The 121,896-nt window shown below is 34.7% G+C and overlaps 11 protein-coding genes and 1 non-coding gene across 18 annotated transcripts; 8 read left to right on the top strand and 4 right to left on the bottom strand.

The window, feature by feature from the left end:
* Nucleotides 1–3,601: 3,601 nt before the first annotated feature.
* On the bottom strand, nt 3,602–7,064 carry LOC147542863 (universal stress protein A-like protein). The gene is made up of 4 exons (XM_086673363.1): nt 6,631–7,064; nt 5,463–5,584; nt 4,317–4,435; nt 3,602–3,901 (listed from the first exon to the last, which is right to left on the bottom strand). Exons 1-4 carry the CDS (start codon nt 6,824–6,826, stop codon nt 3,793–3,795), a joined length of 546 nt encoding a protein of 181 aa, XP_086529489.1. The 5' UTR covers nt 6,827–7,064; the 3' UTR covers nt 3,602–3,792.
* Nucleotides 7,065–7,458: 394 nt separating this feature from the next.
* On the bottom strand, nt 7,459–9,704 carry LOC147542862 (large ribosomal subunit protein uL5z-like). Its single transcript, XM_086673362.1, has 4 exons — nt 9,324–9,704; nt 8,811–8,853; nt 8,520–8,715; nt 7,459–7,899 (listed from the first exon to the last, which is right to left on the bottom strand). Exons 1-4 carry the CDS (start codon nt 9,687–9,689, stop codon nt 7,701–7,703), a joined length of 804 nt encoding a protein of 267 aa, XP_086529488.1. The 5' UTR covers nt 9,690–9,704; the 3' UTR covers nt 7,459–7,700.
* A 4,369-nt stretch (nt 9,705–14,073) lies between these two features.
* LOC147542861 (uncharacterized) lies at nt 14,074–14,634 on the bottom strand. Its single transcript, XM_086635347.1, has one exon. It carries the CDS (start codon nt 14,632–14,634, stop codon nt 14,074–14,076), a length of 561 nt encoding a protein of 186 aa, XP_086491473.1.
* Nucleotides 14,635–16,558: 1,924 nt separating this feature from the next.
* Nucleotides 16,559–22,099, bottom strand: LOC147542860 (proline-rich receptor-like protein kinase PERK12). Of its 3 annotated transcripts, none has more exons than XR_015239744.1 (9): nt 20,513–22,099; nt 19,978–20,430; nt 19,798–19,884; nt 19,064–19,134; nt 18,889–18,965; nt 18,224–18,371; nt 17,900–18,109; nt 17,070–17,380; nt 16,559–16,967 (listed from the first exon to the last, which is right to left on the bottom strand). XR_015239744.1 is itself a non-coding variant. In XM_086673359.1 (9 exons), the coding sequence occupies exons 1-9, from the start codon at nt 21,612–21,614 to the stop codon at nt 16,925–16,927; spliced, it is 2,454 nt and encodes an 817-aa protein (XP_086529485.1). In that variant the 5' UTR covers nt 21,615–22,099; the 3' UTR covers nt 16,559–16,924. The 3 variants fall into 3 exon arrangements, 2 of the variants coding, with proteins under 2 accessions (XP_086529485.1, XP_086529487.1); XM_086673359.1 differs by having other exon boundaries at nt 17,900–18,061; XM_086673361.1 differs by having other exon boundaries at nt 17,900–18,061; nt 19,798–19,878; nt 20,513–22,087.
* Nucleotides 22,100–29,954: 7,855 nt separating this feature from the next.
* LOC147542859 (bidirectional sugar transporter SWEET6a-like) lies at nt 29,955–31,135 on the top strand. The gene is made up of 2 exons (XM_086636356.1): nt 29,955–30,644; nt 30,747–31,135. The coding sequence occupies exons 1-2, from the start codon at nt 30,066–30,068 to the stop codon at nt 30,885–30,887; spliced, it is 720 nt and encodes a 239-aa protein (XP_086492482.1). The 5' UTR covers nt 29,955–30,065; the 3' UTR covers nt 30,888–31,135.
* Nucleotides 31,136–32,569: 1,434 nt separating this feature from the next.
* Nucleotides 32,570–59,636, top strand: LOC147542856 (uncharacterized). 4 transcript variants are annotated; one of them, XM_086637272.1, is made up of 6 exons: nt 32,570–32,602; nt 57,534–57,689; nt 58,350–58,533; nt 58,626–58,727; nt 58,923–59,060; nt 59,128–59,636. In XM_086637272.1, exons 2-6 carry the CDS (start codon nt 57,574–57,576, stop codon nt 59,305–59,307), a joined length of 720 nt encoding a protein of 239 aa, XP_086493398.1. In that variant the 5' UTR covers nt 32,570–32,602; nt 57,534–57,573; the 3' UTR covers nt 59,308–59,636. The 4 variants fall into 4 exon arrangements, with proteins under 4 accessions (XP_086493398.1, XP_086493401.1, XP_086493397.1 ...); XM_086637271.1 differs by lacking the exon at nt 32,570–32,602 and adding an exon at nt 43,421–43,466 and having other exon boundaries at nt 57,500–57,689; XM_086637275.1 differs by lacking the exon at nt 58,923–59,060 and having other exon boundaries at nt 32,576–32,602.
* Nucleotides 36,678–39,297, top strand: LOC147542858 (uncharacterized). The gene is made up of 3 exons (XM_086636460.1): nt 36,678–36,872; nt 38,037–38,874; nt 38,982–39,297. The coding sequence occupies exons 1-2, from the start codon at nt 36,863–36,865 to the stop codon at nt 38,837–38,839; spliced, it is 813 nt and encodes a 270-aa protein (XP_086492586.1). The 5' UTR covers nt 36,678–36,862; the 3' UTR covers nt 38,840–38,874; nt 38,982–39,297.
* Nucleotides 42,924–44,702, top strand: LOC147542857 (bidirectional sugar transporter SWEET6a-like). Its single transcript, XM_086637276.1, has 3 exons — nt 42,924–43,150; nt 43,731–44,236; nt 44,339–44,702. Exons 1-3 carry the CDS (start codon nt 43,141–43,143, stop codon nt 44,477–44,479), a joined length of 657 nt encoding a protein of 218 aa, XP_086493402.1. The 5' UTR covers nt 42,924–43,140; the 3' UTR covers nt 44,480–44,702.
* An 8,716-nt stretch (nt 59,637–68,352) lies between the features above and the next one.
* LOC147542855 (scarecrow-like protein 8) lies at nt 68,353–73,778 on the top strand. 2 transcript variants are annotated; one of them, XM_086635151.1, is made up of 4 exons: nt 68,353–68,437; nt 68,547–68,650; nt 69,310–69,995; nt 70,925–73,778. In XM_086635151.1, the coding sequence occupies exon 4, from the start codon at nt 71,620–71,622 to the stop codon at nt 73,597–73,599; it is 1,980 nt and encodes a 659-aa protein (XP_086491277.1). In that variant the 5' UTR covers nt 68,353–68,437; nt 68,547–68,650; nt 69,310–69,995; nt 70,925–71,619; the 3' UTR covers nt 73,600–73,778. The 2 variants fall into 2 exon arrangements, with proteins under 2 accessions (XP_086491277.1, XP_086491276.1); XM_086635150.1 differs by having other exon boundaries at nt 69,310–73,778.
* Nucleotides 73,779–78,731: 4,953 nt separating this feature from the next.
* Nucleotides 78,732–78,813, top strand: TRNAS-AGA (transfer RNA serine (anticodon AGA)). The gene has a single exon. It is a non-coding gene; the product is annotated as a tRNA-Ser (tRNA).
* A 4,908-nt stretch (nt 78,814–83,721) lies between these two features.
* On the top strand, nt 83,722–84,799 carry LOC147542853 (bidirectional sugar transporter SWEET6a-like). The gene is made up of 2 exons (XM_086636955.1): nt 83,722–84,327; nt 84,429–84,799. Exons 1-2 carry the CDS (start codon nt 83,746–83,748, stop codon nt 84,567–84,569), a joined length of 723 nt encoding a protein of 240 aa, XP_086493081.1. The 5' UTR covers nt 83,722–83,745; the 3' UTR covers nt 84,570–84,799.
* Nucleotides 84,800–107,715: 22,916 nt separating this feature from the next.
* LOC147542852 (uncharacterized) lies at nt 107,716–118,875 on the top strand. The gene is made up of 9 exons (XM_086635346.1): nt 107,716–107,823; nt 107,933–108,036; nt 108,912–109,146; nt 109,231–109,883; nt 116,313–116,946; nt 117,025–117,266; nt 117,570–117,682; nt 118,626–118,721; nt 118,840–118,875. Exons 4-9 carry the CDS (start codon nt 109,259–109,261, stop codon nt 118,873–118,875), a joined length of 1,746 nt encoding a protein of 581 aa, XP_086491472.1. The 5' UTR covers nt 107,716–107,823; nt 107,933–108,036; nt 108,912–109,146; nt 109,231–109,258.
* The last annotated feature ends 3,021 nt before the right edge of the window (nt 118,876–121,896 follow it).

Genomic DNA, 121,896 nt, shown 5'->3' with positions numbered 1-121,896 from the left:
GAGAGAGGGGTGAGGTGGAAATAATTTTTTTTTAATGTTTTAAATTTATTATTAAGAAGGGCAGTAATGACATTTACCTGAAAATAGGGGGCCATATTTGAATTTACGAAAAAAAGGGGACCATAAAGGAAGCTGGTCACAAAGTAGGGGGCCATATAGGAATTAACTCTATAAGTTTTTAGTACCTACTAGTAGTCTATTAGGCTATTAGGCTATCATTTATCCAACTTTTACATAATGTGGCATGTTTTAAATGAGGTTATGAACTTCGTGATAAAAAAAAAAGTATTTTCTGCTTACTGGATCGAAATGACTAGAGAACAAGGAATATGTAAAAGCTTAACTAGAGTGAACTTCATGAAAAAAAATATTTATAAATATTAAATAATGAAAATAAAAATAAACAATGATAATAAATCACGATATGATAACTTGGTGGTTAATGATAATATTTGTTTCTTCGTGTTAGTTGTAGTTTTGCACTCTATAGTTTTATAGTTGGCTAATTCTTGTTACCCTACTTTCACAATTACAATGCTGAGAGCATCTCCAATGCAAAACTTAAAAAAAACTTTATTTGGCTTATGTGTTGAGTCTCAATTGAGATTCTCTTTCCTATGTGGCTAACTTGAGTGTCTCTAATTCAAGTCCTTCTCCAATGCAACACTCTAAAAAACTCTAATAGATACACATGTCATACATACATTTAATAGGAAAAAGTAGTTGAGAAAGAAAAACTTTCTATTGGTTCAAAAATTAAATTTGATGACTAGGACACTTAAGACTCTCAAAAGAGATCTCAAAAATAGAGTTTCTAGTTGAGACATCTTAAAACTTAATGCTTCCACATCAACTTAAGATCTCAATTGAGTTTTGCATTGGAGAGGTTTTTTCTCAAAAAAAACTCTAAAGTCCTAGGTGGCACTTAAGATTTTAAGATTGAGTCTTGCATTGGAGATGCTCTGATAAAAAGAAAAAACATATATAACACCCAAAATTGTATGTCGCTCAAATAACTCGGAATAAATTAAATACATTTGTTAAGATTCGAATGCTTCTCATTCCACAATAATGTAAACACATTTTCATTCTTTCACATAAGAACCGAAAATAGTAAAGAGTAGTCAGACATAGATATCCGCTCAACAAATAACCAGGAAACAAGGAAGAAAATAAAATTTAAACAATGGTGCTTGAGATTAAAAAATTCCGGCCAAACTTATGGTAAGATTATGATGTGGCTTCCAACGTATCCTGCACATCGAATTGCCCCTAAAATTCATATGAAACTTCTTGTTCTCTAGCATTTTTCAATTTTGAAACTAGGCAAATACGATTAACCAATAATGAATCTTTGTTTCTCAATGTAAAAGCTATTTTAAGTTTTGGTGGATTAGGTGAATAAATTGTACTTTTATAAACCCAACATGTACTATAGTGACTACAATTATGTAATACATATTCCTACCTACCCTAACACGCGCATGTAGTGTGATCGGCAACCATTTGGCGGCGCCACTTCTTCTCTCAATTTGTGTTCATGAATTTAAATTTGGACGGTGGACATGATCTAGATATGAGACTTTAATTTGTTCTCTTGTTTTGAAATATATTACTAATAGATTCTTGTGTTTGTTAATTTTGTTATGAAATAGAGAATTATATGAACCCTACTTGATCATATAATAGCCGACCAACATTGACCTCACTTTCACGCTTGCTTGTCTATATTTTCTTTGAGCTACTTCTTTTGTCATTTTCTTGTGATACGATGCAGCTCAAATCGACCAGTAACAATCAGACACGTGCAAATTTTCCTATGGAGATCATTACTGCTTGTCAAGATGGCTATTTTGAAAATAGTGATTGCTCGTTATATTTTTTTTTTTCATAAATTATGTTGTCGAGAAATCCAATTAAGATGGATTGTATTATGGAGCGCTTACGTTAAAAAATGTTTATCTCTATAATTAGAAGTTCGTGAAAGTTAAATAGAGAAGTGGGAGAGTGGAAGAGCTTTGTCTAACAGATACCTCACCGAAGTTACTTTGTCTAACGAATACCTGGGCAAGGGACGGCTCATGAGCCGTTGCCAGCTATTTTGAGCATGGTGGGTTTGTACCCACCTCGCCTATTCACATTCATCAACGACATTGTAAGACCTTCGTGGTGGCTTTTGTTTTTAGCCCGACGACTTGATTACTTTCTTCGTTTCTTTGTTAAGAAGTTGGTGTCTTTTCTCCACATAAAGAAGCGACCAAGTAAAACCCATTAAGATTTACTCGACATTATTGTGAAGTTAAACTCTTAAGTTTTATTAATTAATCTTTATTTAACATTACTCGTTTCTCGCTAGTCTTGTGTCTGTGGCGGGTCAGGAACGACATGTGTCGTAATGGACCGTGTTGTAGTTCTTAACGGGGCGGGGTTAATGGGTCTAGGAATCCAAACTATCGGGCCTTGACACCCCGACAAACTTGTGACAGGTCAACATAGTACGAGCCATGTGGTGCTGCATTGATCCACCTCCTAAAAGGTTGTGCCGATTCATTTTTGGGTCAACTAGGCCTATCGGCCAGCACTAGTCCAAGTTAATAAATCAGTTTAAGTCCAGACGGCTCAGGGCTGGAGTGGGTTGAAGGAAACCCCCTTGCTACATACCACTTGAAGGCTAACCATAAATTAGATGATAGCATAAATGCAGGAGAAAATACAACAAGTAAAAATCGATAATCCCACATGAGCAAGAATGAAAACACAATTAGTATGATATGGTGTGAAGGGGTTGAGGGAAAAAACACAAACACTCCTACCAATTTAAGTCACAGAGGGGTTGATCCTTTTTGTCACCTATAATCCAGAAGGCATCCCTTCCTTCCAATCTAAACTTTGTACCCATCTCTTGAATCTAGGGTTACTTTAGAAGTCTCCCCAAAACTTCTTGAATTTCAACTTTCCATCTATATTATATCAATCAATCATCACCTTCTACTTTTCATATTCTCGTTTCATCTCCCTATGGTTTAACTGCAAAGTTGCCTTTGTGCCTACTCAAAGAACAAGACTATATGCATATATATGAAGCAAACGAAAAAATCAGACCATTTACCAGTCTACTTCAACTATATACAAAGGGAACGAAAAACGTACCAAGAATGTCGATGCAGTCGCTCTCTCCGCCTGTAGTGATTTACCCAAAAGTTGTCAGAAGACAACCTTCTTCTCATTCTAAAGGTTCTTTTGGACCTGTTTTTGCAGTTTTGGGTGTTGTAATAGTTTTATCAGCTATTGCTTGTTTGATCAGTCAATTATGTGCTCGTCGTTGCTCTCGTTCGAGACAAGCCAACAGAGACACTCATATAAAACAACCCAAGAGAGAATTCCATCCCAAACCATCATTTAGAGAATCTCATCTAAAACAACCAAGGAGAGACCATAACTTGACCGATGAAATAGGAGGTGATATCGAATACGGGTTTCAGCCGAGGATGCCATCAGGGAAACCAGGTGGAAAAGGAGAAAATAGCAGAGTGCTAAAACCTGCAGAATATGGTGAAACTAAAGGAGAAACAAAAGCTGCTCAAGAAGCTACAAATGCTTATTGAAGAATATAATACGCGTATTCATAGATACATTAATAATACATTATCATCCAACAATATCTGCAGCTTTTTCATCAAAAGCATTCTGTTTTTCTTTTTCTCTCACTTTCATTTGGAATATAGAAAACTGTTATATACCAGCATTCAATAAACAAACTTAAACGAAGAATCTGAGCACAATCTGAAACAGTTAATCCTCAACAATGTCCTGTGGTGTCTCATCTGTCTTGCGCTTTATTACAATTACTGGGCACTCGGCGTGTTTCTGAATGAATTCGCTCACAGTTCCCACAAACACCCTGCAAAGAATATATGGAAGAAAGCAATGTTTGTGTCGGAAGATGGGATATATTAACTTTAGATGGAAATTCTAGAAAAACACGGTTGAAAATGTTAACAACGAATGCCCGAGGTATATTTACTTCACATGTAAATTAGTGCTTGAGTGTGGATGCATTTTGAAGTAGCCAAGAAAACAGATGATTCCAACTACGAAAAACAATTTTATTTTAAAGGCCGTTATAAGATAGTCTGTGATTTCCCCGCAGACATAGATATACCCATACTGCAATAAATTGATTAATGAATAGAAATGCGTATATTTTTTTTTGAAAAAAAAAAGCATTGAAAAGTTCTATTACAAAAAATGTCAGATACACGCTAACATGGTAGACACTATGAATGTAAATTAACAAATTCAAGTTCTTAGTGTACCTCTGGAACGGGCCAATACCACGACATCCAACGACCAGTAGATCTGGCTTGACTCTCTTAACCTCATGGCAGATCACTTCCTTGGCATCACCCCTCTTGATCCATGCTTCACAAGAGACCTACAAGCATCCCATACTAAAAATGAAAAATTGATGAAGTATTGCAGTCACGGATGAAAATTCCATCTGATTCTGGGAGGACCGATGTATCGAAAGTGGTTCATCTAAAACTCAAATTCCTACTCTACGGAGAATCTAAAGAAAAAAGAAGGATTCAACAGTTCGGGTGTTCATCTAGGTCAAGGAAATCTAAGAGCTTGCAACCTCAAGTGAAGATGCTTTAATAACGATTCCCAACTTACTAGACATTATTCGAGATCCTCCAATTCTCTCCTTAGGGTCAATTAAAAGGAAATAGAATCTTATTAAGGATGGTCATTTCAGAGTGAAATCGTTCTTCAATCACATCTCCAATTTTTCTCAGCAACAAGTTTCTTTCCCTTTTAAGAAGGTATGGATGTGTAAGATCTCAACTAAAATATCTCTCTTCATGTTGGCCAAATTCTAAACTCAATTCAATGAAAGAGATACTGAAGCAAACGATTCTCACATTCGTCTTTCTTATAGTTTTCTTTAAAGTTGCGGTCTTAGGTTAGCTCGTTACTAATCATCCCCAACCAACGCCACTGTCTCTACACACTTTCTTTAGTTTATGGAAGTATGAGAAGTTCGCTGCCATGAAACGATTTCTGGAACAAGTAGAGCATCCTTAGCCATTCGGGTGGGGAGATTGGCTTGAAAGGAATAATCGGTTGTTTAAAGATGTTATATGCAGTCCAGAAAGAGTCATCATCTCGGTCAAGGCTTTGATTTATAGTTGGGGTATTCCCACTAAATTCTTAATTATTATCCTTACCTACATTGATGAACAATTGGCGAACATTTTATCTCTTATGTACTTCTCTCTCTCTGTTTCAAGATTATGTATCGTCTCTTTTTGTGCTTTCTTAGCACTTGTTTAGTATATTATCTTTCATTCAAAGGAAAAAAATCAAAAGCTTGACAAAAAGCTTCCCTTATAACAAAGAATAGTGGGTTCTTAGCTAGCTTATGGCATATAATGAAATTTAGGGAAATTTGGCATTACCCCAAGGCTGTGGCTTCTCTCTACAAAGTACTCCAGCAAATGAAGCCCTTTTCTCTTGTCTCTGTTCTTCGCGGCATTGATATCTCCAGGGGATGCATAAATGCTGTCCATATCATCAAACCCTAGCAAAGACATGAACACAATTACTCATTACTCATCCACATTATGAAGTCAAAAACGTAAAAATAGCATATGGGCGTTTTAGAGTAAACTGATTATCCCCAAGTTTCCGAAGGCAACAAACAATAATGAATCCTTGAGCTGTATACATTAAGGATATTGAACAGTTCCTCCAACATTTCAATTATAGTAATTAATAAGACCTTGATATTTTACAAATCAATAAAGAGCTAGCGTTTGATAAGTTTAGTAAAATTAGTCAAATATTAGCTCGTTTGAAAGAAAACATGAAATTAGAAACGAAGCAAGAGTTCACTAAAATATCACCTCAATTAGCAGAAATGGATACATTGGTCAAACTTTCTGGGCCAATTTTTTGTTTGTTGTGACGAAATCAAGTAAACCAAGAAAAGTAATCGAACAGTAAACGATCACACTGAACACAAACAGATTTACATGGTTCGTCGTTACGTTATTTTATGGTCTAGAACATTTTGGACTATTTTTTACTAGACAATAAATACCCTCTTTAATGCATATAGAAAAGATACCACCCCTACTCTTAACCATTTTATCTCTATTAAGCTTAAATTTTCACTCGTTAAACAAGAAATATTTAACTTAACAACTCAAAAAGGCTTAGCTTATAGATAAAGAAATTAGGTTAATTAAGTTTGGAGATTCCGGTATGCCAAATTTGGGTTACAGGTTTGCAATTCCACCCAAAAAGAGTGAGGCGAAACGGAAACGAATGGATGGGTAGAGTATCTGGTAGCTTTGATCTTAACTATCTAACAATCAAACACAATTTGTACTAAAACACTATGGACTAATATCTAAAGATGAGTTGAATTTTCTTTCTATTGGGTTGATGTGTCTCATCTAATAAGAGAACTGATCCATAATTAGATGAATGATTGAAAATGATTTTGCCCAAAAACCCTAATGAGCTAAATTTTTGGAGTTGATCAAGTCAATGGAGAGTATCATTTTAAAGCAAACAAAACAAAAAAGAAAAGAAGATTTTAGAGAGAGAGAGAGAGAGTACCGTCTTCATCAGGGACTTGAACATGAAGAAAGAGGAGTTTGAATCCAGTGGTGTTTGTTTTGACGATTTTCTCAAGAGTCCATTCGAATGCTCCTTTGCTACTGATTGATGCATGTGGGTACCCTTTTATTGATGACTCGTTCACTGCTATCATTATCCGAGTTTCAACCGATTCTGATCCTCCTCCTACTTCCATCTTTATCTCTCTCTCTCTCTAAATCACAAGCTCTCTGGTTTTCTTCTCTCTCTCTCTCTCTCTCTCTAAAAAGGGAAATCAGGGGTTGGAAGTGTGTAGACAAAAACAGGTTCTGCTCACATACGGCGCAGATCAGGAGGTGCTACTGCCAACTTGCTAACATGGGCTGGACTGGTGGTAAAGACACAATTGACTTCGCCTATTTTGAAAATGACCAAACTCACCCCCAACAATCATCATCTAAGATTACAAAACTAATCCAATACTATATACTGAGGGTGTTTTGGGGATTCCACATCTTATAATGATAGGACACGTTTGTGCACGTTGGAACACATTTCTCATTTCACATTTCCTTCCTATCACGTTTACTTTAGGGGAGACAATTATAAAAATGGGGTGCCTATAGAAACTCGCATGCCGAAGACCATTCTTGTTGGAAAGTTGGGATGTGGTGACCAATGGTTAGGAGTCGCTTATACTTAGGGTAGAAGCCTGGGTGGACGTACAAAGTTTTACAGAGAACAAAACCTTGTACTCGTTGAGCTTTGACCTAAGTAGCAAAAGCTGGGACAATATCAGTATATTGTGAGGATCTATCAATCATACTTATCAAAAGACAACAAAAAATCAATCATTTAAAACTTAAAAATTGCAATTTCTAGTTTGATAATACCATTCATTAGCTTCAAGTTACAGAGGTGAAGACCCACAGGAAGAAAAATGGAAAAACATGAATCATGGAAGGTAACTTCCTTTCTTGTTTCATAGGTTTGAAAATACTAAAGGGAGAAGAAAATCTAAAGGGAGTTAACTGGTGAGCAAAAAACCATAATCAAAAGAACAGAGTACAGTTCTTTCAATTTCTAACTTATCAACCAGTGATGTTCTGAGACTTGTTGAGGATGACACCTTCATACTTAACTTGGAACCACTTCATGGAATCCTCTTTTGTGACTCGGTGCTGAATCCCAACACGAGACTTGCACCTTCTTCTTCGGCCCACACGATAACCAGGTCGCTCTAAGACAACATAGAAGTCCATTCCGTAAATACCAGTAGAAGGATCATACCTACAAAATTTGACAAAAGCTACTCATTTACTAGCCCTCAAGATGAATAATCACAAGACAGGTAGCTTAAGCCAATTACAAAACTATTACTCCGTCATACATATGAATTATATAATATTTTGAAACAAATCAACATGATGGTTTGCTACTTGTTCATTTCACATTGCGAATAAAAAGCTACTCGTACTTAGAAAGTAGTTAAGAACTCCAATTTTGAACTAGCATGTTTCAGGCTGTATTCCGTTCAAAGGTGCCAAGATTCATGGGTGAAGCAACATTCGCAGTTGGAAGATCATCCAAGGTTCCTAGAGTTCAAACTTTTCCGAGTAGATTTTATCTTCATATGCTCTAACTTTGATATTTGCTATCACTATTATTAAAAACTTATCGAGTGCAACTTTAACTTAATGGTCAAGCAGTAAGCATAAAAAAAAACAAGGAATAAGCATTACCCACAGAGCTAACATTTTTTCACTGTCTCTCAATTCTAGACGTTTGTCAATACTTCGTATTCGATTGTAAAGGTAATTAATCACGCATTAAACTTCACCAATATAGAAAACTAGAAACTAAAGTGACAAATATTTATTCAAATCTAGAAAAACGGATAAAGAACTTACTTGATTCCAAGATCAATGTGTTCTTGGATACCAAATCCAAAACATCCAGTGTCACTAAAGTTTCTTCTCAACAACTCATACTCCTTCACCTTCAACCCGCTTTCTAGGAGTTGCATGGCCTTCTCACCTCTAACGGTAACATAGCAAGCAATCTTCTCGTTACGTCTGATACCAAAGGACCTCACAGTGTACCTAGCTGCAATAGTTTAATACCAATCAATGCCTATAACTCAAGACTATAACTAGAAAAGTTCAACCATGAATACGAAATGGATTATGAACGAAACCTACCCTTCGAGAAAACTGGGGTTTGTCCACTTAACTGCTCCAGGACCTGATAAAACCAAACATAAATAACTTAACGACTACGATTAGAAGCAAGAGCACAAACCCAAGAAAGCAAGCAAGAAAAACAAAATATTTTATTAGTCGAAATGATCGAGGACGAGGTTTTATTTAACATCTGGTTCATAAAATGATGAATTACAAAGCTCGGAAAACAGGAAAAACTAAACAACCCAGAGATCAATTGTTAAATAATTCGAAAGCGATTACCAACTTTACTCCTTTCCCCATTAAAATGCACAATAAGATAGTAATGATGAAGTGAAATATATGAAGAAATTGATGAATTATTACACAACAAATTCAAAATGTAATCAAAACCAACAAATGATGATTCAGGACCATATACTATTTCTCCAGATTGAATGTTTTATCAAGTTTACTAATTACCCTTTATTCAGTTTAGCACAAGATCTACTAGTTAGGGTTTAACAAATCAAACGAGAGAGAGAGGGAGACCTTAGCAGCTCTGGTAAGTCGATCACCGCTTTCTCCAACAGAAATGTTGAGGACGAGCTTTTGAACTTTGATGTCCCTCATAGGGTTTGAGAGTTTCTTGTCCGACGCCATCTCTAACTTTCTCTCTCTCTCTCTCTCTCTCTCTCTCTCTCTCTCTATCTTCCGTTCCCTTTCTATCTCTCTAACTTCTCTTCTCCAACTCCCTCGATCTGTAAAATCGCGAGCGACACATAATATACTGTGACCAAAATAAACCCTAAAAACCTGACTTGGACCACAGCTACGGTGTATAACAAGCAGGGGAGAGACTATAGTCCCAAAGACCCAAACTCCCAATAGAGAGGTAGGCCAGAGGTCCGATCCCATGGAAGCGCAAATTTTGTATCTTTGAATTTGGGTATGAATAAAGTAGTTAGATGGATTTTAGAAAAGTAGGTTCATTGGACTTTAGTTCAGTAGTTTTGTTGGACTTTCGTCCAGTAATTTCTGTAAGGTTTAAATATTTTAGGGAAACCATGTCTTTGTGTACATTTTCGGGGACATATAACTTTTTAGTTCAAAAATTAACGCGATCAGCAATTCCTTTCTTTTCAAATGGTCTAAATTGTCGCGATCTCATGTCTCATTCCCCTCTCGGCGATATACCCCTCCATTGGGTTAGACGAGAAAGTTCCTCAATGTGAACCAACTTACACCATACGGTCGTGTGTAGTGGTCCAAGATCGCCTTTGGTACAGGGCAGTGTCTGAAGATGTGGTTGACTGATTCAACCTACGCTCTACACTGAGCGCACTTGCTCACACTAATGCATATCCCTTTTCTAAATCCATTTAATTTTGACCGTTTTTTCAGATTTACGGTCTTAAACGCGAAACTCACTGAGTAGGTGTCAATTTCCTCCAAATATATTTGAATATCGACGAACTTTGAATTTTGTGGGGTTAATTTATGGCCTTGTAGACGAAAAAGTTATTATCCTCCATATGCTTCAAAATCCTCTTGATTTACGAACTTGTTGACGAAAAAGTTATTTGCAACGATAGAAACGGCCATAAAGAAGATCAACATCTGTTATTTTAGTATTTTTGGTTCATGAGGAATAAGGTATCGTGAGGCTGGCATGTTCTTAGCACGGTGAGGGAATGTTTCAAAACTTGCCAATACCCATTGTGCCGCTCTTTCGCATCAACTATTTGGTAGTGATTTCATCAAAAAAAAAACTACGTGGTAGTGAAGAAGAAAATATTCTTAAAGGTCATTCTGTTTTGACCCCCCCCCCCCCGATTTGTGTCTATACGGTCTCTTTAAGTGTCTGACAGTTCGATTTGGTCCCCATAGACCAACTTCTTTTTAGATTTTTCAGAATAATTTTTGAGTTTATAGCTCACAAAACGGGTCTTAATAGGAGATATAGTCCTCTATAATCCTATAAAGGGTTTCAAAACCAAAATAATAATATAAATGGATATCTAGTCCATTTGGTCTCATCTAGAGAGAAAACACAAATCCCTAGAATACCAAATAAATCATAATTCCTAATCTAACCTTCCTCATATATTATAACTGATTTATCTTCAAAATCCATAAAGATCTTCTTCCATTTTTATCTTCCACATTCTCTCTCCAATCACGTTTCTAAACAAAGAAATATATATTATAACTGATTTATCTTCAAAATTCATAAAGATCTTCTTTCATTTTTATCTCCCACATTCTCACTCCAATCACGTTTCTAAACAAAGAAACGTGATTCATTATTTTCAGTAACCGAAACCTCTTTATTCTCTCTCTCTCTAAATTCGATTCACATAACAAAACCTCCATTAAACTCAGAAATCTTGTTTCATCTTCATTAGATTGTTTTTCAAACATTCGTCTTCTAATCCAATACACAAGCTCAGAACTACATTTCCATTTATATCTCTTCATATCAAGTTTATTTTCAAGATCTACAGTTTCATCTTATTATAAGGTAAGAAACCATCTTTCAAATTTATGTTTTCGCTTAACATCTTCTAACATTTATATGATTTTGTTTATAAATGGTTGTAATCACTTTATCATTGAATCATCATATCATATTTCATTAGATTTAGTTTTCCTATTGATAATAAATCGTTTTAATTATTTTTTTTACAAACCAGATTTTGATCTCTTTCTAAGACCGAAACATCTTTCATATTCTCTTTTTCATACAGAAGATTTCAGATTTGTAATTTAGATTTTTGATTTTCTGATATTAGGTTTTTGATTTTCTGACATTTCTTCACATCAGAACTTTGCATCCGTACAATTTTTGATCAAGATATTATTCCGTACGGTTTCTCTTAACAGAATGCACATTATAAGTAATTCGTATTAAATTTTTCATACTTTAAAGTACATTACGTCAATTTCGGCCGTACTGCAACTGTATAACAGAATGTAAAATATATGTAATCTGTTAACAGTTATACATACTTTAGCAGCCTTATTTAAAAAGAATGTTTAATTATTCATAAAGTACGTATAATTGTGTAATATCTGAAACAGTACATGTAATTTATAACAAATTACACATATTTGTGTTATATTACAATGTCAATGTGATTCAAACTAAAATACTATTTATCTCCAACACATGTTGAAGTTTATTAAACGTTATGGATAATTCATTCATTGTTTAATGTCGTTTATGATAAATTATAAGTTTTGTTAACTAATGTACATGTTTTTTTTCTTGTAATAAACCAGCACTGATGGAATGAATCATCACATAAACTATAGAAGTATAAAATGAAGAAGATTGTTTCTATTATCCTGTTTGGATAACGGAGTCTTATGTGAAGACTTACAAGGAACATATAAGTCCTGCCCCTAACTTTGATGAACCACGTACATTTAATGAAGAGTCAAAAACACTACCATGTTTGATTCGCGGTAGACCTGGAAGACCAAAGACAGTAAGGATCGAGAGCTCGGGCAACATTCCAACGGAGTTTGTTTTTAAGTTACCTAGTCTACTATGTTATTTTCATTTACAATAAAACACAGATTATTGTTCAATAAAATTTCATTTCAGTTGTACAAAGGTTGTGTTATTTACTATACAGTATACATAATTTATGATAAATCACATACTTTATAACAAAAAACATGATTTCAGATTTACATTTCCTAACATGTTACCATAATTTATGGTACATAATGGATATGTACGCGTAAAAAACAAGTAATTTATGTCCGAAAATAATCTAAGTATTCAATGGTACATAATGGACATGACACACATACGTATGATAAATTACGTTGTATACATGACAAATGATGGTTTCCTCGTCATAAATAACACATTATTTACGAACTTGTTTCATAATTTGTATTCGATGTGTGTTTATGCATGAGTAAAAACGAAAGTTAAGTGAGAGAAAGTTGATATATATGTTTTGAATATTAACTCCCAAATCACGCTAATTGATCTCGGAAAATATACTCTTTCCAAATCTGAAAGTTAAGTGAGAGAAAGTGATATATAGATTTGGTTTCCAAATCTGAAAGGATGAGAGAGAAAATCTGTTTTGGAAAATATCCGTTTTCTAAATCTGTTTTGGAAAATATCCTTAATATGTTACTTCCTATAAAAACCCCCAAATCACGTTCAAATCTTGCCTTTCCAGATTCTTTCTGCCCCAAATTAAAAACCCGTGAAATATGAATGTGGGACATTGACGGGACTATGTTTTAGAAAGTGAGGGTTTTTATGTCTATATGGTAAAAGGACTAAAAATCCATTTTTTGGGAAGATTGGATCCTAAACCCTTTTTGAACATTATTTTGGACTATATACCCATAGACTCTTTTCAGAAATACCTCGAAGGACCAAAATATATATTACTCATAATAAAAAAAAATGTTAAAACAGTAATTCCACATCATCTCTCCTTCTCTCTTCCTCTTCATCCCATCTCTCCTCCACCTCGTCTTTTCCTATCTCCACCTCAACCTTCTTCTCTGGTAGAAAATCGCCGGGTCGACAATTTTTGATTGACGACTTCAACAACAAAAATTTTGTTTTATTTCTTCTTCTTCTCCTCCTCATCAGACATCACTCTCACTTCACACATCAATCTAACTTCACGCCGTTAGTCTATTGAACATAAAAATATACTTACCAAAATGATGGGGTGAGATTAATTAGAAGAAACCGTTATTCATTTTCCATTGTCAACTTCAATCAACATAAAAGAATGACAAACAAGCCAATATTGCCCTTAGTTTGGTTGTAAAATGCTCTTATCTCAATTACACTTGAGAAAAAGAATAACAAACCATTACAAACATTAAGATATAAAAGTTGAAGGATAAGATAAAATCCTCAAGTAACTTTCCTTGGTTGACAACAGGTATATCTTTCCACGGAATCGAACAAGATTCAAGTAATATTGTTCATGAAAATAATAAGTTGAAATTAAACCTCTATCACCATCATAAGCAGGTAGTTTCGTCTTTATACCCCTTAAAAACGACAAATTCTTAATTGATCAAAAAATTATGAAAAAGAATGACAGAAAAATAGAAAGTCAAACCAAACATATATACAGATGATCAATAAGAAACTGGAGAGCGTCAACTTCTTTTCTCCAAGATGGATTTTCTCCTTCTAAGATGGGCGACAATCCTGACAATCCGTGACCATTTTCATCACATTCATAGCGATTTTCGGTCTCTCTATCATTTTCTCCAACTAAGATGGACGACAAATTATATTTCCTCAATTGCCCTCAGTAATTCCTGTGAAAGAAACTCTACCAAATCCCAAATGACCAGCTTGATAAAATTCCAACCATACCCTTTCAGCTTCAAGTCTAGCACAAAAATCCTCACCACCATCACTTATAATCCCATTTTGGATTTCTATATTCCCCTCTAATGGAGTAATTACCCTTCCTCTATTACACTTTTGAACCCTCTTAATTACCCCTTGATCACTTTCTTTTCTTTTAATCTTTTTCTTTTCCAATACTAGACATTTCTTCTTCACCATTCTCAAACCTCTCCTACCCATTATGAATGGTACTCTTACTAAAGTTAGAGAGAGGAAATTAACAAGAGCACAAGGACAACAACACATTGCAACAACATCTCCAACTACTGTGGCTGTACATGATCTACAATCTTGTCTTGAACAATCAATTTGATAATCTAGTTCTGATTCTGATTCATCACTTTGTGGGTAAATATTATTCTTCTTTTTCCTCAACCCATTTCTTGGTGATGTTTCATTTGTATTTCTTTCCACTCTTGAACCTTGGGGAGATTGATTTTCCACCATTTTCTTTCTCTCTCTCTCTAGAACTTGGATTTATCTCTCATCTATATTACTCATATATAACCTGCAGAAACAAAGTCTTTGGTGTAGTGATGGTTTACGGATTCAAATATTTTTAAAAATATAGAAAATAAATAAATTAATATAGATTAAATAAAAAAAACTTTAAATATAAGAATTGCTATTTTCTATGACAGATATCTGAAACTGTTTCTCTTTTTCTTTTCACTCACATATTGTACTTTATCTTGTGCTTAAAACAATGGTGGTGTAAAAGTTATTTTTAAGAAAAAATGGATTTAAAATCCAAACTATTTTAGGAGGCTATTAGTTATTTTAGCTCGGCTAAAATAGGCCGTTAGTCTAAATACTTTGAAATAATTGAAGTTGTAGACAAAAAAAATCATAATTGATCGAAAGTCCGAAACTAGTTCCAGACGATAATACCCCTCGGCTTGTGGAGTCACGTAAAATCTCTTGAATCCCCACATGCCGTAAGGCATAATGGTAATTCTTAATGTATTAAACTGTCGTGAAAATAGACTTTTGGCCTAAATTCTGAACTTTTTAGTGTTGCTCTTCGAATATATATTTTTTCTGTATACACAGATTTTACTTACCGGATAGAACTATAGATAAGGAATTCTATAACATATTTTAACAATTTTATAAAAGTATGTATCAAATACTAGTAGGATCAAATACCATTTCGATTTCCTAAAAGGTTCCACCACCATAGATCCTTAACCTACTTTATTAACTCTCCGCAAGAAGAAAACAACTTACTTCAAACAAAACTTCATTGATGTAACATCGTACGCATTACATTCTTTTTGTTAGCTTTTCTGCATCTAAATTATTTAAGCATAACAATACCAATTGTCCCATTACGACATTACAAATCAAAATATTATTTCTAATATTTCAACTCAATTTATTTAGATTTCACAAAAAAAAAATCAATTCTTTTAGGTAAAATAAAATGTTGTTTCCGCGTGAAATTTGCAAAGAAGGAAAAATCGTAGTTCATAGGGACCCAGTCAATAAAATCTGATTGAGATTATGCTTATATGAGAAAGAAAATGACAGAGAAGTCCATTTTATTGCGCCAAATATACCATTTTCTCATTTGGATCGAATAAGAATCTTTTCAAGGACTTTAGGTCCAAAATATGACATGTTCAAATTATTATATTATAATTAAAAATGGTCGGGGACGCTCTTATTATTACATTTATTTTAAGAAAAAGAGCTAAACCAGCTAATCGTGAGATCACTAATAAATATCAAATTAATCTATTAATTTAGACCAAGTATGTTTTATAATTTTTTGTAAAATTAAATTTCTAAAAAGCATTGCTTTATTCCAAAATATCAGATTTTGTTTTACACAAAGACGTGAGATCAAGTTGTTAAGAAGAAAGACAAACATAACCAAGAAATATTCAAGACCAAAAAGTTGTAAAGTTTGTAGATGTTGATACAAGAGAACATCAAAGCATGATTCAAGTCCTATTTTTTTGCTTGAATAAACCTAAAAATATTGAAAGATCTGAGCACACTCTTGGAGGACTTTATGTTTTTTCCTGGGTCAATTCCGTGTTGATCCTATAATTGTCTAATCGCTCGGTTTAGTCCTCAAGTACCAAAACAAGCTGTCGAACACTTGTAGCAAAACGGTCAGTTAGTCACAAATCGAAATATAGGCAGTCAACATAATGTGATGATTTATGTCTTTGAGCATCCAACTTTGGTGATCGAGTAGTGAAACAAAAATACTTCTTGGTCCGACAAACACGGCTCGACCTAGCTCGACAAAGCAAATTTTGCACATGATGCAGCATTGACATTAGCATTTGGCCTTGTTTGAGCCATCTTTTGCCGGGCTAAATAGCATGTTCCATAGTGAAATGCGAGAAATGCTATCTCCAACAAATATAAGTATAGATATATTCATTCAAGTATAATATGTATAAGTTCTACTATACATCTGAAAAAAAACAAAAAACCTAATACATAACGTTGCTAAAATTAGCCTCACGTGTTAATCACTCAAAATATAAATCGTACGACAAACATAAAAACGTACAAAAGTTTGTGCAGAATGCTCTCTAGTATATATGATTATGTCGAGTTGATTGAGTTAGTCTTTTTTTTTTTTGTCTTCCTTTTCCTACTTTTTAAGACAACAACTATCATGTGTTTTTCGAACTCCTGCTGCAGAAAGTTTCCCTTTCATAAAGGAAACTGAATGAAAATTTCATCCTTGAAATAAAATGGGCAGCCGGCAGCCTTAATGTTGATACTTTTTGGGGTCATCGCCCTTCTCCAAGTCTCTGGATAAGAAGTCATTAAGTGTGATATCAGAGATGGTTTCTTTTCTGTTTCTTCCTTTATGACGACGAATAATGAAATTTTCGGGAAGTCAGAGAAGTCACCGTGGTTTATATCGGTTGGATTGATACTCATTTCGTAATGGATTAATGAGTTGAGATTCTGAGTCGCTGCTACTTGGGAACTCGGCCTCAGTTGAGTCTCTGTGTTGAAGTGATCGTCCAGAGGAACTGTTTTCTCCAAATTCTCCACTGAACATGTCATAATTGGAGCTCTCCCAACTGCCAAAAGCCATCTTTCTGAATCGCTTAATTTCTACACTGTACTGGGCTGAATCGTATGTGGTGCTCTGCCCAACCCTTAACCCATTTGTAAGATCATATATATCTCCTTCACTGTCTAATGCTCTTACAATCTGTTAGAAATAAGTAGTGGATGTTAGTCCGTTTTCATGATCCGAAGTTATAAAATTTTCACTAGAACGAGAGCGAATTTCGAAGTTCTTTTAGAGCACGGTGGTATTCCCTTTGTGAAGTGAATGTTGCCGGGTCTTCCGGGTCGGACACTTGGGTCGTATACCCATAATACCCTTTCATTATTGTTAGAATCTGCGTTATTTTGAGTCTGGTTTGTTTTAGTCAGGGGCTAAATAGTCCTTTTAGGTTATTTTAGACAATGAGAGCGCTTAATCATACTTATTTTATGTCTGACTCAAATGGACCCAGAATCAACCCGAGTCACTCAGTTACCTGTGTCAGATACATGAATCATAGGAAAAAAAACGTTTTTAAGATCTGAGTGAAGTCGTTTAAAATCTGTCAGACTTTAGGTTTGAATTTGAAAAAAGAACACCTAAGATGTATGAAATAATCAAAATGAAGAATATGTCATATATAATATAACTTCTGAAGTAAACTATATTTGTATTTATCACCTTCACCATGCGAGGCCTTTTAGAAGCTGAATGGCGAACGCAAGCAGCAGCTGCCTCAATCATCCGTACCATCTCACTCTCTACGTATCTACTTTCAAGTCTTGGATCAATTAGTGCTTTGAAATCTCCGGTGTCCAGAGCACGAATTAGTAGTGGTCGAGCCTACAGTCGAAACAATAATTTTTCGACAAAATATATAGCAGAGATTTTCTGAGATGGGAAAAGATTTTTTAAGCCTTACATCTTGAAGTTTGCCTCGAGGTAAATTATGGAAAAAGCAATGCAAAAGACTTGGATGGATTGGAAAAAGTTTTAATTCCTTACCCATTCAACTAAACTCTCATCACCAAGAGGCTGAGTGGAATCAATTGATTTACGCCCGGTCACAAGCTCGAGAAGGACAACCCCAAATGAATATACATCTGATCTATCAGTAAGTTTTCCACTTGATGCATATTCTGGTGCCATGTACCTGAAACCAAACTCAATATCAAGAAAAATGCTTGCCGCTCCACAGATTTGTATATTTTGCTACCTTCGCAAATTCACAAGCTAAAAATAAGAAGGTAGTGTTTGTTTCAAGTACAACTGATGCTATTCGTATTACCATGAAATGAAAGACTTTTAAAGAGCAGTCTTGCCAAATGAAGGACCTATTAATTTATATGCCCAACCTGCTTATATGATTGTAAATTGAGTTTGTTGAATTCTCTAGTTCATTTTTATTGGAATGCTTAAGGTCCATCAGAATCTGGCAAATATAGTTTCTACAACTTCAGATCAGGTTAATTTGGTAATGAGTGTGACTTACACTTACTGGAACAGATTGGATGGTGGATCTTGCCTTCAATTTTGTGCTATAAATGTTCTTATACCCTTTCTCCGACTGTTAGATAAGCCATTATTGTACTAGTGTTATCCAAAATAAAACCACAACACTCCAATCTGAATTGAAAAACCTAAACTTTCATCTTACAGTAGTAACTTACCCAATTGTTCCCACAACACGAGTTGATACGTGACTAAGGTTGTCGTTTGTTAGTTTGGCAAGTCCAAAATCTGCAACCTGTGATATGAAAGGTTTTCACGTTTATAACATGTTATGGATCACAATAACCACATGAAAACAGAAAAGAGTCGAGTAGTTTCAGAATATATCCAGACCTGTGCTTCAAAAGAATCATCCAATAGAATGTTTGCTGACTTAATGTCCCTATGGATAATCTTCGGGTTACCTGTGAAAAAATATGCAAACAAGTTAAATTTTTTTTTTCCGGAGGGTACCAGATTCCTAATGGGTAGAGCCACAGAAGTACATGAATGAGCTGCAGAAGAGAACACAGTTCACTAACCAATACTACTTCAATAAAATCTGAGTTACATGCACATATCACCAGTTCAATTACTAATAGCTACATTCTTACCCATCACATTATTGACACCTTACTATCCCGACACCACAGAGTCACAGACTGTCGGATTGCCAATTATCAGTCTGAGAGATGAACTGGATCAGTCCTACAAATTGCAATTCCTATGAACCAATTCTAAGTAACTCATTTGAAGATATCTCCTTACACTCAATATACTTGTAGTATAGGGATAAAGGTCCTAATCTCTGTTTGATTGCCGGACTACATAGAGTTGATGATCAAACTATTAATACTGGATCAGATGCGAAATTTGTACAGTATGTCTGTTATATTCAATTGTCAAATATATCCGAAGAGGTTGATTGCTAGTTTATTACATCAACTAAGATTTTGGCCCACAGTGACATGATCCATTTGGCCGATAGCTGACATGTTATAAGGACATGGCAGTTTTATAAAACAAAAAGGGTTCACTCGTTAAACAAAGACGACTGCTGAATAAAGGAGAACTACGGAGTTACATACAGTCGTCATGTAGATATGCCAATCCGCGAGCAGCCCCAAGAGCAATTTTAAGTCTTTTTGACCATTCCAGAACAGGCATTCCTTTTCCTGGACAATAAATATCAATCTCAAAGAAACAAACACAACACATATTAACAATAAATAAAAGTTGCAAACATGTTTGTTTATCCATAAACTAACCGTGCAGATGATGATCAAGGTTATTGTTTGGTAGAAACTCATAGACGAGTAACCTATGACGTTCAGCAATGCAGTACCCTACAAGAGAGACTAGATGCCGATGGTGAACACGACTAATGATTTCAACTTCAGCTCTAAACTCCCTCTCCCCTTGTCCACTACCAGCTTTAAGCTGTTTTACTGCGACTGCTCTACCATCTGCCAGCCAACCCTTGTATACACATCCAAATCCACCCTCTCCAATGACATTTTGCTTAGAGAACCCATTTGTGACCTCCATCAAGTCCTCGTAATTGAAGCATGAAATAGAACCCCCTATTACACCTGAATCTGGGCCACCATTTCCATTATTTTTTTCAGTTGAAGGAGAAGGTAATGGTCTCCCATTATATAATCCGTCCAATCGACCCACTAATGCATTTTGCTGTAAATGCTGAACATAATAATACCCATCTACAATGTGCACATTCAAATCAATGAATAGAATTAACACATTTGAACTTCAACTGAAAACACAGAGGTGAGTGTTTATTACCTGACTGCACAATGATGTTACTAGGGGCAGGATGATAGTTGGCAGCAAAATTTTGTCCTCCTTTCTTCCTTTTTCTCTTGATGAAAATGACGAACACCAGCATCGAAATTATCACTAAACCAGTCACTGTAGCACCAATTACAACATGACGGCTACTTGAGTTTGATGAATGGTTAGAAGATGTAACGCTAGGAGTATCAGCATTTGAATGTGTTAAGGTAGGAGATTGAATTTGAGGACCTGCTGGCGTAGAAATTGATGGTACAGAGGGAGGTTTAAACCCATTTGGGATACTAAGATTAGGAATTGCGGAATTAAAGATAGATGGGTGGCCAGTGGAAGGAGTTGGCGGAGCAAGTTGTCCAGTAGATGACGATCCTAAGGTCTCTGGAGCTGATGGAGGGTTCGAAGAAATTGCGCTTGTTGATAAGGGATTAACACGATCAGAAGTTATAGGTTGGGGAGAAGTGTTTTGTGGTGGAAGGGGGGTACCAGTTAGTGGAGTTGCTAATTGTTCATATAAAGCTGGAGGAGGAGGAGAAGGAAATGGACTAGGAGGAGGTAAAACAGAAGAAGCTGGTGGAGACGGAGATGGTAATTGTGGGGGAGAAGACGGTAAATTAGACGTGGAACTGACTGGATTCGGTGGTGGAGAATATGGTGGGGAAGGTGGTGGAGAATGTGGTGGGGGTGAATGTGGTGGGGAGGGTGAAGGCGGAGGCGGAGGGGACGGGGTTAAAGGTGGTGGTGGAGGAGACAAGGTCTGAGTTGGAGAAGGCGGAGGAGTGTTTTTCGATGGCGGAGGAGACGAAGATTTTAACTCTGGCCCCCAATCCAACTCCGACTGCAACTCCGACGGTGGTGGTGGTGGTGGTGATGGTGGTGGTGGTGGTGGCGGTGGAGCATTTGAACCTGGGGGAGATGTTGTATTTGATGGTTCAGATGGGGGAGAAGTTGCTGGGGGAGATTCTGAGGTCGGAGGGGTAGCAGGTGACGGTTCAGAAAGTAAAGATCTTGATCTTTCATGAACATAACTAGATGAAGATGATTCATCAATGGATTCATCTGAGGAACTTGACGGTTCCTCAGCCAAGTTCAACATTCTCCCTATGTTCGTTCTCTAACATTTATATCTTCCAATACAGGAAAACCAAACCCTAGTTCTTATCAATCTCATTAACAAATCAAGAAAAACCCTAAAAAATTCGTTGCCTTCTTGTTATGACAAGATCAAACAAAAGAAACAAGCAAAACAGAAGATAAAAATTGATAAGAAAAACTTTTAATTCTTACGAAATTGATAACCTGTTCTTCCTTTGAAAATTGGGGAAGAATGGGAACGAGCTCACTCCAACCGGAAGATCTTTAGCCATTAATGAAAGAGAATGAAATTCTGAAATCATCCCAAAATGCGGAAATCTGGTTTTAAGTTTCTGCAAAATTTGCGGAGCTCCTCAATCAAAAGTTTACTAAATCTAGGGTTTATGATTTGGCGCGTCCAACTGTCCTTTAACATTGAACAACTTCCCATTTTACCGCGCAAAATATATGTGAGAGCTTTCAAGTTCAAACAACTTTAATCAGCTCAAAAGTATATTATTATTATTATTATTATTATTATTATTATTATTATTATTATTATTATTATTATTATTATTATTATTGTAAAAGTTAATTCCAATTTGACCCCCAATATTTGTCAAGTGTTTCAATTTGAACCCCAAAACCATGAGTCCTTCACAAAGAAAATTTTAACATTCTTCTTCTTCTTCTCACCACCATCATCACTAACTATAACCCCCACGAGAAGAGGAAGAAGAAAATATTTGTTGAAAATCTCCTAAAGTAGCAGGTCAACCGTTTTTAGCGACATATTCTGATGAGTATGGAGAGGGAAAGCATTTTACAAGAAAGGGTAAATATAGAAAAAAAAAAATTATTGTTAAATTTGACTTAGCAAAATCACTATTGCGAGGTCAAATCCGAACATCGAACAAATATGGGGCAAACTTTCTAATCATGAATTGAGGGCCAAGTGCATGCAAAATAAACTTTATTATCACTCGTTATTATTATTATTATTATTATTATTAGGAATTATCATAAAAAATCCCCGCCTTTATTTATATACAATTAGATCAGGAAAGAAAATAAATAAAACATTTAGATCACAACTTTGTGGATTAGTTAGGTGTGGTAAAATGTCCACAAGGCCCGATACCAGCTTGGGTCCACCAAAATCTATGGTGGACCGCAAGTACCTAATACCCGTCATGAGAAATCCGGTCAGTTGTGTATTTAGTAGGTGGGAAATGGTAAGAGGGCATTAACCGGATAACCAACTCGTTTAACCCGAGTGGTCAAGACTGTATGGATTGTATAGAAACAGCCGTTCGAACAATACCTGATGTGATTGGCCGGCTTGACCGACCAACCGATCTTGTTACCAGTGAGGTGCGACCCGTAATTTTAGGGATGATCCAACGTTCTATACAAGGAGGTTTTTGAAAATCAATTATTGATATTTTTTAGAAACCCTTCGTCGTTATAATAGATTATTTTCTTTTTCAAACAATCCGGATTGATCTATTATAAATCCTGGACATTCCTACTGTTTCTCTAGAATTTGACCTTTAGATCCATATATATGTTACTCTCTCGCATAGATTAATATCATTTAGGGTTATTTTCCTAATGGCCCCCTACTTTGTGACCAGCTTCCTGCCTGGCGCCCCACTTTACGAGAAATACCCATATGACCCCCTTCCATTATAACACCGTTACTCTCTCTCCTCCATCATGTTTTCTCTCTCTAGCAAGTCACGCCACCTCATCACCTTCTCCGGCAGGGGTCGCCGGCCGGCGACCTTCAAACTAATTTTTTTTTCTTTTCCTCTCTCTGTCTCTCTAACACTACTCTGGCGAAGGGAGACCTTCGCCGGAGTGGTCTGTTCTTCACTGAACAGACCAAGGTATGTTCATGACTTGAAGAATAGACCAAGGTCTGTTCGTGACTTGAAGAACAGACCAAGGTATGTTCGTGACGTGAAGAACATACCGTTCTTCAATGAACATACCTCGGGTCCGTTCTTCACGACTAGACCTGGGTCTGTTCTTGAAGAACAGACCACTCCGGCGAAGGTCTCTCTTCGCCGGAGTAGTGTTAGAGAGAGAGAGGAAGAGAGACATTTTTTTTTAGTTTGAAGGTTGCCGACCGGCGACCCCTGCCGGAGAAGGTGATGAGGTGGCGTAACAGATGATGCGTCGTGACTTGGTAGAGAGAGAAAATATGATGGAGGAGAGAGAGTAACGGTGTTATAACGGAAGGGGGTCATATGGGTATTTCTAATAAAGTGGGGGCCAGGCAGGAAGCTGGTTACAAAGTAGGGGGCATTAGGGAAATAATGGTATCATTTATGGTTAATACTTGATATCTATACATTATTATTACTTGTGAAAATTTCTCTCCAAGTCCCTCTCATGTAAGTATTTCCTGTGTAAACCAATCTCACATATCACTTTAGTACATCCACAACCGGACCTATTCCCATATATTTTTCTCTCATGTAACTATTTCCCCTGTATAATTTACTCTCTTAATTATCTTATCTTTCTCCTCCTAAAACTCGCATTGAGTTCCCTGTAGTTTGTTATTTTCTTTAATTATTTTTAGTGTCTGAATTATTATATGTCATGAGATTTTATTTGTGGTGTTCAATTCAATATTGCAATTATGTTTAGGGTTATTTTCTTAATAGCCCCCAATTTTGTGACCAGTTTCCTGCCTAGCCTCATACTTTATCAAAAATACCCAGATGGCTCTCTTTTTTAGATTCCGTTATAACACTGTTACCTAGTCATCATTTCTCTCTCTTCCATCTCATTACCTCTCTCTGATACAAGTCAATGAAAATGGTCTGGGTTGGTGTTTTTTCTGGGTTTGATTCTTTCTATTACAACATTATCTTGTTGTTCAGCAGCTGCAAATCAAGAACTAGGGAGGAGGAAAAAACCACTTGATCTAAAGAAAATGGGATTTTCTCTTCTTTTGCCTGTATGTGGGAGTGTTTATCCACATGGGTATGTTTCAATTTCATCTTTTACTAATCAGATTCTTGAATTTCATATTCATATCTTCATTTTTAGTTAATTGGGCACAATGGGTAGAGGATTTTCTCTTGATTTGACCTAAAATTTGTTGACATTCTCACTGATTCTTCTCCATTGACTCATTGGTTTGGTTCTTTAGATAATATCTCAAATTCTGAGGAAAAAAACTTTTTTTTCCTCTCTCTCTCTAAAAAAAAAAAATTATTTTAATGAAGGTCGCCGACCGGAAAATTGGCCGGCCTGTAGGGATTTACACCCTTCTACTAGTGTTTATAGCGGAAATATGACATCTAATGTCTACACTAGTATTCCCAGGATCACATGCAAAACTAGTAATTAATCTAATGGAGATAGTAGATTACCTTAATCGCTTTTCCCTCGAACTAGTTGAATTGATTGAAGAAGACCAAGAGCTTCAAGTGTAGCTCCTCTACTTGGGACACGAGCAATCAATTTGATCTCCCACCTTGTTGTATAGCTAGCACACCAATGGTGGTTGGAAAAGAAGAACACCTTCTTCTTTGACTAGATTGATAGTAATGGGAATTAGCTCACTTTCTCCTCTCTACTTGATGTGGTGGAGTAAGAAAGCTTAGAGAGAAATTCCACACCTTATTCTCTGCCCTAAGAGTGTTTATATAGAACCCTAATAAGAATCCACCTCCTTTTAGGTTTCCCAAAACACCCTTTAGATTAAGATTTAGGGAAATAGTCGAAAATAGCAACTATTGGTATTTTCTCAATTCCCTAAGGAGATGACGTCCAAACCCAGCCAAAATTGGCAGATTTAATGTTCATAACATAAGGAAACGTCCCTCCAAAAATCAGCCCAATCCGAGTCCTAGAAGTACCCGAACCGGTCTAGGCCCAAAAACCCTGTTTTTGGCCTTTTTGTACTATCTTTGCCTAATTCCTTTTTAGGCCTATGAGATATGTTTATGGGACACTCCCATGATTATATCTCACTCCCACTAATCATATCCTAGATCAATTTGACACTCTTATGTGTAACCCGTTGTAGGATCCGATCGAAGTTAGCCGCGAATTACTTCGTAATTCGACGATCGTAGTTGGTCTCTAGCTACAACTCTACGATCCCTAAATCAATTGGACTTGATGATCTTCCACATCAATTTTCCTATCCGACAAATTGCTCGCATTGCCATCTTGGTCGAAGGACATCTCCTTCAACTCCTTCACGGCCGACGACCATCGCGGGTGAAGATGATGAGGTGGCGATAAGGTGAGGTGGCAGAGAGAGGTAATGAGATGGAAGAGAGAGAAATGATGACTAGGTAACGGTGTGATAACGGAATCTAAAAAAAGAGGTCATCTGGATAGTTTTGATAAAGTAAGGGGCTAGGCAGGAAACCGGTCACAAAGTTGGGGCTATTAGGGAAATAATTTAGGTGTGATCCATGTTTTAGAATTGGATTTTTGTGTAGCAGATCTACATTAAACTTTTGTATATTTGGAATTTTTAGTTTATCTAATCTTAATATAAAAGAAATGTAACATTTTGATGTATCTATATATATATATATATGTTTGAAATGCTATAATATATTTGATCCTATCCGGGTTTGGAACATGGGAGTTTGGTAGGTTTGTGGATTTGTATCATGAAATAATTTAAGGCCGCGGCTTTGGAGAATAAAGAAAATTTTCCGGAGAATAAAGATTTTTTTTAAAACTAGTCAAATAAGATTGATTTTTTATGTTTTTTTTTATTGCTAAGGGGCTTCTAATTTTGAAAGATGCTATAAAAAAGGTTCCTCCGTCTCATCACCTCTCTCTACCACTTCATCTTCTCCACACCTCATCATCTTCTCCGGCGAAAGTCGCCGGCCGGCTAATTTTTCGGCCGGCGACCTTCAAACATAATTTTTTTTTTAATGTTCTCTCTCTATTTTTTTTTCTTTTCTCTCTCTCTCTAGAACAGATCTAGAGAGAGAAGGTTTGTTCTCACGAACATAATTTGACTCTAGTTTGATCACTTTTTCCGTCATTCCACGACGACAAATTCTGCGATTTTAGTTTAATCTGATTGTTGTCTTCTTAAATTCGGATCCAAATCAACTGTATTTTCTTTCTATATTCTATTCTGAAAGATCCTGTTATTTATGAGAGTTTTTTATTCATCTTTTTCAATTAAATTAACTCTAGTTTGGATATAGTTGGATTATTTTATTGATTATTTTTATTGATTATTTTATTGAGGTGGTTGGTTTAATTAGTTGGGATTTGGAGATTCTCTTCTTCAATTCCTTCCACGGTTCAATTCTATTTGAGCTACTAGATTTCAATGTTGGAAATCAAGAGGCTAGTTTTGGAAGAATTTGGTATTGATAATTGATGGGAAATAATTGTGTAGGACCTTCAAGTATAGGAAAAAATGGATTTTTGCAGACTGTTACAGCTGCAGTTTGGAGAAGTAGGGTAAATGAAGATATGCTTCCTCCTGCTGATGGAGATAAAAATGCCTCTGTTGGTGATTCTAAAGATAAAGAATCATCAAACCCTAAATCATCTGAACCATCGAAACCTGTTCAAAATACAACATCCGAACCGGTAATGATGGCTGGGGTGGAGTCTAAACCAGATTCGACAAAGCCTAAGCAGGATGCATGTAGGAGAGGAAAGTAAATCTGGGGATCCATTATGTTCATGAGAACAGACCTTCTCTCTAGATCTGTTCTAGAGAGAGAGAGAAAAGAAAAAAAAATTTAGGGAGAGAGAGGAGAGAGAAAATAAAAAATAAAAAAAAAATTATGTTTGAAGGTCGCCGGCCGGAAAATTGGCCGGCGACTTTCGCCGGAGAAGATGATGAGCTGTCGAGAAGATGAAGTGGCAGAGAGAACAGATGAGATTGAGGAAAACTTTCAAAAAAATGTATTCTGTATTCCCCATAAAAATTTATTTCCCGGAGAATTTTCAAGAAAATCTGGATTCCCTCGAGAATTTATTCCCCGGAGAATTTTCTTTATTCCCCAAAGTCGCGACCATAATTTAAATCTTGTAAGTTTGTTATTATTTTGATTCTTCTTTCCCCAACTCCTTCCAGTGTAACTCTTATTTCCCCTTTATAAACCTATCTTTTTTTCTTCATCCACAACTAAGGATGGATGGGGTAGTCCAGGGGCAACTACCCATGCGGTCCGGGCGGAACAAACACAACTCAAATTTGTCCGTTCGGACAAAACGAACGGAAATTTCAGTTTTTTCTTAGTAAAAATATCCCTTCGTGTCCGTTCTTTTAACCGGACATGCCGGACACTGGTCGGGCAGGCACCGGATGTACATCGTAATTTGTCAAAAAATAAAAGTCACCAAGTTCATTAACTTAATGAACAATAACAACAAAATTAAGAACACCGAGATAAAAGATCGACAATTAGATGAAGTGTCTCAGAGAAAAATTAAAAAAGAGGGAAGAATCGACTATGATTAACATCTAGAGTTTTGTCATTGAGAACCAAAAGAGAAATGAGTGGAAGAGAGTCGAGGAGAAGAGTAAAGAAAAGGGTTGAATCACTTCCTCTGATTTCGAAGGTTATATGTCATAACTTAATCTAATCTAACACTAGTATACTACCATCTTACTCTAAAGATTTAATGGTTCATATTTATTATGGGCGGGGATTACGACAAGTACGGAAAACCTAAACGGCATGATTCGGATTGCATGTACATCGGTTAGGCCCCCTTGTCCGCGTCCGTCCACTAAACATCTATCGGCCGGGCAGGTTTTGAACGACTCGGTCACTGCGCGCCCACGGACCCTTCGGATACAGACGAACGTGGGCGAGTACCGGGCCAAAATCCCACCCTTATCCTCAACCCAACTTGGAGCATCTCCAATGCAAAACTCAAAGAAATCTCTAGTTGGCTCATGTGTTGAGTCTCAATTGAGATTCTCTTTCTCATGTGGCTAACTTGAGTGTCTTTAATTCAAGTCCTTCTCCAATGCGACACTCTAAAAAATTCTAATAGAGACACATGTCACACATACATTTAATAGGAAAAGGTGAGAAAGAAAGACTTTTTATTGGTCCAAAAATTAAATTTGATGACTAGGACACTTAAGACTCTCAAAAGAAATCTCAAAAATAGAGTTTCTAGCTGAGACATCTTAAAACTTAATGCTTCCCCATCATCTTAAGATCTTAATTGAGTTTTGCAGTGGAGAGGTGTTTTTTAAAAAAAAACTCTAAAGTCCTAGGTGGCACTTAAGATTTTGAGATTGAGTCTTGCATTGGAGATGCTTTTATTCTCATTACTTTTCTCTTTAGTTCTCTTCTCTCTCTCTAAAATTTATATTGGGTTTTCTTTAGTTTGTAACTTTTTAATAGTTTTTGTGTCTGAATTTGAATGATGTTAAGATCATTTTTTCCTTAGTTTGATGTTTGTTTTTATTTTAGGCGTTCAATTTAATATTGTAATTGTGATTTTTTTAGAATTTGATTTTATACAACTCTACAATTTCTTAAGTTTTAGATAGGTTTATATCTTTTTTGTTAAGTTATCATACCTAATAAGATGTCAACCATAATGAGATATAAAATTATAACATTTTTATGAATATTTATCATAACCAAACTATACGGTGTGTGTATATATATATATATATATATATATATATATATATATATATATATTTATCTTTGTAGTCTTATTTCGTGAAGAACCTCACCCTAATCCGTGTACGGATTCTTCCGAAAGAAAGATAGGTAGAGCGAGAGAAATAATGGGAGAAAACAAAAACGAAGTGAAAGAGAGAAAGAACGAAAATGAAAATAAAAAGTCTAAAAGATAAAATTGATCTAATAAAGGTGATGAAACAAAAAGTATACTCAACCCGTCTCCTGGGACTCCCACTTGAACCGCATGCGAGACAACAAAGATTTCTCTCTCCTCTTACATGTTCAATCACGTGGAGAGAGAAATCCTTGTTTCTCTCGCAGACAGTTCAGCTAAGAGTCGAAAGAGGCGGGTCATGTAGTAGATTTGTCAGTGATGAAAAAGATAAAAGAAACAATATAATACGAAAAGAAAACAGAACGTAAACAACAAATCTAAAGGGGTAATTTTGGACATTCATAGTATGACTTAACAAACCCGTTTAGACTGTAACTTTTGAAAAGGAACCATATGAGATTTCAAGAAATATATAAAGTTAACTTTTTAAAAGATTTGAAATTCCTTATTTTGGAGTGTGCACGTTGTGATGGATAAGTTTAATTTAATTAGGGCTAGCTTTTGTGTATAGGATTCCCCCACAAACTAGGTTTCTGTTTGTATATCTATCTATCAATTACTACTCCTAGTACAAATCCTCTCTCTCTCCCTATAAATACCACATTACCACCCATCCCTCTGTAACCCTCACTCCATCTTACAAACTCTTCACTTCTTCACATCCCTATCTATCCTGAAGATCAAGATGATTAGCACAAATTCGATTAGGAACATCGTTGGTATAATTGGTAATGTCATCTCCTTCTTTCTGTTTGCAGCTCCAGCCCCTACATTCTACAAGATTATCAAGCGAAAATCTGTCGAGGAGTTCTCTCCAAACCCATATCTCGCTACCATTCTAAACTGTGTCTTATGGATATACTACGGTCTCCCGATCGTACACCCACACAGCATCCTTGTCACCACCATTAACAGTGTCGGTTTCGTGATTGAGCTCATCTATATCATCATCTATTACCTTTACTCTAATAAGAAACAAAGATGTTATGTGCTTAAAGTCTTAGCAGTGGAAGCTGCTTTCTATGCTGTCGTAGTTGGTTTAACTCTTGGCTTACTTCACACTACCGATAAGAGAACTTTGGTTGTTGGTATTTTCTGTATAATCTTCAACATATTAATGTACGCCATGCCTCTTGACATTATCCGCTTAGTTGTTCGAACTAAGAGCGTCGAATATATGCCCTTTTTCCTCTTACTTGCTAACTTTGTTAACGGTGGTATCTGGTTGACCTATGCTTTGCTCCGCTTCGATCTTTTTGTCACGGTAAGTCACCAATTAAACATGAACTAATTAATATATCCCTCAACTTTATTGTAATGTTATATCATTGATGATTAATTTGACGGAAACTTCTTCTGTTTGTAGATAAGTAATGGCTCAGGAGCAATTCTTGGTGCAATCCAACTAATAGTATATGCAATTTATTACAAATCAACTCCAAAGCGCGAAGAAAACAAGCCAACCGACGACGTAGAACTATCCTCAGTTGTACGTCCTAAAGTATAGAAGATGCATGGACTTGCTAGCTATCTACTTTTTGGTCTTTAGTAGATATATTAATCTTTTAATGAGTTAGAAATTAGTCCACTCGATTAGCTTCTTTTTTTTTTTTTTTTTTTTTTTGCAGACTATTAGTTTAGTTCATTCTTGTTTAATTTTTTGTTGTTGAAACATTCTTGCTTAATTTAGTCTACTGTTTGACGTTGACAAGAATATAAACAAATATTCTTTCCCTTATGGTTTGTTTTAATCAATTTATGTCAATCTCTTTTTTTGTTGATTTATTTGAGTTGCTTTCAAAAATATATTTAAGATGAGGGTTCTAATTTGTAAAAAATATGTAGTTGGATTGGTAACCCCGTGTGGAAAACAACAGCAAGAATAAATTAGAACTCCAATACATAGGAGGCAAAAATACATATCAATTTTAGTTAACAAAAACTCTGAAGGTAAAGACAAGAGACAATGGAGTCTTACCAAATCGGGTAAATACACAGTGAAATCTATGCACAACTATCTAACCACTAGCATGAACACTCCTAACTCTAATAACTATAATTGGAATTTCATCTGGCATCTTAACATAGCTCCACGTATTCAAATCTTTATATGGAAAATTTGCACCTCATCTCTCCCGGTTCGTTCCAAAATAGGTAAATATCTTAACATAGATATGCACTGTCCAAATTGCGAGTCTTTGGAAACAATTGAACATGCTCTCCTACATTGTAACTTAGCTCGAAATATATGGTTTTACTTTAATATCATAGTGGATAATATTGTTTCTCTTAAAGATTGGATCTTCAGCTGGCAAAATACTCCGCACCAGATTTATACAACAGGTAACATTCACATTGCTACCATACTCTGGATACTTTGGAAAATCAGATGCGACCACTGCTTCCAATACGAAATCACAAATGTGAACACTATCATCAAAATGATCCACACCTTCCCTAACCCCAATAGAAAAATTACAACCACAGAACACAAAGATAGAAATTTCTGGACACCTCCTCCATCATCCTTCTTGAAAATAAATGTTGATGCCTCCTTTATTGATAACATTTCAGTAGTCGGTTTAAGCCTAATTATTCACAATGATAAATCTATCTTTATTGCAGCTCAAACTAACACTTGCAGGTGCAGGAATAGTGAGGAAAGCGAAGCTCTAGCAATTCTGTCAGGTCTTACCTGGGCTTTTAATAACGGTTACAATAAAATTATCATAGAAAGTGATAATTTGAACATTATTAACCACCTTCGGAATGATCAAATTGAAATTAGTTGGCAAACAAAGATGCATATTAGCAAAATCCATCAAATGAAATACAGGTTTGAAGCAATCTCCTTCCAGTATGCAAGCAGAAATTCAAATAGTTTAGCAGATAAACTCGCAAAATGGGCTAGAAAGAAGAATCAGAGCAAAACATGGAAGAATGTCCCCGCCTGTTTAGTTAATTTGTGCTGTAAAAATAAGCTACGACAGTGTAATAACGCTTAAGGTTCTATAAATATTCCGTTTCAACAAAAAAAAAAAATTAACAAAAACTCTATTCTGACAGCCTATTTGAACACCCAATTGAACCGCCCAAAAGAGAAACCGTTGTTTCTCTCTTCTCTCACGTGTTTGCTCACGTGGAGAGAGAAACAATGATTTCTCTCTTGGGTGGTTCTACAGTGGGTTCAAATATGTGTGTGAGTGTGGGGAAGTGATTTATGTAGTTTAGAGATAACGGATTTCCTTCCCACTAATTTCTCCTCTTTCCACGATCTCCTCCCATAATTGTTGGGTATCTAGTAAATGCCGACAATAGACTTGCAGTTGATTTGGGTATCTAGTAAATGCCCCACCATCATCCCCTCTCCTCTCATTTTTTGAATAATTTCTTTAAGTGATTTTAAAGGCGCCCTTTCAAGTAGTATTCGCGTACATCTAAAAGGCAATTATTTGAGGGCCGATTATGGAGAAATGAGAGCACTAATAACACTTTGGACAACCCTTTTAAAATTACTCATTTATTTTTTCTCCTATTTTTTTTGTGTTTAGCATGAGGCACTTTAAATTTTCTTTTTAAATCTAATTTTCTTATCGTATTTTATTTTTTTAATATTCTTTTACAAGTTCAAGTTTGATTTCTACTTTTACTAGTATTCATCCAATTTCTAGTAAAGTTATTTGCATCCTCATATAATCCATATGCCTTCTTCCTCTTCTAGTTATATATATATTTTCCTACAATATACTTTTTAAATTCACTCTTATCTCTCTTCCACTCCTTCCTTAATTTCAATACATCATGTAGATTTGTGAAGAAAATTTAAGATAAAAAGTAGTAATTATTTGTTTTTATATAATTTAACAACACTAATTATTTATTTAGCCTAATTAGTAATCTTATGACATATATGGTCATTAATGTGAAAGTTTCTTATGATAATTTACTTATAACTAATTTCTGTAAAAATTCTTAATGATGCTCGTCAGTTTTTGTGATTGATGATGGTATTTGTTTATTTACTATCTAAAGTAATCAAATGTGCCCAGGGCCGGTCCTGACTTTTTGGTGGCCCGAAGCGAGATTTGAAAAATGTGGCCCCTATACTATATTCATCTAACAGAAAATTGAAACTAATCATTCCCGTCGGATCTTTTTAACCAAAAAGTCTCTTAAATTTTGATCAATGACGTCCCAATGTCCCGGATCAAAGATATTATTAGGTCCGTGTTCCTCACTAATAAGACCTTCATTTGTATTGTCATTTAAGAGTTGGCTTGTATTATCTCTCTCAATATTATCTACACCATCCCCATTCATATTATCATTTGTGGTACCGTCTTCCGCACTTTCATCGTTTGTGTCGCTATTGTGTCTAATAAATCTATCGAGAGAACCGGCTTGGGATCGAACTAGTTTTTCTTCTCTTCTCTTCTTTTTTCTCTTTTCAGACCCGCATACGTGCTTTCGAACTTTGTTAGGAGGCATAACTAAATCTCCAACTATCTCTAAAAATCAATTAAAAAACTTAATCACATGATAATTGCAAGAATAATAAGAAATAGTCAATATGTGAATCGATTAGAAAAGTTAGCTAGGTTTTGGTACAAATCTTGTAACACTAATGATTTAAAAATCTAAGAGACTAAAACTAAGAGATACCACAAAACCTAGATATTATAGAAATTTAATAATGCTAATGATGAAGAAATCTATGATAATAATAAAATCAATAATAGGCTTAATAGTTTTATAGATTAGTTAGATGATTAGAGAAAGAGAAATAGTCAAACAACCTTATTATATACATAATAGGGTCCATGGGTATATAGACCAAAATAATGTTCAAAAAAGGTTTATGATCCAATCTTCTCAAAATATGGATATTTAGTCCTTTTACATTATGGACATAAAAACCCTCACTTTCTAAATACAGTACCGTCAATGTCCCATGCTCAAATTTTGCACGTTTTGGAAAGATAGATTTGGGTGTGATTTGGGGGATTTATTAGCAAAAAAAGATTGAAACAAATCATAGTTTCTCTCTCCTCTAAACAGATTTGGAAATCAAATTTTCTCTTTCCTATTATCCGAATCAATCAGAAACCAAAATCCTAACCAAAACAAAACGTCATCACCACGGATATTTCCGAATTAATTTTCTCTCTCTTCTTTACAGATTTAGAAACCAAAGCAATTTTCTCTTTCTTACTATGTAACTTTTTTTTTCGATTCAAATCAATTTTCTCTCACTTAAATTTCAGATTTGGAAAAATATATTTTTTAGGACCAATTTAGCGTGATTTGGGGGTTAATATACAAAACATATATATATATATCACTTTCTCTCACTTAACTTTCAGATTCGGAAATAGTATATTTTTCTTGGAACATTAAAGCAACATTTGTTTTCGTTTTTACTCATACATAAATACACATCGAATACAAATTATGAAATAAATACGTAAATTATGTGTTATTTATGACGAGGAAACCATCATTTGTCATGTATACAACGTAAGTTATCAAAAGTATGTGGGTTTTGTTCAATAAATTACACATAATTTCTTTTACATTACACATCGTTTACATTCTGTTACCAAAAAATGTACAAAATCTTCTCTGGTTCAAAAATGGCCTTCATCCATGTACTCTCCATTTGTAGTCTTGAGCAGGACAAACAACAGTTACACTATATTGTCGAAGAGCATATTCAAATACTTTTGCACCGCCAGGAAACAACTGACCAACTTCAGTAAATATTTTATCCGAGCCATCGGGTTTTAGATTCGTTGACTTAATTTGATTTGATGATTCTTTTTGAAATTACATCTGTTATATCAAATCTACACACATAAATACACATACATTAAAAAAAAAAAATCATATCTTGTATTATAAACTACATCTACAGTTCCGTAAATTATGTATAATGTTTGTCAAACTTTGACAATATTTGAAGGTTTTAGGTAGTTTGGTAAGCTTAACAAGGCTACTTACTGTTTTGTGTGAAAAGCACGCATAATGGTAAATAAATAATACATAATTTATGTGCACTTATACGATGTTTTAGAATTTATTATATATATTATGTATAACAAATTACGCATATTTTACATTCTCTTATAAAAACATGATTTGGAAGATGTTTGCGTAATGTACTAGAAAGTAAGAAAATTTACTGTAAATTACCTATATTGTATATTCTGTTATGATAAACGTACGGAATAACACCTGGTTCATAAAATTTTACGAAACCAAAGATTTTATACAACTCTACAATTTCTTAAGTTTTAGATAGGTTTATATCTTTTTTGTTAAATTATCATACCTAATAAGATGTCAACCATAATGAGATATAAAATTATAACATTTTTATGAATTTTTATCATAACCAAACTATACGGTGTGTATATATATATATATATATATATCTTTGTAGTCTTATTTCGTGAAGAACCTCACCCTAATCCGTGTAAGGATTCTCCCGAAAGAAAGATAGGTAGACGAGAGAAATAATGGAAGAAAACAAAAACGAAGTGAAAGAGAGAAAGAACGAAATGAAAATAAAAAGTCTAAAAGATAAAATTGATCTAATAAAAGTGATGAAACAAAAAAATATACTCAACCCGTCTCCTGGGACTCCCACTTGAACCGCATGCGAGACAACAAAATTTCTCTCTCCTCTTACATGTTCAATCACGTGGAGAGAGAAATCCTTGTTTCTCTCGCAGACAATTCAGCTAAGAGTCGAAAGAGCCGGGTCATGAAGTAGATTTGTTAGTGATGAAAAATATAAAAGAAACAATATAATACGAAAAGAAAACAGAATGTAAACAACAAATCTAAAAGGGTAATTTTTGTAAGATGGGCTTGTACATTTTAAGTGTGCTCTATGCAAAATAGAGCAAGTACAAGGCCCATACCTATATGTCCCATACAATCAAGGCCCATAAAGGAGTGGGCTTAAGAAAACTCAATCCAAGATAATCTATAAGCTTGAGAGGACACTTGTCTTGTGTCTACACCTAATGGCTTGTTGTTTGACACATAAGAGGACACTTGTCTTGTATCTACACCTAATGGCTTGTTGTTTGACACATAAGAGGACACTTGTCTTGTGTCTACACCTAATGGCTTGTTGTTTGACACATAAGAGGACACTTGTCTTGTGTCTACACCAAATGGCTTTTTGTTTGACACATAAGAGGACACTTGCCACCCATGTAGCTTCTTATACAAACTCTATGATGGATTAGAGACTTGTATAAATAGAGATGGAGTTTAGAGAAAGAATGCTAGGGGCTCTTGCTCTAGAAAGCCTAGTTCTTGTCCATCACTTAGAGAGCTAGAAAAGAGAAAGAGAAAAGAGTCTTCTTCATCTCTACTTACTTTACTCCATCTCATATAGAAGCAAGAAGGTTAAAGATTGAAAGAAGAGAAGAAAGTTGAAGATAAAGATTAAATAAACTATCTACTACAATGAAGAAAGGTACATATACTTTATCTTGATTTTCTTTATTCCTACTCATGTATCTTGTAACAAGCATGAGATTCAAAGATCAAGAGATTAGTGTTTCTATTGGTGGGTTGATGAAACCTACATAAAAGAATCTAAAATGTGGTATCAGAGCCCGTGGTTGATGAATCTCATGTTTGTTCTTCAAAGGAGAGTAGTTATTTATATAGATTGATAGTCTCATGCATGATTTAGATATGATATTATTTAGAGAGATGTTAGTATACAAGCATGAGTTACTATTATGTATAAGAAGTTCATGCATGTGTATATTATGGTTATTTATGGAAAATACATCTCTATAGTTTTGCGGTGACCGGAGTGGTTTTCCGGTGATCGGAGAAAGGTTTTGCGGTAGACCCTTAATTGCTTGTAGAGATTTTCAAATAAGTGTTAATATGTGTATTCATGTATTATTTTCTTCATTGGAGAAAGGTGGAGACAAGTTATGTCATAGTAGTTCATTATTTTATTACCTTGAAATTAAGTAATATGATAAAAATTTGTGAAGATATAAATAAGGTTAAACCAATGTTTGGTAATTATTGGTTGCATGGTGAGAACTAATTAATGGTCATAGTTCTTACATACTTGCTACTACTCCTATGCACATGAATACATAATTAAAGAAACATGAGTATGTGTTATTAATTAAATACCTTAATGTTTGTATTTAGTGTGACTCATGATTTATTTAAATAAAATGAGATCTTAGTGAACAATAAATTATGTGTTTAACCATTATGAAATATTGCCAAAACAATTTATGGAGTAGAGAACACGTATGTTATAGTTCATTATAGTCTTATGCATGAAATGTTGTGACATCATTAATTAATTGGTCGATTATTATTGTCTTATGATTTGTCCAAAGATGAATTACAATAATTAATCGATGTATTGTATGACTTAACCAACTTGGTTTGTGTTGCCCAAAGGTGACAAACCTTTTTGTGGTTAGATGATACAATAAATGAATGATTAATGATGATCACTTGTGTTGTTTGCACGTATGTCTTAATTTAGTCCCAAAGGATAAATTATGATGGTGCCATTTTTGTTTATAGGATAATTTGCTATCGATCCTAATATTTTTATTACTTGCTTATAATATAATGTGATGGTTGATGTTTGCAGTTTCAGCTCCTATATCACTTCATTCGCAAGCTGCATCTATTCCCATGCTCACAGGCTCAAACTTTTCTGAATGGAGTGAACATGTCAGATTCACCTTAGGTGTTCTTGACTTGGATCGCTCATTATTGTATGATAGACCCACTGCTCTTACTGTCTCTAGTAGTGTGGATGAAAAGAGCTTGTTTGAGGCCTGGGAGAGATCGAACAGATTAAGCCTAATGTTTATGCGAATGACAATTGCGAACAACATAAAGTCTTCTCTTCCTCAAATTGATGATGCTAAGGAATTCATCAAGGCAATTGAGGAAAGATTTCGTGCTGCTGATAAGTCTTTAGCGGACACATTAATGGCTCAACTAACTACCATAAAGTTTAATGGTACTAAGGGAATGCAAGAGCATATTATTGAAATGACAAGCATTGCAGCAAAGTTGAAAGGACTTGGTATGAACGTGGATGAACCTTTCATTGTTCGCTTTATTTTGAACTCCTTGCCTCCTCAGTATGGTACATTCCAAATGAATTATAATTCACTGAAAGAACAATGGAATGTAAATGAACTCTCAAGTATGTTAGTTCAAGAGGAGACAAGGCTTAAGCAACAAGAAAGTTTTTCAGTTCATGTGGTCTCTCAAGAAGTAAAGAAAAATAAATGGAAGCCAAAGAAAGGAAAGAAAATTAATTCACCAAAGTATGATGAACCTGCTCAAGTATCTCAGGGCCATATTCAGAAGAAGGTTAAATGGAAATGTCATTTCTGTAGAAAGAAAGAACATTTTAAAGAAAGGACATTTTCTAGCTGACTGTCCAAAACGTAAGGCTTGGTTTGAAAAGAAAGGTGAGCTTTTAGCTCTAACAAATTTCGAATCAAATCTTATTGAAGTTCCTTCTAATACTTGGTGGATTGATACTGGCGCTAATATTCATATTTCCAAAATAATGCAGGGATTCCTTACAAGCAGAACCCCAAGTCCGACTGAGCGTTTTATTTTAATGGGAAACGAGTCCCCTTCTGAAGTTTTAGCTATAGGCACTTATCGTTTGGTTTTAAATACTGGTTACATTTTGGACTTGGCTGATACTCTTTTTGTTCCTTCGATGTCTCGAAATTTGATATCTATGTTTCAATTAGATCTTTTGGGGTACTTTTTGAATTTAGGTAACCAGCGTTTTGATCTTGTTAAAAACTCTTCGGTTGTGGGTTCTGGTATTGTAAGTGGTAAACTTTATAAAATCGGTCTTGATTATCAGTTTGCAAAAACTCTTGTAACCCTGCATTATAATGTTAATTTTGGAATTAAACGTAACAGGATTAAAGAAAATTCTGCTAACTTGTGGCATAAAAGATTGGGGCATGTCTCGAAAAAAAGAATGGAGAGATTAGTGAAGGATGGGATTCTTACGAACCTAGACTTCACTGATTTTGGGACATGTGTTGATTGTATAAAAGGAAAAACAACAACACACACCAAGAAAGGAGTCACATGAAGTAGAAATCTTCTTGAGATCATTCATACCGATATTTGTGGACCTTTCTCCACTTCTTCTATTGGTGGAGAAAAATATTTTATCACCTTTATAGATGATTTTTCACGTTATGGATACATATATTTGTTGCATGATAAATCTCAAGCGGTAAGTGTAGCTGAGGTATTTATCACTGAAGTTGAACGACAACTAGAAAGAAAAGTGAAAATCATCAGATCGGATAGGGGTGGTGAATATTATGGCTGATACGATGAATCGGGTCAACATCCCGGTCCATTTGCCAAACTCCTTGAAAAGCTTGGCATTTGTGCACAATATTCAATGCCTGAAACGCCGCAGTAGAATGGTGTTGCTGAAAGGCGTAATCGAACATTAATGGATATGGTTAGGAGCATGATATCTAGTTCCACTCTACTCGTTATGTTGTGGGGAGATGCTCTTAAGACAGCTGTGTATGTCTTAAACCGAGTTCCTAGTAAGTCAATTCCGAAAACTCCATTTGAGTTGTGGACTGGAAGGAAACCCAGTTTGAGACATTTGCATGTTTGGGGTTGCGCAGCGGAAGCTAGGATTTATAACCCAAATGAAAAGAAATTGGATTCAAGAACAGTCAGTGGATTCTTTATTGGATACCCTGATAAATCCAAAGGGTATAGATTTTATTGTCCTAACCATACAACTCGAATTGTTGAAACTGGTAATGCTAGATTCCTGGAGGATTTTGAGACTAGTTGGAGTCCTGAACCACGAAATGTGGTTATTGAAGAAGTAAGGGTAGCAGTTCCTATTCCCTTACACTCTGAAAAGATTGTTGTTCCTATTGGGAGTCATCACACTGATGATGTTGAACAACAAATGACTGACCCACAACCTCATAATCCATTAGAGCTACGCAGGTCTCAGAGAATAAGAAAGCCTGCTATCTCGCCTGATTATTTGGTGTACCTTCAAAAATCTGAATACGACATTGGAACGAGTAAAGAAGACCCAGTTTCATTTTCACAAGCAATTGAAAGTGATGATTCTTCTAAGTGGATTGATGCAATAAATGAAGAGTTGAAATCGATGAAACAGAATAAAGTTTGGGATCTAGTTCAATTGCCTGAAGGGTGTAAGAAAATCAGGTGTAAATGGGTCTTTAAGACTAAACTCGACTCTAAGGGCAAAATTGAACGATATAAGGCCAGACTTGTTGCAAAGGGTTTCACTCAGAAAGAGGGCATCGATTATCATGATACATTTTCGCCTGTATCTAGAAAGGACTCTTTTAGAATCATTATGGCTTTGGTGGCTCATTATGATCTAGAGCTTCATCAAATGGATGTGAAAACAGCTTTTCTGAATGAGAGTTTAGATGAAGAGGTCTACATGGAGCAGCCAGAAGGCTACTCAGAAGCAGGGATGGAACATATGGTGTGTAAGCTTAATAAATCAATATATGGACTTAAGCAAGACTCTCGACAATGGTTCCTTAAGTTTAATGATACCATTACAGCTTTCGGATTTAAAGAAAACATTGTTGACCAATGTATATACCAGAAGGCTAGTGGGAGTAAGTTCATATATTTGGTTTTGTACGTGGATGATATTCTTCTTGCCACTAATGATCTTGGTTTATTATATGACACCAAGAAATTTCTCTCTATGAATTTTGAAATGAAAGACATGGATGAGGCAAACTTTGTTATCGGAATTGAAATTTTCCGAGATCGTAAACAAGATTTATTAGGATTGTCTCAGAAGAAGTATATCGAAAGAGTTCTAGAGAGATTTGGCATGAAAGAGTGTTCACCGATCGAAACACCAATAATGAAAGGGGATAAGTTCAATCTCATGCAATGCCCACAAAATGATTTTGAAAAGAAAGGAATGGGAAATATTCCTTATGCCTCTGCCGTAGGGAGCCTTATGTATGCTCAGATTTGTACCCGTCCTGATATTAGCTTTATAGTGGGTATGCTTGGACGTTACCAAAGTAACCCAGGAATGGCTCACTGGAAAGCTGCAAAGAAGGTGATGCGGTACTTGCAAGGAACCAAAGATTATAAGCTTATTTTCAGAAGAACTGATAATATGGAAGTAAAGGGTTACTCAGACTCTGATTTTGCTGGATGTGTTGATAGCAGAAAGTCTACTTCAGGATATGTGTTTCTTTTAGCAAGTGGAGCCATATCTGGGAGAAGCATTAAGCAAAGCATATATGCGTCGTGCACTATGAAGGCTGAGTTTGTGGCATGTTATGAAGCCACGATTCATGCTTTATGACTGCAGAATTTCATCTCAGGGCTTGGAACCGTCGACTCTATAGACAAGCCGCTGAAAATTTATTGTGATAACAACGCCGCAGTATACTTCTCTAAGAATGATAAGTATTCGAGCTCAAGGGGTAGCAAACACCTCGAACTCAAATATCTTATCGTTAAAGAGGAGGTTCGGAAACATACAGTGATTATAGAACATGTTAGTACTATGCTTATGGTAGCCGATCCATTAACTAAGGGTTTGAACACTAAGACATTTAAGGAACATGTTGCAACAATGGGTCTTAGTAATCCTTATAATGATATGGATTGAATAAGCATGAAGTTTCTATAAACACTTTTGGGATCTCGTGATACTACGTTTCTATATTCTTGTTTACTCATATATGCACATAATTGAAAATGAGTTGAAAAACAACAAGAATAGTCTTAGCAAGATAGAAATTGTCTTGATAAGATTTCTAGTTGAATTGAAGCAAATCAAGTTATGTATATAGATTTGTAACTATACTCCTAATGATGATCATGATAGGTGGGTTGTTGTGTTGTGGTACATGGAAGGAAACGTGTCGTTTTAAGACGTGTAACCGCCATGACTCGCATTAACAACTTTCTTATTGATGATATTATGATGCACTAGATATGGATTGAGATGTTTTGTTAAAAAATGCGCGCTTGTCTGTTTTCTTAGTCTTAAGCCCTTAATCGAGTCTTTCGAAAAACCAATTTTATTAAAAATAAATCTATTTTGTTTTTGCCTTAGATTGTATGGGCCAAGTGGGAGAATGTAAGATGGGCTTGTACATTTTAAGTGTGCTCTATGCAAAATAGAGCAAGTACAAGGCCCATACCAATATGTCCCATACAATCAAGGCCCATAAAGGAGTGAGCTTAAGAAAACTCAATCCAAGATAATCTATAAGCTTGAAAGGACACTTGTCTTGTGTCTACACCTAATGGCTTGTTGTTTGACACATAAGAGGACACTTGTCTTGTGTCTACACCTAATGGCTTGTTGTTTGACACATAAGAGGACACTTGTCTTGTGTCTACACCAAATGGCTTCTTGTTTGACACATAAGAGGACACTTGCACCCATGTAGCTTCTTATACAAACTCTATGATGGATTAGAGACTTGTATAAATAGAGATGGAATTTAGAGAAAGAATGCTAGGGGCTCTTGCTCTAGAAAGTCTAGTTCTTGTCCATCACTTAGAGAGCTAGAGAAGAGAAAGAGAAAAGAGTCTTCTTCATCTCTACTTACTTTACTCCATCTCATATAGAAGCAAGAATGTTAAATATTGAAAGAAGAGAAGAAAGTTGAAGATAAAGATTAAATAAACCATCTATTACAATGGAGAAAGGTACATATACTTTATCTAGATTTTCTTTATTCCTACTCATGTATCTTGTAACAAGCATTAGATTCAAAGATCAAAGGATTAGTGTTTCTATTAGTGGGTTGATGAAACCTACATAAAAGAATCTAACAATTTTGGACATTGAATCTAACAATTTTGGACATTCATAATATGACTTAACAAACCCGTTTAGACTGTAACTTTTGAAAAGAAACCATATGAGATTTCAAGAAATATATAAAGTTAACTTTTTAAAAGATTTGAAATTCCTTATTTTGGAGTGTGCACGTTGTGATGGATAAGTTTAATTTAATTAGGGCTTTTGTGTATAGGATTCCCCACAAACTAGGATTCTGTTTGTATCTATCTATCAATTACTACTCCTATTACAAATCCTCTCTCTCTCTCTCCCTATAAATACCACATTACCACCCATCCCTCTGTAACCCTCACTCCATCTTACAAATTCTTCACTTCTTCACATCCCTAGCTATCCTTAAGATCAAGATGACGATTAGCACAAATTCTATTAGAAATATCGTTGGTATAATTGGTAATGTCATCTCCTTCTTTCTGTTTGCAGCTCCAGCCCCTACTTTCTACAAGATTATCAAGAGAAAATCTGTCGAGGAGTTCTCTCCAAACCCATATCTCGCTACCATTCTAAACTGTGTCTTATGGATATACTACGGTCTCCCGATCGTACACCCACACAGCATCCTTGTCACCACCATTAACAGTGTCGGTTTCGTGATTGAGCTCATCTATATCATCATCTATTACCTTTACTCTAATAAGAAACAAAGATGTTATGTGCTTAAAGTCTTAGCAGTGGAAGCTGCTTTCTATGCTGTCGTAGTTGGTTTAACTCTTGGCTTACTTCACACTACCGATAAGAGAACTTTGGTTGTTGGTATTTTCTGTTTAATCTTCAACATATTAATGTACGCCATGCCTCTTGACATTATCCGCTTAGTTGTTCGAACTAAGAGCGTCGAATATATGCCCTTTTTCCTCTTACTTGCTAACTTTGTTAACGGTGGTATCTGGTTGACCTATGCTTTGCTCCGCTTCGATCTTTTTGTCACGGTAAGTCACCAATTAAACATGAACTAATTAATATATCCCTCAACTTTATTGTAATGTTATATCATTGATGATTAATTTGACGGAAACTTCTTCTATTTGTAGATAAGTAATGGCTCAGGAGCAATTCTTGGTGCAATCCAACTAATAGTATATGCAATTTATTACAAATCAACTCCAAAGCGCGAAGAAAACAAGCCAGCCGACGACGTAGAACTATCCTCAGTTGTACGTCCTAAAGTATAGAAGATGCATGGACTTGCTAGCTATCTACTTTTTGGTCTTTAGTAGATATATTAATCTTTTAATGAGTTAGAAATTAGTCCACTCTATTAGCTTTTTTCGTTTTCTTTTTTTCTGCAGACTATTAGTTTAGTTCATTCTTGTTTAACTTTTTTTTATTGAAACATTCTTGCTTAATTTAGTCTACTGTTTGACGTTGACAAGAATATAAACAAATATTCTTTCCCGTTTGTTTTAATCAATTTATGTCAATCTCTTTTTTTGTTGATTTATTTGAGTTGCTTTCAAAAATATATTTAAGATGAGGGTTCTAATTTGTAAAAAAATATGTAGTTGGATTGGTAACCCGTGTGGAAAACCAGTGGCGGACCCAGAAATTTTTACTTGTGGGGACACATTTTAGTAGTAGTAGATAAAAATTTAAATGAGCTGGAATAAGTCATATCATATATATAGTTGACCACACCAAATTTTTATTTTTGACACAAAATTTTTAGAAAATTCTGAATTTTTAAAAATTTAGTATGTTTATTTAATTTATTCTAATATGAATGCGAAAAACAATAATTCGCTGAAAGAATGTGAGATAAATGTAAAAAACATAAATTAAAAACTAAACACTGGAAATTATATCAAAGATCGATAGTTCATTAAAGAGATGTGAGTGTGATAGGAAAAAAGTGTAGGTCAAGAGTGTGAAATAAACGCATAAATAAAAGCTCAAAAAACCCAAATAATAATTCGCCGAAAGAATGTGAAATAAAAGCATGAAACTAACCATTTAATATTTGTTGATTATTAGATAAATAATAGATGTCATTGACAATTTTCGCACAAAACTATAACATTAACAAAGCCTAGATGAACAAAACTAAATTAATAAAAAAAATGGCCAAGAAAAGATCATGGAGCCGAAAGTTAAGTAAATAAATATATCTCATGTTGGATCGAACCCAAGACCTGTAGATTGTAGGAAGAACTAAGGAGCCACCTGACTACCTCTCATTAGTGTTATTTATATTACCTATTAAGCTTAATATATGTTTCTTCTGGCCTGACCAAGGGAGTCACTCGTCGTAGCGCAGCATAATGGAACCCAGTTTTGCGTCGTGGGGGCACGTGACCCTACAGGCCCCTTGCTAGGTCCGCCCCTGTGGAAAACTATCTCCATTCTCTTCCGCAAAACAACAACAAGAATAAATTAGAATTCCAATACATAGGGGGCAAAAATACATATCAATTTTGATTAACAAAAACTCTATTCTGACCGCCTATTCGAACACCCAATTGAACCGCTTGAAAGAGAAACCATTGTTTCTCTCTCCTCTCACGTGTTTGCTCACGTGGAGAGAGAAACAATGGTTCTCTCTTGGACGGTTCAACAGGGGGTTCAAATAGGCGGTTTAGTTGTGTTGTTTAATTAAGAAGGGAAGGTCATAAGACGCCCATTTACAACCAAATTTCGAAGAGGTCTTCTGTATAAATCGAGCGCTTACAGTTAATACTGGGTTTCCGGAGGCTTCGCCGGTAAATCACATTTTATGTGAAGGAAGAATCCCTCTTGCTAACGTCGTAATTATCTGAAATTCTTTCCTACAAATTAACAACTTCAACAATTTCAGTAATATTCATATATTATATTCCAAAATTAATAGAGCAGAGAGGAGAGGGAGATGGAGAGAGAGGGAGAGAAATATAATCATAAGAATTTTTGGGTTTATAGTCCAAAAAACGGGTCCTAATACTAGATATAATCCTCTCTAATCCTATAAAGGGTTTTAAAACCAAAAAAATAATATAAATGGATATCTAGTCCATTTGGTCTCATCTAGAGAGAAAACACAAATCTCTAGAATAAATATTATTTCATAATCCCTAATCTAACCTTTCCATATTTTATAACTGATTTATCTTCGAAATATATGCATATCTTTTTCGATATTTATCTACCATATTTCTCTCCAATCATGTTTCTATTCCAAGTAAGGATATCTTCATTATTATCTCCCATATTTCTCTCCAATCATGTTTCTATTCAAAGTAAGGATATCTTCATTATTTTCAGTAACGGAAACTCTTTATTTGATCTCTCTAAAACCGATTTAGTTGACAAACCTCCATTAAACTCATAAAATCTTCTTCTTCTACATTATATTGCTGTCCAAATTCATCATTTATCAGGTTTAATACTTTCGAAATCTTTATAAACACCATTGTTAATATCTAATATTTCTTCATATAACTAAAACCCTAATTATTTCGCTTTATTATAAAACGTATCAGATTTATGATACATATCTATAAGATCTGTTTACTAATTCATTAACTTCGAATGTATGATGTTTATTTTCTCTCTCTAAAATTTTCATAACTGCTTAAGATCTTTATGTTTATTCCTTATTCAATGATTCCTTCAAAGTTAGTATGTTATGTTTGAATCCAGTGATAATATCATATTTCTTTAGATCTATGTTTAATCTTCTGTTGTTTCTGATATTTCGTGAGATCAGATTATCAATCATCAATCGAATGTTTGATGTTTATTTTCTTTCTCTCTCTTAAAATTTTATTTATGTTTTTTATCTTGATGTTTAATCCTTCAACTCGAGTTTGACATTATTGCAATCAATCATCATAGCAGATATCTTTAGATTTGTAGTTTAAGCTTAATGATATTCTCATTTTTTTTTCTTCAGATCTGGTTTTCAATCCGTACGGATTTATGAAACATTTGTTCTTTCGTACGGTTACTCATAACAGAATTTACAGTACATGTATTGTATCGTAAATTACCACAATTCATAGTAAATTATGGGTAATTTATAGAACATTACCCGTACTTTAACACCAAAACAGTACTCATTTCATTAGTAGAAATACTTCGCTTTATTATCAAATCTCGTGTACTTTGCAATAATGTATATATAATTTACGTATATCTTCATGTTCTTACCATTATGTATATAATTTATGTATAAGTGCACATAAATTATGTATTATTTATTTACCATTACGTGTACTTTTCACCCACAACAGTAGCCTTGATAAGTTTACCAAACTACTCAAAACCTTCAAATGTTGTCAAAATTTGACAAACATTGTATATAATTTACGAAACTGTACATGTAGTTTATAATACAATATATAATTTTTTTTCTTTAATGTATGTGTATTTATGTGTGTAGATTTGATATACCAGATGAAATTTCAAAGAGAATCATCAAATCAAAGTGAGTCAACGAAACTAATGGAGAGTACATGGATGGGCACCATTTTTGAACCAAAGAAGATTTTGTACTTTTTTTTTGTAACAGAATGTAAAGGATGAATGTAAAAGAAATTATGTGTAATTTATTGAACAAGACCCACATACATTTGATAAATTATGTTGTATACTTGACAAATGACGGTTTCTCGTCATAAATAATACATAATTTACGTATTTGTTTCATAATTTGTATTCTATGTGTATTTATGTATGAGTAAAAACGAAAACATATGTTGCTTTAATGTTCCCAGAAAAATATACTATTTTCAAAACTGAAAGTTAAGTGAGAGAAAGTGATATATATGTTTTGTATATTAACCCCCAAATCACGCTAATTTGATCCTAGAAAATATACTATTTCCAAATCTGAAAGTTAAGTGAGAGAAAATTGATTTGAATCGAAAAAAATTTACATAGTAAGAGAGAAAAAATTGATTTGGTTTCCAAATCTGTAAAGAGAGAGAAAATTGATTTGGTTACGATTTGTTGTGAATTGATTTGGAAATAGATTTGCTTTCCAAAACGGTTAGAAGATAGAGATAAATAAATTTCGGATTTATACGTTAATTGCTTTAAATCCCCTAAATCACGCCCACATTAGAAACATTCCAAATTCACCCTGGAAAATTAAAAATCCCGTGATTTTTGTAGGAGGGACATGGACGGTAGTTCTCTCATAAAGAATGGGTTATTATGTCCATAATGTAAAAGGACTAAATATCCATGTTTTGGGAAGATTGGATCATAAACCTTTTTTTAATATTATTTTGGTCTATATACCCACGGACCCTAATCATAATAGTTGGGTATCTAGTAAATGCCGACAATAGCCTTGCAGTTAATTTGTTAGAAGTTTACAATATTATATAATACAAATGAGGGTATAAAGTTCAGTGGTGCTTCTAAAGGCACCGGGCCAAAAGTTTGTTAGCATCCAACTCTATTAGCACCAAGTCCAATTGCCCCTTTCTCTGTTAGCACCGTCCAACTATATAGGCACTGGTCAAAGTGGAGTTAACCCTAACCCCTCCATCCATCTCTCACAAAATCTGAAAATTAATTGAGAATTTCAAACTTTCTCTCTCTAAGCTTTCAACTTCTACTTCACGGAATCTCTCATAATCTCACGAATCTAAAACAAGAGTATCCATTAATTTCAATCCTTTCTATCAAACTTTCTTATAGTTGAATCCCCATTTCAACAAAGTGATTTTTTTTAGTTTAATCTGAAGTTATTTGTTTATTGTTGAATGGCCAGATCCTTTTATTTTAGATATCACTTGTTTGAAACTAATAACTGTTATGTTTAGGATAAATCTGTTAAATTAGCAGTACTAAGTACCTAAATCTAGTAGGATATAAATTTTTTGAGCTTTCATCAAAACCTTGTTTTTTCATCTATAAAGATTGTTAAAGTTTGAACAAAATTGTGGGTAGAATCAGTAATTAGCATCCTTGAAAGTTAAAGACCTAAATGTGGTAAGTTCATGGTTTTGATAAATTGTGGGTCAGAGGTTTCAATCTTGAACTGTCATTGTAGCTTGTTTGGGTTTTGATTATTTGACACTCTCTTTTGATTAGTTTATATTGATTCGAACTTCGAAGTTATCTTGGTGCAAGTGCTCTTTTCTTGATTTATCCTTGAAGTTTGATTCTTGAAACTTTCAGCGATGATTTTATTTATTTATCTCTTGTTGGTATATTGCAAATTTTGATTATGGTGACGGTTAAAGGCATCATCCTATTGTTAATGGTACTTTGTCTTAGAAGCATTGGAGATGCTGATAGGCCACATATGGATCACAAGTGTTGATGTAACACAACAGATTGTGAGGAATAACTACGATTAACAACTAAGAAAACTAGAATGACTAAAATAAAAGATGCAAACAAGACGATTTTCTTATTAATAATAACCGAATGAATGAAAAACAAACATAATAGACTCCCTTTTATAGGGTTTTAGACAAACCTAAACTATACTCGAACTTGAAAAGAAATAAAACCTAAATATTAATTTCTTATTTGCTAAGAAACCTAATCTGATAAACATGGAAATAAAGAGATAACTTCTAAAATATATAAAATACCTAATCTAAAGGGCTAGCCGAGTGGGCTTCCCTCTCGTGGCCGTTAGGCCCACTTAACCACTATTCCGGGCTGCATCAGCCTCCCCCTCTTTCAGGAAGTTCGACCCGAACCTTTGTTCTAAAGAATTCAACTATTTTGTACGATCTTCAATTGGTAGTAAGGTAACAAGTTTATGTTCTACAGAAACTCATATGTGTTAGCGCGACCATGATAAATAGCATCCATTTCTGATTGCCATGGTCTTCCAAATATAATATGACACATATCTATGTTCAATTCGCAACATCACAAGAAACCTTGTCTGAATAAGTAGTTACAATAAAAATAGGAATGTTGCAAAAACGGTCTACACGAGTAGCATACACGGATTGAATCCAAACCGTTTTGTATTGATGATTTTTGGGAAGAGTGGGAATATCCTAATGCTTGACAAGTTTAGAAGAGATGAGATTTTCAACAGATCCATTGTCAATGACAATAGTGCATACTTTAGCTTTTATAGTTCCTCTTGTAACGAATAAGTTGCATCGTTGGAATTTTTCGATAGAGTAAGGAGTAAAAAATAACTTTCGGAGAACAAAGATAACTCGTTCCCCATTGTCGGTTGTGGTTTCCACTTTCTCAAAGTCCTTATTATCTAAATGATCATCATCTTGTCTGTCAACTAGGTTAGCTTGTCTTCTTGAAGGGAAAACATTAGAGTAATGCCCAAATTATTGACATCTATAGCATTTACCATGAGGGGTTTTTATATGGGTTTTCAATAGGTGACTTTACCTCAGAATTTTTGAGTAAATCAGATTCTTCGGTTGAGTATCTCATAGAGTTTCCCTTAGGAGAAGAACCATGAAAGATAACTCTCGAATCGTTCTCAAATGCTCTTGCCACACTTATACATTAAAAAACAGAGGAATAAGGACAAAGATTGACAACGCCCCTTAGATCGTCACGAAGACCATCTTTGAACTTCTCAATTTTCATGGAATCTGAATCCAGTAAATTAAGTCAAGTGCTTAGGCGATGGAAGTCCGAAGCATATTCTTCAATTGATCGATTACCTTGTCGACACTAAGATAAACACAATATAATTAGTTCTCATAATCGGATGGTAAGAAACGAGTCATCATCAAACTGGCATAACATAAAAAAATATCTTTAGTCTAGAAACATAGTCCAAAAAGTCTTTTATATTGATTGACCTATCAAATCTAGGAACATCCATATGAATACAATACGGAGATGATGAAGAAGAAGAAGACCCACAAGAATAAAAATTGCTCATGTGAGTGGTAATGTTAACCTTGATTGAGGAAAAGGAGGTGATTCACGGAAGGAGAAGGATGGGGCTCGGGTGAGGTTTCAAATAGGTGTTAGGTGGTGGTCATGGTTTAAATTGCATTGGTTAAGGTCGGTTTCGAAAGGTGGTCGATTAGGTGTCATGGGGTTTGGATTAAGGTTTCCTTTTGGGTCTTGGTGTCGGCTAAGGGACGTGGGGGGATGGTGTGTATTGTTGCATGGTAGGGTTTAGAAAAGGATGACAGATAGGGTTTATGGTTGGTTGGGACGTAGGATTTTGGAAAAAAATCCATATTACCTAATAATGGTGGGAACCTATGGTCGTTTATAGGTTGATTGATACGACTAGATGAAAGTGGGTGGTCTAGGTTTTCGATCCTAAAAGGTGAACTGAAGTTTTTGGTGGTGGTGGTTGTAAGGGTGAAGAAGATATGGGTGGTTCGCATGTGGTGGTTCGAGGAATTTGTTCCCGAGAAGAACTGGAAGAAGAAGAAGAGATACCTTTAAGTTTGGTGTTCATATCTTGGAGTAGTTGTTGAATATGTTCAAACTTTTTGTTAGTTTCTTGGTTTGAGCAAAAGCTTTCTCCAAGTTTGTGATTGTTATAAGTCCATTACAGATGTTCTCCCATTCGGATTCAAAGGTAGGAACTTTTTCTTTTAACGGAGTACTTCGAGGATTAACCACGGATCTCTAAAAAAATTAGGCTCTAGATACCACTTGATGTAACACAACGAACTATAAAGAATAACTATGATTAACAACTGAGAAAACTAGAAAAACTAAGATAAAAGATACAAACAAGACGATTTCCTTATTGATAATAACCGAATGAAAACAAACATAATAGGCTCCCTTTTATAGGGTTTTAGACAAACCTAAAATATACTCGAACTTGGAAAGAAGTAAAATCTAAATACTAATTTCTTATTGCTAAGATACCTAATCTGATAAACATGAAAATAAAGAGATAATTTCTAAAATATATAAAATACCTAATCTAAAGGGCTAACCGAGTGGGCTTCCCTCTCGTAGTCGTTAGGCCCACTTAACCACTATTCCGGGCTGCATCAAGTAGATTGCATCCAAGTCCGATGGTCATCATATAATTAGGTTCAGGGTTTATATATGTAACTATATATAGTTATATTACTCATTAAGAAAATACCCGTGTTTAGATTATCAAATTGTGTGCCTCTTTTTTGTTTGATCTCTTCATTCGGATTTCAATTGAAGAGGGTATAAGTTTGAGAGGTATTATCTCAATCGTTGGAGATAAGCTTGAGAGGTGCAATCTTATTCATTGAATAATAGGGTATATTCTAAAAAACATACCCTCTTTCCTTTTTTTTTATATGAACTTCAAGAGTCCATACATTCAATATGACATAGAAACATCATGAATAAATACATGAATTGAATAAGCTCGGGCTATCCGAAATTTCTAAATAATTAACTTTCATTTAGGACTCATAAATCGTGTACTTCCGAGATTGGTACTAGTTCTTCCCGTTGAATCATAATTTTTTATTTATTTTTAATTCTAATAAAAAATAATTCTAAAAGATGGTACAAGTCAAAGCTTATTCTAGAATCTAGATCCATACGAAATCAACGGTCTCTATTTAAGAGTCAACTCATTTTTTTTCACTCTCGATGGACGATATATATTGATTCTTATTTCATCTAGAGTTCGTCTACCTTTGTAGCCCCTTTATTATTTTCCTAACTAAAACCACGGGCGGACCCACGTTGGGGCCTATGGGGTCACGTGCCCCCACACCCCCGAATAAAAAACCCTATACCCCAAATTATTAGAGTTTTATTGTTAATATACCTATGATTGCACCAAACAATTAATAATGAACGGTTGGCGCATTGTAGTCGTGGTAAGTTTACCTCGGGATAGGTCATAGGTTCCAGCCCCACCATCATCCCCCCTCCTCTCATTTTTTGAATAATTTCTTTGAGTGATTTTGAAGGCGCCCTTTCAAGTAGTATTCGCGTACATCTAAAAGGCAATTATTTGAGGGTCGATTATGGAGAAATGAGAGCACTAATAACACTTTGGACAACCCTTTTAAAATTACTCATTTATTTTTGCTCCTACTTTTTTTTTGTGTTTAGCATGAGGCACTTTAAATTTTCTTTTTAAATCTAATTTTCAAATCATATTTTCTTTTTTTAATATTCTTTTACAAGTTCAAGTTTGATTTCTACTTTTGCTAGTATTCATCCAACTTCTAGTAAAGTTATTTGCATCCCCATATAATCCATATGCCTTCTTCATCTTTTAATTATATATATATATATATATATATATATATATATATATATATATATATATATTTTCCTACAATATACTTTTTAAATTCACTCTTATCTCTCTTCCACTCCTTCCTTAATTTCTTTACATCATGTAGATTTGTGAAGAAAATTTAAGATAAAAAGTGGTAATTATTTGTTTTTATATAATTTAACAACACTAATTATTTATTTAGCCTAATTAGTACAGAGCAATCTTATAACATATATGGTCATTAATTTGAAAGTTTCTTTTGATAATTTACTTATAACTAATTTCTGTAAAGATTCTTAATGATGCTCGCCAGTTTTTGTGATTGATGATGGTATTTGTATATTTACTATCTAACATAATCAAATGTGCCCAGGGTCGGTCCTGACTTTTTGGTGCCCGAAGCGAGATTTGAAAAATGTGGCCCCTATACTATATTCATCTAACGAAAAATTGAAACTAATCATTCCCGTCGGATCTTTTTGTACCAAAAAGTCTCTTAAATTTTGATCAATGACGTCCCAATGTCCTGGATCAAAGATATTATTAGGTCCGTGTTCCTCACTAATAAGACCTTCATTTGTATTTTTATTTAAGAGTTGGCTTGTATTATCTCTCTCAATATTATCTACACCACCCCATTCATATTATCATTTGTGGTACCGTCTTCCGCACTTTCATCGTTTGTGTCGCTATTGTGTCTAATAAATCTATCGAGAGAACCGGTTTGGGATTGAACTAGTTTTTCTTCTCTTCTCTTCTTTTTTCTCTTTTCAGACCCGCATACGTGCTTTCGAACTTTGTTAGGAGGCATAACTAAATCTCCAACTATCTCTAAAAATCAATTAAAAAATTTAATCACATGATAATTGCAAGAATAATAAGAAATAGTCAATATGTGAATCGATTAGAAAAGTTAGCTAGGTTTTGGTACAAATCTTGTAATACTAATGATTTAAAAATCTAAGAGACTAAAACTAAGAGATACCACAAAACCTAGATATTATAGAAATTTAATAATACTAATGATGAAGAAATCTATGATAATAATAAAATCAATAATAGGCTTAATAGTTTTATAGATTAGTTAGATGATTAGAGAAAGAGAAATAGTCAAACAACCTTATTATATACATAATAGGGTCCATGGATATATAGACCAAAATAATGTTAAAAAAAGGTTTATGATCCAATCTTCCCAAAATATGGATATTTAGTCCTTTTACATTATGGACATAAAAACCCTCACTTTCTAAACACAGTACCGTTAATGTCCCACGCTCAAATTTCACACGTTTTGGAAAGATAGATTTGGGTGTGATTTGGGGGATTTATTAGCAAAAAAAGATTGAAACAAATAATAGTTTCTCTCTCCTCAAAACAGATTTGGAAATCAAATTTTCTCTTTTCTATTATCCGAATCAATCAGAAACCAAAATCCTAACCAAAACAAAACGTCATCACCACGGATATTTCCAAATCAATTTTCTCTCTTTTCTTTATAGATTTAGAAACCAAAGCAATTTTCTCTATCTTACTATGTAACTTTTTTTTCGATTCAAATCAATTTTCTCTCACTTAAATTTCAGATTTGGAAAATTATATTTTTCTAGGATCAGTTTAGCATGATTTTGGGGTCAATATACAAAACATATATATATCACTTTCTCTCACTTAACTTTCAGATTTGGAAATAGTATATTTTTCTTGGCACATTAAAGCAACATTTGTTTTCGTTTTTACTCATACATAAATACACATCGAATACAAATTATGAAACAAATACGTACATTATGTGTTATTTATGACGAGGAAACCATCATTTGTCAGGTATATAACATAATTTATCAAAAGTATGTGGGTTTTGTTCAATAAATTACACATAATTTCATTTACATTACACATCGTTTACATTCTGTTACAAAAAAATTTCTTTTACACGTAATTTTTCTTGGAACATTAAAGCAACATTTGTTTTCGTTTTTACTCATACATAAATACACATCGAATACAAATTATGAAACAAATACGTACATTATGTGTTATTTATGACGAGGAAACCATCATTTGTCATGTATATAACGTAATTTATCAAAAGTATGTGGGTTTTGTTCAATAAATTACACATAATTTCTTTTACATTACACATCGTTTACATTCTGTTACAAAAAAAATGTACAAAATCTTCTCTGGTTCAAAAATGGCGTTCATCCATGTACTCTCCATTTGTAGTCTTGAGCAGGACAAACAACAGTTACACTATATTGTCGAAGAGCATATCCAAATGCTTTTGCACCGTCAAGAAATAACTGACCAACTTCAGTAAATATTTTATCCGAGCCATCAGATTTTAGTTTCGTTGACTTAATTTGATTTGATGATTCTGTTTGAAATTACATCTGTTATATCAAATCTACACACATAAATACACATACATAAAAAAAAAAAAATCATATCTTGTTTTATAAACTACATGTACAGTTCCGTTAATTATGTATAATGTTTGTCAAACTTTGACAATATTTGAAGGTTTTGAGTAGTTTGGTAAGCTTAACAAGGCTACTTACTGTTTTGTGTGAAAAGTACGCGTAATGGTAAATAAATAATACATAATTTATGTGCACTTATACGATGTTTTAGAATTTATTATATATATTATGTATAACAAATTACGCGTATTTTACATTCTCTTATAAAAACATTGATGTAGAAACGCAGCGGAATTAAAAGAGATGAATAACTAAATAAGAACAATGAAAATAAAGATCAAATAACTCTAAATACTCAACTTTATTAAAACTTCAATGGGAGTTTTCTCTCAATCTGAGAATAATAGACAAACTAGATATCCTTTTATAGGATTCTGGACTTTCCTAGATAGACTTGAATTAGACTTCCTAAATAATTAAATACTGCAACTGCCTAAATAACTAGACTCAAATCTGGACCTTTCCAATTATTGGAAATATTAAAATAGCATAATTTCCTAAACCTAAATTATCTAATAATCATACTAAAATAAGGACTTCCTAAATCTACTCTCTCTGGCCGGTTGGTCCATGACCGGGTCCGGTCATGGAAATAGTCTCCACGTCGGGTGCCCCTGCATCAAACATGGTTTGGAAGATGTTTGCGTAATGTACTAGAAAGTATGAAAATTTACTGGAAATTACCTACATTGTATATTCTGTTATGATAAACGTACGGAAGAACACCTGGTTCATAAAATTGTACGAAACCAAAGATTTTATACAACTCTACAATTTCTTAAGTTTTAGATAGGTTTATATCTTTTTTGTTAAATTATCATACCTAATAAGATGTCAACCATAATGAGATATAAAATTATAACATTTTTATGAATATTTATCATAACCAAACTATACGGTGTATATATATAATATATATATATATATATATTTATCTTTGTAGTCTTATTTCGTGAAGAACCTCACCCTAATCCGTGTAAGGGTTCTCCCGAAAGAAAGATAGGTAGAGCGAGAGAAATAATGAGAAAAAACAAAAACGAAGTGAAAGAGAGAAATAACGAAAATGAAAATAAAAAGTCTAAAAGATAAAATTGATCTAATAAATGTGATGAAACAAAAAGTATACTCAACCCGTCTCCTGGGACTCCCACTTGAACCGCATGCGAGACAACAAAGATTTCTCTCTCCTCTTACATGTTCAATCACGTGGAGAGAGAAATCCTTGTTTCTCTCGCAGACAGTTCAGCTGAGAGTCGAAAGAGGCGGGTCATGAAGTAGATTTTTTTTTTTTTTTTTTTTTGTTGAACTATGAAGTAGATTTCTCGGCGATGAAAAAGATAAAAGAAACATACATAATACGAAAAGAAAAGAGAACGTAAACAACAAATCTAAAGGGGTAATTTTGGACATTCATAATATGACTTGACAAACCCGTTTAGACTGTAACTTTTGAAAAGAAACCATATGAGATTTCAAGAAATATATAAAGTTAACTTTTTAAAAGATTTGAAATTCCTTATTTTGGAGTGTGCACGTTGTGATGGATAAGTTAATTTAATTAGGGCTTTTGTCAGTAATTAGGCCTTTTGTCAGTAATTAGATGTTGGATATCTTTAGGAAGCGTCCATAGTAATCATCTCAACACATACGTGCGACCATGGAGGTGGAAAACGCTGTCAACCAACCCCCCGACCCTAAAAGGCAAGAACGAGAAGAAGATATTGATTATGGTAAAGAGTCGAAAGATTTAATGACGAAACTGAAGGTTACTAGGTATATATGGATCATCTCTTCTTCTTCTTTATCTCTTTTTTCCCCATTTTTATCTCTTGATGATTGTGATTTAGGGCTTCAATTTGATTACTATTGATATGATTTCTTTGTTTAGATTTAATTCTATACCTGCGACATCAATCTCATGAAGAAATTTGTAACGAGGTTAAGATTCATAATTTAATAATTTTTTTAGTTCTGAAGATGTCATGATTATAGAGTTGCAGATTAATAATTTCATGAGTAAACCCTAGCTTTTGGATGAGATTGTTGCTGTAATTTATGTTTTTAGTCCCTTCTATCGTTTGGATATATGTATATTGATGAGTAAACCCTAGCTTTTGGATGAGATTGTTAATTGGCAACGGCTTTAATTTATGTTTTTAGCCCCTTCTATCATTTGGGGTATATGTTATATTGATGAGTAAACCCTAGCGTTTGTCCGTGAGATTGGTGTCGAGTACCATCGACAATGGCTCTATTTTACGTTTTTATTCCGTTAGGTCATTCGGGGTATAGTATGTTATATTGATGAAAATTAAGAATACATTCGTTCGAGGTACTATAAAGTTACACAATCTTTTGATTATAGACTTATTTTAGCAATTGATTAATTAATTTTTCTCCATGGTTGTGGTGTTGTTGTTGTTTTTGTTTTAGGGAAGAGGTTCTTGAACATCTCAAGAAGTGGGAGGGCTTGCAATTTCAAGATCAGGTGAAGGAAGGTGTGAAATTTGGTTTCACTATTAATCCTCTCAAGTATGTGGAGGAAGAAAGACCTAGGCTGGAGCTAATGGAGGGAGTTAAGAAAGAAGATATAGTAAAAGAACTTGAGCTCTATAAGGTATAACAAGAATAATAATATATGGAATTTTATTGTTATTTTATCAGTTTTTGGATATTTTTAATCTACCTAATCTACCTTTCTTTTCTCAGGAATTGATTCATTTTTGTCATGCCCAATATTTTGCCTCCTGGGACAGGTTTTGTGAAAAATATGATCCTCAATGGTTAGGGTGTATGAGAAAATTAAGCAAGGTATTATTTGTAAACTCTCTCTGTAATGAATTGAATGCTATTATGGAGTATCTATAAACTCTCTCTCTCTCTGTAATGAATGCGATTATTGGAGTATTTCTAAACTCTCTCTCTCTGTCTCCATCTCTCTCTGTAATGAAAACTATTATGGAGTATTTGATTTGGGTCTGATATTTTAGATCTAATATGAAACAGATTGAAAATATTCGCAAGAAGTTAAAAAATGACACCGCTGATCGAATAGTATCCTCATATTATATCATTGAGACATTAGATAGGCTTGCCGATTGGGACGGAGAAAAAGAAACAGACACCGGAGAGACAACCTATGAGGTATATAGATAAATTATTTTTGACTTATTGTTTTTACAAGATCTGATATAACTTATGCAATTTGTAGGATCTGAGGAACCTTCTTGATGAACTGTCTGAGCTGGATAGTCGTTATCATCTTATTATCGATCCTTTAGAGGACGTGTCCTACCAAGGGTACCGTATATTAATGTTTTTGGAAAGAGTGGTGTTACTAAAGGAATTGATAGAAGAGGGGGAGTTGGATCCGAGTGAATATGTGAAATAGATGGGAGATCCGTGGATGCTACATTTTGTGCTTTTGTTTATAATGGTGCCAGCCAGACTAGTACTTGACCTAATGGTGCTCTATAATCTGTGTTATTCAAGTGGTGGAAGATGAAGTGTTATTTTTAGTATTTAATCTTGATATGTCTTGTCTAAAGCTTGAATGTTCTATTTCTTTCTTTTTTCATCCAGGGTAGAAAAGAAACAAATACCCAACTTGAAGTTTGGTTCATGTTAGTGTTAAATTATCATTTGGGTTCTTTCTCCATGATCTCTATTTTGTATTTGGTTGGTTAAGCGTGCTGGAAATTAAAGTGTTCTTTTCTATTATTTTATCTTCTTGATGTCTTGATTAAGTTTAAATGTTCTACTTGCTTCCTTTTCCATCATACTTTCATATTCATTGATCTATCTAGGGTTTTAATGGATTTATGGTTGTTTACCATGTGGTTGCTTTGTGTTGTTAATGTGGATTTGCAACTTCCACCAAATCCCAGTGTTCATTTCTGGTTTGTGTTTATTTCCATTGTTAGTGACCATCTCTCTAAAGTTTCGGCAGCCAATACATAGACAAACAAAATTTTTATATGAAAATTGGATGTAAAAATAATTCTCCTCTTTATAATCTATACTTTTGTGTTCACCCCTTTATCTTTTATCTATATCTTTCCCTTAATTTCTGAGCAGCTTTTCTCTCGATAAAGAATGAGCTTTGATATCCCTCGAAGGCGGATTCAGAATAGTATTCCCATTTCTGCCTATACCAATTGGGGTATCCTCAGCTTCCAATCTTAATCTTGCACCTTCAATCTCTTCCCATGTAAAGAAGAATGGTGATTCATCAACACCCGAAGTAGGAGAAGGTGTCTTAACATAGTTATACCGGTTATCGGATTGCTCAACAGATTCAACATAAAATGGATTAGGGGTTCTTCTCAGATCCTGGCATAGGGACAGGGTTCCTCCAGTAACAGAAGAAAACTGCAATTGTGTTTTCCTCTTTTGGCATAGAATCATTAGTTTTCCATGAAATCAAGTATTTGTTCGACAAATTCCTTTCATTAAACCCTTAATCCTCTCATTTGTTTCAGTTTCCGTCATTATTAGAACAACTGTAATCAATAGATTTCTTTTACAGTATATTTCCATCCATCTAATGTAGTGGGAGGTTGATCAGAAGTTTCATACCCATCAGTAATTGGAAAAATTCAATAGATACTGTAAAACATGAGGCTTGTATACCAATCCCTTGTATTACATTTTAACTAGTAGGGTTTACAACTAAACAAAAACTTTACATACTAAGGGGTACACATAAAGGAAAGACTTGATATACAAGAAAAACAAGAATATCTCAGAGGATATTTTCAAGATTCTGACTTGGGTGAGACTCCTACCGAGTCCCACCGGTTCACTGTTATTACCCTCCCGCAAATTGAACGTCGGACTAGACCGGAAATTCACTTTGGGACAAAGATCCAAGAAACGCCAAGGAGAAAGACTTTTGGTGAGAATGTTGGCCAATTGATCTAGTGACGGAACAAACTTGATAAGAAGATAACCATCTGCCACCTTTTCTCTAACAAAGTGGTAATCCAACGCAATGTGCTTAGATTTGTCATGAAACACCGGGTTTGCAGTCATTTGAATCGCACTTTTGTTGTCACAAAAAATTCTTGCAGTTGAAGTTACTGTGATACCAAGTTCAATGAGAACAAAACTTATTTATGTCAAGTTAGCAACCATAGCAACAACAACTAGATATTTAACTTCAAAACTCGAGCGAGAGACTGTTGGTTGCTTCTTTGCACTCCAAGCAATTAAATTTGAGCCCAGAAAAATTGAAAAACCTGTAGTAGAGCGACGAGTGTCAGGGCACCCAATCCAATCAGCATTATTGGGGTATGCCAAAAGAGAAGTACTAGAAGAATACCTATAAATTTGTAAACCAAGATGAATAATGCCATTGAGATAACGAAGAATTCGTTTCGTTGCTTGATAGTGATCCTGAGCCGGGGCATGCAGAAATTGACATGTCATGTTAACGGAGAATACAAGATCTGGTCTGGTCAACGTGATATACTAAAGAGACCCAACAATATTACGGTATAAGGTGGGATCACTGAAGGGAGCCCCACTTGTAGTAAGATGGCAGCCGAAAGACAGAGGAGTCGGTGATAGTTTGACCCCATCCATATTGAGAAACTTAAGAATATCTAGCGCATACTTAAAAAGTGTAATTAAAAGACCCTTCTCATTCGGAGTTGCCTCAATACCCAAAATATAATGCAAACAACCCAAATTCTTCATATCAAATTCTGAGTTTAAAGAGTATATAACATCGGAGATGACAGAAGAATTTCCACCTGTAAGTATAATGTCATTGACGAACAAAAGTAAGTAAACCAATCCAACATCGATAGATAGAATAAACAGGGATGTATCAGACTTGTTTTTCTTAAAACCAAGACGAACGAGATAGGTGCTGAAATGATCGTACCAAGCCTGGGGCGCCTGCTTGAGGCCATATACAACCTTCCGAAGGCGACAAACATATTCCGGGTAGGACGGGTCAGTAAAACCAAGGGGCTGAGCCATATATACCTCCTCATGTAATTCCCCGTCAAGAACTGCATTCGTCAAAGAATGATACGAATGGTACGAATGGTAGTGGGCTTGACAACAAGGCTAAAATTTTCATCAAAGTCAAGTCCCGATTTTGAAGGAGATATTCCCTCGGTCAGAAGGAATGTCCTTCGACCAAGGTTGTAATGCGTACGATTTGGCGAATAGGATCATGATGACCTCACTCGGAAGATCATTAGTCCGGTCCAATTAGGGATCGTAATGCTTAGCTAGAAGCCTCTTTCGATCGTCGGATAACTTCGGTAATCCGCGGCTAACATAGACCGGATCCTACAAGGGTTACACATAAGAGTAATGATTTGAACGGAGAGAATTGACTAGAAAGAGAATGGAAAATAAGTGGATTGGATCCATTATTGGTAAGTCCAATTAGTTCGGAGAAGTCCGAAGAAAGATAAACTCATCCGGGCCCGAAAGGGAGGCCCTGAAGGGCTTTAGGTGGGTTGGCCATGTGATGGCCGACCATAGCAAGGGGCAGGCTAGTGGGCCGGCCAAGGAAGCCCATAAAGGACTATGTTGGCCGACCACACTAAGGAACCCCAAAAGGGTGTTTTGGGAAACATCTTATAATTAGGCTTTAGGAATCCTAGTTTGGGTCAAATACCTTTTCTAGGGATTTCTATATAAGGACCTAATTAGATAAACCTAAAGTAAGGACTTGACTGAAAAGAAAAGACAAGCCAACTGAAAGAGTTCAGAATATACATCTCAGAGAGAGAGAGAGAGAGAGAGCGAGAGAGAAAAGAAGTTTTTCTTAACTATCTAGTCAAGAAGAAGGAGTTCTTCATCTCAACCTTCAAGAAGGTCCTAGCTGACTCGAAGGCGGAGTTCAAGTTATATACTCGGTGTCTCAAGTGAAAGAGCGACAATTGGATCTCTTATCTTCCGAATACTGGTCGAGATTTAGTTCGTGGGAAAGCGATTAAAGGTAATCTTCTTTCTATTCTAGTTCATTGATATGTTCATGTATAGATCCTGGTAAACTAATGTTAAACAGATAGATGTTTGAGATTCCGCTTAGAAAACTAGACAATTAGATGTATTAGATACACTCATAATCCAACAGTGGCATCACGAGCCGTTTTGCATGAACTATCTTTGACTAGACGAATTAGATTCAAACTTGAACAACTAGATAATAGTGTTAATGGTGTTTGAATAAAGATTTAAACATCTTTTGATTAGATGAACTAGGGTTTTGGATATGATTCAATGACCTAAAAACAAAATTTTTTGAAAAGGGTTTTCATAAACTAGCTTTAGGTTTTAAGTTTTTTGACAAAAATCATTAAAACCATGAAGTTTGGTTGATGAATTCATCAAAACTAGTACCTAACAGCAGCTTGGATGATGAAAAACAGAAAAAAAACACGTTGGAATACTAGGGTTTCCAGATATGGGTCGATTCTGTGGAGACCCCCCTTATTCCTTTAGAGATCCCAGGGTTGATCTGTCCATGCCGAAGGCGTTTTGTGCAGAGCTGAGTTCTTTTGGCCGACCTCTAGTTAGGGGAGTGTATAGTGAGTGGACTATCAGGGTTTTTAGCTGTCCTGCTGCCTTAAGCCGAGTTGTTCCAAGAGACTTCTGGTCTGATCTTTGACTCTTCAGACGTTAGTCAACGTCTGGACATTTTATGCATCATCAGATTCGAGATGCGGCCTCTGTTCGAGTTCATACCAAGTGCCTGCTTTCAGGAAGGCTTCTTCATAATGACCGTGATAAAAATTGGGTTTCTTCATATTGGCCGTGATAACTGCTGATGTCGAAAATTGGTTCTCGGTTAAATCAGCATGAAAAAGGGATTTGATGCATGACAGCCTCCGTTAGATAAAATATTATGTTTAGAGAGGTGAGATTCCTCTGTTCAGCTCTGCTTCTCGACTCTGTTCTGCTCCTCTGCTCTGCTTCTCTGCTCCTTGCTCCCTGCTCCAGCTCCAGCTCCTGATTCCTTGCTCCTATTCGTCTGTTCCTGATGGGGGAAAACCTGCAAAGGGTTCGAAAACCGCTCCGACGCTCAAGACAGTCAGGGCGCTTTTGTAGTAAAAGAATGAATATTGATTGATCCTTTTGGGGGGCGAGTTATGAGAACTCTGTTGTTTGGGGTGATCCTTCTTGTATGAAGACATCTTATATTTTTGAGAGATAGTGTGTTTCTTCTCCAGAGATCGTGTCCTTTGAAGGACGATGTGGGGGGCCTTATATAGGCGAAGGTAGGCCGACTGTCCTTAGTGGCGGTGGTGAGGCGGTGGCCGTCAAACCGTAATAGAAGTTACCTCTTTTGCGTATCTAGGGTTTCTCTTCGAGTCTATCCTGGATCTTTGATCAGTGAAAGTTCCTAAGTTCAAGGATACTTCGTTGATATCTTGCCGGAGTGATAGACTCTAAAGGGGAAGTTTCCTCCTTTAGATACGTGGAGTCCAACCGCGCTTAAACACTTCAAGATGTTTAACCGACTGAAATCTTTCTGGAAAGTTCGGGATTAAATCATTAGGTTGCGCAGCGCTGATATCTTCCCAGTTCTGGGCGTAAGATGTGGGCCGAACCTGTGGAGACCCCCCTTATTCCTTTAGAGATCCTAGGGCTGATCTATCCATGCCAAGGGGTTTAGTGCAAAGCTGGTTTCTTCTGGCTGACCTCCCGGTTGTGAGAATGTGTGGTGGACCATCAGGGGTTTTAGCTGTCCTGTTGCCTTAAGCCGAGCTGTTCCGAGAGACTTCTGGTCTGATCTTTGACTCTTCAGACGTTAGTTAATGTCTGGACATTTTATGCATCATCATGAGTCCCGCCACTCCTTAGTTGAAAGTAGAGAGACTAAGGAGTAGAAGTAACTCGTGTGTTTTACTTTGAAGGCCAGAAGTCGAAAGTATTACCTGTCTCGCAGCTGTTTCGAGAAGCTCTTTGGGCCTTACCTGGACCGTGGCCGTTTGGTGGAGCTCTGTCTTACTGCCAGTGCTCCAGAGCTGATTGATGTTCATGACTCGAAGATTTTCTTTGACTAAGTATTAGCTCTGCTAGAGCTGATCCTGCTGTATTCTGACGCGTGCCTTATTATTCCAGGGCACGTTTCGTCTTCTGCGCAAGTAATTAATTTCTTATCCATGCGTGATTTTATCACATCATAGATTTGATTTTCTGATCCTGTGCTTACGACGCTGATCTTTTGGATTTTTCACACGGCAACATGCTCTGCCATTTGTGAACGCGTGGAACGTCGTGACTGGTGAATGAGGCACGTCTCCTTGAAATCCTTGAAATCCGCGGAAGCTTCTTTGGTAACCGCGGTTCTTGAGCTGTTTACACTTCTCAATTATTATTCCGTTGAGTGTTTTCGAGACGCGTCTGGTCTATCGCCTTTAACGCTTCTTATCTATTTCCGAGAGGTCTCTTGGTTACCCTCTCACTATAAATATCCTGCTTTTGCCTCCCAATTCTTCACTACCAAAAAGTTTGAAAAACATCTAGGTTGTTCTTTCCTTTTGTTGTTGCTTCGTCATTTCTTCTTGTTAGCTTCCCAAAAGTTCGGGATGAGGCCCCTGTTTGAGTTCATGTCAAGCGTTTGCTTTGATGAATGTTTCTTCATAATGACCGTGATAAAGGATGAGTTTCTTCATGATGGCCGTGATACTTTCACGCGTTGTTATGTTTGAGCTCGAAGGAGGGTAAGGATCATCAGTAATTCTCCCCGCTTAGGTGTTCAGGACATGGTGACGATGTCAAGAGGGTTCTTTTGTCCTTGGTTGTCTACTGGTCTTGACTACACTTCTGGGAAGGGATACCTGTAGACTTCTATTTCCTCTCCGGTCGGGGCGCGTGTGTTATAGCAATCGGGGTTAATGTGAACAATACGAATAATCCAAGACAAACAATAGGAATAGTAAAGAATAATCAAGAACAGAACAGAGAGATTTACGTGGTTCGGTTGGTGAGACCTACTCCACGGCGACAACGACTCGATGATTTCCACTATGATAAGCAAACAAGTTTACACAAGAGATTCGTGAGATTGTGTCTTATTGATATCTCCTTAGGGTTTAGTTTACATAGCCACTAAACCCTAATCCCACTGCCTCACCGACTCTCTCTCTACAACCGACATTATAAACGAATACACACTAATCACTGATATAAGCCTAGCTTCGCATTCCAGCTCTGTCTCGGAGTCCAGCTTTGCCTCAGAGCACTGCTTCGCATACCAGCTCTGTCTCAGTAATCAGCTCCGCTAATGGGTACAAACTTCGGTAGGTTTAACCGGGTTCAATACCAGTCCATATTCGAGTCACTTCTAACAGCGTGACTGCTTTTGTAGCTCACGTTTCTTGGTTTCTTCTTTGCCTTTCAACTATTAGGTTTTTGCAATTTCTTCTGTAATAGACCCAAGCGCCAGTGGTGGTTTTGGGTGTCCTTTTTTGTAATTTCTTCTGTAATAGCTCCTTCTTACGAATTAATAAAGAATTACATGTTCTTTATTACTTTTGTGCTTTCTTTTATTTCCCACGTTTGGGTCTGTTAGTTTCCCACGACTGCTCGCCGCGACTCTTCGTTGATCACGCCCCATTGTCATGGCCTTTTTGTCCTATAAATAGATGTTTAAGACAGGAATAACTTTTCTAAATCTCACCATGTCTCTTTTAATGGTTAGCGAAACTTTCCCTGGTAGTGATGTTTAGGGGTGTTCGTTGGTTCGGTATCCGGTATTTTGGTGACATCCGTTACCAAACCACTCATGGTTTGGTTAGTGATTTTTTAAACCGTTACCAAACCGATCAGAGTTTGGTTCGGTTACTAACCAAACCATCATAAGCGGTTTGGATACTACTGGATACCAAACCATCCATAAAACGCAATTTGTTCTCCATGAAAATCGGCGAATCGAGTTACTTTCTTCATACATTGACGTATAAAATCAAGACAACACTCCTGAAAAACCTGAAGAAACAATCAAACTAACATAATGCATCGAAAAAACATTTGAAACATGAAAGATATGTGCAGGTCCATGGCCGAAATATTATATAGTAGCTAGTAACATTGATGATACATGAATTGTTTTAATCTAGTACTAGCTAGTAACATTATATTGTAGTAGTGTTGTTGTTTTGTATAGGTAGTAGTTATTCTTATTTATAGCAACTTGATGAAAGATATGTATTTGTATGAAATTATAGAGATATGATAGATGTATTTTAGAAAAAATTATATAAATATATAATTATATATATATTAATTGAACTTGACTGGTTCCGTTTGGTTTTAATGGTTCCTAAAAAATGCATCCACTTACCGAACCAAACCTGTTGGTTTTTGAAAATATACAACCGTACCAAACCACTCGTCGTTTGGTTTGGTTTGAAAACCGACTGGACCGGTTTGGATTGGTTTGGTTTGATTGGTTCGGTCTATTTTTGCACACCCCTAGTGATGTTAGGGTTGCCTTCTACATGGTTCTGAATCGTGATGATTTTCCCATTGAGCACTTCTTCATGGAAGTGGCTGGTGAGGGTTTGGTTGGCGTCCTTCGTCCGCGCGATCTTATGAATGACAATCACCTTTCTACCCTCAGGTCCTCCAGACCACTTTATCCTCTGGTTTATTCTCTGACGAGTACTATCAGTACTTCTGAACCTGCTCTTTTTTCTGCTGTGGATTTTCTGGTTCGTCGCCGTGGGGGTGGTCGCTTCTGGCCGTCATGATCAGGGCTTCGGTGGATATTGGCGGTCCTTCGTCCTCTTCTTCTTCTTCTGGCGAATAAAAGCTTGCCGGCAAACTGTATTTTCCTGTTTTCTCAAATATGTAATTAATCTGAAAATGAGGCTCAAAGCAGCTGCTTTGGTTGCTTTGGGTCTGGGCCGCTCCTGACTGTTGGTTGAAGTTAAGATTAATATTTATGAGCTTATTTCTAATTAATCAAAGATCATGTCTCTTTCACAAAATGAGGAAATTATTCACGCCCTTTGTAGAAAAAAAAAGAAAATCTTGTTTTATCATCGCATCTTGTTACCTTCTTCTTCGAGGTATGAGAAAATTACAATGACATGAAAAGTTTACATTTTAACAAAAAACTGAATCGAAAAGCTTTTTATTACGTAAGATCCTTGAACAACAAGGGATTGAAGAATTATCTTAAATATTAACTGCCGGGAGTCACGTGAGATGAAAGTTGTATATTTGTAAAAATTGAGACTCTTACGACGTGTTATGCAAAGCAGTATATTAGAAAAATAGAAGCACATTAAGTAAGAGAGGTATTTCTAGATACTGGAACCTTAAGATCCACGTTAGCCGAGAGAAGCATTTCTTGAAAACCATGGTTTTGCAAAACTAGGGGCTCATCGCCGCGGGTTGGAGAGATAACTGTGGACTTTATTTCTATATAAAAAGATATACCACAGACACTTTCTCTGTCATCCTAAGAAAATATCTAACTGAGATGATGGATATGGAGTTTGAGATACACAAAAAGCAGATCCAGGGCCTCGAAAATGATGGTAAGTTTCTTTGACTTTGTCCAATTTATCTTAATTTGAACGAATTTTATCCTCTAATATATGTTTGGATCTAAGTTCCTTCTAAATTTTCTTTTACATTTTTGTATAGAATTGAAATATTATATCAACAGTGATGTTGGTGAATTGAAACAATCTAGGAATGTGTGGCATGGGAAAGCAACTGTCAAACCCTCGGAATATCCCTTGAGTAAGGTAATTAAATCTCTCATTATATTCCAGAGTATTTGATTATGTATTTTTTTTTGGGTAATTTTTTTACTTTACCCAATTTTTTTTTTTGATTGTTAAGATGTAAGCATTGTTTTTTTTCAAATTGACTTAGAAATCTAATTTGATATTTCAAATTGATTCGAGTGGATTTAAAGTTGTTTGATACCAAAGAGGGTCCTTGTGGCGGGTGCGGGCGCACTACTCGCAACCCCACCACACGATCCTGCCAAATAGTCAAGTAAATACTCCATTGTTTAGTCTAAATCAATGATTGTTTTCAATATAACGGAAAATTTTACAACTGCAATAACAAGTGAGGTATTCATTTTCTAAACATTGTGATTGACTTGTAGGATTTAAAACTTTGTATGAGGGTAAATATTTAATTCTAGCTATTAAAATGACTTAACTAATGAGCTAATAATTACGTCAAGATCGAAAAAAATACGTGCACGTTGAAGTAATACATTCCCTATGTAGGACTTAAAGTCATCACCTAAAGAATTCTTTTCATTGTTAGATCCAGAATACTATAGATTTTGAATAATTCTTTTACCTATTTTTTGTTAAAATCTTACCTATTTTTGGAAAAATGTATTGTTTTCATCCTGTTATTAAATCTATTTTGGTTTCGGTTGTAGGTTTCAATTTTCTCATTAACCAGATTATGACCCATTACTACTTTATTTACTTAGATGGAGAGGAAACTCAATTTTTCTGCCGGTGGGGATGAAAACGATAAACGTACACCTCCGCTGCCATTCGCAGAGAGATTGATGAGAGATAAGGGAAAAGCCGTCATTGTAATTGAAGATGATGAAGGAGAATCTAACAAGGCTAAAATGGTTTTATCAAACACGGAAGGTTTCTCCGTGTCATGAATTGTCGAAGAAAGTTAGGATGTTTGGTATTGAAATGGTTAGGCTCGATGAGGGAGATGAGAGTTATGACTTTGTTAAGGATAAATTCCTAGGTGGTTTAAGAGAGTTAGAAGGACATATTAATGTGAATTAATTGTCAAATATACATTTTCTAGTTTTTCAGGCAAAGCTAAGCTTGAGACCTTTCATATCTATTTCAATGTCATCGGAAGAGTTTGCGGCAATGCTCACGTCAAGCTTGCTTGGTATGGAACAAGTAAAGACGGTGTATCACGTATACTGTCCTACGGATTCACTAAATATGATACTTGTGATGAAAATGGAGATAAGCATGGGGTAGGAATACATCGTTCTCATGTCTTTTGGGTGGTCAAATTCGAATATTTGAAGAAAAGAGGAAACGAGGAAGAAGGCGATAATGATCCAACTTGTTTCAACTTGTTTTGGTAAGCCTTTATCTTGGAACCAGACCATAATCCTCACTGAGAATAAATGAGAACTTTTTTTCCGTTTTGAGACGCCAAAATATGAGATTATTACTAATTTTATATGTGTTAAAGAGTTTATGCACTTTGCACTTTAATATCACCTTGATCTAAACATGTAGTCATGTACTTCGGCCGTATATTATGAAATCATGCTGGTAAATTTCGTCGGCTAGATTGGTGCAGTATATAAGCAAGTGAGCAAAAATACTACATCCATGGAAAAATGGCAACCACCGGTTACCCATACCTCAAAATTAATGTAGACACTTCATTTACATCTGTTGAATTTAACATTGGCACGAGTTTGATAGTACACAATGCGGAATCTAAATTCATAGAAGCAAATGCGGTATCTACCAGAGCAAGAAACAACGAAGAGAGTGAAGCAATGACCATATTAAAAGGTCTCATTTGGGCAGAAGAACACAACTATAGATCTATTATCATAGAAAGTGATGGCGGCCATCCCACCAATGGGCCTCACGGCCAAACCAATAACAGGCCCAATGGCCAAGATACTATATTAATTTAAGTTACCAGTCTAGTATTTAGGGTTTCCATGTTTAGAGTCCTAGCAATCAAGGAAAGTATCCTTACTAGTTTTCTTCTTTCTTTATTTGAGTCTATCTAGGAAAGTACAATCTCTATATAAGAGAAGTCTGGTCTGTCTTGTTAATCATTGAATTGAATTATAAACAAACCCCTTGATTGCATCTTCTTTCTTTACAGTTATTTTAGTTTATCATTAGTTATTTCTTGTCTCTTTCTTGTCTCTTCTTTAGTTTTAGTAATGGATTCCAATGTTATTTCGCTTCCGCAACAATCTACATCAGCTGGTATCATGAGCCTTCAAAATCCTGAATTTTTTTTTCCAACAAATCATCCAGAAAGGAATAAGGTGTTCAAATCAAGACTTACAATAAACAAGAAAGTCTGCGATTTCATCATCGATAATGGTAGTGAAGAGAACATGATTTCTCAACGACTTGTTAATGCTCTTCAACTACCTACAACTGAACACCCAAATCCTTACAAAGTTGGTTGGATTTCTAATCAAAAGGAATTATCGGTAACAACCCAATGCACATTCACGTTCTCCATTGGATCTTATTATCGTGATTCAATTTGTTGTGACGTCGTCGATATGGATAATTGTCATCTTATTTTCGGAAGACCATGAATTTTTGACGTCGACGCCACATATTATTGTCGGGCAAATATATTCGAGTTTTCTTGGTCTAACCGTACCCTTAAACAATTACCGTTAACGGAGAAAACCGATATCTCGATTCACACTTCCACCACAGAACCATCACGGCAAGCCAACAAACCTATCACCGATCACCACCAACAACAACAACCGAAACCCACCACCACTGTAACACCACAACTCCCATCAACTACACCACACCGAGACTACACCATCACCCCGAACCAGCTTCACCACGGACCAACTATCACCGATCAACACCACCAACAACAACCGAAACCCACCACCACCGTAACACCACAACAACCAAAACAACAACAATCTGTTGGTTCTCTTCTTGACGAATCAAAGAGTTCTGATTCAGAAGAAAAGATGAGGGATCAGCTTCAAGAACTAGAGAAACAGCTTTTAGCAGAAAATGATGATGATGGAGATCAAGATGAAGGAGATGCTGCTTCTGTTATTACTGGTAATGAATGGACTGAAACTATTCAAAATTTGTTAACTCCAAGTCCTAATAATCAACAAAAACCTCTTCTTTCACCATCTCAAACTTCTTCAACTTCTTCTTCTTCATCATCTTCAACATCTCACATATGTTTATCTTCATCAAAACAAACCCTAATAGACGCAGCTACAACAATCTCAGATGGAAATTTTGAATCTGCTTTGTTTAATCTTGATCGTTTAAAACCGATTTCAAACATCAGAGGTGATCCAGAACAGAGATTGACTGGTTATATGGTTACTGCTCTTCTTTCTTGTATAGATCCAGAGAAAAAGCCTAATTCATTGACTGAATTATCTCCAACAGAAGAGATTATTTCAAGTCAGCTTCTTTATGAAGTTTCCCCTTGTTTCAAGCTTGGATTCATGGTTGCTTATCTTTCAATCCTTGAATCATTCAAATATCAATCTCCATACAATCTCAATCTTCATGTTCTCGATTTTGACATTGGGCAAGGAATTCAATACGCAACCCTCATTCAAGCCCTAGCTGAGAGAAAAATTCCCTCCATTAAAATCACAACTGTGACCGATCCATCAAAAGCGAACGAAGACGGGTTACGAATCGTTGGTGATCGGTTACGTATGATAGCTGCACGAGTTGGACTCGGTCTGAAATTCAACGCTGTAAGTAAAAAAATCTCTGATTTAATTCTTAGTAGAGATGAACTCGGTAGTGACTCGGACGATTCATTAGTTGTGAATTTTGCTTTTCTTTTACACAATTTCCTGGACGAATCGGTTTCGACAGAAAATCCACGTGATGAGTCGTTAAGATTCGTGAAAAGTTTGAAATCTATGGTGGTGACGTTAGTTGAACAGGAAATGAATTGTAACATGGCACCATTTGTTACTCGACTTATTGAGTCCTATTTATTTTACCGATCTATTTTTGACTCGTTCGATATAAAATTGAGTAGAGATTTGATTGAACGATTTCGAGTTGAGAAAGGGTTAGCTAAGAAAGCTACTAACTCAATTTCTTGTGAAGGAAAAGAAAGAATTGAATCTCGAAAATTATTATCCGAAATTCCTCCGACCACCATGGCCGATATTATTGAAGGGGAGGTTCTTGATAACAAAAATACTAGTTTTTCAATGACGGGGGAAGACAAATTCGATGAGATTCGGTTGAATAAGACTAGCCGGCACAATTTATTTGATCCCTATACAATCCCCGGAGAAAAATTAGTGGTTTCGAATCATAAAATACTCCCTAGTCCATCTTTATCTCCACCTCTAAAAGAGGTCAATGATACGATGAGTTGTGCTACGTTATCTTTTGACGACCGAATTAGTGCATCCACCAAGTTCAGTTATTTTGAAATATTGGCTTGGGAAGTAACTAGATTACCAGTTATTGGTAGATCTTTGGTTAATAAACTCCACGATGAACGAGGGAAGATATTTATAGCTATTTTTGTAAAAGTGACGAACTGGATGCAGAAATTCAAGGTTGATTTTTCCGTAGAGAATTATGCGGTATTTGTGGTCTTCTTCGTCACATTAAAAGATGATGGAAGATGTTGCAATTTATTTGACTTTTATGCACTCCTACTGCTTTTGCAAGTTTCTTGTCAGTATATGAGTCAGATTATAATTGGTCTTATGATCAATATTTGTCTTCCTCAACTTTTCGGCAAATCACGAGCAAAATGGGAACTAAGGATTGCCTTCACTGTCGCCGATTTCTACCCGTTTTGTCTGGCAGAGCCAATTTACGAAGACACCAACTTGGGGACAAGTTGTTCCACAGCGGGGGAGTATGATGGCGGCCATCCCACCAATGGGCCTCACGGCCAAACCAATAACAGGCCCAATGGCCAAGATACTATATTAATTTAAGTTACCAGTCTAGTATTTAGGGTTTCCATGTTTAGAGTCCTAGCAATCAAGGAAAGTATCCTTACTAGTTTTCTTCTTTCTTTATTTGAGTCTATCTAGGAAAGTACAATCTCTATATAAGAGAAGTCTGGTCTGTCTTGTTAATCATTGAATTGAATTATAAACAAACCCCTTGATTGCATCTTCTTTCTTTACAGTTATTTTAGTTTATCATTAGTTATTTCTTGTCTCTTCTTTAGTTTTAGTAATGGATTCCAATGTTATTTCGCTTCCGCAACAATCTACATCAGAAAGCGACAACATTAATTCATCAAGAACATACAGGATCAAAGGCATATAGTTCAATGGCGATCCTTAAATCACATTCGCAGAATTCGAGAAATACGGAGAAGACTTGATAGCGTTCAATTCAAATACATCAAGAGACAGCTGAACTATCAAGCAGACAAATTAGCCAAATCGGCTCGGAAGAAGAACATAACAAAGACTTGGAAGACTGTACCTTCTATTTTGGTTAATAAGTATTGTAATAACATTTTAGTTAATTAATAATATGAACAGTTTCAGCAAACAAAAAAGATTGGTGCAGTATTAGTAGTCCTGTACCGGAATTGTGTGTATATATACCTATATACACAGGCCCGTGGATGGGAGTGCGCGGGGCATGCGCCCGCACAGACCCCCATCACAAGGGGCCCTTTCTTTTGGAAGTCTGTTTTTAGTCTAAATGTACGATTCTTAGTAAGTGCGTGAGAGTGAAACACTAAAGCTGTAATAGCTCGTTGGTAAGCTGCTTGGAGTTAGTCTACCCTCCATGCTATCTTTCTTTTCTTGTTTTAATTAACTATTCATTTAACTTAGTGTATATTTGCATAGCTTGTAATACATTAACGGCTCCCATACCGCGTCTCTTCACACTCTACAAACCAATCTCTTTCACACAAATGTCTATCACTGACTCTTTGAAAAATATTTTTTTCTCTCTTTCTCTCTCTCATTAAACAAATCTGTTTCTCTAAACTTTGATTTTGGATCATGTAAAAGACAATGTCCAAACTATGATTTCGAATAAAAATATGTACCAATCAAGAAAGTTTTATTTGAATATTAGGCACATGATAGGACAACACAAATTATTGATTTAGATTCGTCAAAGATTTTATAAAATTATATGGGAAAATAAAAAAAAAATTGTGTTTATTATTTCGTATACAAAAATTTATTTTACTTTGCTTATATAAAGGGGTCCTGATTAAAATTTGGCACCAGGCTCCACATTTAGTAGCCACGGTCGTGCTGCTATATGTGAGGGTGTTGATATATGTGAGGGGTGTGTATATATAAGCAGTGGTATATATGGTTCCAAAAAATGAGGGTCGGCCACAGACAAAAGAAAATGTGGGTGTCCCTCATCATCAAAAAATAAGCGTACAAAGCAATTGTAATTGAATCAGAAACGTCGTTATCTTTTGGAAGCACTAATGCATTTGAATACAAATTCAATATGCAAATTTTAAGCTAGCCCTAGCTAGAACCAAATCCTGGCTCCGCCCCAGTTAGTAGTCCTATACCGGAATTGTGTGTATATATACCTATATACACAGGCCTGTGGATGGGAGTGCGCGGGGCATGCGCCCGCACAGACCCCCATCACAAGGGGCCCTTTCTTTTGGAAGTCTGTTTTTAGTCTAAATGTACGATTAATAGTAAGTGCGTGAGAGTGAAACACTAAAGCTGTAATAGCTCGTTGGTAAGCTGCTTGGAGTTAGTCTACCCTCCATGTTATCTTTCTTTTCTTGTTTTAATTAACTATTCATTTAACTTAGTGCATATTTGCATAGCTTGTAATACATTAACGGCTCCCATACCGCGTCTCTTCACACTCTACAAACCAATCTCTTTCACACAAATGTCTATCACTGGCTCTTTGAAAAATATTTTGTTTCTCTCTTTCTCTCTCTCATTAAACAAATCTGTCTCTCTAAACTTTGATGTTGGATCATGTAAAAGACAATGTCCAAACTATGATTTCGAATAAAAATATGTACCAATCAAGAAAGTTCTATTTGAATATTAGGTGCATGATAGGACAACACAAAATATTGATTTAGATTCGTCAAAGATTTTATAAAATTTATACGGGAAAATAAAAAAATAAAAAAATTGTGTTTATTATTTCGTATGCGAAAATTTATTTTACTTTGCTTATATAAAGGGGTCCTGATTAAAATTTGGCACCAGGCTCCACATTTAGTAGCCACGGTCGTGCTGCTATATGTGAGGGTGCTGATATATGTGAGGGGTGTGTATATATAGGCAGTGGTATATATGGTTCCAAAAAATGAGGGTCGGCCACAGACAAAAGTAAATGTGGGTGTCCCTCATCATCAATTGACCCACTTCTTTTTCTTAATGGCCCAGGCAATGCGGGCCCGTCGCATCAGGTTAAGCATGTGGTGATGACCACAATGCAACACCTTCTTAGGAGGAACAATGTTTTACAAATGAACAAAATAAAATTGATTTAATGTAGAAACTTCGCTCAAGAGTAGTTTCTACAGAGAACCCCATATCAATTATCTAGAGAAAAAATCCATCTTAAAATATTCAATGAAAAATAAACAACAAAATTAACTGTCTATGATAAGCGCAACTAAAATAAAACAAAAAATTGAATACCTCATGATTTATGATTCCATATTTTAAGGGAAATCAAGCAAGAATGAAATACAAAGTAATTGCGTTCCGCAACCTAAAATAATTTTGAATTTTCCAGCTGCACTTTCACTTAATAAAGTGCAAAGTAATTTAAGGCAAATCAAGCGAGAATCGAATACAAATTGAAACATAGAACTTCAACTTTCACATAATAAGATAATAGATATCATAGCCTCTAAAAATGACAAACTTTTCCTACTTCTTAGAGAATCATATAGCTAATCATGTACCCTGAAAAAATTAAATAGAAACATTATAGGTCACTTTGTACCATAACTCTACGTAGATGTACATTGATGAAGTAATGAACAAAAGAAAAATAAGATTATAGCAAACAATCTAAAATAGTCAATAGCAAAAGTTGATTATAGTAAACACCAAAAAGAGACAAATAATATCTATCGTAAGCATATATTAAACAAAAGCAAAGACGCATAAGAGGAAATGAGGAGATTCTTACGAAAGAAATACATTCAACATTGACCTGATGTCCTCACAGAAGTAAAAGTGATGCGCTACTTTTTCCGTTTCTTTATACCTTATGATAGTAAAACATCTCAAAAGAAATAAGACTTTTTAGCTTCATACTGCCTAACTCTAACCCACAACTAACTTTAGAAAAGAAGCAAAGGAAAGGAAACAAAATATGGTGGTGCAAACTAACGTCGGACTAACATATTAGACTCACATGAGATGTCGTTACTTTCATAAGTAGTTGGAAATGGTAGAGATGGAAAACAAGTTGGAATATACTTGCAATAACTCGTGACCATCATGTCAAATACAGTAAATACTCAGCAAAGTTTTTATTTGAAACCACCGTAGCCCAGATCAGATGAAAGAAATACATAGAGAAAGAAACTAAGACTAGCATTTGAAAGTGCTATCTATTACTATGAAACAAATTGAATAACATGGGCATATACTACAGAAGTAACATACTAACATGTAAACCGAGCCTCAAAAAAAATTAAGAAACTAAGATATTCGTGGTATTATCCAAATCAGTTCAATAGGTAAAGACTACAAACAAAGGGTTTACTTTTTAGTATAAGTATTAATCAGCAAAAGATATAAAAAAAACAATAACAAATTTTGTCATCTGACTTCATAAATATACTACATGCTCCTAACATGATGTATGTGTACAACTGCGTAATTTCTTTCGCTTAACAAACTGATATTACGAAACTAATAACCCATTAAAATGTGTACGATTTACAAGCATACAAAGCACCATCAATCACTAAATTGAAATCTATACTAGGAAGAAATTTTTCTTAATATTAAGTAAAGAAGCTTAGTGAGAGAAAACGTACCCGGAAGCTTTCAGATGAGAGGAAAAGAGGTTTCAGATGAGAGTAAAAGTGTTGTGAGTTCCCAACAAAGAAGTTGAAGCAAGATAATGAGTGATTTAAAAGCAGTGATTGCCTAAAAAGTTCTATTAGCTAGAAAATTACTTGCCAATTAGTTAGTATAAACAGAAATTACCATCAATTGTATGGTAAGGATTTTGGAAAAGATATCTTAAATATTTCTTTAAGCGAAAAGATCTCGTTCCCCTTTTGTAGTTTTCAACTAGACCAAAATTTCGGCCAAAGGTGAGAGATCTAAAGGTTAATTGATATGATCCAACGGTGACAGTTAAATCTGGTCGAAATGAAATTTTTTAATGATTTGGATCGTCGAAATAGAAAGTACTCCATTATAAATAATGAAGGGTCTCTAGACAATATCTTTTATTAAAAAAGGATGTTTGTCTCAGTCAGCATTTTTCCCTTATGTTTTATTATATAGATTTTGGACCTAAAACCCATCCCTTTGTATAAAATAAAGGTACAACTGCAAAAGTAAACAATGAAAAGTATACCATACATTGTTAGTTGATCGTTTGATTAAGCACTCCGAATCTAAAAAAGTTTAAATACATAAATTAACATATCATCAAACTTTAATAATCTACAAATTTGTAGATAGATAGAAAAAAAAACTTCAAATTTAGAATTATAAAATTGAAAAATATTGTGATCTTCTGATAAATTAAGATGGAAACAGAGAATAAATAGAAAAAGTTAACAAAACTTGAACTTGTTCTTTCTCCTCTGCGGGTGAAAATGTTTAAAGAGGAAAAACTATAAACTTCGGACACGAGAAGATTTTGAATTAAATTTTGATTTATCAATTTTTCTTATGTGATACATTTAGAGATTTTGGCAATAATGATGAAAATAGAATTAAAGCAAGACCGAAATAAGATTGGAGTTTGGAGAATGGGTATTTGACAGTACTGTTTGTGAGTTTTCTCTGTGAAGTATTTGGGCTTCATTCATTAATAATCAGAAAGAATACAGTCATTAACATTTGTAGGTGTCCAAACTATATATTACTAGACGTGACTCAAATGGACATGAGAAGTGGACGTGCCGGAGTGGTTATCGGGCATGACTAGAAATCATGTGGGCTCTGCCCGCGCAGGTTTGAATCCTGCCGTCCACGATTTCCTTCATATTTTATAACAAGAAAGCAATGGATGAAGACATGAAGTGAGTCAAAAAACCAACTCTTCATCTCAATGTGGTTCTGCAATAACATTGAGAGATGGTCTCAATGATATAAGATCTGATGAATCATCGAAGAATTGTTATAGTTACTTTTGATAGTGGTTACTGCCTTTCGGTAAACAATTTATTGGTGTTTTCCACGTCGATGAAAAACTTTTGCAAGTAAAATGTCACCAGTGGTGTAGCCAAAGATCCATTGCTTTGCTCAATTAAGTCATTGGAGGTTGGAATTCTAGCACGATGCTTGTTTGTTCCTCTTATGTTAATTCAAGTCGGAAAGTCATCAAGCACGGATAAGTTCATTGTCCAACTGATCAAAGACTAGGACGACAAGATGGGTTCAGTGATCCGACTGAAAAATGTTTTTTGGTTTCCATATCTAGGTCAGCCCGTCAGGATCCGGCCGTGACTGATGCCAGACATAGTGTCATCTTCCTTACCGGATGGTACCAGCTACAAGTGTAATCTGCCAGCTACATTACATGTGTATCTGACTAAAAATCTACCGGACTAACTCATTTGTCCTCAAGTAAAGGAATTAAATTACTATTAATATTATGGGAAATGATAGAGTGACTTAGAAATTGGTACTTAGAGAGTGACATATTTCTTCACAAACAGACCACTCCGGCGAAGGTCTCCCTTCGCCGGAGTAGTGTTAGAGAGAGAGAGAGAGGAAGAGAGAAATTTTTTTTTTTTTTTTTAGTTTGACTCCGGCCGGCGACCCCTACCGAAGAAGGTGATTAGGTGGCGTAACAGATGATGTGGCGTGACTTGGCAGAGAGATAAAATATGACGGAGGAGAAAGAGTAACGGTGTTATAACGGAAGGGGGCCATATGAGTATTTCTCGTAAAGTGGGGGCCAGGTAGGAAGCTGGTCACAAAGTAGGGGGCCGTTAGGGAAATAATGGTATCATTTATGGTTAATACTCGATATCTATACATTATTATTACCTGTGAAAATTTCTCTCCAAGTTCCTCTCATGTAAGTATTTCCTGTGTAAACCAATCTCACCTATCACTTTAGTACATCCACAACCGGACCTATTCCCATATATTTTTCTCTCATGTAACTATTTCCCCTATATAATTTACTCTCTTAATTATCTTATCTTTCTCCTCCTAAAACTCGCATTGAATTCCCTGTAGTTTGTTATTTTCTTTAATTATTTTTTGTGTCTGAATTATTATATGTCATGAGATTTTATTTGTGGTGTTCAATTCAATGTTGCAATTATGTTTAGGGTTATTTCCCTAATAGCCCCAATTTTGTGACCGGTTTCCTGCCTAGCCCTATACTTTATCAAAAATACCCAGATGGCTCCCTTTTTTAGATTCCGTTATAACACCGTTACCTAGTCATCATTTCTCTCTCTTTCATTCATTACCTGTCTCTGATACAAGTCAATGAAAATGGTGTCTGGGTTGGTGTTTTTTCTGGTTTGATTCTTTCTATTACAACATTATCTTGTTGTTCAGCAGCTGCAAATCAAGAACTAGGGAGGAGGAAAAAACCACTTGATCTAAAGAAAATTGGATCTTCTCTTCTTTTGCATGTACGTGGGAGTGTTTATCCACATGGGTATGTTTCAATTTCATCTTTTACTAATCAGATTCTTGAATTTCATATTCATATCTTCATTTTTAGTTAATTGGGCACAATGGGTAGAGGATATTCTCTTGATTTGACCTAAAATTTGTTGACATTCTCACAGATTCTTCTCCATTGACTCATTGGTTTGGTTCTTTAGATAATATCTCAAATTCTGAGGAAAAAATACTTTTTTTCCTCTCTCCTCTCTCCTCTCTCTCTCTAAAAAAAATAATTTATTTTAATGAAGTTCGCCGGCCGAAAAATTGGTCGGCCGACGACCTTCACCGGTGAAGATGATGAGGTGGCGATAAGGTGAGGTGGCAGAGAGAGAGGTAATGAGATGGAAGAGAGAGAAATGATGACTAGGTAACGGTGTGATAACAAAATCTAAAAAAAGAGGTCATCTGGATATTTTTGATAAAGTAAGGGGCTAGGCAGGAAAACGGTCACAAAGTTGGGGGCTATTAGGGAAATAATTTAGGTGTGATCCATGTTTTAGAATTGGATTTTTGTGTAGCAGATCTACATTAAGCTTTTGTATATTTGGAATTTATAGTTTATCTAATCTTGATATAAAAGAAATGTAACATTTTGATGTATCTATATATGTTTGAAATGCTATAATATATTTGATCCTATCCGGGTTTCGAACTTGGGAGTTTGGTAGGTTTGTGGATTTGTATCATGAAATAATTTAAATCTTGTAAGTTTGTTGTTATTTTGATTCTTCTTTCCCCAACTCCTTCCTGTGTAACTCTTATTTCCCCTTTATAAACCAATCTTTTTTCTTCATCCACAACTAAGGATGGATGGGGTAGTCCAGGGACAACTACCCATGCGGTCCGGGCGGAACAAACGCAACTCAAATTTGTCCGTTCGGACAAAACGAGCGGATATTTCAGTTTTTCTTTGTAAAAATGTCCCTCAATGTCCGTTCTTTTAACCGGACATGCCGGACACTGGTCGGGCAGGCACCGGATATACATCATAATTTGTCAAAAATAAAAGTCACCAAGTTCATTAACTTAATGAACAATAACAACAAAATTAAGAACACGGAGATAAAAGATCGACAATTAGATGAAGTGTCTCAGAGAAAAATCAAAAGAGAGGGAAGAATCGACTATGATTAACATCTAAAGTTTTTTCATTGAGAACCAAAAGAGAAATGAGTGGAAGAGAGTCGAAGAGAAGAGTAAAGAAAAGGGTTGGATCATTTCTTCTGATTTCGAAGGTGATATGTCATAACTTAATCTAATCTAACACTAGTACACTACCATCTTACTCTAAAAATTTAATGGTTCATATTTATTATGGGCAGGGATTACGACAAGTACGGAAAACCTAAACGGCATGACACGGATTGCATGTACATCGGTTAGGCCCCCTTGTCCGCGTCTGTCCACTAAACATCTATCGGTCGGGCAGGTTTTGACCGACTCGGTCACTGCGCACCCACGGACCCTTCGGATACGGACGAACGTGGGCGAGTACCGGGCCAAAATCCCACCCTTATCCTCAACCCAACTTGGAGCATCTCCAATGCAAAACTCAAAAAAATCTCTAGTTGACTTATGTGTTGAGTCTCAATTGAGATTCTCTTTCTCATGTGGCTAACTTGAGTGTCTTTAATTCAAGTCCTTCTCCAATGCAACACTCTAAAAAATTCTAACAGAGACACATGTCACACATACATTTAATAGGAAAAGGTGGTTGAGAAAGAAAGATTTTTTTATCGGTCCAAAAATTAAATTTGATGACTAGGACACTTAAGACTCTCAAAAGAAATCTCAAAATTAGAGTTTCTAGTTGAGACATCTTAAAACTTAATGCTTCCCCATCATCTTTAAGATCTCAATTGAGTTTTGCAGTGGAGAGGTTTTTTCTACAAAAAAACTCTAAAGTCCTAGGTGGCACTTAAGATTTTGAGATTGAGTCTTGCATTGGAGATGCTCTTATTCTCATTACTTTTCTCTCTAGTTCTCTTCTCTCTCTCTAAAATTTATGTTGGGTTTTCTTTAGCTTGTAACTTTTTAATAGTTTTTGTGTCTGAATTTGAATGATGTTAAGATCATTTTTTTCTTAGTTTGATATTTGTTTTTATTTTAGGTGCTCAATTTAATATTGTAATTGTGATTTTTTTAGAATTTGATTTTATACAACTCTACAATTTCTTAAGTTTTAGATAGGTTTATATCTTTTTTGTTAAATTATCATACCTAATAAGATGTCAACCATAATGAGATATAAAAATTATAACATTTTTATGAATATTTATCATAACCAAACTATTCAGTATATAATATATATATATATACATACATATATATATATATATATATATACATACATATATATATATATATATATATACATACATATATATATATATATACATACATATATATATATATATATATATACATACATATATATATATATATATATATACATACATATATATATATATATACATACATATATATATGTATATCTTTGTAGTCTTATTTCGTGAAGAACCTCACCCTAATCCGTGTAAGGATTCTCCCGAAAGAAAGATAGGTAGAGCGAGAGAAATAATGGAAGAAAACAAAAACGAAGTGAAAGAGAGAAAGAACGAAAATGAAAATAAAAAGTCTAAAATATAAAATTGATCTAATAAAGGTGATGAAACAAAAGGTATACTCAACCCGTCTCCTGGGACTCCCACTTGAACTGCATGCGAGACAACAAAGATTTCTCTCTCCTCTTACATGTTCAATCACGTGGAGAGAGAAATCCTTGTTTCTCTCGCAGACAGTTCAGCTGAGAGTCGAAAGAGGCGGGTCATGAAGTAGATTTGTCGGTGATGAAAGAGATAAAAGAAACAATATAATACGAAAAGAAAAGAGCACGTAAACAACAAATCTAAAGGGGTAATTTTGGACATTCATAATATGACTTGACAAACCCGTTTAGACTGTAACTTTTGAAAAGAAACCATATGAGATTTCAAGAAATATATAAAGTTAACTTTTTAAAAGATTTGAAATTCCTTATTTTGGAGTGTGCACGTTGTGATGGATAAGTTTAATTTAATTAGGGCTTTTGTGTATAGGATTCCCCACAAACTAGGATTCTGTTTGTATCTATCTATCAATTACTACTCCTATTACAAATCCTCTCTCTCTCTCTCCCTATAAATACCACATTACCACCCATCCCTCTGTAACCCTCACTCCATCTTACAAATTCTTCACTTCTTCACATCCCTAGCTATCCTTAAGATCAAGATGACGATTAGCACAAATTCTATTAGAAATATCGTTGGTATAATTGGTAATGTCATCTCCTTCTTTCTGTTTGCAGCTCCAGCCCCTACTTTCTACAAGATTATCAAGAGAAAATCTGTCGAGGAGTTCTCTCCAAACCCATATCTCGCTACCATTCTAAACTGTGTCTTATGGATATACTACGGTCTCCCGATCGTACACCCACACAGCATCCTTGTCACCACCATTAACAGTGTCGGTTTCGTGATTGAGCTCATCTATATCATCATCTATTACCTTTACTCTAATAAGAAACAAAGATGTTATGTGCTTAAAGTCTTAGCAGTGGAAGCTGCTTTCTATGCTGTCGTAGTTGGTTTAACTCTTGGCTTACTTCACACTACCGATAAGAGAACTTTGGCTGTTGGTATTTTCTGTTTAATCTTCAACATATTAATGTACGCCATGCCTCTTGACATTATCCGCTTAGTTGTTCGAACTAAGAGCGTCGAATATATGCCCTTTTTTCTCTTACTTGCTAACTTTGTTAACGGTGGTATCTGGTTGACCTATGCTTTGCTCCGCTTCGATCTTTTTGTCACGGTAAGTCACCAATTAAACATGAACTAATTAATATATCCCTCAACTTTATTGTAATGTTATATATTGATGATTAATTTGACGGAAACTTCTTCTGTTTGTAGATAAGTAATGGCTCAGGAGCAATTCTTGGTGCAATCCAACTAATAGTATATGCAATTTATTACAAATCAACTCCAAAGCGCGAAGAAATCAAGCCAAGGGAGAACGTAGAACTATCCTCAGTTGTACGTCCTCAAGTATAGAAGATGCATGGACTTGCTAGCTATCTACTTTTTGGTCTTTAGTAGATATATTAATCTTTTAATGAGTTAGAAATTAGTCTACTCGATTAGCTTTTTTCGTTTTTATTTTTTTTTCTGCAGACTATTAGTTTAGTTCATTCTTGTTTAACTTTTTTTTGTTGAAACATTCTTGCTTAATTTAGTCTACTGTTTGACGTTGACAAGAATATAAACAAATATTCTTTCCCTTATGGTTTGTTTTAATCAATTTATGTCAATCTTTTTTTTTTGTTGATTTATTTGAGTTGTTTTCGAAAATATATTTAAGATGAGGGTTCTAATTTAAAAAAAATATGTAGTTGGATTGGTCACCCCATGTGGAGAACTATCTCATTCTCTTCCGCAAAACAACAGCAAGAATAAATTAGAACTCCAATACATAGGAGGCAAAATTACATATCAATTTTAATTAACAAAAACTTTATTCTGACCGCCTATTTGAACACCCATTGTTTCTCTCTTGGGCGCTTCAACAGGGGGTTCAAATAGGCGGTTTAGTTGTGTTGTTTAATTAAGAAGGGAAGGTCAAACGACGCCCATTTACAACCAAATTTCGAAGAGGTCTTCTGCATAAATTGAGCGCTTACAGTTAAGACTAGGTTTCCGGAGGCTTCGCCGGTAAATCACATTTTATGTGAAGGAAGAATCCCTCTTGCTAACGCCGTAATTATCTGAAATTCTTTCCTGCAAGTTAACAACTTCAACAATTTCAGTAATATTCATATATTAGATTCCAAAATTAATAGAGCAGAGAGGAGAGGGAGATGGAGAGAGAGAGAGAGAGAGAGAGAGAGTAGGGGTGTGCAGAAATAGACCGAACCAATCAAACCAAACCGATCCAATCGATTTTCAAACCAAACCAAACAACGAGTGGTTTGGTTACTTTGGTATGGTTGTAGATTTTCAAAAACCAACTGGTTTGATTCGGTAAGTGGATGTAATTTTTAGGAACCATTAAAACCAAACCGAACTAGTTAAGTTCAATTAATATATATAAGAGTTAATTCCTATATGCCCCCTACTTTGTGACCAGCTTCCTTTATGACCCCTTTTTTTCGTAAATTCAAATATGGCCCCCTATTTTCAAGTAAATGTCAATACTACCCTTCTTAATTCTAAATTTAAAACATTTAAAAAAACTTATTTCCACCTCACCCCTCTCTCTCTCTCTCCACCTCATCTCTCTACAACTCACCCCTCTCTCTCTCTCTCTCTCCAATTCACCTCTCTCTCTTTCCAACTCACTCCTCTCTCTCTCTCCAACTCACCTTCATCTTCTCCGAATATAGTCGCCGGCCGGAAAATTTTCCGGCCGGCAACCTCCAAAAAAAAAAAAAAAAATTTTTTTCCTCTCATCTCTCTCTCTCTCTAAAAACTCCGGCGAAGGGGGTTTCCCTTCGCCGGAGCCGTGAACAGACCAGATCTGGTCTATTCACGAACAGACCTTTGAAGGTCTGTTCATGGCAGACCTTCAAAGGTCTGCTCGTGAACAGACCAGATCTGGTCTGTTCACGAGAAGACCTTTGAAGGTCTGCCGTGCTCCGGCGAAGGGAAACCCCCTTCGCCGGAGTTTTAGAGAGAGAGTTGAGAGATATTTTTTTAAAAAAAAAATTTAGAGAGAGAGAGGAGAGAGAAATTTTCTTTTTTTTTAGGTTTGAAGGTGGCCGGCCGGAAAATTTTTCGGCCGGCCACCTTGCCGGAGAAGAAAGGGGTGAGTTGGAGAGAGAGAGGTGAGTTGGAGAGAGAGAGGTGAGTTGGAGAGAGAGGTGAATTGGAGAGAGAGGGGTGAGGTGTAGGGAGAGGTGAGGTGGAGAGAGAGAGGGGTGAGGTGGAAATATTTTTTTTTTAAGAGTTAATTCCTATATGGCCCCCTACTTTGTGACCAGCTTCCTTTATGGCCCCCTTTTTTTCGTAAATTAAAATATGACCCTCTATTTTTAGGTAAATGTCATTACTACCCTTCCTAATTCTAAATTTAAAACATTAAAACAAAATTATTTCCACCTCACCCCTCTCTCCCTCCACCTCATCTCACCCTACACCTCACCCTTCTCTCTCTCTCTCTCCAATTCACCTCTCTCTCTCTCCAACTCACCCCTTTCTTCTCCGGTGAGGTGGTCGGCCGAAAAATTTTCCGGCCGGCCACCTTCAAATTTTTAAAAAAAAAATTCCCTCTCCTCTCTCTCTCTAATTTTTTTTTTAAATCTCTCACCTCTCTCTAAAACTCCGACGAAGGGGGTTTTCCTTCGCCGGAGGATCTGTTCACGAACAGATCTGTTCGTGAACAGACCTGCTGTTAGAGAGAGAGAGAGAGAGGTGAATTGGAGAGAGAGAGAGAGAGAAGGTTGAGGTGTAGGGTGAGGTGTAGGGTGAGATGAGGTGTAGGGTGAGATGAGGTGGAGGGAGAGAGGGGTGAGGTGGAAATAATTTTGTTTTAATGTTTTAAATTTAGAATTAGGAAGGGTAGTAATGACATTTACCTGAAAATAGGGGGTCATATTTGAATTTACGAAAAAAAGGGGGCCATAAAGGAAGCTGGTCACAAAGTAGGGGGCCATATAGGAATTAACTCTTTTTTTAATGTTTTAAATTTATTATTAAGAAGGGTAGTAATGACATTTACCTGAAAATAGGGGGTCATATTTGAATTTACGAAAAAAAGAGAGCCATAAAGGAAGCTGGTCACAAAGTAGGGGGCCATATAGGAATTAACTCTATATATAATTATATATTTACATATTTTTTTCCTAAAATATATCTATCATATCTACATAATTTCATACAAATACAACAACACCACTACAATATAATGTTACTAGCTAGTATTATATTAAAACAATTCATGTATCGATATTGTTACTAGCTACTACATAATATTTCGGTCGGTGGCATGCACATGTCTTTAATGTTTCAAATGTTTCTCGACGTATTATGTTAGTTTGATTGTTTCTCCAGATTGTTAAGGAGCGGTGTCTTGATTTTATACGTCAATGTATGAAGAAAGTAACTCGATTCGCCAATTTTTATGGAGAACAAATTGTTTTTATGAATGGTTCGGCATCCCGTAGTATCCAAACCGCCTATGATGGTTTGGTTAGTAACCGAACCAAACCATGAACGGTTTGGTAACGGTTTGAAAAATCACTAACCAAACCATGAGCGGTTCGGTAACGGATGATTCCAAATTATAGGATACTGAACCAACGAACACCCCTAAGAGAGAGAGAGAAATATAACCATATATAGTGGAGAAAAATATGTGTGTGAGTGTGGGGAAGTGATTTATGCAGTTTAGAGATAACCGATTTCCTCCCCACTAATTTCTCCTCTTTCCACGATCTCCTCCCATAATTGTTGGGTATCTAGTAAATGCCGACATAAGCCTTGCAGTTAATTTGTTAGAAGTTTACGATATTATATAATTGTTGGGTATCTAGTAAATGCCGACAATAGCCTTGCAGTTAATTTGTTAGAAGTTTAGGATATTATATAATACAAATGAGGGTATAAAGTTCAGTGGTGCTTCTAAAGGCACCGGGACAAAAGTCTGTTAGCATCCAACTCTAGCCAGGTCCAATTGCCCCTTTCTCTGTTAGCACCGCCCAACTATGTAGGCACCGATCAAAGTGGAGTTAATCCTAACCCCTCCATCCATCTCTCACAAAATCTGAAAATTAATTGAGAATTTCAAACTTTCTCTCTCTAAGCTTTCAACTTCTACTTCACGGAATCTCTCATAATCTCGCGAATCTAAAACAAGGGTATCCATTAATTTCAATCCTTTCTATCAAACTTTCTTATAGTTGAATCCCCATTTCAACAAAGTGATTTTTTTAGTTTAATCTGAAGTTATTTGTTTATTGTTGAATGGCCAGATCCTTTTAATTTTAATATCACTTGTGCGAAACTAATAACTGTTATGTTTAGGATAAATCTGTTAAATTAACAGTACTAAGTACCTAAATCTAGTAGGATATAAACCTTTTTTGAGCTTTCTTCAAAACCTTGTTTTTTCATCTATAGAGGTTGTTAAAGTTTGAACAAAATTGTGGGTAGAATCAGTAATTAGCATCCTTGAAAGTTAAAGACCTAAATGTGGTAAGTTCATGGTTTTGATAAATTGTGGGTCAGAGGTTTCAATCTTGAACTGTCATTGTAGCTTGTTTGGGTTTTGATTATTTGACACTCTTTTGATTAGTTTATATTGATCCGAACTTCGAAGTTATCTTCGTGCAAGTGTTCTTTTCTTGATTTATCCTTGAAGTTTGATTCTTGAAACTTTCAGCGATGATTTTATTTATTTATCTCTTGTTGGTATATTGCAAATTTTGATTATGGTGAGGGTTAATGGCATCATCCTATTGTTAATGGTACTCTGGCTTAGAAGCATTGGAGATGCTGATAGGCCACATATGGATCAACCTCTTTCCAAAACATTATAATCTAGCCCAAAACTAATTGGCAAAGAAAAATCGAGATGGGCAACAATTGACGTTGAAATGTTACACTATATTCTTGGGTTTTGTTTTGGAAGAAAAATTAATTAGGTATCTTTTGTTTTGGAAGAAGAAGATGGAATAAGCAAACGAAGGTGAACGTCACCCACATTAAAAATTGGTGCTTATAGAGAATTCGAGTCAATAAAATTTCCGGATGCTAACAGCCTTTTGGCCCGGTGTCTTTAGAAGCACCCAAAGTTCAGTAGTAGTTTCAAGAAGTTAGAAATTAATTGTTGACACTAATACCCTTCCTTTTTGAGTCAATTTACATAAAAATGGATTTATACATGTCGCCGGATGTGGTCTTTATAAAACTCCCAACAAAAATGGACAACCAACCTTATACCTCATGTAACCGACTGAGCTGTTTTATTATAATAGATGCTTGACGCCTTAAACCCATCTAATTAAAAAAATTATAACTTTAGACATCAATTCGTGAATTAAGAAACTCTATGTAATTCTCAATCTCCAAATCAGTTCAGTTTACTTTTGGTTTGTGTTTTATACAAAACTAACATCTCCTTTGTAGTAATTCAAGCTTGATAGAACTACGAGGGTATACTTTGTATTCGTTGGACACAAACAGTTCTATCGAATGAATAATCTTAATTTGGGAGGAGTAATCTTAATCACTGAAGAGGAGTTGAAGATAAGTTTGAGAGGTATAATGTCAAAATTTTGAAATAAGTTTGGGAGGAGACGTATTAAGGGTGCCTTTGGACAAAGAAACCCACATCTCAACCAACGACAAGAAAAGGGGCAACCTCTGACAAGATCCAGCGGTCACAAGTGTTGATGTAACACAACGGATTATAAGGAATAACTACGATTAACAACTAAGAAAACTAGAATAACTAAAATAAAAGATGCAAACAAGACGATTTTCTTATTAATAATAACCGAATGAAGGAAAAACAAACATAATAGACTTTTATAGGGTTTTAGACAAACCTAAAATATACTCGAACTTGAAAAGAAATAAAACCTAAAATTAATTTCTTATTTGCTAAGATACCTAATCTGATAAACATGGAAATAAAGAGATAACTTCTAAAATATATAAAATACCTAATCTAAAGGGCTAGCCGAGTGGGCTTCCCTCTCGTGGCCGTTAGGCCCACTTAGCCACTATTCCGGGCTGCATTAGCCTCGCCCTCTTTCAAGAAGTTCAACCCGAACCTTTGTTCTAAAGAATTCAACTCTTCTGTACCATCTTCAATTGGTAGTAAGGTAACAAGTTTATCGGTCTAATGAAACTCATACGTGTTAGCGCGACCATGATAAATAGCATCCATTTCTGATTGCCATGGTCTTCCAAATATAATATGACACATATCCATGTTCAATTCGCAACATCACAAGAAATCTCGTCTGAACAAGTAGTTACAATTAAAATAGGAATGTTGCAAAAATGGTCTACACAAGTAGCATACCCGGATTGAACCCAAACCGTTTTGTACGGATGATTTTGGGGAAGAGTGGGAATACCTTAATGCTTGACAAGTTTAGAAGAGATGAGATTTTCAACAGATCCATTGTCAATGACAACAGTGCATACTTTACCTTTTATAGTTCCTCTTGTAACGAATAAGTTGCATCGTTGGAATTTTTCGATAGAGTAAGGAGTAAAAAATAACTTTCGGAGAACAAAGATAACTCGTTCCCCATTGTCGGTTGTGGTTTCCACTTTCTCAAAGTCCTTATTATCTAAATGATCATCATCTTGTCTGTCAACTAGGTTAGCTTGTCTTCTTAAAGGGCAAACATTAGAGTAATGCCCAAATTATTGACATCTATAGCATTTACCATGAGGGGTTTTTATATGGGTTTTCAATAGTTGACTTTGCCTCAGAATTTTTTAAGTAAATCAGATTCTTCGGTTGAGTATCTCATAGAGTTTCTCTTAGGAGAAGAACCATGAAAGATAACTCTTGAATCGTTCTCAAATGCTCTTGCCACACTTATACATTCAAAAACGGAGGAATAAGGACAAGGATTGACAACGCCCCTTAGATCATCACGAAGACCATCTTTGAACTTCTCAATTTTCATGGAATCTAAATCCACTAAATTAAGTCAAGTGCTTAGGCGATGGAAGTCCGAAGCATATTCTTCAATTGATCGATTACCTTGTCGACACTTAAGATAAACACAATATAATTAGTTCTCATAATCGGATGGTAAGAAATGAGTCATCATCAACGACTTAATTTCATACCATGAAGTGATAGGCGGAAAACTGTTAATTCTTCTACCTCTGAATTCTTGTTTCCACCATGTAAGAGCCGTCTTCGATAAATATCCCGTAACACAACGAACTTGATCCGGTCCATAAACTTGCATAACATAAAAAAATATCTTTAGTCTAGAAACATAGTCCAAAAAGTCTTCTATATTGATTGACCAATCAAATCTAGGAACATCCATATGAATACAATACGGAGATGAAGAAGAAGAAGAAGACCCACAAGAATAAAAATTGCTCGTGTGAGTGATAATGTTACCCTTGATTGAGGAAAAGGAGGTGATTCATGGAAGGAGAAGGATGGGGCTCGGGTGAGGTTTCAAATAGGTGTTAGGTGGTGGTCATGGTTGAAATTGCATTGGTTAAGGTCGGTTTCGAAAGGTGGTCGACTAGGTGTCATAGGGTTTGGATTAGGGTTTCCTTTTGGGTCTTGGTGAGGGCTAAGGGACGTGGGGGGATTGTGTGTATTGTTGCATAGTAGGGTTTAGAAAAGGATGACAGACAGGGTTTATGGGTTGGTTGGGACGTAGGATTTTGGAAAAAAATCCATATTACCTAATAATGGTGGGAACCTATGGTCGTTTATAGGTTGATTGATACGACTAGATGAAAGTGGGTGGTCTAGGTTTTCGATCCTAAAAGGTGAATTGAAGTTGTTGGTGGTTTGGTGGTTGTAAGGGTGAAGAAGATATGGGTGGTTCGGATGTGGTGGTTCAAGGAATTTGTTCCCGAGAAGAACTAGAAGAAGAAGACATACCTTTAAGTTTGGTGTTCATATCTTGGAGTAGTTGTTGAATATCTTCAAACTCTCTGTTAGTTTCTTGGTTTGATTGAGCAAAAGCTTTCCCCAAGTTTGTGATTGTTATAAGTCCATTACGGATGTTCTCCCATTCGAATTCAAAGGTAGGAACTTCTTCTTTTAACGGAGTACTTCGAGGATTAACCACGGTTCTCTAAAAAATTAGGCTCTAGATACCACTTGATGTAGCACAACGAACTATAAAGAATAACTATGATTAACAACTGAGAAAACTAGAATAACTAAGATAAAAGATGCAAACAAGATGATTTCCTTATTGATAATAACCGAATGAAAACAAACATAATAGGCTCCCTTTTGTAGGGTTTTAGACAGACCTAAAATATACTCGAACTTGGAAAGAAGTAAAATCTAAATACTAATTTCTTATTGCTAAGATACCTAATCTGATAAACATGGAAATAAAGAGATAATTTCTAAAATATATAAAATACCTAATCTAAAGGGCTAACCGAGTGGGCTTCCCTCTCGTAGTCGTTAGGCCCACTTAACCACTATTCCGGGTTGCATCAAGTGGACTGCATCCAAGTCCGACGGTCATCATATAATTAGGTTTAGGGTTTATATATGTAACTATATATATATAGTTATATTACTCATTAAGAAAATACCCGTGTTCAGATTATCAAATTGTGTGCCTCTTTTTTGTTTGATCTCTTCATTCGGATTTTAATTAAAGAGGGTATAAGTTTGAGAGGTATTATTTCAATCGTTGGAGATAAGCTTGAGAGGTGCAATCTTATTCATTGAATAATAGGGTATATTCTAAAAAACATACCCTCTTTCCTTTTTTTTTGATATGAACTTCAAGAGTCACTACATTCAATATGACACAGAAACATTATGAATAAATACATGAATTGAATAAACTCGGGCTATCCGAAATTTCTAAATAGTTAACTTTCATTTAGAACTCATAAATCGTGTACTTCCGAGATTGGTACAAGTCCTTCCTGTTGAATCATAATTTTTTATTTATTTTTAATTCTAATAAAAAAATAATGCTAAAAGATGGTACAAGTCAAAGCTTATTCTAGATCCATACGAAATCAACGGTCTCTATTTAAGAGTCAACCCATTTTTTTTCACTCTCGATGGACGATATATATTGATTCTTATTTCATCTAGAGTTCGTCTACCTTTGTAGCCCCTTTATTATTTTTCTAACTAAAACCAGCGGCGGACCCACGTTGGGGCCTATGGGGTCATGTGTCCCCACGTCTCCGAATAAAAAAACCCTATACCCCAAATTATTAGAGTTTTATTGTTAATATACCTGTAATTGCACCAAAAAAACCAATAATGAACGGTTGGCTACTGTAGTCGTGCTAAGTTTACCTCGGGTTAGGTCATAGGTTCGAGCCCCACCATCATCCCCTCTCCTCTCATTTTTTTTTTTGAATAATTTCTTTGAGTGATTTTAAAGGCGCCCTTTCAAGTAGTATTCGCGTACATCTAAAAGGCAATTATTTGAGGGCCGATTATGGAGAAATGGGAGCACTAATAACACTTTGGACAACTCTTTTAAAATTACTCATTTATTTTTGCTCCTACTATTTTTTTGTGTTTTGCACGAGGCACTTTAAATTTTCTTTTTAAATTTAATTTTCTAATCATATTTTGTTTTTTTAATGTTCTTTTATAAATTCAAGTTTGATTTCTACTTTGCTAGTATTCATCCAACTTCTAGTAACGTTATTTGCATCCTCATATAATCCATATGCCTTCTTCATCTTTTAATTATATATATATTCCTACAATATACTTTTTAAGTTCACTCTTATCTCTCTTTCACTTCTTCCTTAATTTCTTTACATCATGTAGATTTGTGAAGAAAATTTAAGATAAAAAGTCGTAATTATTTGTTTTTATATAATTTAACAACACTAATTATTTATTTAGCCTAATTAGTACAGAGCAATCTTATGATATATGGTCATTAATTTGAAAGTTTCTTTTGATAATTTACTTATAACTAATTTCTGTAGAGATTCTTAATGATGCTCGCCAGTTTTTGTGATTGATGATGGTATTTGTTATTTACTATCTAACATAATCAAATGTGCCCAGGGCCGGTCCTGACTTTTTGGTGGCCCGAAGCGAGATTTGAAAAATGTGCCCCCTACACTATATTCATCTAACGGAAAATCGAAACTAATAATTCCCATCGGATCTTTTTGTATCAAAAAGTCTCTTAAATTTTGATCAATGACGTCCCAATGTCCCGGATCAAAGATATTATTAGGTCCGTATTCTTCACTAATAAGACCTTCATTTCTATTGTCATTTAAGAGTTGGCTTGTATTATCTCTCTCAATATTATCTACACCATCCCCATTCATATTATCATTTGTGGTACCGTCTTCCGCACTTTCATCGTTTGTGTCGCTATTGTGTCTAATAAATCTATCGAGAGCACCGGCTTGGGATTGAACTAGTTCTTCTTCTCTTCTCTTCTTGTTTCTCTTTTCAGACCCGCATATGTGTTTTCGAACTTTGTTAGGAGGCATAACTAAATCTCCAACTATCTCTAAAAATCAATTAAAAAATTTAATCACATGATAATTGCAAGAATAATAAGAAATAGTCAATATGTGAATAGATTAGAAAAGTTAGCTAGGTTTTGGTACAAATCTTGTAATACTAATGATTTAAAAATGGGTTATTTCCCTAATGGCCCCCTACTTTGTGACCAGCTTCCCGCCTGACCCCCTACTTTACGAGAAATACCCATATGGCCCCCTTCCGTTATAACACCGTTACTCTCTCTCCTCCATCTCATTTTCTCTCTTTGCCAAGTCACCTATCACGGCCACATCATCATCTTCTCCGGCATTGGTCGCCGGCCGGCCAAATTTCCGGCCGGCGACCTTCAAATATTAAATTTTTTTTTATTTTCTCTCTCCTCTTTCTCTCTCTAGATATTTTTTTTTCCTCACCCTCTCTCTCTCCAAAACTCCGGCGAAGGGGTTTCCCTTCGCCGGAGCTAGGTTTGTTCATTGAATAGACCTAGCAAGGTCTGTTCAACGAACAGACCTAGATCTGTTCACGAACAGACCTTCAAGGTCTGTTCGTGAAAGATCTGTTCTGTTCACGAACAGACCTTGCAGACCTTGCAAGGTCTGTTCGTGAGCAGAACATTAAGGGTTGTTCTGCTCACGAGCAGACCTTGTAAGTTCTGTTCGTGAACAGAACAGATCTGTTCGTGAACAGAACAGATCTGTTCACGAGCAGACCTTCAAGGTCTGTTCGTGAACAGTTAGATCTGTTCACGAACAGACCTTGAAGGGTCTGTTCGTTGAACAGACCTTGCTAGGTCTATTCAACGAATAGACCTAGCTCCGGCGAAGGGAAACCCCTTCGCCGGAGTTTTAGAGAGAGAGAGACGGTGAGGAAAAAAAAATCTAGAGAGAGAAAAAGGAGAGAGAAAATAAAAAAAAAAAAAAATTTAATATTTGAAGGTCGCCGGCCGGAAATTTGGCCGGCCGGCGACCAATGCCGGAGAAGATGATGATGTGGCCGTGATAGGTGACTTGGCAGAGAGAGAAAATGAGATGGAGGAGAGAGAGTAACGGTGTTATAACGAAAGGGGGCCATATAGGTATTTCTCGTAAAGTAGGGGGCCAGGCGGGAAGCTGGTCACAAAGTAGGGGGCCATTAGGGAAATAACCCTTTAAAAATCTAAGAGACTAAAACTAAGAGATACCACAAAATCTAAATATTAGAGAAATTTAATAATACTAATGATGAAAAAATCTATGATAATAATAAAATCAATAATAGGCTTAATGGTTTTATAGATTAGTTAGATGATTAGAGAAAGAGAAATAGTCAAACAACCTTATTATATACATAATAGGGTCCATGGATATATAGACCAAAATAATGTTTAGAAAAGGTTTATGATCCAATCTTCCCAAAATATGGATATTTAGTCCTTTTACATTATGGACATAAAAACTCTCACTTTCTAAACACAGTACCGTCAATGTTCCACGCTCAAATTTCGCATGTTTTGGAAAGATAGATTTGGGCGTGATTTGGGGATTTATTAGCAAAAAAAATTTGAAACAAATCATAGTTTTTCTCTCCTCTAAACAGATTTGGAAATCAAATTTTCTCTTTCCTATTAATATTGTGTTCTAGGAATTTGTGTTTTCTCTCTAGGTGTATACAAATGGACTAGATATCCATTTAACTTAATCTTTTAGTTTTTAAACATTTTAAGGGATTAGAGAGGACTAGAACTATGATTAAGGCCCGTTTTAATGGTAAAAATGAATAATGGGCTAGTTATTTAGTTAAAGATAGAGTAAAAATTACCTTGATGGCTTGGTGATTTAATACAAAACTCCAAATTGGTGGCGGAATGGTGTTATGGTGGTTGCTTGTTAAATTTGAACAATGATATTGAAATGTCAAAGTGATGACTTGTGGATTGTGGTGGGGTGGAGTCACTTGATTGTTGAAGACTTAGACCGTGGTGAATTTGTTAATTTGGGAGTTGTGTTAATCTGGGGAGAAATTGAAAGAGAAGGAAAAGAGTTTGGGTATGGGCAGCCTAGAGATTAGGGTTTAAATTTTGAAAAATGTGGGTTGGAGTTTGTTTTAAAATGTGGGCTTGCGTTGTGTTTCAAAATGTGGCCCATTACTTGATTTTGTGCTAAGAAGAATTAAATCCCTAACCCACATTTCTGATTCCTCTTTTCTTGCGAGGGGCTCATTCACTTGTGCAAGTGTCCACAGATCTACAAATCGGGGACATTCACTGTAGCAGTGTTTGATTGATTATGTTCCCTGGTGACATAGGACACACTGAGTAGCTATTTGATCTTTTCCTCTGGTTATGTTCATCAATACCACTAAGCTGTGGTTAAATAATTTCCACACATATTATAGTACTTTTGGTTCAACAAAAGAGATCTTCCAAAATTTAGGCCAAGGGAAGTCTGCACTAGTTCTAGGGTTATGATGATGAGGAGTTATTTCTTTGAAAAAGGATTTTTCCGTGAACACACCATTCGCTGTAGGGATCCAAATTAATCTATCTACAAGAGTAAATATAGATAGAGTAATCTGATTAATTGTTGTAGTTGTAGCTTCTTCAAAGTAGCGATTTAGGATTTCCCATTTCCAAGTCATATTCTCTTGTTCTTTGAGGTTTGAGACCTAGTAGACACTCGCAAGGTAGAAGCTCAATACAATGGGGTCTAAAGCCTGGTAATTCTGGAATCCATGGATCTTGAGTTATCTTTAGGGTGGAGCCATCACCACCTTGCCAGCTGCACTGTTTCTGGAGATCATCCTTCACCTCCATCAAAGAATACCAAAGAGGGGTTGCGCTTCTTTTTTTCTTTTCATTCCAGAAAGAATTTGTGGTGTAATATTTAACAGTTTTCATTTTTGTCCATGTAGAGTTAGGATTAGTTAACAGTAATAATTTTTGTCCACCAGAGACTGGTTGACCCGCTTTTACTATAAAATGGGTTCAATTTGGGAAATGTACTCTATGACCCAATAAAGAAAATTTTTTGGTAAGGGCTACAATTATTATTATTATTACTCATTAAGTGTGAAATTACTACTACTTTTGGTTATCTTTTACGACTTTATCTCAAAATAGTTTTTGGTTTTCTTGTGCTATTTTGTTGTTTTGTCCTACTACAATTCTGTTGTCTCTTTTTTACTATTATTTATCGTTGCATTTTTATTTTTGAAGTCTTTTTTGTTTTTTTTGTTCCCGCCTGTTCATTAACCTATAAGTTGTTTTTGGAATATTTATTTTCGTTTGTCACAAATAACTGTTTGTTTTTTTTTACCTTTGTCGCAAATAACTGTTTGTTCTTTACCCATGTGGCACATAAAAAGTTAAAAACGATTTTTTGTCTACCAAACCTAGGGTTCATTTTGAACTGTTGTTTGTCTTAAACAAATTGCTACTTGTTCATTAATTTTTTCTCTAGTAACTTGTTTGTTCCATAGGCCCAACGGTTTGTTTAAAAACATTAGGCTAGCTTCCTTCCTAGCACATTCATGTCTACAAGGGCTTAGTGCTCCTCCAAAAAATTACCTTGCCTTCTTTGCGTGCCTGCCAAAAATTACCTTGCTTGCTTTATGGCGCGGCATCCCCCTGTGTTACTGGTGGAAAATCTACTGCGCATTCATAGGTTGTTCTCAGATGTGGCACTTTCGAACTAGAAAAGGCTGCAGATGGACCACCATCCGATGTGGGACTTATGCCTTTTCGGTTGGATCAATGAGACTAGACCTTAACGCGAACTACAGTTTGTGTCGAGCGATCTACAATTTGCATCGAGCAAAGTACTGCTCTCTTATTAGTATAGGAAATGAATAACAAATCGTATTACCTTCTTCTTCATCACAAATTCTCTCATTAGAGCATCTCCAGTGCAAGACTCCATCTTAAAATCTTAAGTGCCACCTAGGACTTTAAAGTTTATTTTGAGAAAAAAACATCTGCAATGTAAAACTCAATTGAGATCTTGAGATGATGTGGAAGAATTAAGTTTTAAGATGCCTCAACTAGAAACTCGATTTTTGAGATCTCTTTTGAGAGTCTTAAGTGTCCTAGTCATCAAATTTAAATTTGGACCAATAGAAAGTTTTTCTTTCTCAATCATTTTTTCTTATTAAATGTATGTGTGATATGTGTATCTATTACAGTTACAGTTTTTTAGAGTGTTGCATTGGAGAATGACTTGGATTAGAGACACTGAAGTTAGCCACATAGGGAAGAGAATCTCAATTGAGACTCTAACACAAAAGCTAATTAGAGTTTTTTTTTTTACTTTTGCATTGGAGATGCTCGAGTTTAGGAAATCGAAGATATTTGTAAGATCAAGTTGTTCAGAACTTCAGATCAAATAATCTAGTGAGAGAAACGATCAGTTTATAAATTGAAGATCTTGTTCCATATCATTTCTCTCTCTAGATCGATCTTCATAAAAAGACTTTGATTGTCCTGCGATCTTTTGCAGCAACAAATCCAAAAAAAATAAATTTTCAAACTCATTTTGTAATCAATCTGGGTTTTCTTAGTCGATGGAAAAAGAGCAGAAAAATTAAAAAAAAAAGGAGCGGAGAAGAAATCACCCACTGGAAAATAAAACTAAAACTAAAACTAAAATCTAACTCTACATATTTAAAATGGAAACATAATTTTTTCATTATAAAAAAATGCAGGCGCCACCCATGTGGGGAATAAAAATTCCATTTGGTAAAATTTGTTAGGCTTTTTTTTTTTATGAAGGAAACTATCATTAAAGCAAAATAGAGTTTACATAAGCGGAGGAACAAAAATAGGTAAGACATTCCAAAATTCTTTTTTCCTATAATTTCTTCCCCATTTAGCAAGCGCGTCTGCCTGGATATTTCCTTCTCTAGGAGAGAAAGAGAATTTAATTGCTTCGAAGTTGGTCTTGAGGGCTACCCCTTGTTTCACTATTTTCTAGCGTTTGCCATTGGAGTCCCATACCCTGACCGTTGATGCACTGGATTATTGCTAGATTATCACTTTCTATGTGAACCTGTCTGAAGCCTAACTGATAAGCCCAAATCATACTCTTATGGATCGCCAACCCTTCACATTCTTCAGCATTTTGGCCCTGAACTACGTCGGCAATTGCTAGGACAAGGTTGGCCTCTGCATCGTGAATAATACAACCTATACCTGCAGGTTCGTTTAAAGCAGCAAATGAAGCGTCAACATTAAATTTATAAAATGGTGTCGATGGAGGTCTCCATTGAGTTATTTTTGTTTTTTCCTTGACTTTGTTTTTTATTGTTGTCTCAATATTCAGAGGAGTGGTAGAAGCATTGTTGATCCTTGAGATCATTTGTATGGGGTCTTGTTTGTTGTTAGAGAAGCAATTCTCACATCTAGCCTTCCAAATGAACCATAGTATTTTTCCATAAAGATTAATCGTCTCATCCTCAAGAGTTTTCCACTGTTTTATCCATTGTGAAACCGTGGATAGTTGATCCGATCTGACCTGAAAGTGGAACCATATCGCTTTCGCAAAAGTACAATGTAACAGTACATGGTTAATAGTCTCCCTTTCGTTACAGATGATACAATTAAAACAATTACCGATAAATTTGCCAATCTTTATCTCTAACTGGTAGGCTATTGCTTGCCATTAGATTATATAATTTTTGGGCACAGAGACATATTGACATTCCAGACACTTTTCTTTTGCGGCTAAACCATCTTTTTTCTTTTGAATTGTTCAGCGTGTGTCTCGAACCCTTGACCTCTAGGTGGAAGATTATACCTCTTACCACTCCAACCAAGGGTTGTTGGCGCGGCTAAACCATCTTATTTTTCCCCAATGACCCATCTTGCACTCATATCTTTTGAGTTAAACAAAATTCTATTTTGTGTGTGTGTTTAAATTAAACACCATTCGCTCAGTGGTTGTGATGCTTATCACATCTTGATGATGTATCACGTCTAAATTGACAGGACGACCAACCCCGTTCAGTCAATTTAAACCAAAAATAGCATCTAAACCATATAATTCATAACGTAAACATCTAGCATGAAAATGTAGTCATAACACTATTGGCCCAATATTTTTGTCCCTAATAATTTTCTAATTACAGTTTAATAATTATAATAGTATAATATGTGAATGGACAGTTGCACTTCAGCACCTAGATATCTTTTGGCGTGGCAAATAGTTGATAATGCGATGGGAACGCTTAAAATAACACTACCTGACATAGCGTTTACAAAATTACAGGTATTATCTTGTAGTTAACAAATTCACCCGCGATTGTTGGCAGGGCCGGCCCAAGTAGTGGAGGGGAAAATTTTGGGGCCCTTCTCATATTCGTTATAAAAAAAGTTCACTTTTTAATGTAACATGTAAATTAGTATGCAAAGCATAACTAAAAGGCGTAAACCTGAAGTATATACTATAGTCCAGATCTTCCATCATATCTTGTTCAACTGATAACTTAGCTAACCCGTGAAATTTCTTTTGTGACATGGTAGAGCGGAGATAAGACTTGATCAATTTTAGCTTAGAAAAGTTTCTCTCAATAGAGGCTACAATGACAGGTAATTGTAAGAAATCCAAATTTTAGAAATTTTAATTCTCTATAATTAGAATTAATAAAATCAAGCATTTCAATCCATCGCTTTTCTTATGTCACTTGGTAAAATCACGTTTAGAACTTTGAGTTTCGGAATTAGTTGAGCTCCCAATATAGATTGCGTATCATTATTCAAATAACCTTCGAGTTTAAGACAAAATTCTTCTAAGCTTTCATCATCCGCAGTAGTGATCAAATCTTTCTAATAAAAAACTAAATTTTTTCGTCATAAACTTGAAACTGCTCAAACCTAGTCTTCAATGAAATATGACCTTGACCAACGATATCTAAGATATAGTTATCTTTGAAAGTTTTTTGAACACACGGCTTATAATGAGTGGAGGAAATACCAATATGAGAGAACAGATAATGTAATTGTTGATCGTTGAGATCTAATTAATATTCTCCAACTATATGATATTAATTACTCCTTCCCACAAAATGAATGACCTATTTGGAAAACGGGTTCATGGGTATATAGACCAAAATAATGTTCAAAAAAGGTATATGATCGAATCTTCCCAAAATATGGATATTTAGTCCTTTTACATTATGGACAGAAATAACCCATACTTTATGAAATTATACCGTCCATGTCCCTCCTAAAAAAAATCCCGGGATTTTTAAATTTTCAGGTGAATCCGGAAAGTTTTCGATTAGAGTGGAGCGTGATTTGGGGGCTTTAAAGCAAAAAACAGATAGAAACAAATCATAATTTCTCTCTCCTCTAAACAGATTTGGAAATTAAATTTTCTCTTTCTTGTTACCCGAATCGATCAGAAACCAAAATCCTAACTAAAACGAAACGCCATCACCACGGATATTTTCAAATCAATTTTCTTTCTCTTCTTTACAGATTTGGAAACCAAATCAATTTTCTCTATCTTACTATGTAATTTTTTTTTGATTCAAATCAATTTTCTCTCACATAACTTTCAAATTTGGAAAGAGTATATTTTCTGGGATCAATTTAGCGTCATTTGGGGGTTAATATACAAAACGTATATATCACTTTCTCTCACTTAACTTTCAGATTTGGAAATAGTATATTTTTCTGGGAACATTACAACAGCATTTGTTTTCGTTTTTACTCATACATAAATACACGTTGAATACAAATTATGAAACAAATACGTAAATTATGTGTTATTTATGACGAGGAAACCATCATTTGTCGTGTATACAACGTAAATTATCACATGTATGTGTGTCATGTTCAATAAAGTACACATAATTTCCTTTACATTACACATCGTTTACATTCTGTTACAAAAAAACGTACAAAATCTTCTCTGGTTCAAAAATGGTGCCCATCTATGCACTCTCTATTTGTAGTCTTGAGCAGGACAAACAACAGTTACACTATATTGTCGAAGAGCATATCGAAATGCTTTTGCACCACCAGGAAATAACTGACCAACTTTAGTAAATATTTTACCCTAGTTATCAGATTTTAGTTTTGTGGTCTTACTTAGATTGGATGATTCTGTAGGAAATTCCACAAGTAACAGCAAAACTACAAAAAGAAAACATATACATTTGTCAACAAAACATAAAATTTACTAGAAACGACATGTATAATGGAATAAATTATGCATACTGTTTGTTAAACTTCATAATGTGTTAGGAGACAAACATAACTTTAGTTTGAATCACAAGGTCACTGTTATGTGAAAAAATATGTATAATGTTCAATAAATTACATATAATTTTTGGAACATTTATTGTACTATAAACGACAACTGTTTTGGGAAAAAAGTACGCGTAATGTTGAATAAATTATATATAACGTATGCAGATTTATAAGATGTTTTTGATATTATTTATAAAGTATGTATAATTTGTAACAAAATACATATATTTTACATTTTGTTATAAAAACATCGTACAAAAGATGTTTGCGTAATGTACTAGAACTTTAGTAAATAATTTAAATGCTACTTTTATGTATGTGTTATGTTCAGTAAACATCATGTAATGTCGTGTAAATTATATATCGTTCACATTTTGTTACAACCAAATCGTATTAGATCTTCTCTAGATAAAAAATGATACTCCCTCCGTCCCAAATTAAGAATCTTGTATTCCTTTTTGGTCCGTCCCAAATTAAGAGTCCCATTTTTTTTATATCATACTTAATCCCTACCTTTTTCAAGTATACCCTTGTATTGGATTTTAGAGTATTATTATTGGTTAATTAGAATATTTCTTAGTTGAATAACACCAAAATCTAGCTCATTCCCTAATAAAGTATCCCACTTTCCATAATGGCTTAAAATCAACATTATTTAGGTATGAGATTAATTAAGAAAAGAAAACTAAAACATAAAATACTCCCAACATTTGTTACCAATTTCAAATTTTAAGATTATCACATTTTATTGTGTTGCTAATTTAGTGCTTCATTTTATTTTCAAAAGTTGGTCATTTTTTTTTAATGAAAAATAGTTGGTCACTTATGGTAAGTGAAGTGAGAGAAATAATATCCTACCATAATTCCTTGAATTCCAAAAAGAATATACTAAATTAATATAGGTAAAAATGGAAAAGCAAAACTTGTGAAAAAAGTTGTATTTTCAAAGTGGGACTCTTAATTTGGGACGGAGAGAGTATGTAATTTATTGTAAACAATCCGTAATTTATTGTAAATTATATATCGTGTGATTCAGTTATAAAAAATCGTACGAGATCTTCTCCGCATCAAAAATTGACGGAAACCTTGATGAATAATTGAAAAAATGATCTAAAAATCAAAATTTGTAACCTAAAACTACTAAAAAGTAACAAAATATATAGAGACAAACACTTCTTAATCGAATAAAATCTATTATATTAAAACAGATCAGTCGGTTATACATGGGATAAGTCTGGCCGTCTATTTTATTTTAGAGATTCAATTGGAAACACATCCGACGGATAATATAAAATCTTTTTATGTAAATACACTAAAAAAAGAAGGGTATCTATGTAAATCAGTCAAAATTGGTTAGAATAACAACCCACATATTTCTCTCCCTATTTTTTCTCCCACACTCTCCCATAAATATAGTTTTTCCTCTCTAATTTATTTTTCTCTTCCTCAAAGGCGTTAGCTAAGAGGGATCTTCCCCGTCCGTAGGACGGGGAGGAAACCTAGTGAATTGTAAAGACAGATTTAACATTAACATCATAAAATCGGTTATGAATCTTAGAGAGAGAAAATACTGAATAATGATGAAGATTTGATTAGATGATACAGAGAGGAATTTGATTATAATGAAATTCATGAACAAAGTTAAAGATGAAGATGAAAAACATTAAACAGAAAAGAAGAAACCAAAACCTTTAACATTACAAAAACTGCACTATTACGAACCTGAATCTTTGATCAATCTTAGAGAGAGAAAATACTGAATAATGATGAAGATTTGAAAAGATGATACAGAGAGAGAGAGAAACTGAATAATGAGAGAAAATATTAGATCTTAACAATGGTACGAACAAAGACTTTCACAATGTAAAATCTGGAGGTTTCACCTGCTCTAATGAAGATGAAACAAGATTTCTGAGTTTAATGGAGGTTTATCAGATGATTCGGTTTTAGAGAGAGAAAATAAACAAGTTTCCGTTATGGAGGATAATGAAGAAGATGGTTACTTTGAATAGAAACGTGATTGGAGAGAGAATGTGGGAGATAAAAATGGAAAAGGATAATTGAGAATTTTGAAGGTAAATCAGCTTTTATATATAAGGAAGGTTAGTTTAGGTATTATGATTTAATATGTACTAGGGTATATCCCGTGCCCTAGGGCACAGACACTTGAGAGATAGATTTTAACTAGTTATTTTATTGAGAGCGAGATTTTTATTAGTTATTATTTTTTGTTTATGTCCTCTTAAATTAGTTATTATTTTATTGATAGAGATAGATTTTAATTTCTTTTTTAAACCCTTGAAATTTATTTTGTTTCTATTTTTCTGAAATTAGAATTTTTATTTCTAAGAAGGAAAGGATTATTGTTTTTTAAATGAGTAACTTTATTTCTGCGAAGGACTATATCTTAAATTTTGGAAAGGGTATACCCCGTGCCCTAGGGCACGAACAGTCGTATCAATTAAATTTGACGACTTTCAATATTTATTATTGCTATATAATGGATACCATAATTTTTTGGTATTCTACTTATTATTTATTTTCTTTTATTTCATTTTTTCTTAAATTAGTTATTTTATAAGAGAGATTTCAATTTCTTTTTTTGACCCTTGCAATATCTTTTGTTTCCTTTTTTTTCTCAAGTTAGATATTTTATTTCCTTGAAAGATTTTTTAGATAGGTTATTTTATTTCTACGAAAGACTATATCTTAAATTTTGGGAAGGGCTCCTAGACCATAACTCTTATTAAATAAGGATGTTTGTCCTAGTCATCGTTTTCCCTTCTGTTTTATTATATAGATTATAGAGATTTGTGTTTTCTCTCGAGATGGATACAAATGAACTAGATATATATCCATTTACATTACTCCTAATATTTTAGTTTTGAAACCCTTTAAGGATTAGAAAGGACTAAATGTCTTGTTAGGGTCCATTTTTTAGGTTATAAGCCCAAAATTTCTTGGAAAACCCATTTTCTTTTTTAAGAAAACATCATAGTTAGAGTTTGAATTTATACAAAAACATGATTTTTTAGTGCTCTCATTAACTTTTTTACAATACAATGAAAATGATTAACTTACTTTTAAATGAAGTTGTCTTATTTACATTAATGGGTATTATTCAAAAGAACGAAAAATTATTTTCTTTATTTTCTGAAATGGAACATTAAAATGAGATAACCCAGAAAGAAAATTAGATCATTCAACTTGGTACGTAAGGAGTAATTCTTTCTAAAGAAAAAACATCAAATATACTATAAACTACAAGAAGGTAGAAAAGAAAAGAACAAACATCATAAAAACAACAATTTATATAGGGAGAAAAATGGAAATATTAAGGCCTGTAGGTTTTTTGTTGAAAGGCGTGTAAGTTAGAAGAGGTTTCTTTGTGGATCTCTGTGGGCCCCACACAGGCCCGTGGAAGGCCCAGTGCGGGCAGGGCGCTCGCACTGGGCCTCCCAATGTTGGGGGCCCACTTTTTAGATATTTAAGGGACATATAGTTCAAGCTTACATATCATTACATGAAGTTTCTTAGCTCAGTTGGCAACTCTTCTTGTGATCTGTGTAATCCACTCGGGTTCAAGTCCCCTGGCCAGCAAACTATTTTTTTTATTTACTTTTTTGGAGACTACAATTGTTAATTAAATCTATCTCTTCTCCATCACACTTTTTTAACTCTTAGCCTTTGTCATTTTCAATTATTTGTAAACCAAATGTTCAACATGATATTATATTAAAATGCATACAGTTAGTTGGAGTTTAACATTTCATTGTGTTATATATTTTTAGTTATAAACGTATAATCTAAGACATAGTAAACAAATTTTTTTTGTTCACAAGTGACTGTGAATTCTTAGACTCGATTTTCTATAACAAATGAATTTTTTTTCTTTAACTACTTCTTCGAAATATATTGGGATTCATTACGATTTTCATCTATCTCTTATTAAATTATCTTGTAATTTTGAATTAACTTTTATCAGTAGAAAGGCCCAGATCAAATTTGGCACAGGACCCCCAAATTTCCAGCCACGGCCCTGGCCCCACACTTTTATTGCTTCTCACTTCCCAAACAAACAGTAATTTGTAACCAAAATAAAAGACGAAAAGACGCTTGGGCTGCGATTCAAGTCGGTTTAAGAGTTTGAGTGGGGTTAATTATTTTTTTTCTTTTAAGTGCCTTTATTAACTAGTATTTTGGGGCCCTCTGAAAATGAGGCCCAAAGCAGCTGCTCTGGTTGCTTTGGGCCTGGGCCGCCCCTGACTGTTGGTTGAAGTTAAAGTTAATATTTATGACCTTATTTCTAATTAATCAAAGATCATGTCTCTTTCACAGAATGAGGAAATTATCCACGCCCTTTATAGAAAAAAAGAAAATCTTGTTTTATCATCGCATCTTGTTACCTTCTTCTTCGAGGTATGATAAAATTACAATGACATGAAAAGTTTACATTTTAACAAAAAAAACTGAATCGAAAAGCTTTTTATTACGTAAGATCCTTGAACAGCAAGGGATTGGAGAATTATCTTAAATATTAACTACCTGGAGTCACGTGAGATGAAAGTTGTATATTTGTAAAAATTGAGACTCTTACAACGTGTTATGCAAAGCAGTATATTAGAAAAATAGAAGCACATTAAGTAAGAGAGGTATTTCTAGATACTGGAACCTTAAGATCCACGTTAGACGAGAGAAGCATTTTTCTTGAAAACCATGGTTTTGCAAAACTAGGGGTCATCGCCGCGGGTTGGAGAGATACTGTGGACTTTATTTCTATTTAAAAAGATATACCATAGATACTTTCTCTGTCATCCTAAGAAAATTTCTAACTGAGATGATGGATATGGAGTTTGAGATACACAAAAAGCAGGTCCAGGGCCTCAAAAATGATGGTAAGTTTCTTTGATTTTGTCCATTTTATCTTAATTTGAACGAATTTTATCCTCTAATATATGTTTGGATCTAAGTTCCTTCTAAATTTTCTTTTACATTTTTGTATAGAATTGAAATATTATATCAACAGTGATGTTGGTGAATTGAAACAATCTAGGAATGTGTGGTATGGGAAAGCAACTGTCAAACCCTCGGATTGCCCCTTAAGTAAGGTAACTAAATCTCTCATTATATTCCCGAGTATTTGATTATGTATTTTTTTGGGTAGTTTTTTTACTTTACCCAATTTTTTTTTTTGATTGTTAAGATGTAAGCATTGTTTTTTTTTTAAATTGAATTAGAAATCTAATTTGATATTTCAAATTGATTCGAGTGGATTTAAAGTTGTTTGATACCAAAGAGGGTCCTTGTGGCGGGTGCCGGTGCCGGTGCCGGTGCGGGCACATTACTCGCAACCCCACCACCCGATCCTGCCAAATAGTCAAGTAAATATTGTTTAGTCTAAATCAATGATTGTTTTCAATATAACGGCACCATCCAAAGTAAAATCTTACAACTGCAATAGCAAGTGAGGTATTCATTTTCTAAATATTGTGATTGACTTGTAGGATTTAAAATTTTGTATGGGGGTAAATATTTAATTCTAGCTATTAAAATGACTTAACTAATGAGCCAATAATTACGTCAAGATTGAGAAAAATACGTGCACGTTGAAGTAATACATTCCCTATGTAGGACTTAATAGTCATCACCTAAAGAATTCTTTTCATTGTTAGATCCAAAATATTATAGATTTTGATTAGTTTTTCAATTTATTTTTACCTAGTTCAACAAAAAAAAAATTTATTTTTACCTATTTTTGTTAAAATCTTACAATATTTTTGTATGTGAATAATGCTCTTATATTTATTTAGTTTTAAAATCTGTTTTCATTTTTATTTTTTTAATATTAAGATTCGTACTCTCGTCTCTTAAGTGGAGAAATATTTACCCCATTACTACTTTATTGTTAAATCTCCTTTCCTAGTCTATTATTTTACTTCCGACGTTTCTCTTTCATTCTAACTTTGTCTTTGAACAATTTTAGGCTATTTCTGAGTGGGAATAGTGCATATGGGGGTGCCTACATTGTTGAGTGGGATGAACATAACCGAACACCAAAGAGGAGTTATCGAGGATTCGAAAACTCTGGGTTAAACGTATTCCACATCGATATAACGAGGAATCAATATTTGGCTGTTGGTGATGAGCGAGTGATCAAGTTTTGGAACATTAACAACAATAAAGTGTTGACCACGGTTGACGCTGATGGAGACCTACCAGTAAGCTAAAAGTGTGGCATTATTAAATTGTTATGACTGTTAGAAAATATTCAATTGCTGATTGAGTTTTTTTTCTTTCTTAAGGGAAAAGCCGTCATTGTAATTGAAGACGATGAAGAAGAATCTAACAAGGCTAAAATGGTTTTATCAAACACGGAAAGTTTCTCCGTGTCATGAATTGTCGAAGAAAGTTAGGATGTTTGGTATTGAAATGGTTAGGCTCGATGAGGGAGATGAGAGTTATGACTTTGTTAAGGATAAATTACTAGGTGGTTTAAGAGAGTTAGAAGGACATATTAATGTTGAATTAATTGTCAAATATACATTTTCTAGTTTTGCAGGCAAACCTAAGCTTGAGACCTTTCATATCTATTTCGATGTCATCGGAAGAGTTCGCGGCAATGCTCACGTCAAGCTTGCTTGGTATGGAACAAGTAAAGACGGTGTATCACGTATACTGTCCTACGGATTCACTAAATATGATACTTGTGATGAAAATGGAGATAAGCATGGGGTAGGAATACATCGTTCTCATGTCTTTTGGGTGGTCAAATTCGAATATTTGAAGAAAAGAGGAAATGAGGAAGAAGGCGATAATGAACCAACTTGTTTCATCTGCTTAGAATGTTTCAAGGAAGGCGACCAGATCAGAGAGCCTCGTCGCGATCATGTGTTTCACAAAAGATGTATACATAAATGGATTGGCGAGGGAAACTGTACATGTCCCATTTGTGGATGTGATCTGTAGATTGAACATGGAAATGATCGGACAGCCTCAAGTTTTGGTAAGCCTTTATCTTGGAACCAGACCATAATCCTCACTGAGAATAAATGAGAACTTTTTTTCCGTTTTGAGACGCCAAAATATGAGATTATTACTAATTTTAAATATGTGTTAAAGAGTTTATGCACTTTGCACTTTAATATCACCTTGATCTAAACATGTAGTCATGTACTTTGGCGGTATATTATGAAATCATGCAGGTAAATTTCGTCGGCTAGATTGGTGCAGTATATAAGCAAGTGAGCAAAAATACTACATCCATGGAAAAATGGCAACCTCCGGTTACCCATACCTCAAAATTAATGTAGACGCTTCATTTACATCTGTTGAATTTAACATTGGCACGAGTTTGATAGTACACAATGCGGAATCTAAATTCATAGAAGCAAATGCGGTATCTACCAGAGCAAGAAACAACGAAGAGAGTGAAGCAATGACCATATTAAAAGGTCTCATTTGGGCAGAAGAACACAACTATAGATCTATTATCATAGAAAGCGACAACATTAATTCATCAAGAACATACAGGATCAAAGGCATACAGTTCAATGGCGATCCTTAAATCACATTCGCAGAATTCGAGAAATACGGAGAAGACTTGATAGCGTCCAATTCAAATACATCAAGAGACAGCTGAACTATCAAGCAGACAAATTAGCCAAATCGGCTCGGAAGAAGAACATAACAAAGACTTGGAAGACTGTACCTTCTATTTTGGTTAATAAGTATTGTAATAACATTTTAGTTAATTAATAATATGAACAGTTTCAACAAACAAAAAAGATTGGTGCAGTATTAGTAGTCCTGTACCGGAATCGTGTGTATATATACCTATATACACAGGCCCGTGGATGGGAGTGCGCGGGGCATGCGCCCGCACAGACCCCCATCACAAGGGGCCCTTTCTTTTGGAAGTCTGTTTTTAGTCTAAATGTACGATTCATAGTAAGTGCATGAGAGTGAAACACTAAAGTTGTAATAGCTCGTTGGTAAGCTGCTTGGAGTTAGTCTACCCTCCATGCTATCTTTCTTTTCTTGTTTTAATTAACTATTCATTTAACTTAGTGTATATTTGCATAGCTTGTAATACATTAACGGCTCCCATACCGCGTCTCTTCACACTCTACAAACCAATCTCTTTCACACAAATGTCTATCACTGGCTCTTTGAAAAATATTTTTTTCTCTCTTTCTCTCTCTCATTAAACAAATCTGTTTCTCTAAACTTTGATTTTGGATCATGTAAAAGACAATGTCCAAACTATGATTTCGAATAAAAATATGTACCAATCAAGAAGTTTTATTTGAATATTAGGCGCATGATAGGACAACACAAATTATTGATTTAGATTCGTCAAAGATTTTATAAAATTTATATGGGAAAAAAAAAATTGTGTTTATTATTTCGTATACAAAAAATTATTTTACTTTGCTTATATAAAGGGGTCCTGATTAAAATTTGGCACCAGGCTCCACATTTAGTAGCCACGGTCGTGCTGCTATATGTGAGGGTGCTGATATATGTGAGGGGTGTGTATGTATAAGCAGTGGTATATATGGTTCCAAAAAATGAGGGTCGGCCACAGACAAAAGAAAATGTGGGTGTCCCTCATCATCAAAAAATAAGCGTACAAAGCAATTGTAATTGAATAAGAAACGTCGTTATCTTTTGGAAGCACTAATGCATTTGAATACAAATTCAATATGCAAATTTTAAGCTAGCCCTAGCTAGAACCAAATCCTGGCTCCGCCCCAGTTAGTAGTCCTGTACCGGAATTGTGTGTATATATATATACCTATATACACAGGCCCGTGGATGGGAGTGCGCGGGGCATGCGCCCGCACAGACCCCCATCACAAGGGGCCCTTTCTTTTGGAAGTCTGTTTTTAGTCCAAATGTACGATTAATAGTAAGTGCGTGAGAGTGAAACACTAAAGCTGTAATAGCTCGTTGGTAAGCTGCTTGGAGTTAGTCTACCCTCCATGCTATCTTTCTTTTCTTGTTTTAATTAACTATTCATTTAACTTAGTGTATATTTGCATAGCTTGTAATACATTAACGGCTCCCATACCGCGTCTCTTCACACTCTACAAACCAATCTCTTTCACACAAATGTCTATCACTGGCTCTTTGAAAAATATTTTTTTTCTCTCTTTCTCTCTCTCATTAAACAAATCTGTCTCTCTAAACTTTGATTTTGGATCATGTAAAAGACAATGTCCAAACTATGATTTCGAATAAAAATATGTACCAATCAAGAAAGTTTTATTTGAATATTAGGCGCATGATAGGACAACACAAAATATTGATTTAGATTCGTCAAAGATTTTATAAAATTTATACGGGAAAATAAAAAATAAAAAAATTGTGTTTATTATTTCATTTGCAAAAATTTATTTTACTTTGCTTATATAAAGGGGTCCTGATTAAAATTTGGCACCAGGCTCCACATTTAGTAGCCACGGTCGTGCTGCTATATGTGAGGGTGCTGATATATGTGAGGGGTGTGTATATATAAGCAGTGGTATAAATGGTTCCAAAAAATGAGAGTCGGCCACAGACAAAAGTAAATGTGGGTGTCCCTCATCATCAATTGACCCATTTCTTTTTCTTAATGGCCCAGCCAATGCGGGCCTGTCGCATCAGGTTAAGCATGTGGTGATGACCTCTTTTTTCCGGTCATCTAACATTTTTCAATATAAGAAAGACAGAGATATTTGATTCATCTATCCTTCTTTTTTGTAACTAGGGTATATCCCGTGCCTTAGGGTACGGACACTTGTATTATTTTTTGTTATATTTTATTGAGATATAGATTTTTATTAGTTATTATTTTTTGTATTATTTTTTTGTTTATTCTCTTAAATTAGTTATTAGTTTGAGAGAGAGAGATTTTAATTTCTTTAAGAGAGAGAGATTTTAATTTCCTTTTTTAACCCTTGAAATTTATTTTGTTTCTTTTTTTTTCTTAAATTAGAATTTTTTTCTTAAATTAGAATTTTTGTTTCTTTATATTTTATTGACAGAGAGATTTTTATAAGTTATTATTTTTTTGTATTATTTTTTTCTTTTGTTTCTTTTCTCTTAAATTAGTTATTATTTTATTGAGAGTGAGAGATTTTAATTTCTTTTTTTAAACCTTGAAATTTATTTTGTTTCTTTTTTTTCTTAAATTAGAGATTTTTTTTTTGTAAGAAGGAAAAAATTATTGTTTTTTTTAATAGGTAACTTTATTTCTACGAAGGACTATATTTTAAACTTTGAGAAGGGTTTCAAGACAATATCCTTTATTAAAAAAGGGTGTATGTCCAAGTCATCGTTTTCCCTTCTGTTTTATTATATAGACTAGGAGGGTATATCCCGTGCCCTAGGGCACAGACACTTGTATCAATCAAATATTACGAAATTTATTGTTATACTTTTTTTAGAGAGAGAGATTTGTATTAGTTATTATTTTTTTGTATTACTTTTTTGTTTCTTTTCTCTTAAATTAGTTATTATTCTACTGAGAGATAGAGAGATTTCAATTTCTTTTTGTAACCCTTGAAATTTATTTTGTTTCATTATTTCTTAAATTAGTTATTTTATTTCTAAGAAGGAAACGATTATTGTTTTTTAAATAGGTAACTTTATTTCTACGAAGGACTATATTTTAAACTTTGAGAAGGGCTTTTAGACAATATGCATGATTAAATAAGGATGTTTCTCCCAGTCATCGTTTTCCCTTCTGTTTTATTATATAGATTTAGTCAAGATACTAACTTTATTCGGGGTGACTGATCATGGTCCGAGACGTCACACTACTTAAATCCCGAAGATATGTTGTTTCTACAAAAATATTTGAAGCACTATCGTGAAGTCCAACTACAGCCATCTTCATGTATATATCTACTAGGTTTCCGCCACGTCCTACGGACGCGACGGATCCCCTCTTGACTACGCCAGTAAGCCACATTTTATCTGAAAGAAGAAGATAAAGATAATAATGGTTAAAATTTCTTTTTCTTGGAAAAGAAGAAGAAAGATAAAACTGCTACATATTAAGATTTAAAAGGGAGAGTGAGAATTTTTTTAGAAGTTACGGAAGGGGGAGAAAAAAGAGAGGGTGAGAAAGAAAGAGAGAAATCATGGGGTCTTGAGAGATATTTTAAGGAGATTTTATCTGATTTAATTGTTGACACTATTATCCTTTACTTTTAGTCGAATTATAAAAAGAGAATTTTATATTAATCGTCGGATGTAATCTCTATCAAACTCTCAATAAAAATGGACGGTCATAGATAAAATTGTGTTATAATATTCTATTATATATATACTAGGTGTCCACCGCGACAGTAGGTTAAGAAACGGTTAGGTTTGGATACGTCAAAAGTAGGTGGAGGGGGTTAAGTGAAAAACAAAGATCAAGTTTTCAAAATTAAATAAGTTTGAGTTTAGGCCTCGAAGGGGTATGATTTGATTTCTTAGCCCCTTAAGCGCAAGGTTAAAACTATTGGGGAGGATATTCCTCTAACCTATTATCAAAGTACCAAAGTATCTTACATAGTTCATTACGAAAAAATAAAGCTAGATTAACTTCCTATTTTACTGTTTATTTATGTGTCTACTTTATCTTCTCAAATTTTGTGAAATAAAAGTAAAACAAGTAACAAGTAATGTTAGTTATTGACTGTTCAATCAGCTACATAGTCAACTAAACAACAAACTATGGAGTTGATGGAACAATACTATTAACAAATTATTATCGAACAAGATATTAGACTATTAAGTTATAACTAGTTTAACTGGCTCTCTGGATGTTGAGAGTTACTGTTTAGTTGGTATTGAGGTTTGGAATTATGTCAAAATAACGATAATATTGTTTTGGTTTGAGTAAAATATTGTTCAACCCAAAACTGCTGGTAGAATTGTTTATAGTACAGATAAAATAGTCGAAGGTAAAATTTTAAACCACAATGATTGAGATATTAATCTGTAAAAATTGTCGTTTACTGGTAGAATTTAAAACGATATGGAATGTTGACAAATAGAAATAAAACCACTTAACTAATAGACTAATAATTACACCAAGATTGAGAAAGCACAAATGCACGTTGAAGTAATAATTTCTTACGTCAGACCTCATACACGCTAAAATTCATTTACAAATCATATAATAACCATGCAACGTAAAATAAAACTAAATGGTAGTAAATTTTCTATTTCGACATAAGGACTTTTGATAAATCTGCATTGCGTCTCTTCTAACTTTCTATCTCCTTTGCATGCTTAAGTCTATTTATTTTGCCATATGTACATGGCGCTAACTTATTTTCTGAAGTGTTGAATATCTACAAAGCATATAAACATTAAGGAAATATAAATAGGAAAAGAAAAGTAAAAATAATGTTTCATCTCTAATAACAACTGTAGGCCATGTCTTAGTGGCCTACAAGAAAAAGACCGAGCTACCAATAACCTTCTAGGTATCTTAACAAAAGAAAAAAAGACCTTCTAGGTTCCAGACGATTTGATTAAATAGAGACAAAATTTCTATCCGGACACAAAACATATGACCTCATGGTCATGGAGGGCTTAATTGAGAAATACAGATGGAAATGGGGAGTTAAATGCAAGAATATAGTTTTCATGTCCCTAAGTCAACAATTAACGACCATCGCATTCTATCAGAAGACTGCCGTTCTCAAAACTAGGGGACAAAATACCAATACTGCTGGTTTTAGAAGTGGTTTTCTAGACCTTTTTTACCCTATAAATAGCTCATTTGATGTCCCATTTTTTCTCACATCCCAATAGAGATCTTCTATCTTATACTAGGTATCTCTCTACTTCACTCTGCCCTCTTTCTCTCTAAAAATCTTCTCTTATTACTTGGTGTTTCATTCTTTTATATTTTTTTCACTAATTGTTCATCAACTTCTTGAAGAATTCTTTTCATTGTTAGAGAATTCTTGAGGTTAGATCTATAAAAAAGAAATTATCAGATTCTGATTAGTTTTTTCGGGTTTTTTCTACCAATTTTTATTAAAATCTTACAATGTTTTTGTATGTGAAGAGTGTTCTTAATTTTATTCAGAAATGCTAGATAACCCAGCAATTTCAACCCACTTATAGACAAGTACAATTAGATAACAATTGGAAATAGAAAATGAAAACTTAGATAAGATCTGGACTGTTCATTTTGTTGTCCAGATGTACTTTTCCACCAATGGATTGAAATTGTTGGATTATCTAACATTTCGGAAATTTAATTAGTTTTAGATACTGTGTTTATTTTACTTTTTTTAATAGTAAGATTCGTACTCTAGTCTCTCATCCGGTAGATACTAGATAATACTGTTTCGATCTTATTATTCAAACCCAGTTTGGTTTTTGGCTGTAGGTTTCAATTTTCTCATCAGCCAATTTCAAACCCACATTACTACTTTCTTAACAAAGATGGCAAACATGAGGAATGTGGTCTTTTCTTGGTCTGCTGGTGGGGATGAAAACGACGAAGGTTCAAATCCTGTGCCATTAGCCAACAGATTGACGAGAGACAATGGAACCCCCGTCATTGTAATTGAAGATGACGATGAAGAAGAAACTAACAAGATGGTTTTATCAAACACTGGAAACGTTTCTTCGAATAATCAATTGTCGAAGAAAGTTAAGATGTTTGGTATTGAAATGGTTAGGGTTGACGAGGGAGATGAAACTTATGAATTTGTTAAGAAAAAATTCGTAGGTGGTTTCCCAGAGATAGAAGGGCATGTTAATATTGAATTAATTGTCAAGAACACATTTTCTAGTTTTGCAGGACAAGCTCAGCTTCAGACCTTCAATTTCTATTCCGACGTCATCACAAGAGCTCGTCGGAATGCTAATAGTGTCAAGTTTGCTTGGTATGGAACAAGTAAAGAAGGCGTATCACGTATACTTTCCTACGGATTCACCAAACATGATACTTGTGATGAAAATGGACATAAGCATGGGGAAGGAATACATCTTTGTCACGTGGACATCATTTTGAATAGGTAATATAGTCCTTAATTCTCTTATATATACATTTAGATTGAAAATGTGGGTTAATTTCTTCATATACATTACTATAGTTTGAGATCGACAACTATTGACGAGAGAGGGTTGCGACATTTGATACTTTGTCGCGTGATAGTGGGAAATATGGAAGAAATAGCACGTGGGTCTGAACAGTTTCATCCGAGTTCTCAGGAGTATGATTCTGGATGTGACAACTTATTCATACCCTGTCAGTACATTATATGGACGAATAGTATGAACACTCATATTGTTCCGGAGTATGTTGTCAGTTTTCGAGCTCCTGTTTCTCTTCAAGGTTGGTCATTAAATTGTTCTCATTGGGCAGTTCTGATATATATGGTCCGGAAAAAGAGTGTCGACCACAAGCAGAAGCAAATGTTGGTGTTCTTCATCATTGGTTGGCGACCAATGTGGACCGACCACATCAACTTCGGCATGTGGTGACGATCTCATTCTTTTTCTGGCCATTTTGCATTTTTCAATTTATATTACTGGTAATATATATAATATATATATATATATATATATATATATATATATATATGTAAGAGAAAGAAATAAATTATTTGATTCATCTACCTTTTCTTTTGTTATTTAGTCAAGGAACCAACTTGTTCGTCGGTGGGTGCTGATGAGCTCATGACCGAGATGTCCGACTACTTAAATCCCGAAGATATGTTGTTTCTACAAAAATATTTTCGGCATTATAGTGTGAGTCAAACTAAAGCCATGTTCACACATATATACTTAGGGCACGAACAGTTGTATCAATCAAACTTGGCGATTTTTTATATTTATTATTGTTATACTATTGATACTCTAACTTTTTTTGTATTCTAGTTATTGTTTATTTTCTTTTGTTTCATTTTTTTCTTAAATTAGTTACTTTATTTAGAGAGAGGTTTCAATTTTTTTCTAAAGCTTTACAATATCTTCAGTTTCCTTTTTTTTCTTAAATTAGTTATTTTATTTCTAAGAAAGACACGATTTTTTTTTAAATAGGTTATTTTGTTTCTAAGAAGGACTATATTTTTAATTTTCGGAAGAGCTTCTAGACAATATCCTTTATTAGAAAAGGATGTTTGTCCCAGTCAACGTTTTTCCCCTCTGTTTTATTATAAGACTATGGTATATCTCGTGCCTTAGGACACGAACAATTGTATCAATCAAATTTGACGAAATTTTAAACCTAGTACTTCTATAGGCGCCCCATAGTATTACTCTAAGTGCTCTCCCATAAAATGCCATCAGACTTTCCATATTTATTATTATTATATTTTTTGGTATTCTACTTATTGTTTATTTTCTTTTGTTTCATTTTTTTCTTAAATTAGTTATTTTATTGAGAGAGAGAGATTTCAATTCTTTTTTTAACCCTTGCAATTTTATTTGTTTCTCTTTTTTCTTAGTTATTTTATTTCTAAGATAGACACAGTTATTTTTTTTTAAATAAGTTATTTTACTTCTAAGAAGGACTAAATTTTAAATTTTGAAAAGACTTCTAGACATAATCATTTATTAAGAAAAGATGTTTGTCTCAGTCAACGTTTTCCCCTTCTGTTTTATTATATAGATATATAATTGTGTGATGGTATTCAAGATTAAATATACATACACATATCTATTTATTTATTTATTGTTGTAAATTGTTTAGGAGAATAAAATTACTGAGCAACATATGTGTCAAGTGATTCAACAAACAACTGGGGGTGACATTATTATTGAAATATTTAAGAGATGCTTGGAGAAGGTAAAGATTAAACTTTTCTAGGGTTTGTGAATACAGATTTTTGTTTCAGTGAACGAATCTACGAAGAGAGGAGCAACTGATGGGTTGTTCTTTTTCTTTAATGTGTTATGTTTTGCAGAAGAAAAGAGCAGGAGGGATTCCTCCCAACATCTGAGGATAGAGAAGAGAGAGATAGAGAGAGTTTGGAACTTTGGATTGGTGGGTTGAAGAAAGGGCTAGGGAATAATGTGAGGGGGGTTTATAGACATTTTTTGTTTGAAAATCTGTGAGTGATATTATATATGAAATCATATAAGTCTCCTGGTATTTGTTTCTATATTTCTCTCATAAATCAGATGGATCATTGAGATAACTTAATTTGAAACATTATGATTAAAATTTGATTTCCATCTCACTTTATTGTGTATGCCACAATGCATTACGTAACTCTAAAATGACATTTGGCCAGAAAAATAAGTCGATCACGGGCGAAGTTCCTGTTGGAAGAGGTTGTAAAGAGACACACAGTCTTATCGACGGGAGACAACTACATTGGCCTTCAACATATGGTCGAGCCATTTCGAACCAAATAACACTACTAATTGAGAGCGGGGGACCTAGGATTTTCTTCTTGTGGGGGCACAAGTAGTAGTAATTAGTGAATAAGAATTAAATAGCACAGGAAATAATATGTATTTATAATACCACAATTATGTACATATACAAAGTTTACTACACCAAATTCTTATTTATGAGACAAAATTAATTTAGAAAATTTTGTAAATTCATTAAATTTTTGTCTAATATGAATATGGAAACTACTAATATTTGAAAAAGGGATATAAAATAGGATTTTTGAGTCTAAAGTCTAAAAATATGGGGTAATTAGTCATATATCCACTCCTCAATAAATAAATAATACAAAACCAAAATAACAGAAAATGTAAAATAAGTCCAAAGATTCACTTTTTGGTAGACCCCATGCATCAAGTCAGTTATTTTCTCCCATTATTGTCTTTTTGTAAATATATTCTAACCCAAAGTAAACCAAAAGTTTCTTATGGTTGAATTAAGAAATTTATTCTTTCCATAAATTTAAAGAAAAAAATTTATGGTGGATATTTATTGTCAATTTTTCAAAATAAATATTTGTCAAATTCATTCTCAATATTTATTTTCAAAATTTTGTCTTGAAAATTATTATGAAAATTATATATATGTTAATTAAATTTCGAATCTTATAAAACATTTATTTAGTTCTAACAACATACTTAATTGTAACATTTTTATCACTTTTTTTTCGTAAGAAAAAAAGTTGAACTTCCCATCACCGCAATCTACTTGTCATAAAAAACATAATATATTTTTCTAATATTTATTAATTCTATTAGCATAATATGTGTGTCATAAGTTATGAATTAGTTAGAGTAAGTGAATAAAAGTTTGCTTATTTTTCTAGCATCTTATTGATCCTAACAACATTCTAAGAATAACAGAAATTTGAATTTTTTATTTAGCATTTAATGACTTTAAAAACACAATTATATACTTACACTAAAAAATACATCTAAGTTTTTAAAACAACTTAGGTGATGAATCGACCTAACAACAACATAATAATAATGTATCATATGTTTTCCGACTTACTTACGTTATGTTAAGTAAATTTTTAACATTTCTTTAGCATTTCCTTATTCTCCTATATTACTTAAATTAGGAGAACAACATTTAAACTTTTTTTTTTAGGATTTTCTTTATTCTTATATATAACATATTTTTTGAGTTGTTAAATTAAAAGAATTTTTAGGATTTTCTTTCATCTGAAATATGCATGTAAACTAATATATATTCTGCTGAGATTTTCATAATTTTTGTACCATTTTATTGATTTGAACAACATCATATGCTTTGTTAAAAATTTTGCATAAATTTTCTTCTAGCATTTCTTTGATTTTTGTATAAATTTTGACAATTCTACCAACATCTTCTAAACTTTGAAAAATCGAATATATTTGTACAAACATAAATTAGTTGGATAAACAAAGAATTGTCAACATCGTTGTGGTATTTGTAGCATTCTTGTAATATCTTCTAGCATTTCCATTAACTATCAACATTTTTAACGTCTTTGACGATATTTGTACTAAAACTTAGAGTGATTAAAATTAAGAGGACCCCATTAAAACATAATCAATTACAATATAATCCATTACAAGAACTAATAACTTCAAGATTTTTTTTTCATTTGTCCTTCAATTCATTCAAGAACATCCAAGTCAATTCAACCCTCATCCTTTGCGATTGCTTTGATAAATCTTTGACTAACATCCCGTGTAAAAAAGGTTTATATTAGCTTCGACTACAGGTTTATCCACGTGCAAAACACATACAACCACAATCCCGCCTATAACTTTGTAAAATATATTAGTGTTTCAACAAGTGTTTGTAATTCATGGAACGATAAAATAAAAAACGTAATAGAATCGAAATGTAAAACTTCACAGAAAATCTGTACAGTTGTCAATAAAGTCATTTTGAGGGTAACGATGATATGTATGTAAAATATATTTTTTTTTGTTAGAGTTCAGAAAATGTTGGTAAAATTTGCACAATTTATGTAAAATCAATAAAGTGCTACAAGAAATTTGAGGGCGTTGCCGACTGTAAAGAAACTCGCTCATTCAAAATTACAAAATATAAATGATTTTTCTGGGTAAGTCAGAAAATTATAAAACATAACTATGTTGTTAGATACAAGAAAATGCTACGACACTATACAAAAAGTTAATTAGCAAAATATATAAGTAATTGGCATGCAAATTTTCTAGAGAAAACAAGATTGTAGAGAGAGAAACAATGGGACAGGATCTGAAGAATTTTTTTAAAAGAAAAGATGGATATCCTAGCTTTAAGAATAAGGACAATAAAACCATGCGTGATGCAACAAACTATCGTGAAAAAAAAACGAGTATATAGTAAAAAGATATCTATAATCCATTGAGCACCATGTTCTTCTCGTTTTCTCCAAGTGAAGACTAAAAAGTATGGATGAATTTTCTCTGCATTTTCTTTAGGTTTTATCTCGGTGAATTGAAGAAGAGAGAGTTATGGTCGATTTGTTGTTAGTCAAAAGATTAGGGAAACATTCCTTTAAAAAGAAAAGACAACTTTTTGTAGGGTTAGAAACTTTTTATTT

This window comes from Eschscholzia californica, unplaced genomic scaffold (assembly GCF_041429995.1).
Source record: "Eschscholzia californica isolate CP2 unplaced genomic scaffold, dmEscCali1.0.p SCAF_4, whole genome shotgun sequence".
NCBI lineage: Eukaryota > Viridiplantae > Streptophyta > Magnoliopsida > Ranunculales > Papaveraceae > Eschscholzia > Eschscholzia californica.
This window is presented reverse-complemented; position numbering and strand designations above follow the sequence as displayed.

What these genes read in the sequence shown, in the direction of transcription:
- LOC147542862 (XM_086673362.1), bottom strand. Translation starts at nt 9,689, where the DNA reads ATGGGATCGGACCTCTGGCCTACCTCTCTATTGGGAGTTTGGGTCTTT. An exon ending in GACTTACCAGAGCTGCTAAG is followed by an intron (nt 8,854 to 9,323) that starts GTCTCCCTCTCT and finishes TGGTTTTATCAG; the next exon opens with GTCCTGGAGCAGTTAAGTGG. An exon ending in AACCCCAGTTTTCTCGAAGG is followed by an intron (nt 8,716 to 8,810) that starts GTAGGTTTCGTT and finishes AAACTATTGCAG; the next exon opens with CTAGGTACACTGTGAGGTCC.
- LOC147542861 (XM_086635347.1), bottom strand. Translation starts at nt 14,634, where the DNA reads ATGGTGGAAAATCAATCTCCCCAAGGTTCAAGAGTGGAAAGAAATACA.
- LOC147542856 (XM_086637272.1), top strand. Translation starts at nt 57,574, where the DNA reads ATGGAGGTGGAAAACGCTGTCAACCAACCCCCCGACCCTAAAAGGCAA. An exon ending in ACGAAACTGAAGGTTACTAG is followed by an intron (nt 57,690 to 58,349) that starts GTATATATGGAT and finishes TTTTTGTTTTAG; the next exon opens with GGAAGAGGTTCTTGAACATC. An exon ending in GTATGAGAAAATTAAGCAAG is followed by an intron (nt 58,728 to 58,922) that starts GTATTATTTGTA and finishes AATATGAAACAG; the next exon opens with ATTGAAAATATTCGCAAGAA.
- LOC147542859 (XM_086636356.1), top strand. Translation starts at nt 30,066, where the DNA reads ATGATTAGCACAAATTCGATTAGGAACATCGTTGGTATAATTGGTAAT. An exon ending in GCTTCGATCTTTTTGTCACG is followed by an intron (nt 30,645 to 30,746) that starts GTAAGTCACCAA and finishes TTCTGTTTGTAG; the next exon opens with ATAAGTAATGGCTCAGGAGC.
- LOC147542857 (XM_086637276.1), top strand. An exon ending in GCTTCGATCTTTTTGTCACG is followed by an intron (nt 44,237 to 44,338) that starts GTAAGTCACCAA and finishes TTCTATTTGTAG; the next exon opens with ATAAGTAATGGCTCAGGAGC.
- LOC147542860 (XM_086673359.1), bottom strand. Translation starts at nt 21,614, where the DNA reads ATGTTGAACTTGGCTGAGGAACCGTCAAGTTCCTCAGATGAATCCATT. An exon ending in ATGATTCTTTTGAAGCACAG is followed by an intron (nt 18,966 to 19,063) that starts GTCTGGATATAT and finishes TTCATATCACAG; the next exon opens with GTTGCAGATTTTGGACTTGC. An exon ending in CGTGTTGTGGGAACAATTGG is followed by an intron (nt 18,372 to 18,888) that starts GTAAGTTACTAC and finishes GTTTGGTTTCAG; the next exon opens with GTACATGGCACCAGAATATG.
- LOC147542855 (XM_086635151.1), top strand. Translation starts at nt 71,620, where the DNA reads ATGAGGGATCAGCTTCAAGAACTAGAGAAACAGCTTTTAGCAGAAAAT.
- LOC147542863 (XM_086673363.1), bottom strand. Translation starts at nt 6,826, where the DNA reads ATGGAAGTAGGAGGAGGATCAGAATCGGTTGAAACTCGGATAATGATA. An exon ending in AGAGAAGCCACAGCCTTGGG is followed by an intron (nt 4,436 to 5,462) that starts GTAATGCCAAAT and finishes GGATGCTTGTAG; the next exon opens with GTCTCTTGTGAAGCATGGAT. An exon ending in GGTATTGGCCCGTTCCAGAG is followed by an intron (nt 3,902 to 4,316) that starts GTACACTAAGAA and finishes TATTCTTTGCAG; the next exon opens with GGTGTTTGTGGGAACTGTGA.
- LOC147542853 (XM_086636955.1), top strand. Translation starts at nt 83,746, where the DNA reads ATGACGATTAGCACAAATTCTATTAGAAATATCGTTGGTATAATTGGT. An exon ending in GCTTCGATCTTTTTGTCACG is followed by an intron (nt 84,328 to 84,428) that starts GTAAGTCACCAA and finishes TTCTGTTTGTAG; the next exon opens with ATAAGTAATGGCTCAGGAGC.
- LOC147542852 (XM_086635346.1), top strand. Translation starts at nt 109,259, where the DNA reads ATGAAGAAGAATCTAACAAGGCTAAAATGGTTTTATCAAACACGGAAA. An exon ending in GTGGACATCATTTTGAATAG is followed by an intron (nt 116,947 to 117,024) that starts GTAATATAGTCC and finishes ACATTACTATAG; the next exon opens with TTTGAGATCGACAACTATTG. An exon ending in AATATTTTCGGCATTATAGT is followed by an intron (nt 117,683 to 118,625) that starts GTGAGTCAAACT and finishes TAAATTGTTTAG; the next exon opens with GAGAATAAAATTACTGAGCA.